At 44.1% G+C, this 143,268-nt stretch overlaps 2 protein-coding genes, 1 long non-coding RNA gene and 3 pseudogenes across 6 annotated transcripts, besides 4 other annotated features; 3 read left to right on the top strand and 3 right to left on the bottom strand.

Moving 5' to 3' along the window:
- Positions 6,539–6,833: an enhancer, noted in NCBI's record as "tiled region #5043; HepG2 Activating non-DNase unmatched - State 23:Low, and K562 Activating DNase matched - State 8:EnhW". NCBI's record gives its function as "activates a minimal TATA promoter and a strong SV40 promoter by Sharpr-MPRA in HepG2 and K562 cells {active_cell/tissue: HepG2 | K562}" and the evidence as "EXISTENCE:reporter gene assay evidence [ECO:0000049][PMID:27701403]".
- Positions 11,206–36,029, top strand: AKAP14 (A-kinase anchoring protein 14). 3 transcript variants are annotated; one of them, NM_178813.6, is made up of 7 exons: positions 11,206–11,300; positions 11,468–11,580; positions 18,527–18,705; positions 18,808–18,899; positions 30,012–30,191; positions 35,224–35,276; positions 35,821–36,029. In NM_178813.6, the coding sequence occupies exons 3-7, from the start codon at positions 18,537–18,539 to the stop codon at positions 35,918–35,920; spliced, it is 594 nt and encodes a 197-aa protein (NP_848928.1). In that variant the 5' UTR covers positions 11,206–11,300; positions 11,468–11,580; positions 18,527–18,536; the 3' UTR covers positions 35,921–36,029. The 3 variants fall into 3 exon arrangements, with proteins under 3 accessions (NP_848928.1, NP_001008534.1, NP_001008535.1); NM_001008534.2 differs by lacking the exon at positions 30,012–30,191; NM_001008535.2 differs by lacking the exons at positions 30,012–30,191; positions 35,224–35,276; positions 35,821–36,029 and having other exon boundaries at positions 18,808–18,972.
- NKAP (NFKB activating protein) lies at positions 35,985–59,064 on the bottom strand. Its single transcript, NM_024528.4, has 9 exons — positions 58,533–59,064; positions 54,043–54,123; positions 51,925–51,995; positions 51,610–51,744; positions 49,807–49,870; positions 47,420–47,529; positions 47,249–47,324; positions 45,329–45,478; positions 35,985–40,707 (listed from the first exon to the last, which is right to left on the bottom strand). Exons 1-9 carry the CDS (start codon positions 58,916–58,918, stop codon positions 40,533–40,535), a joined length of 1,248 nt encoding a protein of 415 aa, NP_078804.2. The 5' UTR covers positions 58,919–59,064; the 3' UTR covers positions 35,985–40,532.
- Positions 58,801–59,301: an enhancer, noted in NCBI's record as "H3K27ac hESC enhancer chrX:119077451-119077951 (GRCh37/hg19 assembly coordinates)". NCBI's record gives its function as "activates a minimal SCP1, AML or CMV promoter by ChIP-STARR-seq in primed H9 embryonic stem cells {active_cell/tissue: H9 hESC(primed)}" and the evidence as "EXISTENCE:reporter gene assay evidence [ECO:0000049][PMID:30033119]".
- LOC124905209 (uncharacterized) lies at positions 83,641–87,444 on the top strand. Its single transcript, XR_007068312.1, has 2 exons — positions 83,641–84,603; positions 85,768–87,444. It is a non-coding gene; the product is annotated as an uncharacterized LOC124905209 (long non-coding RNA).
- RHOXF1P3 (Rhox homeobox family member 1 pseudogene 3) lies at positions 106,706–107,856 on the top strand (annotated as a pseudogene).
- RHOXF1P2 (Rhox homeobox family member 1 pseudogene 2) lies at positions 113,436–115,036 on the bottom strand (annotated as a pseudogene).
- Positions 115,743–116,261: an enhancer, noted in NCBI's record as "H3K27ac-H3K4me1 hESC enhancer chrX:119134387-119134905 (GRCh37/hg19 assembly coordinates)". NCBI's record gives its function as "activates a minimal SCP1, AML or CMV promoter by ChIP-STARR-seq in primed H9 embryonic stem cells {active_cell/tissue: H9 hESC(primed)}" and the evidence as "EXISTENCE:reporter gene assay evidence [ECO:0000049][PMID:30033119]".
- Positions 126,030–130,864, bottom strand: RHOXF1P1 (Rhox homeobox family member 1 pseudogene 1; annotated as a pseudogene). The gene is made up of 4 exons (NR_131250.1): positions 130,636–130,864; positions 130,094–130,427; positions 128,626–128,767; positions 126,030–126,104 (listed from the first exon to the last, which is right to left on the bottom strand). The product of NR_131250.1 is annotated as a Rhox homeobox family member 1 pseudogene 1 (transcript).
- Positions 130,138–130,309: a silencer, noted in NCBI's record as "fragment chrX:119148782-119148953 (GRCh37/hg19 assembly coordinates)". NCBI's record gives its function as "represses an EF-1alpha promoter that drives an FKBP-Casp9 reporter gene in an ReSE screen in phorbol 12-myristate 13-acetate-treated (for megakaryocytic differentiation) K562 erythroleukemia cells {active_cell/tissue: K562(+PMA)}" and the evidence as "EXISTENCE:reporter gene assay evidence [ECO:0000049][PMID:32094911]".
- Positions 130,865–143,268: the final 12,404 nt, after the last annotated feature.

Here is a 143,268-nt window from a genome sequence, read left to right on the forward strand (position 1 = left end):
GCCTATCTGCTCTGTACCACCTGCCATGTTGCTGGGGAGTGTTTCATTCAGCAGACAGATTTTCCCTCTAAGCCTAATACGCTTCATTTCTAGAGGCCAGAAGTCACCCCGGCTACCAGAAGCTTGTTCTTCTCTCTTACCTCTAAGAACTTAGTATTTGGGGTGGGGTTGGTCTGGTCTCTAGGGAAACTCTGGAGTTTTCATACAGTGCCTACAAGAGCAGCCCACTCTAGTTATGACCGTGGATCTGAACATCAAGACATCACTATCAAAAATCCAGCCATTGGATTATAAATCATGCTGCTATAAAGACACATGCACACGTATGTTTATTGCGGCACTATTCACAATAGCAAAGACTTGGAACCAACCCAAATGTCCATCAATGATAGACTGGATTAAGAAAATGTGGCACATATACACCATGGAATACTGTGCAGCCATAAAAAAGGATGAGTTCATGTCCTTTGTAGGGACATGGATGAAGCTGGAAACCATCATTCTCAGCAAACTATTGCAAGGACAGAAAACCAAACATCGCATGTTCTCACTCATAGGTGGGAATTGGACAATGAGATCACTTGGACACAGGGTAGGGAACATCACACACTGGGGCCTCTCGTGGGGTGGGGGGAGGGGGGAGGGATAGCATTAGGAGATATACCTAATGTAAATGACAAGTTAATGGGTGCAGCACACCAACATGGCACATGTACATATACGTAACAAACCTGCACGTTGTGCACATGTACCCTAGAACTTAAAGTATATATATATATATATTTAAAAATCCAGCCATCAGGAACAGCTTTGCCATAGTACTTTTGTTCTGAGGAAGGCACTATTCAATGAGGCACTCATGCTCAAGGATGGCCAGGATATTCTGAGAGGTTTTCGTGACATCATGACTCTCAAGGACCTACCCACCTGGGCCTGACTACCACAGTACTCAGGTCTGTGGCCTTTACTGTTAGAGGATGGGCTTCTGCTTGGGAAAGGCCCTGGGTTCCTACCACCTCCTCCCTCTTTCTTCCTAGGGCAGTCTGGTGGCCTTTGAGACATGAAGCAAAGTCACTTGCTTAGAACTGAGGCAGGAGAATAGAGTCTGGAAGCAGGGAACCTAAGGCCATTTCATGCTGACTTCCTAGAACTAAATTGAAAGGAAAGCCCTACCTTTCCACGCCTACGTAACAAAAGAACCAGAGGTTGCTCCCCTTGCAAATCCCCACCTTTCTGTGTGGCAGATGGGAAATTGAAAGTACCTCTGATTGGTTGGAAAAAAAGCAGATGGCAAATTGAAAGTACCTCTGATTGGTCGCTTTTTGCAACCAATCAGACGTTTGCATAGGAGTGTAACTTTGTAACTTCACTTCAACCTCTGATTGGTTGCTATCCTAACCAATCATACGGATTGGGGGCCAAGTCTTCGTTTGTATAGAAGGGCAACTTTCACTCTAGCCTCTGATTGGCTGCTTTCCACAACCAATAAGATGTTTGCATAGGAGTGTGACCTTTGTAACTTCATTTCAGCCTCTGATTGTGGGCTGCAACTTCATGAACATGGGGTGAACACCAAGTGGCCAATGGTAAACCTCTAGCGGGTATTTGGACCCCAGAAGATTGTGTATCAGGGCCCTTGAGCCACTGCTCCGCCCGTTCTCACACTGTGGAGTATACTTTCACTTTCAATAAATCTGTGCATGCTTGCTTCTTTCTTTCCTGTCTTTGCTGTGCGTTTTGTCCAATTCTTTGTTCAAAACGCCAAGAACCTGGACAACTTGCAGTAAAGACCCTCTACTGGTAACAGAACCTGCCCAAATCCAACATGCCTCATGTTTTGGGTAAGAAAGCATTTCATTGTCCCCTGCTTTGACTTACTTGCTAGTTATTTTTTCATGTGAACACACTTTGTCTTCCCAACTATATTGTAAGTGCATCGAGGGTGGGAACCTTGTCTTAAGCCAGTTTTACTTCTCACAATTCCTGCCACCTGCGCACTTTACAGTCACTTAAAAGATACGTGGTGGCCGACTGGGTTCATTCGACAAGCAGAGAATGTCAGCTTTAAGCCTAGGCTTGTGGCTAAGAGGCATCAGCCTTGCTAGGGATTGGTAGGATAAGAGAAAGAAGGGGAAAAAATAAGTAAGGGTAGGGTTGAAAGGGTGAGCATGAGAGTATAAGGGGAGGAGAGGGAAGAAACTGAGAGGGAATGAAAATGAGGCATAGGTGGAAAAGAGTATAATTCAAGGCCCAGGGTGTGGAGTCCCAAGAGAGAGCTCTGTCCTCTCTTCCTTGTGCTGTGATGTAGACTACCCCTATCTAGGGCATCTCCCTGGATTTTCTTCAGTTCAGGAAGAACCTAGGCCAGGCGCGGTGGCTCACGCCTGTAATCCCAGCACTTTGGGAAGCTAAGGTGGGCAGAACACTTGAGGACAGGAGTTCGAGACCAGCCTGACCAACATGGTGAAACCCTGTGTCTACTAAAAATACAAAAATTAGCAGGGTGTGGTGGTGCATGCCTGTAATCCCAGCTACTCAGGAGGCTGAAGCAGGAGAATCGCTTGAATCCGGGAGGGGGAGGTTGCAGTGAGCCAGGATCGTGCCATTGCACTCCAGCCTAGGCGACAAGAGCAAGACTCTGTCTCAAAAGAAAAAAAAAAAAAAAAAAGCAGCAGCAGCAGCTAAGAGAGTGTAGGCCAGGCGCGATGGCTCATGCCTGTAATCCCAGCAGTTTGGGAGGCTGGGGCGGGCGGATCACTTGTGGTCAGGAGTTCGAGACCAATCTGGCCAACATGGTGAAATCCCGTCTCTACTGAAAATACAAAAATTAGCTGGGTGCGGTTGCACACACCTGTAATCCCAGCTACTTGGGAGGCTGAGACAAGAGAATCGCTTGAACCCGGGAGGCAGAGGTTGCAGTGAGCCGAGATCGCACCACTGCACTCCAGCCTGGGCGACACAGTGAGACTCCGACTAAAAAAAAAAAAAAAGTGTGTGGATCTGCAAGACTCTCCAAAGCAGTTCTCTCTAGTGAGCACAACATCCTTGATACAAATTTCCCCCTCCCCTCCACTCCCCACATTCAGGACAAGGGAGGCGCTGGCCCTCTCGCCCCCTGGCGGTCTGTCTAGCTCCCGGCAGCCTCGGAAAGCCCAGGACAGTAGGGCAGTGTACTTGCGACCGACCCCGCCCATCGGCTCCTGGGGAGCTGACAGGACGCACTCCACTTGGCCAGGCCTGTATCAGGCTCTGGCTCTGTCGCCCAGGCTGTAATGCAGTGGTGCGATCATGGCTACTGCAGCCTCGACCTCCCGGGCTCAAGTGATCTTCCATCTCAGCCTCCCAAGTAGCTGAGACCACAGGAGCGCGCCGCCACGCCCGGCTAATTTTTGTTACTGGGGCGGCGCGTATTGGTGCAGTCTCCACGTTCTTTCAGAAGAACGCGGGCGCATCGCTGGACCACGCGCCAGTGGGCAGCCGGCGCAGCCTCCCTGCCCCCCATAGTCCCGATGCTTCCAGAGGCCCATGGCGGGGGTGCGGCGCGGGGGTGGGGAGTCGGGTGGGAGTTATGGCTTCCCAAGCAGCCAAGTCTATTTTCTTCCCGAAGAGGGAGGGGCTGAGCTTGGCAAGGCTCTAGCCAGCTCCTCCCGCTCTGCCCCACCTGCTCCTCCCAGCTCTCCCCTCCATCTCTGCTTCCAAGCCATTTTTCTCCACTCATACCTGCACTAGCATCCGAGCAGGGAGTAGTTTGGAAGAACTTGTCCTCGGCGCTGCATGAGGATTCAAAAGGCCTCTCAACCTAGAGAGCCCTGGAAGCCAAAATTTGTGCGTTTCAGTAAGGGGCTTGGCTGGGGGTAAGAAGTAAAGTTCTGGCCACAGAATTTAAGCTTCTGCTTCAAAGAAGGAGCCTTTCTAATCTGCTGGGAAATCTCTCCAGGTTCCCTCCACGAAAGTATTTTGCCTGCATTTGTCTCCTCTGGGCAGGCAATAAGGAATCCTACTCCCAGCCCGTTGGGGTGGCTTACGCCTGTAATCCTAGCACTTTGGGAGGCTGAGGCAGGAGGATCGCTTGAGGTCAGGAGTTTGAGACCAGCCTGGGTAACATAGTGAGACCTAGTCTCTACAAAAAATTAGCTGACCTTAGTGGTGTGTGCTTGTGGTCTCTGCTACTTGGGAGGCTGAGGCGGGAGGATCAGTTGAGTCCAGGAGGTGGAAGCTGCAGTGAACCGTAATCGCACCACTGCACTCCAGCCTGGGTGACAGAGTGAGACCCTATCTCTCCCCTCCCCCCACCAAAAGAAAAATGTAAACAAAACAAAGGGGAAAAAAACAAATCCTGGCCCTGCGTGGTAGCTCGCACCTGTAATCCCGGCACTTTGGAAGGCTGAGGCTGGCGGATCCCTTGAACTCAGGAGTTCAAGACCAGCCTGGGAAACATAGCAAAAACCCGTCCCCACAAAAAAATACAATAATTAGCTGGGCATGGTGGCGGGCGCCTATAATCCCAGCCACTCAAGAGGCTGAGGCAATAAGATTGAAATTCCATCTCAAAATAAAATTAAAATAAGGCCGGGCGTGGTGGCTCACACCTGTAATCCCAGCACTTTGGAAGGCCGAGGCGGGAGGATCACCTGAGGTCACGAGTTCGAGACCAGCCTGGCCAACATGGTGAAACCCCGTCTCTACTAAAAATACAAAAAATTAGCTGAGCTTGGTGGCGTGTACCTGTGATCTTAGCTATTAGGGAGGCTGAGGCAGGAGAATTGCTTGAACCCGGGAGGAGGAGGTTGCAGTGAGCCGAGATGGCGCCGCTGCACTCCAGCCTGGGTGACAGAGTGAAACTCCATCTCAAACAAAACAAAACAAAACAAAAAAACGAAAAAAGAAAAAAGAAAGAATCCCACTCCCCTTCCCACATCAGGTCCTCACCACCATGTTCTTCTCACCAGTGGCCTCTGGGGTGCCTAGGAGAGGTCTTGCTGTCCTTGCCCACCTAAGCTCGACACGAAGGAAACGGGAGCTCTGCTTTACACAATGCAGCTACTGTGGGGCCTGTTTCTAACCCCCATCCCAGAAGCAGCACAACTCCCCCACCCTGAACCCAGGAGGAGGGCAGGGCTGTGGTTCCTGGCCTGTTGTGGCACCAGAGGGTTAAAGACAGTTGGTGTGATGGGCTTTCTGGGAATCAGACCGGTGAGCAGAACCGAGGGCAGTCACCATCGTCAATCACAGCTCCGGAGCTTATGTGCTCAACAACAACAACATCCACACAAATCCTCTTATTTATTTATTGAGATGGAGTTTTGCTCTTGCCGCCAAGGCTGGAGTGCAATGGCGCGATCCGGCTCACTGCAACCTTTGCCTCCTGGGTTAAAGCGATTCTCCTGTCTCCGCCTCCTGAGTAGCTGGGATTACAGGTGCCCGCCACCATGCCCGGCTAATTTTTGTATTTTCAGTAGAGACGGGGTTTCGCCAAGTTGGCCAGGCTGGTCTGGAACTCCTGACCTCAGGTAATCCGCCCGCCTCGGCCTCCCAAAGTGCTGGGATTAGAGGCATTAGCGACCATGCACGGCCCATACAAATCCTCTTTCAGGCTTGGCTTCCGGGCACTGACCCTACCACATGAGAGCTCAGGACACACTGGTCCCTGGAGTACTGGGCTAATTCTCCCAGCTCAGCAGAGTGGTGGGCTCTTCCCGGTTCCTCTGCTTTTGGAGTCTGTGCTGGTCATTGAGAGGTGACAGCGTGCTGGCAGTCCTCACAGCCCTCGCTCGCTCTCCGCGCCTCCTCTGCCTGGGCTCCCACTTCGGCGGCACTTGAGGAGGCCTTCAGCCCACCACTGCACTGTGGGAGCCCCTTTCTGGGCTGGCCAAGGCAGGAGCCGGCTCCAGGGAGGTGTGGAGGGAGAGGCGCCAGCGGGAACCGGGGCTGCGCGCAGCGCTTGCGGGCCAGCTGGAGTTCCGGGTGGGCGTGGGCTTGGCGGGCCCCGCACTCGGAGCAGCCGGCCGGCCCTGCCGGCCCCGGGCAATGAGGGGTTTAGCACCCGGGCCAGCGGCTGCGGAGAGTGTACTGGGTCCCCCAGCAATGCCGGCCCACCGGCGCTGCGCTGGATTTCTCACTTGGCCTTAGCTGCCTTCCCGCGGGGCAGGGCTCACGACCTGCAACTCGCCATGCCTGAGCCTCCCACCCTCTCCGTGGGCTCCTGTGCGGCCCGAGCCTCTCCGACGAGCGCCGCCCCCTGCTCCACGGCGCTCAGTCCGATCAACCACCCAAGGGCTGAGGAGTGCGGGCGCACGCGCAGGACTGGCAGGCAGCTCCACCTGCAGCCCTGGTGTGGGATCCACTGGGTGAAGCCAGCTGGGCTCCTGTGTCTGGTGGGGAGGTGGAGAACCTTTATGTCTAGCTCAGGGATTGTAAATACACCAATCGGCGCTCTGTATCTAGCTCAAGGTTTGTAAACACACCAATCAGCACCCTGTGTCTAGCTCAGGGTTTGTGAATGCACCAATCGACACTCTGTATCTAGCTACTCTGGTGGGGACTTGGAGAACCTTTGTGTGGACACTCTGTATCTAGCTAATCTGGTGGGGACTTGGAGAACCTTTATGTCTAGCTCAGGGATTGTAAACGCACCAATCAGCGCCCTATCAAAACAGACCACTCGGCCCTACCAATTAGCAGGATGTGGGTGGGGCCAGATAAGAGAATAAAAGCAGGCTGCGGGAGCTAGCAGCAGCAGCAACCTGCTGAGGTTCTCTTCCACAATGTGGAGGTGTTGTTCTTTTGGTCTTTGCAATAAATCCTGCTACCGGCCACTCTTTGGATCCACACTGCCTTTATGAGCTGTAACACTCACTGTGAAGGTCTGTAGCTTCACTCTTGAAGCTTAGCAGGACCACGAGTCCACCGGGAGGAATGAACAACTCCAGACTAGCCGCCTTAAAAGCTGTAACGCTAACTGCGAAGGTCTGCAGCTTCACTCCTGAGCCAGCGAGACCACGAACCCACCAGATGGAAGAAACTCCGAACACATCCGAACATCGGAAGGAACAAACTCCAGACGTGCCACCTTAAAAGCTGTAACACTCACCAAGAGGGTCCGCGGCTTCATTCTTGAAGTCAGACCAAGAACCCACTAATTCCAGGCCCAGTCAGTCTTACCATCATCATGATACGTTAACTAATGTTTATTGAGCATGTACAATGTATCTGTCCTTGTTTTGAGGTCTCTGTTTGAATCACCTAAATTCATCTTTTTACCAACCCTATAAAAAGCCTATTAAGATCCCCATTGTGCACATGAGACTCAGAGAGGTAAAACTATGGAATGAGACCACTGCTTCTCCTGTTGTCCTTCTTAGCTTCTCCCCCACCTCCCCTTTGCCCTAGTTTATGAGACAGGAGAAAAGGGAGAAAGCAAAAAGTTGGAAAGAAACAGAAGTAAGATAAATAGCTAGACGATCCTGGCGCCAGCACCTGGGTGGTGGTTAAAATAATAACACCAGTAGTTTTGGTCAGGGGTTATCTGTGAATTCCAGACATTGTATGAGAAAGCACTGTAAAACCTTTTGTTCTGTTACCTGATGTATGTAGCCCCCAGTCACGTTCCTCACGCTTACTTGATCTATTATGACTCTTTCACGTAGACTCCTTAGAGTTGTAAGGCCTTAAAAGGGCTAGGAATTTCTTTTTCGGGGAGCTCGGCTCTTAAGACGTGAGTCTGCCGACGCTCCCAGACAAATAAAAAACCTCTTCCTTCTTTAATCCGGTGTCTGAGGAGTTTTGTCTGCGACTCATCCTACTACAAAACAACCTGCCTGAAGTCACAGTTACAACGCCAGTATGTGGCAGAGCTCGGATTTGAAACCCTGTACTGTATCTGCATTCAGAGTCTGTGTTGTTTCTTTTTTTTCCTTTGTGACAGAGTTTCGCTCTTGTTGCCTGGGCTGGAGTACAATAGCACAATCTTGGCTCACTGCAACCTCTGCTTCCCAGGTTCAAGCGATTCTCCTGCCTCAGCCTCCCAAGTAGCTGCGATTACAGGCCAGCACCACCATGCCTGGCTAATTTTTGTATTTTTAGAAGAAATGGGTTTTCACCACGTTGGCCAGGTTGGCCTCGAACTCCTGACCTCAGGTGATCCACCCGCCTCAGCCTCCCAAAGTGCTGGGATTACAGGCGTGAGCCACTGTGCCCGGCCCAGAGTCTGTGTTTCTTCTACTAAACCACACTGTCTCCAAAACTCCTCCCTTCCCACCCTCCATTCCCCTGCCTCACCACTCCACCTCCACAGCATGATCTCTGGGTGTGGGACCTCAAAACATGTGATGTCTTCCAGGCAGTGAGCTCAGCATTTCTTCCTGGATAAAGACACTTAACATTGCAGTTTTCTTCCTTTGTTGGGTTTGAAATCCACTGTCTTTTTTTTTTCTTTGAGCCGGAGTTTCGCTCTTTTCGCCCAGGCTGGAGTGCAGTGGCGAGATCTCGGTTCACTGCAACCTCCACATCTCCGGTTCAGGTGATTCTCCTGCCTCTGCCTCCCAAGTAGCTGGGATTACAGGCGCCTGCCACCATGCCCAGCTACTTTTTAGTAGAGACGGGGTTTCACTGTGTTGGCCAGGCTGGACCTGAACCCCTGACCTCAGGTGATCCACCCACCTCAGCCTCCCAAAGTGCTGGGATTACAGGCGTGAGCTACCATGCCTGGCCAATACCACTACTATAAATAATACTATTAATAGAAATGATATCTACGCTGGGCATGGTGGGTCATGCCTGTAATCCCAGCACTTTGAGAGGTGGAGGTGGGAGCCTAGGAGTTCAAGACCAGCCCAGGCAACAAATAGAGACCTTGTCTCAACAAAACAAACAAACAAACAACAAACTGGGTGTAGTGGCACATGCCCGTGGGCCCAGCTACCCAGGAGGTTGAGTTGGGAGGATCACTTGAGCCTGGGAGGTTGAGGCTGCAGTGAGCCTTGATCACACCATTGCACTCCAGGCTGGGAAACATTTTGAGATCCTGTCTCAAAAAAAAAAAAAAAGAAAGAAAGAAAAAGAAAGGCTGGGCACAGTGGCTCACACCTGTAATCCCAGCAGTTTGGGAGGCCAAGGTGGGCGGATCACCTGAGGTCAGGAGTTTGAGACCAAAAATTATTTGGGCGTGGTGGCAGGTGCCTGTAATCCCAGCTACTCAGGAGGCTGAGGCAGGAGAATCGCTTGAACCTGGGAGGCGGAGGTTGCGGTGAGCCGAGATAGTGCCACTGCACTCCAGCCTGGGCAACAAGAGCAAAACTCTGTCTCAAAAAAAAAAAAAAAAAAAAAAAAAAAAAAAAAAAAGAGAGAGAGAGAGAGAGAGAAAGAAAGGCTATCTAATCATTATAGAGAGAGATTATGATGTACCAGGCATTGTTCTTGGTCTTCACATGAATTGCCTGGTTTGATCCCCATAAAATCCCTATTCTGTAGGCATTGTTATTAACCCCATTTTATAGACAAGGGAACTGAGAAAGAAAAATGTTAAATTGTTCCTGAGTGTAAGCTGATAAGCACTATATCTCTTTCATCTTTGATTCATAAAAGACATCTTTGAAAGCTGTAAAAGGAAAATAAAAACTTGGGACCCCAATTCACTCTGCCAAAAGGAAAAAAAATTAAACTGAAAGCTGAGTCATGCAAGAAGCTGCCTTTCCTTTTGTTCCTAAGCAGACAGCTACAAATAACAGGTTAAATATCTCCACCTGTAGCTACTCTATGTTTACCTTATCTTATGTAAAGTGCTGATTTACTGAGCAGGAGACGGATACATAATTGATTCTTCCTCTACCTGCTCTTTTTCTCTTGCAACATGTGGATTCAATCATGTGACCATACCTTCCCTCTCTTCCCTCAAGCTCGCATTTCCCCTTTATTATTATTATTTATTATTATTATTATTGTTATTATTTGAGACGGAGTCTAGCTCTTGTTGCCCAGGTTGGAGTGCAGTGGTGCAATCTTGGCTCACTGCAACCTCTACTTCCCGGGTTCAAGCGATTCTCCTGCCTCAGCCTCCCAAGTAGCTGGGATTACAGGTGCCCCCCACCATGCCCAGCTAATTTTTGTATTTTTGGTAGAGACAGGGTTTCACCATATTGGCCAGGCTGGTCTCCAACTCCTGATCTCAGGTGATCTGCCTGCCTTGGTCTCCCAAAGTGCTGGGATTACAAGCGTGAGCCACTGCACCTGCCCTTGCATTTCTCCTTTAAATACTGAAGCCTAGGCCGGGCGTGATGGCTCAGGCCTGTAATCCCAGCACCATCAGAGGCCGAGGTGCATGGATCGCCTAAGGTCAAGAGTTCGAGACCAGCCTGACCAACATGGTGAAATCCCGTCTCTATTAAAAATACAAACACTAGCTGGGTGTGGTGGCAGGAGCCTGTAATCCCAGCTACTTGGGAGGCTGAGGCAGCAGAATCGCTTGAACCCGGGAGGCAGAGGTGGCAGTGAGCCAAGATCGTGCCATTGCACTCCAGCCTGGGCAACAAGAGTGAAACTCCATCTCAAACAAACAAACTAAAACCTGAAGCCTGGCCAGGTGGGGTGGCTCATGGCTGTAATCCCAGCACTTTGGGAGGCTGGGGCAGGAGGATAGCTTGAGCTCAGGAGTTCGAGACCAGCCTGGGCAACAGAGCGAGACCTTGTCTCTACAAATAATTTAAAAATTGGCCAGGTGTGGTGGTGGCACACCTATAGTCCCAGCTACCTGGGAGGCTGAGGTGGGAGAATCACTTGAGCCCAGGCAGTGGAGGCTGGGGTGAGCCATGACTGTGCCACTGCATTTCAGCCTGGGTGACAGTGAGACCCTGTCTTTAAATAAATAAATAAATACTGAAGCCCTCAAAGTCATCTTTGGAGAAAGGCACAGACCTGTCTCCCAGACACATCCTTAACCTTGGCAAAATAAACTGGTAAATTGAGACCTGTTTCAGATACTTTTTGGTTTGCAAAGCAATGAAGTACACATGGGAAGTCCTAACCTCAGAATTTGGAAATGAAAAAGTAAAAGCTCAGCCAAAGAAGTCAGCTTTGGGTGTGAGTTTGGGACAGTACTTTCTGTACCTCAGTCTGTTCAACTGCAATATGCAAATACTAATACCTCATAATGCTATTGTGAGGAGTAAATGACTTCAGACACTGAAGGCTTAACACAGTGACTGGCATATCATAGGGATGCCCAATACATACCAGCTGTGAGGCTTATCACCACTGTTCTTCCTGGCATGGCCCTGTAAGCTCATCTTCGGCTGAAGAGAAGCTAGGTATAGCTACTACAGTTTGGTCCTATTATTGCGGTCAGACAGTTGCTGTGATTGGCTCTCCCCTCCTTCCCTCACCCCCTCCCATCTTACCCTCTGTTATTAACATAAGCAGTCAGAAACATGTAGGCTATGCTTCCCATTGGTTGAAATTGTTGTTTCCTTGGCAGCACTTGCAAACATTCCATCTGGCAATCTGAGAGAAGCTACTGAGAGAATCCTGAGACATCCCCAGCCACCTACCACTGCTCCTGTTCCAAGCAAAGAAGATCTGCTCACTCCGGTACTGGGGATTCTCCGGGGTGGGGGAGTCCACAGAAAGGACTTGCAGTGGTTCTCCCTATTCATCACCCAGACCCCAAACGTTACCATTCCCCCCATCTCTTCCTACCCACCCTGCCTATCTGGCCTCTGAGAAGGGGAGGGGAGGAGAGGGGAGGGGAGGGGAGGGGAGGACAAGGGAGAGGGAGGGGGAGGGGAGGGGAGCGGAGGGGAGGGGAGAGGAGGGGAGGGAAGGGAAGAAAAATAACTAGGAGATGCCAGTGGGAGGGAGGCTTAAGAATGGTGTGGGCCCACAGACGTGTGAGGGTAAAAATTGAGCTTCTTCCTGGGCACTGCTCCCCATCTTCCCTCTCCTGTTGGAGCACAGGCTCCCCAGGGAAAGTCTTAAGGAGGTCCTTCCATGCATAAAGCACACACCCCATGTGCTTCGTGTTGGAGGTCACAGATTTGACTTCTCATCGATTTATCAATAGGAAATTTGCTGAAAGCAAAGTTACTGAATGTCCAAGTTACCAAATGGGCAATTTTCTTTTCTTTTCTTTTTTTCTTTTTTTTTTTTTTTGAGACAGAGTCTCGCTCTGTCGCCTAGGCTGGAGTGCAGCAGCGCGATCAAGGCTCACTGCAACCTCCGCCTCTGGTTTCAAGTGATTCTCCTGCCTCAGCCTCCCGAGTAGCTGGGACGACAGGCATGCACCACCATGCCTGGCTAATTTTTGTATTTTTAGTAGAGACGGGATTTTGCCATGTTGGCCAGGCTGGTTTCGAACTCCTGACCTCAGGTAATCCTCCCACATTGGCCTTCCAAAGTGCTGGGATTACAGGTGTGAGCCACCGCGCCCGGCCCCAAATGGACAATTTTCTTTCTTTCTTTTCTTCTTTCCTTCTTTCTCTCTTTCTTTCTTTTCTTTTTTGAGGTGGAGTTGCACTCTGTTGCCCAGGCTGGAGTGAAGTGGTGAGATCTTGGCTCACTGCAAACTCTGCCTCCCGGATTCATGCCATTCTCCTGCCTCAGACCCCCAAGTAGCTGGGACTACAGGCACCCGCCACCACGGCTGGCTAATTTTTTGTATTTTTAGTAGAGACGGGGTTTCACTGTGTTAGCCAGGATGGTCTCGATCTCCTGACCTCGTGATCCGCCCGCCTTGGCCTCCCAAAGTGCTGGGATTATAGGTGTGAGCCACTGCGCCCGGCCCAAATGGACAATTTTCTAAAGGATCAAGTTGATATATGGCTACCTCACCAAAGTCTACTGAAATTACCAATTTACCCAAAAACCTTTGTACAGTTGTCTTTAACTACAGAGTTTATAGCAGGTTGCTCTGGCCAAATTGGCATGGCCTAAGTAAGGGCTAGGGAGAGCCAGTTCTCTAGTGTTAAGGACCTTTAGGCTCCTCACTGACCACCCTTTAGCCTCTGGCTGCTCTGGAGTGGGCAACCTGGAAATGCTCTGTGTGCTCTGGCAGATGATCCTGTCTACCTCCAGCTGCAGCAACAAGGAACTGGGGCAGAGGCAAACTGAGCTTAAAAATGCCAACATCAGTCTGGGCAACATACTGAGACCTATAAAATAAATAGCCTGGTGTAGGCAGGACACGGTGGCTCATGCCTGTAATCCCAGCATTTTGGGAGGCCGAGGTGGGCAGATCACCCGAGGTCAGGGGTTGAAGACCAGCCTGGCCAACATGGTAAAACCCTGTCTCTATTAAAAATACAAAAATTAGCTGGGCATATTTTTGTATTTACAATACTTTTGTATTTTGTATTTACACACCTGTAATCCCAGCTACTCAGGAGGCTGAGGCAGGAGAATTGCTTGAACCCAGGAGGCGGACGTTGCAGTGAGCCGAGATTGCGCCACCGCACTCCAGCCTGGGTGACAGAGTGAGACTCTGTATCAAAAGAAAAAAATAATAGCCAGCTGTGGTGGTATAGGCCTTTAGGCCCAACTACTCAGGAGGCTGAGGTGGGAGGATCACTTGAGCCCAGGAAGTTGAGGCTGCAGCTAGCTGTGATTGCGCCACTGTACTCCAGCCCAGGTAACAGAGCAAGACTCTATCTCAAGAGGAAAAAAAGGAAAACAAAAAGCTAAAATGAACAATAGCCAACATTATTTCAGGGATGTTCAAAGGCTGTCCCAGTGGTTCTTGAACTGATGGCCGTTGGAGCCAGGTTGCCTTTTGCAGTATCTACTACCCCCTGGGATCAATGATGATGTCAAGAAAGGAAACAGAGAGTTGCCCTTTGTCCGGGCGTGGTGGCTCACACCTGTAATCCCAGCACTTTGGAGATTACACCAAGGCAGGTGTATCACCTGAGGTCAGGAGTTCAAGACCAGCCTGGCCAACATGGTGAAACCCCATCTCTACTAAAAATAACAAAAACTAGCCGGGCATGGTGGCGGACACCTGTAATCCCAGCTACTTGGGAGGCTGAGGCAGGAGAATCACTTGAACCCAGGAGGCAGAGGTTGCAGTGAGCCGAGATTTCGCCATTGCACTCCGGCCTGGGCAATAAGAGTGAAAACTCCGTCTTGAAAAAAAAAAAAAAGAGTTGCCTTTTGTGAAAGAGGCTCCCAGAGAGAGAGTGGGTCACTGGACTCTAGATGAAAATGTGAGAATAAGGCCAGGCGCGATGGCTCACACCTGTAATCCCAGCACTTTGGGAGACTGAGGTGGGTGGATCAGGAGGTCAGGAGTTCAAGACCAGCCTGGCCAAGATGGTGAAACCCCGTCTCTACTAAAAATACAAAAATTAGCTGGGCGTGGTGGCAGGTGCCTGTAATCCCAGCTACTCGGGAGGCTGAGGCAGCAGAATTGCTTGAACCCAGGAGGCGGAGGTTGCAGTGAGCGGAGATCGTGCCACTGCCCTCCAGCCTGGGTGACAGAACAAGACTCTGTCTCAAAAAAAAAAAAAAAAAAAGGAAGAAAGAAAATGTGAGAATAGGGCCCTACTGCTCTTTCTCAATCTTGGAGGGAGAAGAGCAGCACAGTTGAGAGCATGGGCTGTGAAGCCAGACACTGTGGGTGTACAGCTCAGTTTCCTCATTTTCACATGGCAGCAACAGGCCCTCTGTCTGTGACTCAGGGCTCCTGTAGGAAACTGTTGGCATATTAAAATGAGGATAGCTGTAGAAGGGTTAAGTAAGGGAATATTTACAAAGGTGTGGCCAGATTGCAGGGCAACAGAGGAAGGTGCAGCTCCCCGGGGCTAGTAACAGTGGGCCTAAAACGTTGAGGGGAGAGAATGCTTACCCTTACCACACTGGGAAGCTGGGAGAGCGCCACCCTGAAAGACGCTGGGGACTTCATGCAGCCAGCCATCAGCCAACTCGCAGGGAGAAAACCACCAGGGACATACATTTTGACTTCCTGATCTCCTTATTGTGTGGAACCCCCTAGAAGCCAGAGGGCACCATTTATGGGTGCAGTCAGGTTAGTTTTCCAGGGCAGGAAGCAGGAGGAGATGCAAGGACAGTGGATTTGGAAAGGCAAATGGAAGGTGCCCAGCGCACTCTTTCATAGGGCTGTGATGACAGTTAAATGAAACATAGCACATTAAACACCCCCAAATTGGGAGCTGTTATTTATAGAAAAATAGCTCCATTTGGAGAGAGATACCCACTTTCATGTAGCCCTTCCACTCAATGGAAGGATTGCTTGCAACATACTTATTTTTTATTTTTTGAGACAGCCTTGCTCTGTCACCAGGCTGGAGTGCAGCGACACAATCTCGGCTCACTGCAACCTCTGCCTCCCGGGTTCAAGCAATTCTCCTGCCTCAGCCTCACGAGTAGCTGGGATTACAGGTGCTGGCCACCATGCCAGTCCAACTTTTTTTTTTTTTGAGATGGAGTCTCACTCTCATTGCCCAGGCTGGAGTGCAATGGCGTGATCTGGGCTCACCACAACCTCCGCCTCCCAGATTCAAGCGATTCTCCTGCCTCAGCCTCCCGAGTAGCTGGGATTACAGGCACGTGCCACCACACCTGGCTAATTTTTGTATTTTTAGTAGAGACGGGGTTTTGCCTTGTTGGCCAGGCTGGTCTTGAACTCCTGACCTCAGGTGATCCACCCGCCTCGGCCTCCCAAAGAGCTGGGATTACAGGCATGAGCCACCAAACCTGGCCCAGGCCAATTTTTGTATTTTTAGTAGAGATGGGGTTTCTCCATGTTGGCCAGGCTAGTCTCAAACTCCTCACCTCAGGTGATCTAACCCCTTGGCCTCCCAAATTGCTGGGATTACAGGCGTGTGCCACCGTGCCTGGCCATGTTTTTTATTTTCTCTGAGACAGGGTCTCGCTCTGTCACCCAGACTGGAGTACAGTGGTGAGATCACGGCTCCCTGCAGCCTCGACCTCCCAGGCTCAAGTGATCCTCCTACATCAGCCTTGTGAGTAGAAAGCTGGGATTACAGGCACACATCACCATACCTGGCTAATTTTTTAAACTTTTGTAGAGATGGGGCCTTGCTATGTTGTCCAGGCTGATCTCAATCCCCTGCACTTAAGCGATCCTCCCACTTTGGCCTCCCGAAGTGCTGGGATTACAGGCCTGAGCCACTGCACCCGGCTGCCTGTAAGGAATTTAAAGCTGTGCTGGAAGTAAGCAATTTTTCATAAGCAAAGAGACTTAAACAGTAGCAAGAAAAGAAAGGATTTAAGACTCAAGGGAAAAGATGTAAAAAACATTGAAAATGAGGAAAGACTTCTAGCTCTGTGATGGAGCCATCTTTACAGCCCTAGTAACACAAATTTTCACATTGTCAATACATGTTAAAGGCATCTGGAAGATTATAGCTATCATTTATGATAAAAATCTTACTAGAACAGGAACAGACGAATGTTTTCTTGATGTGATACATCTCAAACCACAAACCAGCATCATACTAATGGTGTAACACCAGAAAGCAAGGCCATTAAAGTCAGACACAATAGGAGGATGCTCATTATTTCCACTTTCATTTTACATTTTTCTGGAAGTATTAACCAAAGCTAATACTCATAAGAGATATATACTCCTGGAAAAAAGATGATAAAAGTGACAGTTTATTGGAGATGATATAATTGTATACTGTACTGGAAAAACCCAAGAGAGAGAATTATGAAACCAATATTCCTCTGCTGTAATGCCTCTACTCATTTTAACACTATCTTTATAGGCCAGGTGTGGTGGCTCACACCTGTAATCCCAGCACTTTGGGAGTCCAAAGTGGGTGGATCACTTGAGGTCAGGAGTTCAAGACCAGCCTGGCCAACATGGTGAACCCCCGTCTCTACTAAAACTACAAAAAATTAGCCAGGCATGGTGGCACACGCCTGTAGTCCCAGCTACTCGGGAGGCTGAGACAGGAGAATCACTTGAATCCGGGAGGCGGAGGTTGCAGTGAGCCAAGATTGTGCCATTGCACTCCAGCCTGGGCGACAGAACGAAACTTTGTCTCAAAAAAAAAAAAAACACTATCTTAGCCGGCGCGCTGGCTCACGCCTGTAATCCCAGCACTTTGGGAGGCCGAGGCGGGTGGATCACCTGAGGTCAAGAGTTCGAGACCAGCCTGGCCAACTTGGAGAAACCCCATCTCTACTGAAAATACAAAATTAGCCGGGCGTGGTGGCGCATGCCTCCAATCCCAGCTACTCGGGAGGCTGAAGCAGGAGAATCACTTGAACCTGGATTCTCCCGGGAGGCGGAGGTTGCGGTGAGCCGAGATAGCGCCATTGCTCTCCAGCCTGGGCAACAAGAACAAAACTCTGACTCAAACAAACAAACAAACAAACAAAAAACAAAACACTGTCTTTATACTTTTTTTTTTTTTTTGAGATGTAGTCTCCCTCTGTAGCCCAGGCTGGAAGGCTGGAGTGCAGTGGTGCGATCTCGGCTCACAGCAACCTCTGCCTCCTGGGTCCCGGTTCAAGCAATTCTCCTGCCTCAGCCTCCTGTGTAGCTGGGATTACAGGCATGAGCCACCATGCCCAGCTAATTTTTGTATTTTTAGTAGAGACGAGGTTTCACCATGTTGGCCAGAGTGGTCTTCAACTCCTGACCTCGTGATATGCCTGCCTCAGGCTCCCAAAGTGCTGGGATTACAGGCGTGAGCCACCGCGCCGGGCCTTTATATTTCTTTTTAAAAGTTAAGACAGGTTGGGGAGTGGGGAGATCTCACTATGTTGCCCAGGCTGGTTTCAAACTCATAGCCTCAAACTGTCCCCCTGCTTCAGCCTCCTGAATAGCTGAGATTACAGGCACATGCCACCACACCCACTTCATTTTAACATCATTTTAAAAGAGCCAGGTGCCCTCAGTTGCTCCTAGCAGGGATTGGGTTTCTTATCAAAGATTCAACTTGGAATCAATATTGCTAGGCACTCCAAAGAAGTGCTACTTTTTTTCTACTACATTTTGATTTAAGTCATTATGGTGTTTTTTTTGTTTTTTGTTTTGTTTTTGAGATGGAGTTTTGCTCTTGTTGCCCAGGCTGGAGTGCAATGGCGCGATCTTGGCTCACTGCAACCTCCACCTCCCAGGTTCAAGCAATTGTCCTGCCTCAGCCTCCCAAGTAGCTGGGATTACAGGCGCCCGCCACCACACCCGGCAAATTTTGCATTTTTAGTAGAGACGGGGTTTCACCATGTTGGTCAGGCTGGTCTTGAACTCCTGACCTCAGGTGATCCGCCCGCCTCGGGCTCTCAAAGGGCTGGGATTACAGGCGTGAGCCACCGCGCCGGGCCTCATTATGATTTTGAGAATGTGAGAATCCTTGGTTTTCAGGAAAAGTAGATAGCAGCAGCCAGGCACAGGTCTGACTCCTACCCTTAAACCCCTAATCCCCTCCCTAGAGGCAATAACTGCTTCCTGTCTCTTGTGATTCTTCAAGAGATGATCTGTACTTATATGAGTGCGTTCACATGTGTGTACACACACAGGCACACAGTAACTTCTTTTTTTCCCCAGGAAAAAGAAAATGAGTGAGACTCAAAATTCAACAAGCCAGAAAGCAATGGATGAGGATAACAAAGCCGCAAGCCAAACAATGCCGAATACACAAGACAAGAACTACGAGGATGAATTGACTCAAGTAGCTCTAGCTCTGGTTGAGGATGTCATCAATTATGCTGTTAAGATTGTGGAAGGTAGTGATCCTGTTTGTTTGGATGCCTAAATAATTGTCTATATAGTCTAAATATAGCACCACACTACCTGGCAACTAACGAACTCACACCTTTTTTTTGCAGAGGAGCGAAACCCTTTGAAAAACATCAAGTGGATGACTCACGGTGAATTCACTGTGGAAAAGGGTCTTAAACAAATTGACGAATATTTTTCGGTAAGTTAGGCCGACCACTCCAGCATGGTACACCGGTGTGAAGAACAATAAAGAGACTCTCAGCAGATCAAAAGTTTGAAGTCTGGAAAATCTAGGAGATGGTATCAAAGGGGGCTGACTAGAATAAGTAAACATCATCTCCATCTCAGTTCCAAAATCAAGGTGGGATAGTCTTTGAAGGTGAAATGCACAATCACAATCATTTTCCCTGTGTCTGTATCATTCTAACCTTACATTTCCCTGGGAAAATCTGCTCTTCCTACTTAAGCAATTTGTCCATGCTGGTGCATTAAATGGGGGCCTAGTGGCCTAAGGAGGGAGATGCTCCTCCAAAATAGGAGTTCTCCACCACCATTATTTTGTTTATTTTTTTTAGAGACAGGGTCCCACTCTGTCACCGAGGCTGCAGTGCAGGGGCTCGATCCTAGCTCCCTGCAGCTTTGAACTCCTGGGCTCAAGCGATCTTCCCACCTCAGCCTTCCAAGTAGACAGGCACGTGTCACCACACCTGGCTAATTTTTAATTTTTTTTTGTAGAGACAGGGTCGTGCTATGTTGCTCAGGTTGGCCTCGAACTCCTGGCCTCAAGGGATCCTCCTGCCTTGGCCTCCCAAAGTGCTGGGATTACAGGTGTGAGCCATTGCACCCAGCCTCCACCACCAACTTTAGAATGCTCCTGTTAACAGAGGGGATGCAGATGGATCAAAAGACTTTTTGATTTGGCTTTGGAATATATTGCCTGCATAGTAAGATGTACAATCCCATGAATTCCTTTGTTCTTCTGCCTGTGTCTGACTCTGACTTCTTCGTGTGGCAGCTTTGCTGAGAAGGCCCTGGATTACTTTGCATAACTGGTGAGTGAATAAAGGAGAATGGCTTGGGCCAGGCGCAGTGGTTCACATCTGTAATCCCAGCACTTTGAAATACCAAGACGGGAGAATCAATCATTTGAGCCTAAGAGTTTGAGACAGCCTGGGCAACATAGTGGGACCCCATCTCTATAAAACTAAAAAATTAGGCCAGGCATAGTGGCTCACGCCTGTAAGCCCAGCACTTTGGGAGGCCGAAGTGGGCAGATCACAAGGTCAGGAGTTCAAGTCCAGCCTGGCCAATATGGTGAAACCCCGTCTCTATTAAAAATACAAAAATTAGCCAGGCGTGGTGCTGGGCGCCTGTAATCCCAGCTACTCGGGAGGCTGAGGCAGAAGAATCGCTTGAACCCAGGAGGCAGAGGTTGCAGTGAGCTGAGATTACACCACTGCATTCTCAATCCTGGGCGACAGAGCAAGACTCCGTCTCAAAAAATAATAATAATAATTAGCCGGGCGTGGTGGTATGCACGTATAGTTCCAGCTACTCAGGAGGCTGAGGTGGGAGGATCACTTGAGCCCAGGAGGTCGAGGCTGCAGTAAGCTGTGATTGTGCCACTGCACTCAGCCTGGGTGACAGAGTGAGACCCTGTCTCAAAAAAAAAAAAGGCTTGAAATCCTTCTCATTGTGCTTCTGTGGAACAGAGACCAGTTGAAATTGGTGGAGGCGAACTCCCCTACCCCTGGGAAAAGTTCCAGCTCTCTCTGTTCCCCAGGCCAGCACCTCAAAGCCTACAGCCCTCAGGGCAGTTTCCCAGGCCTTAGGAAGGCCTGGTCAGGTGTGAAGGAGGAAAAGTCAGGGATTTCTGGCTCCACGCCTTCTATGCTCCAGCGGACGCCACTCACCGTTCTCATTAGGAGGGGTATCTTGAGCATAGTGAAGATGAATGGTGCAAGTTATTCTTGAGCCTTCCTGCTGTGGAGCACTTCTCCATTTGGGGTTGGGCAAAGGCCCCTGCCTACTGCACTCAGGGTTCCTGAATCAAACTAGAATGGAACACATAGCAAGTAGGAAAAATTTCCCTTGCAAATCCCACTGGTCATTCTGAGTAAAAGGCAAAAGTAAGTCCTGACAATGGTCTACAAGGCCCAATATGATCTGAGTTCCCTTTCCCCTCCTGATTTATGGTTCAGCTCCCATCACTCCTTCCCCCCTCTCACCTTCTTCCCTCGGCCACACTTGCCTCCTTGCCGTTCCTCGACTGCCAGGCATGTTCCCCTGTCAGGACCCTTGCTCTTGCTGTTCCCTCTGCCTGGAACCCTCTCCCCTAAGATGTATACCCATGGCTCACTGCTTTACCTCCCTTCAGATCTTTGTTGAAAACTATCACCTGCTCATTGAGGCTTTTCTTGGCCACTTCATCTAAAATCACAACCCTCTCCACTTCTCTGATTCATTTTTCCCTTCGCACTTCTTTCTGCCTACTAGAGTCTATTTACTTGTCCTACTGCCTGTCTTCCACCCCCAGACCATATGGTCCATGAGGGCAGATTTCTCTTGACTGCTCTCTTCCCAGCCCCTAGCAATGTCAGGTACACAGATGCTCAATAACTCTATGTTGAATACATGAGCAGATTTATTATTGCATTACCGTATTTCTTCACAGATGAAGAGCCAGGTCAAAGGATTTGTCTTACCTATTTCGTAGGGCTGTTGTGAGGACAGAGACAATTAAAAAGTAAATGACTGAAAAGCTAAACATGTTATATTAACTCATGATGTAAAATCGCCCTGTTCCCAGCCCCACTAATGCAGCATGCCTGGCATTTCTTTTTTTTTTTTTTTTTTTTTTTTTTTGAGACGGAGTCTCACTCTGTCGCCCAGGCTGGAGTGCAGTGGCGTGATCTTGGCTCACTGCACCCTCCGCCTCCTAGGTTCAAGTGATTCTCCTATCTCAGCCTCCCGAGTAGCTGGGACTACAGGCGTGTGCCACCGTGCTGGCTAATATTTTGTATTTTTAGTAGAGACAGGGTTTCACCATGTTAGCCAGGATGGTCTCGATCTTCTGACCTTGTGATCCGCCTGCCTCGGCCTCCCAAAGTGCTGGGATTACAGGCGTGAGCCATCGCGCCCGGCCCTTCTTTTTTTTTTTTTTGAGACAGAGTTTCACTCTTGTCACCCAGGCTGGAGTGCAATGGTGCGATCTCGGCCTACTACAACCTCCACCTCCTGGGTTCAAGTGATTCTCTTGCCTCAGCCTCCCGAGTAGCTGGAATTATAGGCACCTGCCACCATGCCAGGCCAATTTATTTTTTATTTTTAATTTTTAGTAGAGATGGGGTTTCACCATTTTGGCCAGGCTGGTCTCGAACTCCTGACCTCAGGTGATCCACCCACATTGGACTCCCAAAGTGTTGGGATTACAGGTGTGAGCCACTGCACCCGGCCAAAGTGTGAGGCATTTCTGATGGAGAGCTTTTTCAAGCTTATTGCCAGTTTCCCAGGGTCCACTACACATCAGGGGATGGTAAATTAGGAGTTGCCATTTACTGAGTACTGCTATGTGTTAAGCACTGCAGTGCACATCATCATGCATTATCTCGTTTAATCCTCACAACAAAACTGTGTGTGGGTATATCAGTGTACCCATTTAAAAGATGAGAACTTTGCACAAATTGCCCAACCTCTCTCTGATTGAGCAGCAAAACAAAGTTATGATCATATGTCTGTCTGATTTTTTTTTTTTTTTTGTGGGACAGGGCATTGCTCTGTCACCCAGGGCTGCAGTGCAGTGGCACCATCTTGGCTCACTGCAACCTCTGCCTCCTGGGTTCAAGGGATTCTCCTGCCTCAGGCTCCCGAGTAGATGGGACTACAGGTGCATGCTACCATGCCTGGCTAATTTTTGCATTTTTAGTAGAGATGGGGTTTCACCATGTTGGCCAGTCTGGTCTCAAACTCCTGACCTCAAGTGATCTGCCCACCTCAGCCTCCCAAAGTGCTGGGATTACAAGCGTGAGCCACTGTGCCTGGCCTGATACATTCTTTTTAAAAAATATTTATTTATTTATTTATTTATTGAGACAGAGTCTTGCTCTGTCGCCCAAGCTGGAGTGCAGTGGCGCAATCTCGGCTCACTGCAGCCTCAAACTCCTGGGCTCAAGTGATCCTCCTGCCTCAGCCTCCTGAGTAGCTAGGACTATGGGTACACAGCACCATGGCCGAGTAAATTTTTTATTTTTTTGTAGAGATGAGGTCTCACTTTGTTGCTCAGGCTGGTCTTGAACTCCTGGCCTCAAGTGGTCCTCCTGCCTCGGCCTCCTAAAGTGCTGGGATTACTGCCAGCCACTGGCAGTGGCCACTGCACCCGGTGTGAGCCACTGCACCCAGTCAGTTCTATCTGATATATTCTTTCCACCACAGTAGGAAAAGTATTTTTTTTTCTTATTTGTTTTTTCTCATCAGCTTCTACTGACCCAGGAAAAGTACTTTTGGATGACAAAAATAATGCAGACTTTTATTATCATTTAAAAATACAAATTCAAATGATTTTAAGGTACTACAATGTGAATACGAATAATTAAACCTGGTATCAGAAGGCTGGTACAGGCTGGGCGCGGTGGCTCACGCCTGTAATCCCAGCACTTTGGGAGGGCGAGGCGGGCGGATCACTTGAGGTCTGGAGTTTGAGAACAGCCTGGTCAACATGGTGAAACCCTGTCTCTACAAAAATACAAAAAAATTAACTGGGTGTGGTAGTGTGTGCCTGTAATCCCAGCTGCTTGGGAGGCTGAGGCAGGAGAATCACTTGAACCTGGGAGGCGGAGGTTGCAGTGAGCTGAGATCGCACCACTGCACTCCAGCCTGGGCAACAGAGTGAGACTCTGTCAAAAAAAAAAAAAAAAAAGAAGGATGGTATAGGATGGTATAGTTGTGGGGAGGGAACACTTACACATTGCCAATGGCAAAGTTGGTTCATTCTCTTCAGGAACACAGTCTGGCAACAGGAATATACAAATGGGTTCCTTATAAAAGAAAAATCAGAGAATGCCCATCACCTCAGACAGTTAAAATTACTTTTATAATAAAAAAAAGACATCACTATAAAAAATGCCCAGTGAGCAAAAAGATACAAATTAGAAAATGAAATTACCCAAAATACCCGTTTCTATTACCCCAAAGGTCACTTAACCATGGATAACAGTTTTGTGCATATACTTTTTCATTGTTTTTTGCCTTGTGCATATACTTCTATGTGTCTGTTGATTGTGAGTGTCCAGTAGTATGTAGTTGGCTAAGCCATCCATGATCAAGTAGTACAGTGAGATACTGTTTCCTGGAAGTGAGTATATGAAGCAGTATCATGTAAAAATCACAAAACACACTCACTGCTGATACATAAAAGTCTGCTGCCTGCACACGGATAAAAATGGGAGGAGATTCGCCTGATGAAAATAGTTAAATTTAATGTCATGTGTAAGGCTGCCTTCATTCACAAAAGGGAGGAAAAATCCACTAAGAGCCAAGCTGAGAAGAAGAAACTCTTAGAACTGAGGCTTCTAGTGGGGTGGAGAAAGCACTGAGCGGGCTGCTCAGGAGTCCTGGGTACCAGTCCCAGTTTATTGTGTTAGACTGTCCCTACCTACTTCTAGGCCCTGGTATCCTCATCTGCAAAGTGAAGGGCTGCATTAGATTATCTCTAGTGACCTATTCAATGTTATAAAGTCTGTGATTGTGTGACAGATTAAACATTAGGGCTAGAAAAGTATATTGAGTAATATAGAACAGTTGAAAAAAAAGGCATGCTCTGGCTGGGTGCGGTGGCTCATGCCTGTAATCCCAACACTTTGGAAGGCCGAGGCAGGTGGATCACCTGTGGCCAGGAGTTTGAGACCAGCCTGGCCAACATGGTGAAACTCCGTCTCTACTATATGTGCTGCCGAAGCGAGCACAGAAACTCCATCTCTACTAAAAATACAAAAATTAGCCAAATGTGGTGGTGCACACCTGTAATGCCAGCTACTCGGGAGGCTGAGGCAGAAGAATCACTTGAACTCGGGAGGCGGAGGTTGCAGTGAGCCGAGAAAACGCCACTGTACTCAAGCCTGGGTGACGGAGCAAGACTTCATCTCAAAAACATAAAAAAAAAAAAAAAGAGGCATGCTCCAATGAGCCATAAGGGGTTGACTGTTGGGCCCCTTCATTAAAAGGAGTAATGATTTTGGGGCCAGGCGTGGTGGCTCGTGCCTATAATCCCAGCACTTTGGGAGGCCGAGGCATGTGGATTACCTGAGGTCAGGAGTTCAAGACCAGCCTGGATCTCTACTAAAAATACAAAAATTAGCTGGGCGTGGTGGTGAGCACCTGTAATCCCAGCTACTCAGGAGGCTGAGGAAGGAGAATCGCTTGAACCCAGGAGGCGGAGGTTGCAGTGTGCCGAGATCACGTCACTGCACTCCAGCCTGGAAGACAGAGAGGGACTCCGTCTCAAAAAAAAAAAAAGGAAGGAATAATGACTTTGGGAGGCCGAGGCCAGTGGATCACTTGAGCCTAGGAGTTTGAGACCAGCCTGGGCAATATAGGGAGACTGTCATCTCTACAAAAAATATAAAAATTAGCCAGGTGTGGTGGTGCATGCCTGTATGTAGTCTCAGCTACTTGGGAGGCTGAGGCGGGAGGGTCACTTAAGCCCGGGAAGGTTGAGGCTACAATGAGCCATGATCGTGCCACTGCACTCCAGCCTAGGTGACAGAGTAAGACCCTGTCTCAGAAAAAAGGAATAATGATACATGAAAGAATACACAGCTCCTGATCTCAAGGAATCTCGAGTCCAGTGCTCTTCTCTGGACTGAAACAGCCAATTGGGTACAAGTTTGAAATAAGCTGAGGCAAAAGGCCAGCCTACATTTTTTTTAAAGGAGGGCCTGAAATCTTTTTGATGTCTCCTGTACTCCCTCTCCACATTACTGGGACTTGTTAGACTCTCCCAATTCCTTCCTTCTGTGAACCTTCATCTTAATTCAGGCTCTTCTTTGATTCAGAAGCTTCTGGTGCCCTGAGAGCCAGCCCAAGGAAGTTCAGTTGAATTGAATTTGTTGAATACCTGTGAAATCTAAGGCCCTGTGCCAGGAATCAGGGATGCATTTTGACTTCTGTGGGCCCTAGGCACTCTTCCCTTTGTATCCCCCTTTCTCCTTCAAAAGATGAAAAAATTCAAGACAGCACTGGTATAAAGATGAATATAATCATGACCCTAAAATTCATATATTCTTCTTCTTTTTTTTGAGGCAGAGTTTTGCTTTTGTTGCCCAGGCTGGTGTGCAATGGCGCAATCTCGTCTCACCACAATCTCCGCCTCCCGGGTTCAAACGATTCTCCTGCCTCAGCCTCCCAAGTAGCTGGGATTACAGGCATGCACCACCACGCTGGGCTAATTTTGTATTTTTAGTAGAGACTGGATTACTCCACGTTGGTCAGGCTGGTCTCGAACTCCCGACCTCAGGTGATCCGCCCTCCTCGGCCTCCCAAAGTGCTGGGATTACAGGCGTGAGCCACTGTGCCCGGCCTTTTTCTTCTAATTTTAAAAGAAATGAACACATTTTTTTTGTGGGCCCTAGGTATTGAGCTTACTATGCCTTACAGATAAGTCAGCCCTGTTAGAAATGTTTTAATATTGGCCGGGCATGGTGGCTCACGCCTGTAATCCCAACAGTTTGGGAGGCCAAGGTGGGCAGATCACGTGAGGTCAGGAGTTCAAGATCAGCCTGACCAACATGGTGAAACCCTGTCTCTACTAAAAATACAAAAATTAGCTGGGTGTGGTGGTGGGCGCCTGTAATCCCAGCTACTCAGGGAAGCTGAGGCGGGAGAATTGTTTGAACTTGGAAGGCGAAGGTTGCAGCGAGCCGAGATGGTGCCATTGCAGTCCAGCCTGGGTGACAGAGCGAGACTCTGTTTCAAAAAAAAAAAAAAGAAAAGAAATTTTTTAATATGGAGACTACAACGCAGACAGTTCCTTATGGCTGTACTATGCGGGGATGTCTCAAGTGCCATAAGACAGGCAGAAAACAAGTTCCACCAGTGTTCAAAGGGAAAGGGTGTGAAGTCACATCTGGTTGGAAGAGGGATCAGAAAGACTTCTTGGAGGTGGTAGTTTTAAGGAAAACAGAATTTATCAAGTAGGTGATAGAGAGAAGCTTCTCAAGAAATGACAACAGCTGGATCAAAAGCATGGTGTAAACATGGGGAATAGTGCTAGCTATAGCTTGATGGGAATATGAGCATTTTGTTGAGAAAAGTGTGACATGAAACTTGTTTTTTTTTTTTTCTGAGACAAGGAGTTGCCCAGCCTGGAGTGCAGTGGCACGATCATAGCTCACTGCAGTCTTAAATTCCTGTGCTCAAACGATCCTCCTGCCTCAGCCTCCCAAAGTGCTGGGATTACACCACGCCTGGCCATTGTGGGAAGTCTTAAATGACACAGTGAAACATTTTCATTTTGTTTGGCAGGCAATGGGGGAGCTGCTGGAGGTTGCTTTTTTTTTTTTTTTCTGAGATGGAGTTTCGCTCTTGTCGCCCAGGCTGAAGTGCAATGGCGCGATCTCAGCTCACTGCAACCTCCGCCTCCTGGGTTCGAAGGATTCTCATGCCTCAGCCTCTCAAGTAGCTGGGATTACAGGCGCCCACCACCACGCCCGGCTCATTTTTGCATTTTTAGTAGAGACGGGGTTTCACCATGTTGGCCGAGCTGGTCTCGAACTCCTGACCTTAAGTGATCTGCCCGCCTCAGCCTCCCAAAGTGCTGGGATTACAGGCGTGAGCCACTAAGCTTGCGCCCGGCCCACGGGAGGTTTTTGAGCTGATCAGCTATGACTGAAGCTGTGCTTAAGGAAAATAACTCTGGCTTCATTGTGGGTGGGGGATTGGAGAAGTGAGGTTGAGGACAATGGAGTCTAGATGGGTTATTGCCTAAGTCCAGGTGAGAAACACTAAGAGCTGAAGTAGAGCAGTGGCAGTGGGACTGGAGAAGAATGGATAGATTTGAGACACATTTCAGGTAGAATAGATATGATCGAAGGTTAATAAAAAATGGATTAAGGAAGGAAGGAAAGAAGGAAAGAAGAACTGAATGAATGCTACTTTTTTTTTTTTTTGAGATGGAATTTCACTCTTGTAGCCCAGGCTGGAGTGCAATGGCATGATCTTGGCTCACTGCAACCTCCTGACTTCAAGTGATCCGCTCACCTCGGCCTCCCAAAGTGCTGGCATTACAGGCGTGAGCCACTGTGCCCAGCCTAAATGCTACTTTCAATAATGTAGTTAACCTTAGTTGTGTACAGTTGGCTCTCCATATCTGCAGGGGAATACGTTTTCAGACCCTCCATGCATATCAAAATCCACGTGCGCTCAAGTCCCTTAGTCGTCCCCCCATCCATGGATGTAACCAACTGTGGATTGAAAAGGTTGGCCCTATGTATTAGAATCCGCAGTGGTGGGACTGTATTCCCATCTCAACTCCAAGAATAGGCCCAGACAAAGGAGACATTCCAAGGAAGATTTTGTTTCTCAACTCTCATCACTACGAAGATTTGTGCCTTGAAAGGGGAAAGCGCCTGGGAGTGGTGGCTCATGCCTGTAATCCCAGCACTTTGGTAGGCTGAGGCAGGCGGATTGCTCGAGCCCAGGAGTTCAAGGCCAGCCTGGACAACATAGCAAGACCTGGTCTCTAAAATAAATAAATAAATAAATAAATAAATAAAATAAAATAAAATAAAATAAAATTTTAAAAAGAAAGGGGGAAGCTTCTCCAAGGGTGCAAACAAGGAATCCCTCCTTTCTGTAGGATGTGGATTATTCTATTGCCTCCCTGAACTTATTTTATATACCACCTATGGCTACAATTAAGTGAGTTGGATTTTCACAAATGGCTAAAGCCAGCCTCATTACTTTCCAGTCACACATTTAGGTCTCCTGGGATGAGCAGAACAAGTGTTCTAATCACTTTCTAATTATTTTCCAATTAATTGAACCTGCCTCCTGTGAGGGGGTCTGAAGCAACATCTGTGTGTATGTACATGTAGACATTGAAGGGTGTGCCTTGCTGGGCATGGTGGCTCACACCTATAATCCCAGCACTTTGGGAGGCCAAGGCAGGTGGAACACTTGAGCTCAGGAGTTTGAGATCAGCCTGGGCAACATGGTGAAACCCCATCTCTACCAAAAATACAAAAATTAGCTGGGCGTGGTGGCGCATGCCTGTAATCCCAGCTACTCGGGAGGCTGAGGCAGGAGAATCGCTTGAACCCAGGAGGCAGAGGTTGCAATGAGCCAAGATCACGCCACTGCACTCCAGCCTGGGTGAAGAAGTGAGGCTCTGTCTCAATCAATCAATCAATCAATCAATCAATCAATGTGTGTCCCTACAGTCCAAGGCTCAATCTCAACTGATGTTTGCATTCTTCACTTGTTTCATTTCAGCTTAACCTTTTCTCTCCTCCACCCATGGTGATAATTGGGAGCTGACCCTAGTTTGACCCCAATAAAAAAATATTAGGAGTGGCCAGGTGCGGTGGCTCACACCTGTATTCCCAGCACTTTGGGAGGCCAAGGTGGGTAAATCGCTTGAGGTCAGGAATTTGAAACCAGCCTGACCAACATGGTGAAACGCCGTCTCTACTAAAAATACAAAAAGAATTAGCCGGGCTTGGTGGCATACGCCTGTAATCCCAGCTACTTGGGAGGCTGAGGCAGGAGAATCGCTTGAATCTGGGAGGCACAGGTTGCAATGAGCCGAGATCATGCCACTGCACTCCAGCCTGGGCAACAGAGAGAGACTCCATCTCAAAAAAAAAAAAAAAAATTAGGAGCGGACTCCAGAACAGAGCTCTAACCCTGACTGTTACATGCCACACTTATCCTTTATTTTTATTTATTCGTTTTTTTAGGGATAGGGTCTTGCTCTGTCACCCAGGCTGGAGTGTAGTGGTGCGATCACAGCTCACTGCAGCCTCAAACTCCTGGACTCGGGCAATCCTATTGCCTCAGCCTCCCCAGTAGCTGGGATTACAGGTGCGTGCCACCATGCCTGGCTAATTTTTAAATTTGTTTTGTAGAGATAGGGTCTTGCTACATTGCCCAGGCTGGTCTGGAACTCCTGGGCTCAAGCAATCCTCCTGCCTCGGCCTCCCAAAGTGCTGGGATTACAGGCATGAGCCACTGCACCCAGCCATGCTGCATTTATCTACAGGACTTGAACAGAAGGCTTTTCTTTTTCTGTGTGCTTTTTCTTTTTTCTATGAAACAGAAGTGTGTTTCTAAAAAATGCTGGGCACATGGCGTAGAGTTTGTAGAGAGGAAAGACTTAATTCACAGCTTCCTCTACATCTACTATGTACACTGGAGTATCTCAACTGCTGACCTACCCGTAGCACGAATCTCTGCTGGTACCTACTTCACCATGAAGGTCTCCAAAACCAAACCACCGGTAAGTTCTTCTTTTTCTCCCTTCAGTGAGGCTTCAGTGAGAATGGAGACTTCTCTTGTCAAGGTCATCAATAACCCCATTTTTACAAAATTTAATAGTCATACTTCTGTCCTCATCTTACTGGCCTATGCACGGCACTTGCCAAAACTGATCACTCCCCGCTCCATGAAACTTTCCATTTGGCTTCTAGAACAACATACTTTCCTGATTTTCCTCCTGCCTCACTGACCATTCCTTCACAGTCCGTCTCTACTGGTAGTTTCCCTGCCTCATACCAACCTCTTCATGTTGGAATGTCCTGAAACTCAGGCCTTGGACCTCTTCTCTAATACTCAGTTCTGTGGTTATCTCTTCCAGTCTCATAGCTTTAAATGCCACCTAGAGCTTATGTTCCCCAAATTTGTATCTCTAGCACAGACCCGTCCCACGTGGATGTTTAATAAACATCTAATTTATTGTATGTAAAACTGAACTTCTGATTTTCCCTTCCAAGCCTATCTACTTGCAGTCTTCATCTTAGTTAATAGCCAAAATCCTTGGTGTCATCCTTGACTCTTCTCTCATATCCCTCATCTAATCCATTAGGAAATCCTATTGGCTCTACTTTCAAAAATATATCCAGAATCCAACAAATTTTTTTTTTTGAGACAGAGTTTCACTCTTATTGCCCAGGCTGGAGTGCAGTGGCACGATCTTGGCTCACTGCAACCTCCACCTCCTGGGTTTAAGTGATTCTCCTGTCTCAACCTCCCAAGTAGCTGGGATTACAGTCGTGCGCCACCATGCCTGGCTGGTTTTTGTATTTTTAGTAGAGATGGGGTTTCACCATGTTGGCCAGGCTGCTCTCGAACTCCTGATCTCAAGTGATCCACCCACCTTGGCCTCCCAAAGTGCTGGGATTACAGGCTTGAGCCACCGTGCCCGGCCCCCCCAAACAATTTCTTACTACTCCACTTCTATCATCCTGGTCCAAGACACCATCTTCTCTCACCAAGATTATGTCAGTAGCCTCCTAATCAGTCTCTCTGCTTCCACCCTTGCCCTCATCATGTCTGTTTTCAATGTTGCAGGCAGCCTGAATGAGTCTTGTAAAACAAATTTTTCTTTTTCTTTTTTTTTTTAAGAGATGGTGTCTTGCTTTGTTACCCAGGCTGGTCTTGAACTCCTGGCCTCAGGCTATCCTCCTGCCTCAGCCTCTCAAAGTGCTGGACTTACAGGTGTGAACCACCACGCCCAGCTGTAAAACAAATTTGTCACTTTTGTGTTTAAAATTTTCCAAAAGTGCTTCTCAAACTTCTCTCTCTTTTTTTTTTAAGACAGAGTCGCTCTGTCATCCAGGTTGGGGCAGAGTGGTACAATCAGAGCTCACTGAGGCCTTGACATCCCAGGCTCAAGTGATCCTCCCACATCAGCCTTCCTTGTAGCTGGGACTACAGGTGCACACCACCATGCCCAGCAAACTTTGTGCTGGGATTACAGGCGTGAGCCACCACACCCAGCTGTAAAACAAATTTCCGTCACTCCTCTGTTTTATCTATATCTGTCTGCCTATCTAATCTATCTATCTATCTATCTATCTATCTATCTATCTATCTATCTATCTATCATCTATCTATATCTATCTACTTATTGAGACAGGGTCTCACTTTGTCACCCTGGCTGGCGGGCAGTGGCATGATCAGGGCTCACTGCAGCCTCTACTTCTTGGGCTCAAGCCATCCTCCTGCCTCAGCCCCCCAAGTATGGGACTACAGGCATGCACCACCACGCCTGGCTTTTTTTTTTTTTTTTTTTTGAGTTTTCGTAGAGACAAGGTCTTGCTATGTTGCACAGGCTGGTCTTGAACTCCTGAGCTCAAGTGATCCACCCGGCTTAGCCTCCCAAAGTGCTGGGATTACAAGCGTGAGCCACCGCGCCTGGCCCATTCTTCTGTTTAAAACTTTCCAAGGGCAGGCGCGGTGGCTCATGCTTGTAATCCCAGCACTTTGGGAGGCTTACGCGGGCAGATCATGAGGTCAGGAGTTCGAGACCAGCCCGACCAACATGGTGAAACCCCATCTCTACTAAAAATACAAAAATTAGCTGGGCATGGTGGCGCATGCCTGTAATCCCAGCTACTCAGGAGGCTGAGGCAGCAGAATTGCTTGAACCCAAAAGGCGGAGGTCACAGTGAGCCGAGATTGCGCCACTGCACTCTAGCCTGGGTGACAGAGCGAGACTCCGTCTCCAAAAAAAAAAAATTAAAAAAATAATAAAAATAAAAATTAAAAAAAAATAGATAAACTTTCCAAAAGTGCTTCTCAAAATTTAAAGTGCTGGCAGGGCATGGTAGCTCATGCCTGTAATCCCAGCACTTTGGGAGGCCGAGGTGGACAGATCACCTGAGGTCAGGAGTTCAAGACCAGCCTGGCTAACATGGTGAAACCCCGTTTCTACTAAAAATACAAAAATTAGGCCGGGCACGGTGGCTCATGCCTGTAATCCCAGCACTTTGGGAGGCCAAGGCAGGCGGATCACCTGAGGTTGGGAGTTCCAGACCAGCCTGACCAACACCCTGTCACTACTAAAAGTACAAAATTAGCCAGGCGTGGTGGCTCATGCCTATAATCCCAGTAACTCGGGAGGCTGAGGCAGGAGAATTGCTTGAACCCAGGAGGTGGAGGTTGCGGTGAGCTGAGATCATGCCATTGCACTCCAGCCTGGGTACCAAGAGCGAAACACCATTTCAAAAAAAAAAGAAAAACACAAAAATATAGCCGGGTCTGGTGGCTCATGCCTGTAGTCCCAGCTACTTGGGAGGTTGAGGCAGGAGAATGGCTTGAACCCAGGAGGTGGAGGTTGCAGTGACCAAGATGATGCCATTGTACTCCAGCCTGGGTGACAGAGTGAGATTCCATCTCAAAAAAGAAAGAAAGAAAGAAAGAAATTTAAAGTTTGTACAAATTACTTAGGGATCTTGTTAAAATGAAGAATCTGATTCAGCAGGTGTGGGGTAGGGATTCAGATTCTGCAAGACTAACAAGCTCGCAGACCATGCTGAGGCTGCAGGCCTAGAGACCAGCTTTCAGTAGTAAGGGCCTACAAGGCCCTGTGTGATCTGGTCCCTTGTTACTTGTGCTTTCCCACTACTCCTTCCCTCTCACTGTGCTCTGGCCATTCTGATCTTGCTTCTCCTCAAATAAGTCAGGTATAGTCCTGCCTCAGGGCCTTTGCACTTGCTTTTTCTTTTGACTAGAACACTCTCCCCTAGGCATGTGAATTGCCTGCTCCCTCACCTCCTCTTTCACTCACTTTCCTATGCTTTTTCTCCATAGCACTCACCACCTTTTCATATTCTATATAATTGTTTTTGTTTTGTTTTGTTTTTTTTTTAGATGGAGTCTCGTTCTGTCTTCTAGGCTGGAGTACAGTGGCCCAATCTCGGCTCACTGCAACCTCTGCTTCCTGGGTTTGAGTGATTCTCCTGCCTCAGCCTCCTGGGTAGCTGGGATTACAGGCACATGCCACCACACCCAGCTAATTTGTGTATTTTTAGTAGAGATGGGTTATCACCATGTCGGCCAGGCTGGTCTGGAACTCCTGACCTGAGGTGGTCCATCTGCCTCGGCCTCCCAAAGTGCTGGGATTACAGGCATGAGCCACCACACCCAGCCCTGTAATTGTTTTATTATTGTCTATTCCCTCCATCAGAATGTAAGCTCCATAAAGGCTGGGATTTTTGTCTTCCTGTAAAACAAGGCCTGGCAAATAGTAGGCACTCAATAAATACTTGAAAGAATGATTGCTGGTATCCACGAGGTAGACCATGAATAAGAAATATGTTAACTTGATAGCTGGTGTGAAAAGAGCCAAAATAACATCCATGAATCTAGGGGAAGGGTCGTCAGAGGAGCAGGGCTGGTACCAAGCATAGTGCCTGAAACATAACAGACATAAACATTTTATTTCCTCTTTGCCTTCCCATCCTTTCCCAAAAGTTATTTGCACCTTGGCCTGATGTTAAGATTTTGTATATGACCACACAGTCAGTGAGCCATCTATGTCCTATATTCATCCTATCCTAGTACAAATGTGCCTATTCAGAGCGTTTGGAACCTGCAGTAATCTAAAGAGGTGCAATATGCGGAGATCTTACTTCTGGTCATATATCCCTCTACCAGCTGTCTTGCTAATTGGCCAGGTCAGAGGTCAGGAAATGAGACTGGTGGAGGGGAACAAGACTACACCAGAGACCACACAGAGAGAGGTCTTGGGAGAATGGCTCTTGCTCAAAATTCCAAGTATAATTTTGGAGGCGAGGATGGGAGGGACTACTGAGACAATATTACAACCTACATGTTTATGCTGCTTTAAAAATGTTTCTCACCTTTTCATCTATATTAATTCATTTTCATGCCATTCCTATGAGGTAGAGATTGTCAGTTGAGTAAAGTGGAGCATGTAAAGAAGGTTAATGACTTACACTCCTATTAATGAGGAGCACAAGCCTGTCCCAAGTTATTTCCAATATTGTAAAGATTCTTAAGGTATTTGTTGTCAAAAAGATATTTTGGGGAACGGAGGTTTAAAGTGACAAAAAACTATCACCTATAGATTCCCAATTCATAAGCAAGATGAATTCTAGAAATTCAAAAGTATGCATATGGGCAAGTGTAGGGAAGTAAGGAATTAAGTTTGTACGATTGGGCTGGGCGTGGTGGCTCACGCCTGTAATCCCAGCACTTTGGGAGGCCGAGGTGGGCGGATCACCTGAGGTCAGGAATTCGAGACCAGCCTGGGCAACAAGGTAAAACTCCGTCTCTACTAAAAATAAAAAAAATAGCTGGGTGTGGTGGCGGGCATCTATGATCCCAGCTACTCAGGAGGCTGAGGCAGGAGAATCACTTGAACCCAGGGGGTGGAGGTTGCAGTGAGCTGAGATTGCACCACTGCACTTACACCTGGGAGACAGAGCAAGAAGACTCCATCTTGAAAAAAACAAAAAGAGTTGGTATGACTGGTCTGGGCTAACAGTTGTCCTTCTCTTTTTTAGGATGCACCCATTGTTGTTTCTTATGTAGGTGACCACCAAGCATTAGTTCACAGGTAATGAACATTTGGAGGTTTGTTTTAAAAGGGTGGGAGAAAGGTCATCACACTCCAGGAATCCAGCAGTTGCGCAACAACAGATAGTTCATGTAATGGTCACTTTTCTTCTTTGGACCACCAAGCCCATTAGAATGGGCTGAAACTGTTCTAGAAAATTATTTTTCTTAGTGTCTGGTTTTTCATTCATTATAAGCTTGAGGATTAGTTGCTGGAGTGGGGTGGAGGCAAAGTGGGTCATGTCTATCGTTTCTAAGGAAAACTTCAATATCACATAAAATTAACTCATGTATAATAATCCCTTTTATAGCAGCTCTCTTAAAGTATCTTTACATATAAGCTCATAAATCCTTTCATTGACTGGGCTTAAGAAACAGTAAAGGATAGACATAGAGAACCTTAGCTACCTCCCCTCCCCCGCCAATAAAAGAGGCTTCTTGCTTACTAGGAATATAAAAGAGTAAATAGGGAATCCCCTTTGTTTGATTTTAAAAGCTTTTGATTTAAAAATACTTTAAAAGTGTTTGTTTTTCTTCCTTTGTAGACCAGGAATGGTTCGCTTTCGAGAAAACTGGCAGAAGAATCTTACTGATGCCAAATATAGTTTCATGGAGTCATTCCCCTTCTTATTCAATCGTGTCTGATACTTACAGGATGTCTTAGGATTGTTTTTCTCATCAGGATACATTAAAAATACAATACAGCACGTCAAACCACAGAATATTTATTGAGTAATAAACTTGTGGCACACAATCCAGCTGTATTTTTTTGCATTCATTCATTTTCCATTCTGCAACCTCCATCACATTAGCAGAGTAACCAGTAAGTTGTTTTCTATTTTCTAAAGTATTTTTTTCTATCACTATATGTATCACTTCTGAGTCTTACAGGTATAGAGCTGAGTTTAGAGAGTTGCTAAAATTCACCTATTGGACCAAACTAAGGTTGGTACTTGGCTGTTTGTTCCCCATCTGAGCCTAAGTCTCCAGCTCAGACACATCTCTTTATGGGCACAACTGGGAACAACAAAATGGCAACAGTTCTACAGCTCATAATATAACCAGTCTGAAGGGTTCCCCTACTCACAGACCCCTTCATTTACTGGGAGTTAAGCCTCACTGCTAAATAATATATTTTGAAACTGGAAAACTGGGCATGCTGCCTTCCACAATACACCACTATACTCATGATTGCAGGAGGGTGGCTTGGGGACTAGGGGCAATGACACGGGAAGGATACAATCATTGCCCTTACTTATCTTTGATCTTCTTCCCATCCTCACACTGAATAATCACTTGTTCCTACCTTCCCTGTGAACCTCTCTTGCCTGGCTGCAAAATTTTAAGACACCAAAGACAAAATTACATTATGCTCTGAGTGATTACTTACAAGTACATCAGAATATTTACTTACATAGAAAAGCACTGGAAAGGAGGAACACAAAATATGAAAGACAATTGATATGGTACTGAAATTTTTCTTTTTTAACTGTTAGATATTTGTGCAATAAATAAAAAAGGAGGGAAAACCACATCAGAGCAATAGGCAAGGAGGTGGCAAACTAGATAAGTCTCCTTGGAGAACAAAAAATATATTTAAAATACAATAGCCCTACTACAACTGATTTATGGCTCAGGTGACTAAACACAATTTGAAGCAGTAACAACACTCATAAGCTGAAAATAAAATACTTTTAGCCCTTTTATTCTTCTTGCCTCTTTCCCAAAGAATATGCCAATGAAGCTGTTCTTGATGTCACAATATTCATATATCGCAGAATTTCTGCATTTAAACTACCTTGCCTACTGAAAATAAGATAATCATTTCATCTCTAGGAACCAGTAACCAAAAAAAAAATGTCCTTAGAGAATACATTTTTATTTGTTTGTTTATTTAGAGACGGAGTCTCATTCTGTCTCCCAGGCCGGAGTGCAGTGGCTTGATCTCGGCTCACTGCAACCTCCACCTCCCAGGTTCAAGCAATTCTCCTGCCTCAGCCTCCCGAGTAGCTGGGACTACAGGCACGTGCCACCATGCCCGGCTACATTTTTTGTATTTTTAGTAGAGATGGGGTTTCACCATGTTAGCCAGGATGGTCTTGATCTCCTGACCTCATGGTCCGCCCACCTCGGCCTCCCAAAGTGCTGGGATTATAGGTGTGAGCCACCACGCCCAGCTGAGAATAAAATTTTTAAGTGGGTATTACAAAATTCAGGTTTTATTATTCAGGGAAGTAGATGGATTGAGACTCAAAACTTTGGGAACTAGTTTCTTTTAACTTTTGAAAACTACAGATTTATTAGGCTAGGCAGCAACTACAATTAGGTATAAATAAACAGAAATCATTTCAAATTCAGGGGTCATTAATGCTGCTACATGCTGACTCTTATTTTCAGTAGTTGCGGGTTAAAAGTAGACATTTCCTGGAACATATATTTAATAGTATTTAAGACTGTTAATACTGTTTAATTATAAAACTTTGGGCCGGGTGTGGTGGCTCACGCCTATAATCCTAGCACTTTGGGAGGCCGAGGCGGGCGGATTGTTTGAGGTCTGGAGTTTGAGACCAGCCTGGGCAATAAGGTGAAACCTTGTCTCTACTAACTATACAAAAATTAGCTGGGCATGGTGGTGCACACTGGTAGTCCCAGCTGCTCGGGAGGCTGAGGTGGAGGATTGCTTGAGCCCAGGAGGTGGAGGTTGCAGTGAGCCGAGATTGCACCACTGAACTCTAGCCTGGGTGACAGAGGGAGACCCTGTCTCAAAAATAATAATAAAAAAACTTTTGCTCTATACTTTGAAATATGACTGCCTTATTTAAACACTTTTGAAAAACAACCACTTAAAAATATAAGGCAAGCGGGCATTTTACAATAGTATAATCAGAATGTCCTTATCACTCAGGTAATTTAAATTTATCATAGGCATGTAATAATAATGCAGATCAAATAACCTTAACAAAAACGGCCAGGCACGGTTGCTCACACCTGTAATCCCAGCATTTCAGGAGGCTGAGGCGGGCAGATCACTTGAGGTCAGGAGTTCGAGACCAGCCTGGCCAAGATGGCGAAACCCCATCTCTATTGAAAATACAAAAATTAGCCAGTTGTGGTGGTGAGTGCCTGTAATCCCAGCTACTTGGGAGGCTGAGGTGGGAGGATCACTTGAACCCAGGAGGCAGAGGTTACAGTGAGCCGAGATCACACCACTGGGCTCCAGCCTGAGTGACAGAGTGAGACTCTATCTCAAAAAACAAAAAACAGAAAACCAACCTTAATGAAAACAGCCAAAACTTCCTGGGTTCCCTCCCCCATTCACTCTTCTGACCTAATTAAAATTGAACGAAATAAACAAAGGAACAAGACCACGATATCATAGTCCCACAATTTTCCATTTCTCCCCAACTTAAAAACAAACAGAAAGGTTTAAGTGTTTAAAATGAAATCTACTTAGTATATGAAAGACAGTTAAAAATATTTAATATCATTTTAGTTTCTCTTATGAAACAATTAAGCTAAAATACTGACTCATTATATTTTTCCTTATCAAAACTCTTGACCATAGTTGACTCCTATTCTTTTGGATGTTATCCTATCCTCAAGCTCATATCAGCTCAGATTGAAATAAAGTATTTACATGGGGATAAGAGTAGACTTCTTAAGACTTTATATTTCAAATAACTATTTTTAAGTAACTTATTAAGAATTTAGGCTGGACGCAGTGGCTCATGCCTGTAATCCCAGCACTTTGGGAGGCCAAGGCGGGCGGATCACCTGGGGTTGGGAGTTCGAGACCAGCCTGACCAACATGGAGAAACCCCATCTCTACTAAAAATACAAAATTAGCCAGGCATGGTGGCACATGCCTGTAATCCCAGCTACTCAGGAGGCTGAGGCAGGAGAACTGCTTGAACTTAGGAGGTGGAGGTTGTGGTGAGCCGAGATCACCCCATTGTACTCCAGCCTGGGCAACAAGAGCGAGATTCCATCTCAAAAAAAACAATTTAAAATATCTAATGTTCACATTTTCAATTCAACAAATCTGTGGGTTAGTTTGCTTTTTGGTTTGTTTGTTGGTTTTAGAGTGGAGGTAGGGACTTAAATCAAAACCCATTATTTCCAGGGTAGATCATATATTATAGTACACAAGTCAGTTTTCAAATTCCAGATTTGCTTTTCGCAGCAATGCCTTCATTTTGTTAACAAAAGTGGCCTCCTATATGTTCCTATCAAGTCCATTTATAACACATTCAACACAGAGGAGTGATAATTTCCCAAAAGTTCAGCTGGGGTAGAGGTCGGGGTGGGGCAGGCATCACATAGAGCTAATAGTAGCACTGTCTCATGGTGTGAGATTGAAGTTTCTCATCTCACTAACACTTTTTGTTCAAGCCACCTCCTCCAATACAGTAGCATTTTATTCATAATTTGGATTTTTTTTTTTTGAGACAGAGTTTCACTCTTCTTGCCCAGGCTGGAGTGCAATGTCACAATCTCGGCTCACTGCAACCTCCGCCTCCTGGATTCAAGCAATTCTCCTGCCTCAGCCTCCCGAGTAGTTGGGATTACAGGCGCCCACCACCACGCCCGGCTAATTTTTGTATTTTTTGGTAGAGACAGGGTTTCACCATGTTGGCCAGGCTGGTCTCGACTCCTGACCTCAGGTGATCCACCCGCCTTGGCCTCCCAAAGTGCTGGGATTACAGGCGTGAGCCACCGTGCCTGGCCTTTTATTTTTTTCTGAGACACAGTCTTGCTTTGTCGCCCAGGCTGGAGTGCAGTGGCACAATCTCGGCTCACTGCAACCTCCACCTCCTAGGTTCAAGCAATTCTCCTGCCTCTTCCTCTCGAGTAGCTGGGACTACAGGTGTGCGCCACCACTCCTGGCTGATTTTGTATTTTCAGTAGGGACAGGGTTTCACCATGTTGGCCAGGCTGGTCTCGAACTCCTGGCCTCAAGTGATCCACCCGCCTCAGCCTCCCAAAGTGCTGGGATTACAGGCGTGAGCAACCGTGCCCAGCCCATAATTTGGATTTTTAAACCAGAAAGTTACTATGGTCAATCCAAAATAACCCAAAGAACTTGCTAAAGTTATATCAATAAGCAGCTTTTTATTGAAGGACTGAAAGAATTAAATAGAAGGCACAGTAGCACTGTAAAGCTTTCTCAGAACATAATAATCTTTTTCTATGTATGTGTGGAACCCAGACTTTCTTTTTTGTTGTTAAAAATGTCTTCTGGACAATCAGAAAATCTTTATTTGTCATCCTTCCCTTTGGTCTTTCTGTAAACCATTTCTCGAAAACTGGCCAGAATCTTGTTCTCTCTCTTTCGTCTCTCTTCTTGGTTAAAGGATGCAAGGGCTCTCTTCTCATCAGCACTGTAGATCTGGTTCTCTTTTCGCAGTCGCACAGCCTCCATTCGGCGATGCCTGGAGAGAATTTTATTTTTGGCTTAATTTCTCAGTAATTATTTTCATAGTACATCATCATTAATCCTTTCTTACCCAGAGTGGTCTATTTAACAGCTGACAAAAATTGAAATGGGTTAAATTTCCAAAAGATCATTTATTAATATTTTAGCTGCCTGACACGTCCTTTTTTTTTGTTTTGTTTTGAGATGGAGTCTTGCTCTGTTGCCTAGGTTGGAATGCAGTGGCACGATCTCGGCTCACTGCAACTTCCACCTCCCTGGCTCAAGCAATTCCCCCATCTCAGCCTCCTGAGTAGCTGAGATAACAGGTCTGGCTAATTTTTGCATTTTTAGTAGAGATGGGGTTTCACCATGTTGGCTAGGCTGATCTCGAACTCCTGACCTCAAGTAATCCGCCTGTCTCAGCCTCCCAAAGTGCTGAGATTACAGGCGTGAGCCACCGTGCCCGGCCCTGATATGTCTTTGATTCATTTCCACTATTCAAATAATGATCTCTGATTTCCTGTCAACATAGTAAATGTTATCCTTTTTTCTTTTTTTTTTTTTTTTAATTTTTTTTTTTTTTTTTTTTGAGACGGAGTCTCGCTCTGTCGCCCAGGCCGGACTGCGGACTGCAGTGGCGCAATCTCGGCTCACTGCAAGCTCCGCTTCCCGGGTTCACGCCATTCTCCTGCCTCAGCCTCCCCAGTAGCTGGGACTACAGGCGCCCGCCACCGCGCCCGGCTAATTTTTTGTATTTTTAGTAGAGACGGGGTTTCACCTTGTTAGCCAGGATGGTCTCGATCTCCTGACCTCATGATCCACCCACCTCGGCCTCCCAAAGTGCTGGGATTACAGGCGTGAGCCACCGCGCCTGGCCTATCCTTTTTTCTTTTCTCCTTTTTGTGAGTCTTAAAGTCTGGCTCTGTCACCAAGGCTGGAGTGCAGTGGCACAATCTTGGCTCACTGCGACCTCTGCCTCCTGGGCTCAAGTGATTCCCCTGCCTCAGCCTCCCGAGTAGCCGGGAGTACAGGTGTGTGCCACCACGCCCGACTAATTTTTGTATTTTTAGTAGAGATGGGGTTTCGCCATGTTGGCCATGCTGGTTTCGAACTCCTGACCTCAGGTGATCCACCTGCCTTGGCCTCCCAAAGTGCTGGGATTACAGGTGTGAGCCACCATGCCTGGCCGCTATCATTAATTTCAAATACTAAGGGTATACGTCTAATTTGTTTCCAGTAAAACAATCAGAAATGGGCAAATTATTAAACTTCCTAGGTGACATATCCATTTGCCTTTGTGGAATTGGAAGTAGGATAGATAAAACATTTAACTAGTCATTAATCAGATGGAACTTCCTTCAAGGTTCTACTTTACCATAAAACCAAAAGAACCAAGTCTAGGCTGGGCATGGTGGCTCACGCCTGTAATCTCAGCACTTTTGGAGGCTGAGGCAGGCAGGTCACCTGAGGTCAGGAGTTTAAGACCAGCCTGGCCAACGTGGTGAAACCTCGTCTCTGCTAAAAATACAAAAATTAGCTGGGTGTGGTGGTGGGCACCCGTAATCCCAGCTACTTGGGAGGCTGAGGCAGGAGAATCATTTGAACCCAGGAGGTGGAGGTTGCAGTGAGCTGAGATTGCGCCACTGTACTCCAGCCTGGGAGACAAGAGTGAAACTAGGTCTCAAAAAAAAAAAAAAAAAAAAAAGAACCAAGTCTAAATCTGTAATTGAACAGCAGTTTTTATCAGTGGATTTAACTTCCAAGTCTCCCTCTGTCACCCAGGCTGGAGTGCAGTGGCATAATCTCGGCTTATTGCAACCTCCGCCTCCCAGGTTCAACCGATTCTCCTGCCTCAGCCTCCTATTTCATGTACTGAATAGTTCTTTCTTTCCCCATTGATCTGACATGCTATCTCTTTCATACACTGAAGTTCCATACGTGTATGGTTATCTTTGGGCTCTGAATTTTATTTTATTTTTTTTTGAGATAGTGTTTTGCTCTTGTTGCCCAGACTAGAGTACAATGGCGAGGTCTCAGCTCACTACAACCTCCACCTCATGGGTTCAAGCGATTCTCCTGCCTCAGCCTCCCAAGTAGCTGGGACTACAGGCACTAGCCACCACGCCCAGCTAATTTTTGTATTTTTGGTAGAGATGGGGTTTCACCATGTTGGCCAGGCTGGTCTTGAACTCCTGACCTCAGGTGATCCACCCGCCTCAGCCTCCCAAAGTGCTGGGATTACAGGCATGAGCCACCACGCCCGGCCTGAATTTTATTCCACTGAACAATTCAGTTGTTCTCCTATGCTTTCTAAAGTGCTGTAAGCTTCATAATAAGTCCTCCTATTTGTAGGGGAAATCTTACCTTCCTGCTCTTCTTTTTCAGGAGTGACTTGGCTATTCTTGTCCTTTTAGTCTAGTATATAAATTTTAGAACTGGCTTATTAAGTTTCATGAAAAACTGTGTTCTGATTTTGATTGGGACTGTATTGAATATAAAGATCAATTTGGGAAGAAATGACAACTTTACAATATTGCCTTCCTATCCGTGAACCTGGTATCTCTCCAGCTATTTAAGTTTTCTTTAATCTTACCTTCTTGCTCTTCTTCTTCAGAAGTGACCTGGCTATTCTTGTCCTTTTAGTGTAATATATAAATTTTAGAACCAGCTTAATAAGTCTCATAAACAACTGTGTTGTGATTTTGATTGGAACTATATTGAAGATATGGACTCTTAATGTCTTACATTTTTCCCCATAGAACCTTGGGCATCTTTTGTTAAGATTTATTCTTAAGTCTCTCATATTCTGACACTGTTATAAACGTTCAAGGTTCTAGGTTTCTGTTGTTAGTAAATAGAAATGCAGTTCATTTTTATTGGAACTGTATTGAATACACAATCTCTTAATAATGTTTTATAGTTTTCCTCACAGAGCCCTGGGCATCTTTTGTTAAGATTTATTCTGAAGTCCTTCATATTCTCTGATACTATTACAAATGTTTTCTTCTTATTTAGTTACATTTTCTAGTTGTCTGTTGCTGGTAAATAGAAATGCAATGGATTTTTGTGTACTAACCTTATATCCAACCAGTTGTTAAACCCTCCTCTCATTTATAATTTATCTGGAGATTCTTTGGGATTTTCTATGTAAACAATCAAATCATTCACCATGTCATTCACAAAAAAATGACATTTTTTTTTTAAGACGGAGTTTCACTCTTGTCACCCAGGCTGGAGTGCAATGGCACGATCTTGGCTCACTGTAACCTCCTCCTGGATTCAGGTGATTCTCCTGCCTCAGCCTCCTGAGGAGCTGGGACTACAGGTGTCCGCCACCATGCCCAGCTAATTTTTGTATTTTTGGTAAAGACAGGGTTTCACCATGTTGGCCAGGCTGGTCTTGAACTCCTGACCTCAGGTGATCCACCCAACTATGCCTCCCAAAGTGCTGGGATTACAGGCGTGAGCCACCACGCCTGGCTAAAAAATGACATTGTTATATCGCCCTTTCCAATCCTTATTATTATTATTACTGTTTTTTCAGGCTGAGTTTTGCTCTCCAGGCTGGCATGCAGTGGTGTGATCTTGGCTCATTGCAACCTCCGCCTCCTGGGTTCATGCGATTCTCCTGCTTCAGCCTCCTGAGTAGCTGGGATTACAGGTGTGTACCACCACGTCTGGCTAATTTTTGTGTTTTTAGTAGAGAAGGGTTTCGCCATGTTGCCCAGGCTAGTCTTGAACTCCTGGACTCAAGTGATCTGCCTGCCTTGGCCTCCCAAAGTGCTGGGATTACAGGCATGAGCCACCGTGCCCAGCCTTCCTTTCCAATCCTTGTGTCTCTAATTTCTTTTTCTTGCCTTACTGTGTGGGTCCTCCAATGCAATGCTTCAAATATTGGTCCTCAGTATTACAAGATTCTGGAGGTGCTTCAGGGTTTCTGCAAATATTTGCCTTCAGTGTCATTTAAAAATAGTTATCTACTTAAAAAAAAAGTTTATCAAGTTTTAAAGAATCCAAAATTCAATTTGATCTAAGTACTGCTGCCCTATTTGCTCATTCTCCTGGTTCTTCCTGGAACTTTTCTCTTTCCTAATTTTATATTCATTTCCCATGCTGAATCCAGTGTCTTTTTAAAATTTATTTATTTATTCATTTATTTATTAGCCAGGATATATTCTCAGCTGACCAATGTCTTTTATCATCTTTTTCTGTTATTCAGTCTCAGAAATCTGGGTCCATAAAAAACTGAAGACAAACTTGTAACCAGGAAACACTGTCTTGTGAAAATATTTTCCTAACTGCCACATTCCTCATGGGGCAGTGATAAATAGCTGAATTTAACTATATCCTCCAGTGGATAAAATATCTGTAAGCAAATACCAACTAGGAAAGGACATTAGGAAGATTGATTCTTTGAAGTCAGAGATATAGCTGAGTTTGAGGCTGAGTTGCATATATACTTGGAATTGCAGAAAACCATGTTATACTAACAACACTAATATCAAACCAATATTTATACTCTACTTTTCATAAGAAACAGTCACTTAATGAAAATCAATTACCAAAATATAATTCTGGTAGTAAAAAAGAAGAAAAAGATCTAATCATGGAAACTGAGCTTAATGCCAACAACATACCTGCTACCACTCATTACATAACCTGAGCATTCAAATGATGCAATTTCTTCACTTGTCAAGCCAATTTCACCTCTTCGTGGGATACGTTTTCCAGCTTTTACATATTCAGCCATAGCTGCACCTTCACCAGGTAACAGAGCATGGCCATAGCTACAAAGTAATTCAGAATTCAGAAAAGGTCCATTAAATCATCTTAATATTAAAAGCTTATAATCTAAAGAGAGCACCAAAAATCCCCACATTTTCTCTCAAACAAGAGTAGGAATAACAGTGCTCAGCAGTAGTGTGCTAGGAAGCTCAATGTGAATTGCTTTATCCTAATTAGTGTATTAAACATTGCATTGCACTATGACCTATACAACTAACCCAGAAATGCAGAAATATTTTGAAAGAAAAGAACTGCTGTGAGTATAGATTCACAGTTTACAATTATGGATTAATTTATCCCTACAGGTATTGTCATTACTGGTTCTGGCTCCAGCTGATTCCCTTTCCCTTTTTCCCTTAAAAAATCCAAAGTATGCCAGGCACAGTGGCTCACGCCTACAATCTGAACACTTTGGGAGGCTGAGGCGGGAGGATCACCTGAGATCAGGAGCTTGAGAGCAGCCTGGCCAACATAGCGAAACCCCGTCTCTACTAAAAATACAAAATTAGCCGGGCATGGTGGTGCATGCTTGTAGTCCCAGCTACTCAGGAGGCTGAGGCAGGAGAATCACTTGAACCTGGGAGGCAGAGGTTGCAGTGAGCCGAGATCGTGTCACTGCACTCCAGCCTGGGCGACAGAGTAAGGCTTTGTCTCAAAAAACAAAACAAAACAAAACAAAAAAAAAAAACAAAGTAGGCTGGGTGCAGTGGCTGACGCCTGTAATCTCAGCATTTTTGGAGGTTGAGGCGGGCAGATCACTTGAGATCAGGAGTTCGAGACCATACTGGCCAACATGGCGAAACCCCAGCTCTACTAAAAATACAAAAATTAGTCCGGGCGTGGCGGCAGGCGCCTGTAATCCTGGCTACTTGGGAGGCTGAGGCAGGAGAATCACTTGAATCTGGGAGGTGGAGGTTGCAGTGAGCCAAGATCATGCCACTGCACTCCAGCCTGGGCAACAGAGTGAAACTCAATCACACCACTGTGCTTCAGCCTGGGAGACAGAGTGAGACTCCATCTCAAAAAAACAAAACAAAACAAACAAAAAAAAAATTCTAGACCAGGTGCGGTGGCTCACGCCTGTAATCCCAGCACTTTGGGAGGCTGAGGCAGGTGGATCATGAGGTCAGGAATTTGAGACCAGCCTGACCAACATGGTAAAACCGTATCTCTACTGAAAATACAAAAAAAAATTAGCTGAGTGTGGTGGCGCGTGCCTGTAATCCCAGTTACTCAGGAGGCTGAGGCAGGAGAATCGCTTGAACCTGGGAGGCAGAGGTTGCAGTGAGCCAAGATCACGCCACTAAACTCCAGCCTGGGCAACAGAGCGAGACTCCGTCTCACAAAAAGAAAAAAAAATTCTGCTGGTAAAAAAAGAAAAAAGAGAAAAAAAGGAATAAAAAATTCTGTGAGGATCAAAGAGAAACAGAAATCACACCTACTTGTGGAGGGGAAGTATTGGGAATCAGCATATGCATCTCCTTTTGAAAAGGGCTTCGAAGGATAGTAAGGATTTTAACAGGAAGAAACTGGCGATAGGGAAGAAAACAGAGGGCAGGGAAAAGAAGGGAAGGCATACTGGATGAAGAAATAAGCTGAACATGGCATAAAAGTTGCAAAGTGCACATTAAGCCCAGGGAATATTTAGTAGTCCAGCTCAGCTGGAACCTGGAGTAGAAATAAGGGAATAGAGTCAGATAAGCTTGGCAAGGTAAGTTAGAACCAGACTTTTTGGTAGGTACTTTAGATATTATAAACACACTGCTGCTTACTTCAAAGGTTTATCATCTTGAGAGGTAAGTGTTTTTGGAGCCTCTGGGCCAATTAAATCTGATGGTTCTTCAGCCTCTGCATGAAAGATATTAAGAAACACATTCACATTCTGACTAATTGGTTACTTTAATGTTTCATCTGTTCTGAGTTAGTCTATCAGAAGAACCTACTTGTTCGATCCTTCCAGGGATTTTCCAGAAACTCTTCTTGGGATTCTTTAGAGCTTGAATCACTGGACTCTTTTCTGCTCTTCTTAGACCTCTTTTTCTTATATTTCTTCCTATAGGGATTTTAATTTGATACAAATTCACTTAATCTTCCTATGTTAGAGGGCATCTTAATTTTTCTTTTCTTTTTAAATTTTGAACTGGTGACTATACATCTTAATTTTTCAAGGCAAAGAAAGGTGACAATAAAATGATCTGAATTCCCAGCTTATTCAAACTTACAAGATAATTTTACTTAAAAAAATCTGCTTCTAACTGAACCTGGGAAACAGAGCAAGACCCCGTCTCTATTAAAAAAAAAAAAAAGTAGCTGGGTGTGATGGCACACATCTGTAGTCTAAGCTATTCAGGAGGCTGAGGCGGGAGGATCACTTGAGCCCAGGAGTTCGAGGCTGCAATGAGCTATGATTAGCCCACTGCACTCCAGTCTGGGCAACAGAGCGAGACACTGCCTCTTAAGAATTTTTTTAAAAAGTATTCTAACTTATTTAACCAAATCATCTTTTGCTATAAAAATTATCACTAAAGGAGGCTGGGTGTAGTGTTTCACCCCTGTAATCCCAGCACATTGGAAGACTGAGGCGGGTGGGTCACTTGAGCCCAGGGGTTAGAAACTAGCCCTGGGCAACATGACGAAACCGTGTCTCTACAAAAAATACAAAAATTAGCCAGGTGTGGTGGCACACGCCTGTAGTCCCAGGTATGGGGAAAGTGGGGGCAGAGGTGGGAGGATGGCTTGATCCTGGAAGGTTGAGGTTGTAGTGAGCTGTGATCGTGCCACTGCATTCCAGCCTGGGTGACAGGGTGAGACACGGTCTCAAAAAAAAAAAAATTCACTAAAGGGAACAATGAAATACAGTTCTGATGTTGTAGAAAGACAACAGAAATAAAACAGCCTAAAAAGTCCCAACAATTTGAACATTATGAATAATTTTATGTGTAATGGATTAAAATATGTCAAATATGTTTAAATCCTTGGGTTAATAATACTTTTTAAAAATCCAATTCATTATTTGAAAAGTCATTAAAACAAAAAAAATCAAGCAATTATCCTGCTCTTACAATATAAACTATATTTCAGGGTATCTAAATAGTTGATGAGGGTAAGTTTCTCTTATAGAATCATTCTGCCTAATAAATGAAGGATAAAGCCAGGATTAGACTATCACCATTTTACAACCCCTAATGAAATAATGGATCGAGATAATGACCATCAATGGCTGTTAATATGACAAAAAGTGACAACCAGACATTATTTGCCTCCTGACAGTAAACAGCACCACTTATGAAGTATTCTTGCCCCAACTCAAATCTGAGCCTTCTCAGGCCTCTAGACCTATTAATCTATTGGAAATACAGAGGACAGAACATGCCAAAGAATACCATAAGAATACGGTCACTGCAATTTAGGGACATTATTTGGATCCTGATTGGAATAAACTACAGAAAAAACTGCTGAGAATAGAGGAATTATTATTAAATGTTTTAGGCACAATAATAGCATTCTGGTTATGGGTTTTTGTTTTTTTTTTAAATATAGAGACAGGATCTCGCTATGTTGCCCAGGCTGGTATTGAACTCCTGGGCTCAAGCGATCCTCCTGCCTGGCCTCCCAAAGTGCTGAGATTACAGATATGTGCCACTGTGCCTGGCCAGTTTTTTGTTTTGTTTTGTTTTAAAGAATGCCTATCTTTGTGAACCCGGGAGGCGGAGCTTGCAGTGAGCCGAGATCGCGCCACTGCACTCCAGCCTGGGCGACAGAGCGAGACTTCATCTCAAAAAAAACAAAACAAAACAAAAAGAATGCCTATCTTTTAGAGAAAGGTACTGAATTGCTTATGGATGGAATGATATCTGAGATTGGGTCCAAAATAAATGATGGATGGCAGATACTGCCCATGAGTTGATAATTATTTAGACTGCATGACAGGTGCAGGAAGGATCATTATACTATTTTATGTAATTTTATATGCATTTGAAATTTTCTGGCCGGGTGCAGTGGCTCACTCCTGTAATCCCAGCACTTTGGGAGGCCAAGGTGGGAGGATCACTTGAGGTCAGGAGTTCGAAACCAGCCTGGCCAACATGGTGAAGCCCCATCTCTACTAAAAACACAAAAATTAGCCAGGCATGGTGGTGGGTGCCTATAATCCCAGCTACTCGGGAGGTTGGGACATGAGAATCGCTTGAACCTGGGAGGCGGAGGTTGTAGTTAGCTGACATCGAACCACTGCACTCTGTTGCCTGACAGAGTGAGACTCTGTCTCAAAAAAAAAAAAAAAAAAAAAAAAAGAAAAGAAATTTTCCATAATAAAACTTAAAAAACTGACGATCTGTGTTTCTTCTTCTTTTCCTTTTTCTTGGCTTTCTTTGCTCTCCTTTTGTTATCTTCATCTGCAAATTAAAGCACATTACAATTAAGAAAAAAATTTTTTAACTCTAAAACCGTAGTACTTTTGAGTAGGTAACTATCCTATTGCTGTCCCATTTATTGTTACAAAGAAATTACCTCATTGAAACATTTATTGCTATTTGTCACGAACTGTAGGGAGGTACTATGAACATAGAAATTAAAGTCACTAGGTTTTGATGATATAGGGTATTATTATTAATTTTATTGTGTGAGATAGTGTGGTGGCTAATTAGGAAAATGCCTCTTTTTACGGGATGCATACAGAAATATTTAGGGTGGAAGTGTGATGATATTTGTAATTAACTTTGACTATCTCAGTGAAAAACCCATATTTGAAGCAAATATGTAAAAATACCAACAACTGCCAAATCTAGGTGATTAAGTATATGGTATTAATTATACTATTCTCTTCGCTTTTCTGAATATTTAAATATTTTTGTGATAAAAAGGGAAAGAAAACTATGTGTGTGTTGGAGAGGGGAGAGAGAATCCTTTCCTGGAGCTCAGTCTAATGGAGGAGACAGATAGGTAAAGAGATCAATACAATCTGGAATGATAGAGGGAAGCTTGGGGAACCTGGACACACAGAGGAGTCTCAAAATCAGACTGATTTGAGGAGGGTGGCTGAGGAATGGTTGATCAGGAAAGGTGACTCTTAAAGTAGTTCTTTGATTACAAAAGTAATGCATGCCCATTGGTGCAATGAGTAAACCAAGCTGGATGGAGGGAGAGACTGGCATTGTAGGCAGAGGGCCTCTCTACCAAGTAACAAGAGAAAGAACATGGAATACTGAGGAGACAGAAAGTAGTTTTCAGATTACAGAGGATGTTGCAAGAGAGTGTAACAGGGTATATGTGATTAGAGAGAAATGAGTCAGGGTCTGAACTTTACCCTGAAGGCTATGGAGTGCTATTGAAGGATTTTAAGTAGGTATTTGGTGTATAGGGTATTATTACTAATTTTATTGTATGAGATAGTGTTGTAGTTAAGTATAAAAATGCCTCTTTTTAAGTGTTGCATACAGAAATATTTGAAAGTTCTGTCTTCGAGCACTGAGGAAGAGAAGTGACAGGGAGGGCCAGGAAACTTCGGCGATATCAGAGGAAGGTGAATCTTTGTGTAATGTGTTAACCTCAGAGGAGGCACCTTCTGGTCAATCATCAGCCAGGAGAGAGTACAAAAAGGAGACTCTTTGTGATGCACTACCCCAGATAGGGTGCCTTCCACAAATAGGCAGCCAGCATGAAGTAGGCACTTTATGGCATACCTTTTTGAAAACTGTAGAGGTGCTCATTGGGCATGAGAATTAAACAAAAGAGCCCTTCCACTGGGCCGATGCAGCCCTGTAAGGCTTACTTTGGTACAGCCCAACCCCCTGACTTGGTCTGGTGCCATGTGCCTTGTACACTTTGCACAACCAATCCCAATCCGGAGTCAGATTGCTTAGGTTTGAATCCAAACTGTGTGACCTTAGGGATAGTACTTATAACCTGCTCTGTCTCCATTTCCTCATCTATAAGATGTACCCTACAGTTATTGTATGGATTAAATGGCAATAATAAATATAAAGCACTTATTGGGGTACCTGGCACAAGGTTAGCAAGTGTTCAAAAACTCTTCAGTATTATTATTGTTTTCAGGAACCTTCTTCTAAAATAAGTTTTAAGAAGTAAAACTAGTTTTGAAGCAAGGCTTGCAGAATGCTGTTGGCGTTCTTACCACTGGAGTCTGTTTCAGAATCAGAGTCACTGTCGCTATCTTCAGAATACTTCTTATGTTTTCTTTTCGATGATTTTTTCTTTCTCCTTTTCTTGGACCTTTCTTTTGAACGGCTAGACTTCTTCTTTTTTTCTTCTAAGAAAGTACAAATTAAAAAATTATATTCTAAAAAACTATTTCTGAACATCAAAAGAAACAGACGATGGGCAATTTGAGTAAAAGCAAAGTCTAATGTTCAACTATTTACAAACTGATTTTTTTAAATCTCTCAATAAAATAGCTTGTATTTTAAAAATACCCTTTTTTTAAAAATACCTTCTGAAGTAGAAGCTGAAGTAGTGCTTTTCTTTGGCTCTTCATCCTCCACTGGTGTATGTTCATCAGAACTGAATTTAAATAAAATGGTTATAAGAATTAGGAAAGTGATGAGATATGGACCATGGAGTGTAAAGATATGAACTCCAAATTTTTCAGTAACAGCATCGATTGTCCAAGAACCATTAAAAGCAAGCATTGGAGATCCTAAGGCAGAACTTGGGAATCAAAAAAACCAAAACAACAACAAAGCAAGCACTGAACTACTTTCATAAACGTGCAGTTCAAGGGTCTACCATCTTTGTAATAATAAAATAACTTATCATTTGCATAACACTTTAGAGTTTACATAGTACTATTTAAACAAAGCAGCATGGAGGATTTATATTTTCACAAGAAACCACAGGGAAAAAGTAGAGAAACAGGAACCATAGGAAAGATTAAAGAAACTGGGTATAAGAAGGCTGAAGAAAGACTTTATAATTTTATTTTAAGCACGTAAAAGACAAATGGTAAAGCAGCAACTGTTCTGTCTCCTCAGAGCAAAAACCTAACAAACTACAGTCTAAAGAGATGTTGTTCTGTTGCAGAGAATTCTGAAAATGAGTATTATTCAAATTCTACAATAGTTTAGAAAAGGAGTTTCCACATCATATAATCTTTTCCTCTGAAGATCATACTTGGAGTAATTTAAATATTATCTAGAAAATTATTTTGGCTGGGTGCAGTGGCTCACGCCTGTAATCCCAGCACTTTGGGAGGCCGAGGTGGGCGGATCATGAGGTCAGGAGTTCAAGACCAGCCTGACCAACATGGTGAAACCCCATCTCTACTAAAAATACAAAAATTAGCCAGGCATGGTGGCATGCACCTGTAATCCCAGCTACTCGGGAGGCTGAGGCAGGAGAATCACTTGAACCTGGGAGGCGGAGGTTATGGTGAGCCAAGATCGCACCACTGCACTCCAGCTTGAGTGACAGAGTAAGACTCTGTCTCAAAAAAAAAAAAAAAAAAAAGAAGAAAGAAAACTATTTTTAGGGTTCCTTCCAACTCTAATTCAATACATTCAGGTTCTTCAAGTGTTTTCTTTTTTTTTTCTTTTAAATAGTCTTGTTATTTGCCCAGGCTGGTCTTGAACTCCCGGGCTCAAGGAATCCACCTGCCTTGGCCTCCCAAAGTGCTGTGATTACAGGCGTGAGCCACCGCACCTGGCCTCTTCAAGCATTTTCTAAAGGTATCTGTAAGAACAAGTTTCAGATAATAATGCTTTATTATCCAATCACAAATTACAGGTTTACCTGTCAAGCACATTGTCTCAACTCAACCTAAAGTTGGCACAGAAACAGAGAGGGAAGAAGAAACTTATGAGTAGCATCAAAGAGAAAAGAAATAAGCAAAAAGAAAAAGCATTAAGTCTGCAGATAGTATTGGATATAGGAATATTAACAAAACCATACTGGTATATTCGTTTTAAAAAATCTCTTTGTAGGCTGGGCGCAGTGGCTCACGCCTGTAATCCCAGCACTTTGGGAGGCTGAGGCAAGCGGATCACGAGGTCAGGAGCTCGAGACCAGCCTGGCCAACATGGTGAAACCGCCGTCTCTACTAAAAATACAAAAATTAGCCGGGCATGGTGGCAGGCACCTGTAATCCCAGCTACTCGGGAGGCTGAGGCAGGAGAATCGCTTGAACCCAGGAGGCGGAGGTTGCAGTGAGCTGAGACCGCACCATTGCACTCCAGCCTGGGCGACAGAGCAAGACTCCATCTCAAAAAAAAAAATCTCTTTGTAATGTTAATATCTGGCATGCAATCTGCCACTGAGTTTAGTTGAGAAAAAATAATTCAAAATAATGTGTATTATTTAACAATGAACCCTTCTATTAATAGGAAAATTATATTCCAGGAATTATTTTAGATTATGCTAAAACCTACTAGCAACATGTTTTAATCTTTAGATATGTTCTATGTTTTTAAAACTTAAGGGGTAGAAGAACATAAATCACAAGAAAGAAAAATGTGAGATATATTTAAAGTTCTTCACTTAAACATTTTCACAATAGATTCAGGATTTAAACACATATTATAACATTTTAAAAATATATTTTTTAACCACTTACTCTGGTTCAGGATTCTTTGGAGAAAGTCCCCATACTTCAGGAGCTCCCAATTCTCCAATTCTCTCTCTCTCACTTAATCTCCTAGCAGATAAAGACATGTAAATTATAACTCAATGGCTGAGTTGTTTCCTAAATATATAATCAAATTCAATAGGAGTCTAGTTAAGCCTTTTTTCCCTTTATATTTTAAACATGGATAAAAACTTGGTTTAAATGTAAACTCATCACTTAAGGTCTGATGTTCTGATGATACTATCAAATGGTACAGACTATAGAAATGATGGCCTGGGAGACTGTCAAGTGCATCCATTCTGCTGAATGCATGACACAGCTCTTAACTGCTCATTTCATCATCTGTAATATGTGACAGAAACAGCTTCACATTTGTAAGTAACTTCATTTGTTTACAGATTTATGAAAGGTGAAGAGAAGTCTCTTTTGATATGGTCAAACCTTCAGTTTTCAGAAATCGAGGAATTAATGAAGAAAATAAAAATGATGCATTAGACGTAGAAAACAACTGAAGTTCTGAAAATGAAAGAAAAGTTTTTATTTTATTTTATTATTTATTTTTTTAGATGGAGTCTCGCTCTGTCGCCCAGGCTGGAGTGCAGTAGCACGATCTTGGCTCACTGCAACCTCCGCCTCCTGGGTTCAAGTAATTCTCCTGCCTCAGCCTCCTTAGTAGCCGGGATTACAGGCATGCGCCATCACGCCTGGCTAATTTTTGTATTCTTAGTAGAGATGGGGTTTCATCGTGTTGGCCAGGCTGGTCTCAAACTCCTGACCTCAGGAGATCCACCTCAGTTGCTGGGATTACAGGCGTGAGCCACTGCACCGGGCCCGAAATAAAAGTTTTTTATTTTTTTGTAGAGATGAGGTCTTGCCGCCAGGTGCGGTGGCACATGCCTGTAATCCCAGCACTTTGGGAGGCTGAGGCGGGCGGATTGCTTGAGATCAGGAGGTCAAGACCAGCCTGGCCAACATGGTGAAACCCCGTCTCTAGTAAAAATACAAAAATTAGCCAGGCGTGGTGGCGCATGCCTGTAATCCTGGCTACTAGGGAGGCTGAGGCAGGAGAATCGCTTAAACCCAGGAGGTGGAAGTTTCAGTGAGCCAAGATCGCACCACTGCACTCTAACCTGGGAGACAGAGCGAGACTCCGTCTCAAAAAAAAAAAAGAGGTCTTGCTTTGTTGTCCAGGCTGATCTTGAACTCCTGGCCTCGAGCAATCCTCTTGCCTCAGCCTCCCAAAGCGTTGGGATCACAGGCATGAGCCACTGCACCTAGTCAAAAAGTTTCATTTAACAAAAAATATACTTGGGGCTGGGCGTGGTGGCTCACGCCTGTAATCCCAACACTTTGGGAGGCCGAGGCAGGTGGATCACCTGAGGTCAGGAGTTCAAGATCAGCCTGGCCAACATGGTAAAACCCTGTCTCTACTAAAAAAAATACAAAAATTAGCTGGACACGGTGGCATGTGCCTGTAGTCCCAGCTATTCAGAAGGCTGAGGCTGGAGAATCTCTTGAACCCTGGAGGTGGAGGTTGCAGTGAGCCAAGGTCACGCCACTGCACATGACAGCCTGGGTGATAGAGTGAGACTCTTATCTCAAAATAAAAAACCAAAAAAAAAAAAAAAAAAACTATACTCAATGAGATACAAGGTTTGTTCCCTCTCTGTTTTCCTTTTAGTTCCTTTTTGGAAAAGGAGTGCATTTTGTATCTATTCTTTGAAGGACACTAAAATTTGTTTCTTCTTTTGTTTTATGCCTATGGTTTCTTCTGTTTTAATTTTTGTTATTCCTCATAAACTAAAAAACAAAACAAAACAAAGACTAAGGCTCATTCTCTCAAATTTTAGCTGCTTGTGACTCCATTTGTTTTTAAAAATCCTTCCAAAATAAATATAATTGCAATGAGTTTTTGTATAAATCGTTTTTGCCTCCTTAATCAGGGGAAAAGGTATTATAACTATGCAGAGTCAGACTGAGAGGGTTTCCCACCTGAAGTAACAGACAATTTAAAAGGTAACATATTTATAGCTGTACTTGGAATGTATGGATATCGGGGGAAGAACGCCTACCAGGCTGTAAATAGCAGGAAGTCCTGTTGTCACCTGGTTTCATCTGTAATGTTAAGATAAATTATTGGCCGGGCCCAGCACTTTGGGAGGCTGAGGCTGGTGGATCACCTGAGGTCAGGAGTTCGAGACCAGCCTGGCCAACATGGCGAAACCCCGTCTCTACTAAAAACACAAAAATTAGCTGGGTGTGGTGGTGCATACCTGTAATCCCAGCTATTCAGGAGATTGAGGCAGAAGAACCACTTGAACCCAGGAGGTGGAGGCTGCAGTGAGCCGAGACTGCACCACTGCATTCCAGCCTGGGAGACAGAGTGAGACTCCATCTCAAAAAAAAAAAAAAAGATAAATTATTTATTTTCTAAATGTACATATGCAAGTTTCATCCAAGCACTTCTGACATCTTTTGGTGAGGATTCTCCAAGAAGAAACTATTTACTTTTTGACTGACATAGCCTGTGGGTATGTTTCTGAAAAATGTAACTTGGAGAGATGGGTCTCCAACCTAACTCAGGACTGTTTTTACTGTTTTTGCTCCCATGCATGAAACATTAATAGCTAACACTTATGGAATAGTTATGTTCCAGCCACTTAATTATTACAATCCCCAAATCCCTAGTACTTATTTTATCCCCTTTTTAATCCATAGTACTTATTTTATCCCCCTTTTAATGATGAAGAAATGGAGCCCAGAGAGGTTAAGTAACTTGACCAAGGTCACACAGCTATTAAGTGGCAAATAAAGGCTTCATACTCAGTCTGATTCTGGAGTTTGTCCTTTTCCTTTCTTTCTTCCTGTTCTTCTCTTTGTTTTTTTTTGTTTGTTTGTTTTTGAGACAGCATCTCCCTCTGTCACCCAAGCTGGAGTGCAGTGGTGAGATCATGGCTCATGGCAGCCTTGACCTCTCCAGCTCAAGTGATCCTCCCACTTCAGCATCCCCAGTACCTGAAATTACAAGCACATGCCACCACGCCCAGCTGATTTTTAAAACACTTTTTGTAGAGACAGGGTATCCCTATATTGCCTAGGCTGGTCTTGAACTCCTGGATTCAAGTGATCCTCCTGCCTTGGCCTCCTAAAGTGTTGGGATTACAGGCATGAGCCTCTGTGCCCAGCCAAAAAATGCATAGTTTTAAGGAGAAAGGAAAAGGCTCATAATTATTGCTGTGTAAGTCTTAATATCTTGTTTATTGTTAAATTATGTGTCAGGCACTGTACTAAGTTATTTACGTGCACTTATATGTTTAAAAAAATGAGAAACTTAGAAATATTACAGGCATTGAGAGGTAGGTTAAAGTTCCAACAGTTGGGAGATGTCTTGAGTCTTTTTCTTCCGGCAGTGGGAGGTAATAAAGTATAGTGATGAAAAGGACAGGCTCGGCAGGGCATGTGGGGTCATACCTGTAATCTCAGCACTTCCGGAGGCCAACGTGGGAGGATCACTTGAGCCCAGAAATTCGATACCAGCCTGGGCAACATGGTGAAACCCTGTCTCTACCAAAAAATACGAAAATAAGCCGGGTGTGGTGGTGCGCACCTATAGTCCCAGCTATGAGGGAGGCTGAGGTGGGAGGATCACTTGAGCCCAAGAAGGTGGAGGCTGCAGTGAGCCAAGATTGCACCACTGCACTCCAACCTGGGCGACAGAGCTAGACCCTGTCTCAAAAACAAAACAAAACAATCCCCAAGCTATGCATTTTTCCACTCCAATACTCACTTTGATTAGAGATCTAGTCTCATCCTGGCGTCATTTTTCGAGGTCAAGACTGAGACCACTTAACAAGACCTTCCTCAAAGTGGGGTCATCTATAGCTTATCAGATCACTTTTCCTACATGCATCTAATCGTCTTGTCTGAGGGGAAGGTTTATTTCCTCTCCAACTTAAACCCTTGATTTCATTCCTTCCTAATTCCCCACAAAACGTTTCTACATAAATATCCTGTTATCTCAGACCTGTAAGTTCCTTCATTCAACAAGCAATGGTTGAGCGCCTATAAAGTACCAGGCACTTAGAATTCTGTGATCAGAATTCTCCTCCGTTCACTGGCTCCTCCTTTCCATGAGCTCAGTCTAGTGGGGAATACAAATATATTCACGAATGATAATGACACAACCAGGTAAATGCTACAGTTCTGGTAGGTCTGAACTCTCGGCAATATTCGCTAACAAGACAGGAGGCGGAAGGGGGTAGCGGGAGACCAGGGCACTATATGAAGGGGCCTGAGGGTAAGGGAAAATGAAAAGGACGAATAAAGGGTTGTCGTGGGTGGATTAAAGAAAGGGATGAAAATGGGCGCAAGGCAAGCAGAGTGAGCGAAATGCGAATAGTCAGAAGCGGAATGAATGATAGATCGGACTCCAAAGGCACGTAGGCTCGTACAAGAGAAAGTGCGGCCGTCTCACTCACTTCTGCCGCAGGCTCTCCTCCCTCTCCTTGTCGAGGAGGCTAGGCCAAGGCTTGTCGCTCCCGTAGGGGCGCGAGTAGCTGCCGTAATAGACTGACGAGGAGGCAGAAGCGAAGGGGATGCCCCGGGGCGCAGAGGGCCGCTCTCTAGAACGCGACCGCGAGCGTGAGCGGTAGGACTGGTTTCGGGAGCCTTGGCTGAGGCCACCCAGCTGATGGGTGAGTCCATTCCGGTCCCCGGACCGAGAGCAAGAGTGCGAGCGAGAGCGGCGGCCCCGCGGGGAGCGGGCAGATTTGCTGGGCTTCGGACTCTTCGACGAACTGCGACGTCTTCCCCCCGAGCCCGAGGCCTCCCTATCCGGGCTGCGTGAGCCGGACACCGGAGCCATGGCTACTGGGGGGCCCCAGCAGCCGTGGGACAAGGGGGCGCTCTCGCGAGCCTAGGAAGATGTCTGTTGCCTTGGTTCCCGGGACCTGCCGCTGCGGAACAGCCCAAATCTGAGGAAACCTTGGACACAGTTCTGGGTACTTCTGCAAAACCCTTCCCCGGATCTAGGCGGTCGTCACCGACAGGAAGCGATGTGTGCATCAATATAAATAAGCCGGTGGGGCAACTAGATTGCGTGCATCCTTCCAGTTCCGAGTGAGGCTCCTCAAGTCTAAGCAAGAGACCAAGTTCTTTCTCAGCCTTGAACTTGAAACACTTGAAGGGAAGTATATATTTCAAACACAATATACAGTATACATTTCACTGAGTGGCCGTATGAACAAGACAGTTAATTCTGCTTGTGTTTCCTGTGCTTTCTGTGTGTATTTATATATAAATGTGTGTGTGTGTGTGTATGTCATGTATGAAAGTATGAATGTGTATTTTCTTTTTCTTTCCAATCCCAAGCAAATCGGGAGGGTTTTTCGCGACTGGGGATTAGCTATGGTGTCTAAGCCCCATATTGCCGTGTTAGCTTAGAGGGCGCAAATTTTGTTAATGACTCGCGCCTGATAAACTTCAATTAAGTTTCCCGCCTAGAGAAAAACTGCATACTTATCCCCTAGCCACCGTCTCCACCAATATGCCCCAGCAAAAGGAGGTTTTTTTTTTTTGAGACTGGAACTCACTCTGCTCACTCTGTCGCCCAGGATGGAGTACAGTGGCAAGATCTCAGCTCCCTGCAAACCTCCGCCTCCCCGGGCTCAAGCTATCCTCCCACCTCAGCCTCCTGAATAGCTGGGATTACAGGCGCATGCGACACCAAGCCTGGGTAGTTTTTTTTTTGAGGGGGGTCGGGGGAAACAGGGTTTCACCTTGTTGCCCAGGTGGTCTTGAACTCCTGGGCTCAAGCGATCCGCCAGCCTCGGCCTCCCAAAGTGCTAGGATTATAGGTGTGAGCCACTGCGTCTGGCTTGTATTTTTTTCCCCAAAAAGTGTCATTTTATTTTTTATTTTTTTATTTTTGAGACAAGGGCTCCCTCTGTCATCCAGGCTGGAGTGCAGTGGCTATCCTGGCTCACTGCAACCTCCGCCTCCCAGGTTCAAGTGATTCTCCTGCCTCAGCCTCCTGAGTAGCTGGGATTACAGACATGTGCCATCATGCACAGCTAATTTTTTATTATTTTTTAAATTTGTACAAATCTATGGGATACATGTGAAATTTTGTTACATGTATATAATGTGTAGTGATGACGTCAGGGTATTTAAGGTGTCCATTATCTGAGCACAATACATTTTTGTTAAGTGTACTCTCGGCCTGGTATGGTGGCTCACGTCTGTAATCCCAGCACTTTGGGAGGCAGAGGCGGGTGGATCACTTGAGGTCAGGAGTTTGAGACCAGCCTGGCCAACATGGCGAAACCCTGTCTCCACTAAAAATACAAAAATTAGCTGGGCCTGGTGGCACGTGCCTGTAATCTCAGCTACTAGGGTGGCTGAGGCACGAGAATCGCTTGAACCCGGGAGGCTGAGGTTGCAGTGAGCCGAGAGTGAGATTGCACCACTGCACTCCAGCCTGGGCAACAGAGTGAGACTGTGTTTCCAAAAAAAAATAGTGTACTCTCACTCTACCATGCTGTCAATATCAAACATTGAATTTGGGGCTGGGCATGGTGACTTACACCTGTAACTCCAGAAATTTGGGAGGCCGAGGCGGGCCAATCACTTGAGCCCAGGAGTTGGAGACCAGCCTGGGAAACATAGGGAGACCCTGTCTCTACAAAAAATTTAAAAATTTGGCGAGTGTGGTGGTGCATGCCAGCTACTCAGGAGACTGAGGTGGGAGGAACACTTACTTGAGCCCGGAAATCGAAGTTGCAGTGAGCCGTGATTGATCCACTGCACTCCATGGGCGACAGAGTGAGACACTGTCTTAAAACAACAACAAAAACCATTGAATTTATTTCTTCTATCTTACTGTATGTTTGTACCCTTTAACCTATTTCTCTTCATCCTTCTGCTTCCTCCCACATACCCTACCCAGCCTCTATTATCTATCCAGCAAAAGGAATTTGTAATCCCCTCTTTGTCCAGCTCCTTAAACTAGTCTCATTGTATGCCAGCCCAGCAATATAGAGTTAAGGATCAGTATTCCTATTCTTTTTTTTTTTTTTTTTTTTTTTTTACATGGAGTCTCGCTCTGTAAGCAGGCTGGAGTGCAGTGGCGTGATCTTGGCTCACTGCAATCTCTGCCTCTAGGGTTCAAGCTATTTTCCTGCCTCAGCCTCCTGAGTAGCTGGGATTACAGGGGCGTGCCACCATGCCCAGCTAATTTTTGTAGTTTTAGTAGAGACAGAGTTTCACCATGTTGGCCAGGATGGTCTTGATCTCTTGACCTTGTGATCCGCCCGCCTCAGCCTCTCAAAGTGCTGGGATTACAGGCGTGAGCCACCACGCCCAGCATTTCTATTCATTTTATACTGTTTTTCTTTTCTTTTTTCTTTTGTGAAACAGTGTCTGGCTCCCTCACCCAGACTGGAGTGCAGTGGTGTGATCTTGGCTCACTGCAACCTCCACCTCCTGAGTTCAAGGGATCCTCCCACCTCAGCCTCCTGAGTAGCTGGCATGTGCCATGGTTCGCTAATTTTTAAATTTTTTGTAGACATGGGGTTTTGCCATGTTGCCCAAGCTGGTCTTGAACTCATGGACTCAAGTGATCCTCACACCTCGGCATCTCAATGTGCTGTCATTACAGGCTTGAACCACTGCACCTAGGCCTCTACTGTTTTTAAATCAAAGGGCATTCCAACATTAATTCTACTGATTTCGACTTTTTTTTTTGAGACAGAGTCTTGCTCTGTTGCCCAGGCTGGAGTGCAGTGGCAGGATCTTGGCTCACTGCAACCTCTGCCTCCTGGGTTCAAGCAGTCCTCATGCCTCAGCCTCCCAAGTAGCTGGGATTACAGGTGCCCACCACCATGCCCAGGTAATTTTTGTATTTTTGGTAGAGACTGGGTTTTACCCTGTAAGCCAGGCTGGTCTCAAACTCCTGACCTCCAATGATCTGCCGGCCTCCGCTTCCTAAAGTACTGGGATCACAGGCGTGAGCCTCCATGCACAGCCCTCAATTTGGATTTTTGAAGGTACATAGGTTTGCTGAAGAAATTCCAAGTCCAGCCTGCCAGTAGCATGATGGCCTCTGGGATTTTCCTAAGAAGTAATTTATCAGATCATGAAAATTAATGCCAATTGATTATCAGAAATCTCCTTTTTTTGGAATTTAAGGGAAAGACGTATGAAATAATGTTAAATGGAAAGAGTGGACCACACTATTGGATATCTTCTATGTATAACTAATTTGTCATGGGGCCAGGTCCAAAAACTTAATCGAGTAAGAGAAATTCTGTGATTTGGGATGGAGATTGGGGAGAATTTCTAATAAGAAAGTTTTCAATGGAAAACCTACTGCCTAACTTTTGCGACAACAGGCAGTACACCTTCACATCAGTTGCCTATAAAACCAACTCTGCAACAGTGATTGGTCTACCTGCCCCATGGCTGGTGGACATGTACTTTAGTTGGAAAGAGAAAACCCCTACTCCTGCACATCTGAATGGCATGGTGCTCTTCTTGCCAGGTATCCTGGGAGCAGCCTGTGTTTCATGAGTTGGCAGTGAGGGGGAGCTAGAGCACACAGGGAGGTGCAGACAGCCAGTGGGATCAGGCTTGCAGAGTTTGGGTCCTGCCACTGCACTCCAGCCTGGGCAACCTCTGCCTCCCAGGTTCAAGTGATTCTCCTGCCTCAGCCTCCCAAGTAGCTGGGACTTCAGGCATGCGCCACCATGCCCAGCTAATTTTTGTATTTTTAGTAGAGACAGGATTTCACTGTGTTGGCCAGGCTGGTCTTGAACTCCTGACCTCATGATCCGCCTGCCTCACCCTCCCAAAGTGCTGGGATTACAGGCATGAGCCACCGCGCCTGGCCTATTCTTCTTTAAATTTTTTTTTTTTGAGATGGGGGTCTCACTCTGTCACCCAGGCTAAAGTGCAGTGGCACTATCTTGGCTCACTGCAACCTCCGCCTCCTGGGTTCAAGCGATCTTCCCACCTCAGCCTCCCGAGTAGCGGGGACAACAGGCGCATACCACCATGCCTGGCTAAGTTTTGACATTTTTGGTAGAGACAAGGTTTCGCCATGTTGCCCAGGTGGGTCTGGAACCCCTGAGCTCAAGTGATCCGCCCACCTCGGCCTCCCAAAGTGCTGGGATCACAGGCGTGAGCCACCTCACCTGACCTGATCCATTCTCTACAGGAATTAAACCATTTGTGTGTTATGGGATATGGAGGTATTCAGCTTCCATTCACTACTCCTCTTCAAAGTCTGAGACTCTGCAGCTGTCTGGGCAGGTGCATGGCTAACACCCAGCGGACTGAGGCAGGGATCTGGGTTGTGGAAATGGAATTTAAGGAGTGGGTGTTAGGGGGACTCTTGTAGTTTGTGTCCATTTGAATTTGAGGATGCTTTCCAATTATGCCAACAATTGTTTTAGAGACTGCGAGATTAAAACAATGTTTTTAATCACTAACCTCTTTTGAAAGAATTTGCAGGATCAAAACCCGAACTACATAATTTCTAAAAAGAATTTTCTTTTAGAATACTTCTTAGTCAATACAGACCTGTGATCCCTGATAACTTAACTGGCGTGCTGGCTTTGTCAGTTCCTCTAACACCTCACTTATCTGCATTTCTTCTCTGATAATGAATTGCTACTACTTCTACAGGAAGAAATTGGATGATATTAGGCCCCTAAATATGGAAAATTTCGCACTCTTGGGTTAGCCTATTTGAATCTCACATTGGAAAGACTGTCATAAATGGAGAACTGTTTCTAATTTGACTCCACTAGGAGGAGCTGTATCTACCAACAGGTAGAAATATGGCTGGAACTTGCAGGTGTGTTCTGAGGACCAAAAGCACAGGATAAAATAAGTGATGTGACCATTCTAGGATATATTCGAGCTAAAGATCGTGTGTGCTCATGCGCACCCAAAAGATAGAGAGAGGAACATTGAATGAAGCAGAGCTCAGTGCTAGACATGGATGGAGAATTTGAGTGCTCTGCTGCCCACCGGGTCCCTAGGGGACTAGGATGTTAGCCAGGGGGCGAGGCCGCCCCAAAACTTGGCCAAACAACTGATATCCTAAAGCACAGCCAATAATCACAATAGACACAATAGTTGTGTCACAGATTCCAAATACAATTGAACAGCTTCCAGTTTGCGTCTATGTGAGAAGGGGCAAAAAAGGGAAAGAGGGTTGATCACAGAGAGAAGTAAGATATAACCCTCTGTTCCTGTGTTGCTTAACTCCAATTAACTGACATTCCTTATTTGCAGTATCTAGAGTACAAAACTTTGGTGCTGATAGTGAGAAATCAACGTGCCGCACATTTGCTATTCCTGTAAGGGCAAATGTTAAATATGGGACTGTGGCATTTGATTCCCTCATGCTCCCCCCTTCTTTTCCTCCTCCTTCCCTTCTGTCCCTTCCCCCTCTCTTCCTGTAGCTTTAAAAATGAAAGAACAGGACTTCCTCAGAATGCAGTTTTGCAAAATTTAACTAAACACTACATGAAGTACTCGTATCTATTATCGGATAAGCCATGCTAATAAACTGAAAACCCAAAATAGGCACACCCTGAAAACATTGGACTCAGTGAGCAGAGATGCTAGCTGTAGTCATGCTTTGATCTTGCCTTGTTTTTTTTTTTAATTAATAGACTTTATTTTTAAGAGCAGTTTTAGGTTTACAGAAAAATGGAGCAGAAAGTACAGAGCTCCCATATACTCCCCCTGCCCTGCCCCACTCCACCTCCACAGTTTCCTCTATTATGAACATTTTGTTTTGGTATGGCACATTTGTTTTTTTGTTTATTTGTTTGTTTTTTAGGCGGAGTTTTGCTCTTGTCGCCCAGGCTGGAGTGCAATGGCGCGATCTTGGCTCACTGCAACCTCTGCCTCCTGGGTTCAAGTGATTCTCCTGCCTCAGCCTCCCAAGTAGCTGAGACCACAGGCATGTGGCACCATATCCAGCTACTTTTTGTATTATTAATAGAGACGGGGTTTTACCATGTTGGCCAGGCTGGTCTCGAACTCCTGACCTCAGGCCTCCCAAAGTGCTGGGATTACACCTGCCTTGGCCTCCCAAAGTGCTGGGATTACAGGCGTGAGCCACTGCACCTGGTGGTGTGGCACATTTGTTAATTGATGAACGAATTTCGATATATGATAATTAACTAAAGTCTGTAGTTTACATTAGGGTTCATTCTTTGTGTTCTACTTTCTATGGATTTTGCCAAATGCATAATGTCATGTACCTACCATTACATCATCATACAGAGCAGTTTCACTACCTTTAAAATCTCTCTGTGCTCTACCTATTCATCCTTCCTTCCTTACCCTCTCCCTTCTTCCCTGCCAAACTTCTGGAAACTGCTGATCTTTTTACTGTCTCTACAGTTGTACTTTTTCTAGAATGCCATAGTATTAGTCAGGGTTCTCTAGAGGGACAGAACTAATTATATATATACATATATATGTGTGTGTATATATGTATACATATATTGTGTATATACACACATATACAATATATGTGTATGTATACTATATGTATATATAGTATATATGTATATATGCTGTATATGTATATATATACTATATATGTATATACATATATATTAGCAGTAGAACTAATAGTACTATATATATGCTATTAGTAGAACTAATAGCATATATATATATATATATATATATATATATATATATATATATGGAGTTTATTAAGGAGTATTGACTCACATGATCACAAGGTGAGGTCCCACAGTAGGCTGTCTATAAGCTGACGAGCAAGGAGCCTACTCCAAGTCCCAAAGCTGAAGAACTTGGAGTCTGATGTTCAAGGGTAGGAAGCATCCAGCACAGGAGAAAGATGTAAGCCAGAAGATTAAACCAGTCTAGTCTGTTCTTCTGCCTGCTTTTATTCTGGCCCCCTGGCAGCTGATTAGATGGAGCCCACCCTGACTGAGGGTGGGTCTGCTTCTCCCAGTCCACTGACTCAAATGTTAATCTCCTTTGGCAACACCCTCATGGACACACCTAGGAACAATACTTTGGAACATTCTTCAGTGCGATCAATTTGACACTCAGTATTAACCATCACAGCCATATATTTGCAATCAGACTGGCTTCTTCCACTTGGCAATGTGCATTTCACATTCCTCCATGTCTTCTTGTGACTTGACAGTTCATTTCTTTTTAGTGCTGAATAATATTCTATTGTATGGATACACCACAATTTGTATATCTATTCACCTATTGCAGGACATCGTGATTGTTTCCAAGTTTTGGCAATTATGTATAAATCTGCTATAAACATTTATGTGTAGGTTTTTGTGCAGATATATGTTTTAACCTTACTTGGGTACATACCTAGAGGTGTGATTACTGGATCATATGGTAAGACGATGTTTAGCCTTGTAAGAAACTACCAAACTGTCTTTGAATGTGGCTGAACCATTTGGCATTCCCACCAGCAATGAATGAAAATTCTTGTTGGTCTACATTCTTGTCAGCATTTGGTGCTGTCAGTATTGTGGATTTTGGCCATTCTAATAGCTGTGTAGTGGTATCTCATTTTAATTTTCAATTTGCAAACTACATATGATGTTGAACATCTTTTCATGTGCTTGTTTGCCATGTGTATGTCTTCTTTTGGTTCACATCTTTTTAATTGGGTTATTTTCTTATTGTTGAGTTGAAGAGTTCCTTGTGTATTGTGGATACAAGCCTTTTATATGTATTTTGAAAATACTTCCTTTCAGTCAGTGGCTTGTATTTTCATTCTCTCTCTCTCTCTCTTTTCTTTTTTGAGACAGAGTCTTGCTTTGTCTCCCAGGCTGGTGTGCAGTGGCACAATCTTGGCTCACTGCAACCTCTGCCTCCTGGGTTCAAGCGATTCTCCTGCCTCAGCCTCCTGAGTAGCTGGGACTTCAGGTGCCCGCCACCAGGCCCGGGCTAATTTTTGTATTTTTAGTAGAGACAGGGTTTCACCATATTGGCCAGGCTGGTCTTGAACTCCTGACCTTGTGATCTACCTGCCCTGGCCTCCCGAAGTGCTGGGATTACAGTCATGAGCCACTGCGCTCAGCCCCATTCTCTTAATGATGTTTTTTGTAGGACAGATGTTTTTAATCCTAATGAAGTCCAAGTTATCAATTTTTTTTTCATGGAATATTCTGTTTGCTTTTTACCTAAAAACTTATTGACAAACCCCAAGTCACCCAGATTTTTTCATATGTTATCTTCTTGAAGTTTTATAGCTTTACATTAATTTTTTTTTTTTTTTGAGACGAAGTCTCGCTGTGTTGCCAAGGCTGGAGTGCAGTGGCGAGATCAGGGCTCACTGCAATCTCCACCTCCTGGGCTCAAGCAATCCTCCACCTCCGCCTTCTGAGTAGCTGGGACTACAGGCAGGCGCCACCATGCCTGGCTAATTTTTTTTTTCTTTTGGTAGAGACAGGGTTTTGCCATGTTACCTAGGCTGGTCTCAAACTCCTGAACTCACGAGATCCAGCCGCCTCAGCCTCTGAAATTGCTGGGATTTCAGGTGTGAGACACTGCACCTGGCCTAGTTTTACATTTTATATTTAAATCTGTGATCCATTTTGAGTTACTCTTTGTGAAAGGTGTAAGATTCATTTTTTTGCATGTAGCTGTCCAGTTTTTCCAGCACCATTTGTTGAGAAGACTATCCTTTCTCCATTGGATTGCCTTTGTTCCTTTATCAAAGATCAGTTAACTATATTTGTGTGGGCCTATTTCTGAGCTGTCTGTTATGTCTCATCAATCTATTCTTTCACCAATACCCCACTGTCTAGATTACTGTAGCTTTATAATAGTAATATCTTGTTGTTGGGAAATGTCAGTCCTCTCACTTTATTCTTATTCTTGAGAATTAATTTGGCAATTTCTGGGTCATTTGATTTTTTATATAAACTTTAAAATCAGTTAGTTGACTTCCACAAAATGATTTGCAGGGATTTTGATGGGAATTGCATTCAATCTACAGGTCAAGTTGGGAAGAAGTGACATCTAAACAATATTGAGTCTTCCTATTCGTGAACATAGAATCTCTCTTCATGTATTTATTTATTTTTATTAAATTTTTTACCTTGCAGCTCAAAGGATCTCCATTTAGATCTTTGATTTATTTCATCAGAGTTTTGTAGTTCTCTGCATATAGATATTGAGATATAACACATATTTTGTTATGTTATACCTAAGTATTTAATTTTTTGGTGCTAATATAAATGGTATTGTGTTTTTAATTTCAAATTCCAGTTGCTCATTGCTGACATATAGGAAGATGATTGACTTTTGTATATTAACCTTGTGTCCTACAATCTTGCTATAATTGCTCATTAGTTTCAGGAGTGTTATTTTTTATTGTTGTTAATTCCTTGGGATTTTCTACACATATAATCATGTCATCTGTGAATAAGGACAATTTTATTTTTTTCCTCTCAGTTCATATACTGTTTATTTTATTTTATTTTATTATTGCATTAGGCAGGACTTCCAGGACAATTGTGAATTGGAGTGGTGAGAGGTGATGCCTTTGCCTTGTTCCTGATCTTAAGGGGAAAACATCTAGTTTCTCACCATTAAGTGTAATGTAGGCATTTTTAGATGTCCTTATCATGGTGAGGAACTTACTCTCTCTTCCTGGGTTTCTGAGAGTTCTTAACATGAATGGGTGTTGGATTTTGTCAAATGCTTTTTTCTGCATCTGTTGATATGATCATGTTATTTTTCTTCTTTAGCTTGTTAATGTGATGGGTTACATTAATTGGTTTTCAAATGTTGAACCACCTTTGCATGCGTGAAATAAATTCCACTTAGTTGTGGTGTATAATTTTTTTGTATACATTGCTGAATTTGATCTAACATTTTGTTGAAGATTTTACATCTATGTTCATGGGAGATGTTCATTTGTGGTTTTCCTTGCTTGTAATGCATTTGTCTGATTTTGATATTTGGGTAATGCTAACCTCAGAGGATGAGTTAGGACGTATTTCCTATGCTTCTATTTTTTAGAACAGATTGTAGAGAATTAGTATAATTTCTTCCTTAAATGTTTGGTAGAATTCCCCAGTGAAACTATCTTGGCCAGGTGCTTTCTGTTCTGGAAGATTATTGATTCAATTAAAAATACATATAGATGTTGAGATTGTCTGTTTCTCCTTGTGTGAGTTTTAGTAGATTGTATCTGTTGGGAGAAAAGCTGAGTGTAGGGAGAAAAGCTGAGTGTAGGGAGAGAAGCTGAGGCAGGGCTTGCATGTCTGCTAGACTTGCTGGCTCCTTACTTCTAGCACTCCCATTATCCCAAGTAGCCATATGTTTTTCATTCACTTGATACACTGTTTCCTTTCAACCCCCACATCCTCACCACCTGTTTCTTTGAGCACTAATAAATAGCGTGGGCTCCCAGAGCTCAGGGCCTTTGCAGCCTCCACACTTGTGATGGCCCCCGGTCCCACTTTCTCTCAAACTGTCTTTTTCTCAATCCTTTGACTCCACTGGACTTCATCGTCCCCACAACCTGGTGTTGGGTCTGATCATCCCAACAGTATCTTTCAAGGAATTGGTCCATTGCATCTAAGTTATTAAATTTGTGGCCATAAAGTTTTGCAAAATATTCCTTTCTCATCATTTTAATGTCCATGAGATCGGTAGTAATGACCTCTCTTTCATTTCTGATATTAGAAATTTGTTTCTGGGCATGGTGTCTCATGTCTGTAATCCCAGCACTTTGGGAGGCTGAGGCAGAAGATCCCTTGAGCACAAGAGTACAAGTTTACAGTCAGCCTATGATTGCATCACTGCACTCTAGCCTGGGTGACAGAGCAAGACTTTTGTCTTCCGCCAAAAGAGGAAAAAAAATTATGTTTTGTCTCTTTTTTCCCTTGGTTACCCTGACTTGATATTTACCGATTTTGTGATCTTTTCAAAGAGCCAACTTTTGGTTTTGTTGCTTTTCTTGTTTTCTGTTTTAAATTTCCTTGATTTTTGCTCTGAGTTTTTATTCCATTTTTTCTTCTGCTTTCTTTTCATTCAATTTACTCTTCTTTCTCTAGTTTCTTAAGGTTGAAGTTTAGATTATGAATTTTAGTTCCTATTTTTTTTTTTTTTTTGGCAGAGTTTCGCTCTGTTTCCCAGGATGGAGTGCAGTGGCACAATCTCGGCTCACTGCAACCTCTGCCTCCTGGGTTCAAGCAATTCTCCAGCCTCAGCCTCCCGAGTAGCTGGGACTACAGGCACGTGCCACTATGCCCGGCTAATTTTTTGTATTTTTAGTGGAGATGGGGTTTCACCATGTTAGCCAGGATGGTCTCGATCTCCTGACCTCATGATCCACCTGCCTCAGCCTCCTAAAGTGCTGGGATTACAGGCGTGTGCCCGGCCCTGTTTTTCTAATGCATGCACTAAGTGCTAATGAATTTTCCTCTATGCATTGCTTTCATTGATTACCACACATTTTGAAAAGTTGTATTTTCATTTTCACGTAGTTCAAAATATTTTTCAAATTCCCCTGAAATGTCTTCTTTGATCCATGTGTTCTTTAGAAGTGTGTCTTATGGCAAAGAAGTGGTCTACCTTGCTGAATGTCCCATGCGAGTTTGAGAAGAATGTGTATTCTATTGTAGGATAAAATGCTCTATAAATGTCAACTAGATCCAGTTTATTGATGGTTCAACCATATCCTTACTGATTTTCTGCCTGCTGGATTTGTCAATTACTGATGTTGACGTGTTGATGTCTCCAAGTATAATAGCGGGTTTAGCTCATTCTCCTTGCAGTTATGTCAGTTTTCGCCGCACATATTTGGATACTCTCTCATTAGACACATACACATTAAGGATTGTTCTGTTTTCTGGAGAATTGACTCCTTTATCCTTATGAAGGGCCCCTCTTTATCCCTAATAATTTTCCTTACTCTAAGGTTTGCTTTGTCTGAAATTAATATAGCTACTCCGGCTTTCTTTTTCTTTTTCTTTTTTGTTTTTTGAGACAAGAGTCTTACTCTGTCACCCAGATTGGAGTGCAGTGGCATGACCTTGGCTCACTGCAATCTCCGCATTCCAGGTTTAAGCGATTCTCGTGCCTCAGCCTCCCAAGTATCTGGGACTACAGGTGCATGCAACTGTGCCCGGCTAATTTTTGTATTTTTAGTAGAGATGGGAGGTTTCACTATGTTGGTTTTCACTATGTTGGCCAGGCTGGTCTCAAACTCCTGGCCTCAAGTGATCTAGCCGCCTCAGCCTCCCAAAGTGCTGGTGTGTCTGGAATTTGTTCCTTCCAGTGGGTTCTTGGTCTCGCTGACTTCAAGAATGAAGCCGCAGACCCTCGTGGTGAGTGTTACAGTTCTTAAAGATGGTGTGTCTGGAGTTTGTTCCTTCAGATGTTCAGATGTGTCCAGAGTGTCTTCCTTCTGGTGGGTTCGTGGTCTCACTGACTTCAGGAGTGAAGCCGCAGACCTTCGCAATGAGTGTTACAGCTCTTAAAGGTGGCACGTCCGGAGTTGTTTGCTCCTCCTGGTGGGTTTGTGGTCTTGCTGACTTCAGGAACAAAGCCACAGACCCCGGCAGTGAGTGTTATAGCTCTTAAAGGTGGCGCACGTCCAGAGTTGTTTGTTCCTCCCAGTGGGTTTGTGGTCTCGCTGACTTCAGGAGTGAAGCCGCAGACCCTCGCGGTGAGTGTTACAGCTCATAAAGGTAGTGCATACCCAAAGAGTGAGCAGCAGCAAGATTTATTGTGAAGAGCAAAAGAACAAAGCTTCCACAGCGTGGAAGGGGACCTGAGTGGGTTGCCGCTGCTGGCTCGGGTGGCCAGCTTTTATTCCCTTATTTGGCCCCACTCACATCCTGCTGATTGATCCATTCTACAGAGTGCTGATTGGTCCGTTTTATAGAGTGCTGATTGGTCCATTTTACAGAGTGCTGATTGGTGTGTTTTCAATCTTTTAGCTAGACACAGAGTGCTGATTGGTGCGTTTTTACAGAGTGCTAATTGGTGCATTTACAATCCTTTAGCTAGACACAGAGTGCTGATTGGTGCATTTTTACAGAGTGCTGATTGGTGCATTTACAATCCTTTAGCAAGACAGAAAAATTCTCCAAGTCCCCACCTGACCCAGAAGTCCAGCTGGCTTCACCTCTCACTGGGATTACAAGTGTGAGCCACCGAACCTGGCACAGCTTTCTTTTGATTAGTGCTACTATAGCATAATCTTTCTCCATCCTTTTTCAGAAAAAACTCCTGTCTCCAAATCAAAACCATTCTTTTACTTTTGATCCATGTCTTTATATTTTATTTATTTATTTATTTATGAGACAAGGTCTCACTCTGTTGCCCAGGCAGGAGTGCAGTGGCGTGATTATGGCTCATTACAACCTCAGCCTCCCTGGGCTCAGGTGATCCTCCCACCTCAGCCTTCTGAGTAGCTGGGACTACAGGCACAGGCCATCCTGCTTGGCTAATTTTTATATTAGCAGGGGTTTTGCCATGTTGCTCAGGCTGGTCTTGAAATCTTGAGCTCAGGTAATCTGCCTGCCTCAGCCTACCAAAGTGCTGAAATTACAGGTGTTAACTACCACACCTGGCCTGTTTTTGTATTTAAAGTGAGTTTTTTGTAGCCAGTATAGAGTTGGGTCTTGTATTTTTATCCACTCTGAGTGTTTCTGTCTTTTTTTTCCTCTTCATGCTCATATCATGAAGTTTCTGTCTGTCTTTTAATTTGTGTATTTAGATCATTCACATTTAAAGTGATTATTGATGTATTTGGATTAGTGTCTACCATATTTGTAACTATTTTCAATTTGTTGCCTTTGTTCTTGGTTTCTATTTTGTCTTTTACTCTTTTTCTGCCTTCTTTGGTTGTAATTGAGCTTCTAATTATGATTCCATTTTCTCTCCTCTCTTAGTATATCAGTTATACTTCTTTTTTAAAATTTTATTTAATGGTTTGTGTGTGTGTTTTCTTTTTCTTTTCTTTTTTTTTTAGGGTAAGGTCTCACTCTGTCACTCAGGCTGGAGTGCAGTGGCACGATCATAGCTCACTGCAGCCTTGACCTGCTGAGCTTAAGCAGTCATCCTGTCTCTGCCTCCTGAGTAGCTGGCAGTACAGGTACACGCCACCACACATGGCTAATTATACTTCTTAAAAATATTTTTAGTGTTGCCCTAGTGTTTGCAATATGCATTTACTACTAATCTAAGTTCACTTTCAAATAACACTATATCATTGTATGGGTAGTACAACTATTTTATAACACAGTATTCCCAATTCCTCCCTTATAACATTGCTGTCCTTTATAACATTGCTGTCATTCATTTCACTTATCTCTAAACTATAATCACTGAACCCATTGTTTCTATAATTAATTTGAACACTGTTATCAGTTAGATCAAATAAGAAAAATGAGATATTTATTTTATTTTACCTTTATCGATGATTTCTCTAATGTTTTTCCTTTCTTTATGTAAATTGGAGTTTTTGGTTTTTTTTTTTTTTTGAGTCTCGCTCTTGTCTCCCAGGCTGGAGTGCAATGGCGTGATCTTGGCTCACTGCAACTTCCTGGCTTCAAGTGATTCGCCTGCCTCAGCCTCCCAAGTAGCTGGCACTACAGGCACCTGCTACGACGCCCAGCTAATTTTTGTATTTTTAGGAGAGATGGGGTTTCACCATGTTGGCCAGGCTGGTCTCAAACTCCTGACCCCAGGTGATCTGCCTGCCTCGGCCTCCCAAAGTGCTGGAATTACAGGCCTGGGCCACTGTGCCCAGCCGATCATTTTTCTATTCTTTGAAAAACTTTTGGCCGGGCGCAGTGGCTCACGCCTGTAATCTCAGCACTTTGGGAGGCAAGGTGGGCGGATCATGAGGTCAGGAGTTCGAGACCAGCCTGGCCAACATGGTGAAACCCCGTCTCTACTAAAAATACAAAAATTAGCTGGGTGTGGTGGGGGGGGGGTGCCTGTAATACCAACTACTCAGGAGACTGAGGTAGGAGAATCACTTGAACCCGGGAGTTGGAGGTTGCAGTGAGCCGAGATCGTGTCACTGCACTCCAGCCTGAGTGACAGAGCAATACTCTGTCTAAAAAAAAAAAGAAAAAAAAAAACTTTTAACATCCATTGCAAAGCGGTTATACTGGTGACAATTTCTCCCAGTTTTGTTTGTCTGAGAAAGTCTTTATCCTCTTGAAGGGTAATATCACTGGGTGCAGAATTCTAGGTTGTTGGTGCTTTTCTTTGAATACCTCTTCTTGCTCCTCTATAGGTAAGGTATTGTTTTCATCCATCTTCTTTTAAGAGTTTCTCTTTGTCTTTGATTTTCTATAGTTTGAATATGATATGCTTAAATATAGATTATTTTGGTATTTATTCTACTAGATGTTCCTTGACTATATTGGATCTCTGGTTTGCTCTCTGTATTAACTTTGAAAAATTTTCTGCCATTATTATGTTAATTATTTCTTCCATTCCTTTCTCTCTTCTCTCATTATGCATATGTTACACCTTTGTAATTGTCCAGAGTTCTTTGATATTCTGTTTGTTTTTTGTTTCATTATTTTTTCTCTTTGCTTTTCAGTTTGGGAAATTCCTATTGTCATATTAAGAGCTTTTCTTTTCTTTTCTTATTTTACTTTATTTTTGAGACAGCGTCTCAGTCTGTCATCCAGGCTGGAGCACAGTGGATTGATCATAGCTCACTGCAGCCCCCAACACCAGGGCTCATGCAATCCTACCGTCTCAGCCACCACACCTGGATAATTTTGTTTAAGAGATGGGGTCTTGCTATGTTGCCCCCGCTGGTCTCAAACTTGCCTGCAGCAATCCTCCCACTTTAGCCCCATGAAGTGCTGGGCTTACAGGTGTGAGCCACCGTGTCCAACCCACATATGGAAGTCTATTGTCATATCTTCTAGTGTACTGTTTCTTTCCTGCCTTCTCTAGTCTAACCATAAGCCCATCAGAGCATTCTTCAATTCTGTTACTATGTTTGTGATTTGTAGCATTTCTTTTTTAATTTTTTTCTTAGAGTTTTTATCACTCTATACATTACTCATCTTTCTTGCATGTTATCTGCTCTTTCCAATAGAGCACTTAGCATAATAATCATAGTTATTTTAAATTCCCAACCTAATCATTCTAAAATCTGTGCTGTATTTTAGTTGGGTTCTGATGCTTGCTTCGTCTCTTCAGAACATGATTTTTTTGAGACAAGGTCTCACTCTGTTGCCCAGGGTGAACTGCAGTGGCATGATCATGGCTCATTGCAACCTCCTGGGCTCAAGCGATCTTCCCACCTCAGTTTCCCGAGTAGCTAGGGTCTACAGGCATGTGCCACCATGCCTGGCTAATTTTTCTTATTTTTTGTAGAGACAAGGTCTCACTATGTTGTCCAGGCTGGTCTAGAACTTCTGGGCTCAAGTGTTTCACTTGCTTTGACCTCCTGAAGTGCTGATATTAAAGGTGTAGGCCACTGCACCTGGTTCTAGAATATGTTTTTTGAGTTTTAGCAGTCTTATACATTTTTGTTGAAAACCATACATGATGTACTGGGTAGAAAGAACTGAGGTAGGCTGGGCATGGTGGCTGTGCCTCTCTATTCCCAGCACTTCGTGAGGCCAAGTCAGGAGGCCCACTTGAGGCCAGGAATTCGAGACCAGCCTGGGCAATAATATAGTGAGACCCTGTCACTACAAAAAAAGGAAAAATAAAAAAGCACTGAGGTAGGTAGTTCTTTTGTGTGAGGTTTTATGGTTCTCTGGCTAAGAATTATGCTGTTTACTGTTGGCCGTAGCTTTAAGTGTCAGAAGCTAAAATTTCTTGTAGGGCCCTTGTCTTTGTCTTCTTTGTTGTCTTTGAGTTTTTCCAGAGGCTCCTTAAATAGGATCTGAGGCTTGCAGTCTTTTCAGCTGTAATTCACTTATAATCTGTGGTTATTATGCAGGATTCTTACTGATGTGGTGGTAAGGTTGGGAGGAGCACAAGCATTCTATCATCCCATGATTAGATCTCAGTCTTTCACTGAGCCTGTGTCCCTGGGCTGTGACCTTTACAAGTCCTTCTCAGTGTCCCCACCCATCCCTTTAGCCTAGATGGAAGGCTAGACAGGGCTGGAGTTTAGTACTTCCTTTCCCTGTGTTTGGTCAGGCTTTGGGGAAACAGAACTTGGTTAGGCTCTGGTAAAATAGTTTCCTCTCAGGGTAGTCCTTGGCTAGGGAAAACAGAGATCTCTGGGCATATTTCAAAATGATTGCTTTTCTTGTCTACCTGCTGGAAGCAGAGAGGGATTCCCACCCCCTCCCTTCACAGTGACGACTTGGTGGGGCTTCTGGAGATAAAACTCATGAAAGTGTGGAGTCCCCTTAAAGCTGCCCCCACCCTTGAAGTTTTAACTCTCTAGATAGGCCATACTGAGCTTCTAGAAGTTCATCAGAACAGTTGTTCCTACAGAGTGTTCCTACTCGTACTGGCTCCAACTGTGGGTTTCTGCTGATGGCCTTCTACTCTTGGTAAATGGTAATTCTCTGTATCTGCCTGTCTGTCTCTAGTTTTCATGCCTTCCACTGTAATTCTCTGATATATCTAGGAAGAGTTATTTTTAGTTTGTTCAGCTTTTTTCTTGTGAGGACAGGAATGATGACTTCCAAGCTCTTTACGTGTTGGACTGCAAACGCGCAAGTCCTTGTCTTGCTGTTTAAAGTGTGAGAATTTGAGGTTTCCAAGATGGCCGAATAGGAACAGTTCCAGTCTACAGCTCCCAGTGTGAGTGACGCAGAAGATGGGTGATTTCTGCATTTCCAACTAAGGTACCGGATTCATCTCAATGGGGCTTGTCAGACAGTGGGTGCAGCCCACGGAGTGTGAGCCGAAGCAGGGCAGGGCATCGCCTCACTTGGGAAGTGCAAGGGGTTGGGAAATTCCCTTTCCTAGCCAAGGGAAGCTGTGATAGACGGTACCTGGAAAATCAGGACACTCCCACCCTAATACTGCACTTTTCCAATGGTCTTAGCAAACAGCACACCAGGAGATTTTATACTGCGCCTGGCTCGGAGGGTCCCACGCCCACGGAGCCTTGCTCACTGCTAGCACAGCAGTCTGAGATCAAATTGCAAGGTGGCAGTGAGGCTGGGGGAGGGGCGCCTGCCATTGCTGAGGCTTGAGTAGGTAAACAAGGCGGCCGGGAAGCTCGAACTGGGTTGAGCCCACCACAGCTCAAGGAGGCCTGCCTCCCTCTGTAGACTCCACCTCTTGGGGCAAGGCATAGCTGAACAAAAGGCAGCAGAAACTTCTGCAGACTTAAACGTCCCTGTCTGACAGCTTTGAAGAGAGTAGTGGTTCTCCCAGCATGCAGTTTGAGATCTGAGAATGGACAGACTGCCTCCTCAAGAGGGTCCCTGACCCCCGAGTAGCCTAACTGGGAGGCATCTCCCAGTAGGGGCTGACTGACACCTCATACAGCTGGGTGCCCCTCTGAGACGAAGCTTCCAGAGGAAGGATCAGGCAGCAACATTTGCCATCCTGCAGTATTTGCTATTCTGCAGCCTGTGCTGGTGATACCCAGGCAAACAGGGTCTGGAGTGGACCTCCAGCAAACTCCAACAGATCTGCAGCTGAGGGTCCTGACTGTTAGAAGGAAAACTAACAAACAGAAAGGATACCCACACCAAAACCCCATCTGTACGTCACCATCATCAAAGACCAAAGGTAGATAAAACCACAAAGATGGGGAGAAACCAGAGCAGAAAAGCTGAAAATTCTAAAAATCAGAGTGCCTCTTCTCCTCTAAAGGAACACAGCTCCTCACCAGCAATGGAACAAAGCTAGATGGAGAATGACTTTGACGAGTTGAGAGAAGAAGGCTTCAGACGATCATTAATAACAAACTTCTCCGAGCTAAAGGAGGATGTTTGAACCCATCACAAAGAAGCTAAAAACCTTGAAAAAAGATTGGAGGAATGGCTAACTAGAATAAACAGCATAGAGAAGACCTTAAATGAATTGATGGAGCTGAAAACCATGGCACGAGAACTACGTGACGAATGCACAAGCTTCAGTAGCCAATTCGATCAAGTGGAAGAAAGGGTATCAGCGATTGAAGATCAAATGAATGAAATAAAATGAGAAGAGAAGTTTATAGAAAAAAGAGTAAAAAGAAACAAACAAAGCCTGCAAGAAATATGGGACTATGTGAAAAGACCAAATCTATGTCTGATTGGGGTACCTGAAAGTGATGGGGAGAATGGAACCAAGTTGGAAAACACTCTGCAGGATATTATCCAGGAGAACTTCCCCAACCTAGCAAGGCAGGCCAACATTAAAATTCAGGAAATAGAGAATGCCACAAAGATACTCCTTGAGAAGAGCAACTCCAAGACACATAATTGTCAGATTCACCAAAGTTGAAATGAAGGAAAAAATGTTAAGGGCAGCCAGAGAGAAAGGTTAGGTTACCCACAAAGGGAAGCCCATCAGACTAACAGCTGATCTCTCAGCAGAAATTCTACAAGCCAGAAGAGAGTGGGGGCCAATATTCAACATTCTTAAAGAAAAGAATTTTCAACCCAGAATTTCATATCCAGCCAAACTAAGCTTCATAAGTGAAGGAGAAATAAAATCCTTTACAGACAAGCAAATGCTGAGAGATTTTGTCACCACCAGGCCTGCCCTAAAAGAGCTCCTGAAGGAAGCACTAAACATGGAAAGGAACAACCGGTACCAGTCACTGCAAAAACATGCCAAATTGTGATGACCATCGATGCTAGGAAGAAACTGCATCAAATAACAAGCAAAATAACCAGCTAACATCATAATGACAGGATCAAATTCACACATTACCATTTTTTTTTTTTTTTGAGACGGAGTCTCGCTCTGTCACCCAGGCTAGAGTGCAGTGGCGCGGTCTCGGCTCACTGCAAGATCCACCTCCTGGGATCATGCCATTCTCCTGCCTCAGCCTTCCGAGTAGCTGGAACTATAGGCGCCTGCCACCACGCCTGGCTAATTTTTTGTATTTTTAGTAGAGACGGGGTTTCACCGTGTTAGCCAGGATGGTCTTGATCTCCTGACCTCGTGATCCACCCACCTTGGCCTCCCAAAGTGCTGGGATTACAGGCGTGAGCCACCGCGCCCTGCCCCACACATCACAATATTAACCTTAAACGTAAATGGGCTAAATGCTCCAATTAAAAGACACAGACTGGCAAATTGGATAAAGAGTCAAGACCCATCAGTATGCTGTATTCAGGAGACCCATCTCATGTGCAGAGACACACATAGGCTCAAAATAAAGTGGTGGAGGAAAATCTACCAAGCAAATGGAAAACAAAAAAAAGCAGGGGTTGCAATCCTAGTCTCTGATAAAACAGACTTTAAACCAACAAAGATCTAAAGAGACAAAGAAGGCCATTACATAATGGTAAAGTGATCAATTCAACAAGAAGAGCTAACTATCATAAATATATATGCACTCAATACAGGAGCAGCCAGATTCATAAAGCAAGTCCTTAGAGACCTACAAAGAGACAGAGTCCCACACAATAGTAATAGGAGACTTTAACACCCCACTGTCAACATTAGACAGATCAACGAGACAGAATGTTAACAAGGATATCCAGGAATTCAACTCAGCTCTGCAGGAGCTGGTTTTTTTGAAAAGATCAACAAAATTGACAGACCACTAGCAAGACTAATAAAGAAGAAAAGAGAGAAGAATCAAATAGACACAATAAAAAATGATAAAAGGGATATCACCACTGATCCCACAGAAATACAAACTACCATCAGAGAATACTATAAACACCTCTACACAAACAAACTAGAAAAATCTAGAAGAAATGGATAAATTCCTGGACACATACACCCTCCCAAGACTAAACCAGGAAGAAGTTGAATCCCTGACTAGATCAATAACAGGCTCTGAAATAGAGACAATAATTAATAGCCTACCAACCAAAAAAAGTCCGGGACCAGACAGATTCACAGTCAAATTGTACCAGAGGTACAAAGAGGAGCTGGTACCATTCCTTCTGAAACTATTCCAATCAATAGAAAAAGAGGGAATCCTCCCTAACTCATTTTATGAGGCCAGCATCATCCTGATACCAAAGCCTGGCAGAGACATAACAAAAAAAGAGAATTTTAGACCAATATCCCTGATGAACATCGATGCAAAAATTCTCAATAAAATACTGGCAAACTGAATCCAGGAGCCCATCAAAAAGCTTATCCATGATGATCAAGTTGGCTTCATCCCTGGGATACAAGTCTGGTTCAACCTATGCAAACCAATAAATGTAATCCATCATATAAACAGAACCAAAGACAAAAACCACATGATTATCTCAATAGATGCAGAAAAGGCCTTTGACAAAATTCAACAGCCCTTCGTGCTAAAAACTCTCAATAAACTGGGTATTGATGGGACGTATCCAAAAATAATAAGAGGTATTTATGACAAACCCACGGCCAATATCAGACTGAATGGGCAAAAACTGGAAGCATTCCCTTTGAAAACTGGCACAAGACAGGGATGCCCTCTCACCACTCCTATTCAACATAGTGTTGGAAGTTCTGGCCAGGGCAATCAGGCAGGAGAAGGAAATAAAGGGTATTCAATTAGGAAAAGAGGAAGTCAAATTGTCCCTGTTTGCAGATGACATGATTGTATATTTAGAAAACCCCATCATCTCAGCCCAAAATCTCCTTAAGCTGATAAGCAACTTCAGCAGTCTCAGGATACAAAATCAGTGTGCAAAATTCACAAGCATTCCTATACACCAATAACAGACGAACAGAGAGCCAAATCATGAGTGAACTCCCATTCAGAATTGCTTCAAAGAGAATAAAATACCTAGGAATCCAACTTACAAGGGATGTGAAGGACCTCTTCAAGCAGAACTACAAACCACTGCTCAACGAAATCAAAGAGGACACAAACAAATGGAAGAACATTCTATGCTCATGGATAGGAAGAATCAATATTGTGAAAATGGCCATACTGCCCAAGGTAATTTATAGATTCAATGTCATCCCCATCAAGCTACCAATGACTTTCTTCACAGAATTGGAAAAAACTACTTTAAAGTTCATATGGAACCAAAAAAGGGCCCACATTGCTAAGACAATCCTAAGCCAAAAGAACAAAGCTGGAGGCATCACGCTATGTGACCTCAAACTATACTACAAGGCTACAGTAACCAAAACAGCATGGTACTGGTACCAAAACAGAGATATAGACTAATGGAACAGAACAGAGCCCCCAGAAATAATACCACACATCTACAACCATCTGATCTTTGACAAACCTGACAAAAAAAGAAACAGGGAAAGGATTCCCTATTTAATAAATGGTGCTGGGAAAACTGGCTAGCCATATGTAGAAAGCTGAAACTGGATCCCTTCCTTACACCTTATAGAAAAATTCATTCAAGATGGATTAAAGACTTAAATGTTAGACCTAAAACCATAAAAACCCTAGAAGAAAACCTAGGCAATACCATTCAGGACATAGGCATGGGCAAGGACTTCATGACTAAAACACCAAAACCAATGGCAACCAAAGCAAAAATTACAAATGGGATCTAATTAAACTAAAGAGCTTCTGCACAGCAAAAGAAACTACCATCAGAGTGAACAGGCAACCTACAGAATGGGAGAAAATTTTTACAATCTACCCATCTGACAAATGGCTAATATCCAGAATCTACAAAGAACTTAAACAAATTTACAAGAAAAAAATCAAACAAACCCATCAAAAAGTGGGAGAAGGATATGAACAGACACTTCTCAAAAGAAGACATTTATGCAGCCAAAAGACACATGAAAAAATGCTCATCATCACTGGCCATCAGAGAAATGCAAATTAAAACCACAATGAGATACCATCTCATGCCAGTTAGAATGGCAATCATTAAAAAGTCAGGAAACAACAGGTGCTGGAGAGGATGTGGAGACATGGGAACACTTTTACACTGTTGGTGGGACTGTAAACTAGTTCAACCATTGGGGAAGACAGTGTGGCGATTCCTCAAGGATCTAGAACTAGAAATACCATTTGACCCAGCCATCCCATTACTGGGTATATACCCAAAGGATTATAAATCATGCTACTGTAAAGACACATGCACACGTATGTTTACTGTAGCACTATTCACAGTAGCAAAGACTTGGAACCAACCCAAATGTCCATCAATGATAGACTGGATTAAGAAAATGTGGCACATATACACCATGGAATACTATGCAGCCATAAAAAAGGATGAGTTCATGTCCTTTGTAGGGACATGGATGAAACTGGAAACCATCATTCTGAGCAAACTATTGCAAGGACAGAAAACCAAACACTGCATGTTCTCACTCATAGGTGGGAATTGGAGAATGAGAACACTTGGACACAAGATGGGGAATATCATACACTGGAGCCTGTCATGGGGTGGGGGGAGGGGGGGAGATAGCATTAGGAGATATACCTAATGTAAATGACAAGTTAATGGGGGCAGCACACCAACATGGCACATGTATACATATGTAACAAACCTGCATGTTGTGCACATGTACCCTAGAACTTAAAGTATAATAAAAAAAATAATAATAAAGTGTGAGAATTTGGCCAGGCACAGTGGCTCAGCCATGTAATCCCACCACTGTGGGAGGCTGAGGCAGATGGATAACTTGAGGTCAGGAGTTTCAGACAAGCCTGGTTAACATGGTGAAACCAAGTCTCCACTAAAAATACAGAAATTAGCAGGGCATGGTGGCACTTGCCTGTAATCCCAGCTACTTGGGAGGCTGAGGGAAGAGAATGGCTTGGGCCAGGCGCAGTGGCTCATGCTTGTAATCCCAGCACTTTGGGAGGCTGGGGCAGGTGGATCACTTGAGGCCAGGAGTTTGAGACCAGCCTGGCCAACATGGCGAAACCCCATCTCTACTAAAAATACAAAAATTAGCCGGATGTTCTGGCGGGCGCCTGTAATCTCAGCTACTTGGGTGGCTGAGGCAGGAGAATCACTTGAACCCGGGAGGCAGAGGTTGCAGTGAGTGGAGATCACACCATTGCACTCCAGCCTGTGCGACAAGAGTGAAACTCCATCTCAGAAAAAAAAAAAAAGAATCACTTGACCTTGGAGATGGAGGTTCTAGTTAGCTGAGATCATGCCACTGCACCCTAGCCTGGGTGACAGAGTGAGACTCTGTCTCAAAAAAATAAATAAAATAAAGTGTGAGGAACCAGTTAGAATGGCAATCATTAAAAAGTCAGGAAACAACAGGTGCTGGAGAGGATGTGGAGAAATAGGAACACTTTTACACTGTTGGTGGGACTATAAACTAGTTCAACCATTGTGGAAGTCAGTGTGGCGATTCCTCAGGGATCTAGAACTAGAAATACCATTTGACCCAGCCATCCCACTACTGGGTATATACCCAAAGGACTATAAATCATGCTGCTATAAAGACACATGCACACGTATGTTTACTGCGGCATTATTCACAATAACAAAGACTTGGAACCAACCCAAATGTCCAACAATGATAGACTGGATTAAGAAAATGTGGCACATATACACCATGGAATACTATGCAGCCATAAAAAATGATGAGTTCATGTCCTTTGTAGGGACATGGATGAAACTGGAAATCATCATTCTCAGTAAACTATCGCAAGAACAAAAAACCAAACACCGCATATTCTCACTCATAGGTGGGAATTGAACAATGAGATCACATGGACACAGGAAGGGGAACATCACACTCTGGGGACTGTTGTGGGGTGGGGGGAGGGGGGAGGGATAGCATTGGGAGATATACCTAATGCTAGATGACGAGTTAGTGGGTGCAGCACACCAGCATGGCACATGTATACGTATGTAACTAACCTGCACAATGTGCACATGTACCCTAAAACTTAAAGTATAATAAAGTAAAAAATAAAAAAATAAAAAAAAATTTAAAAAAAGTAAATAAAGGGTGAGGATTTTAGACTTCCATGATGTTGTACACTCATCATACACTGCTTCACACAGGGAAAAGGACGTTGTGTTTTCTTTGATAAATAGCAGCTTAATCCACTGTTAATTGTTTTAAAGAATCACTTTTCATTTTTATTTTCTTATTGTATTATATGCATCTTATGTTATATATTGCCTTAATTTTTAAGATGACAGAATAAATGGATGAATAAATGAATATCAAAAAAGGCAGTTTAAAGCAATGAAATGGAATCTATTTAATTGGTCTGGGTATAAGAACAAATGAGAAATATTTGGTCCATATCCAATGGTTTAATCTCCTTAATTTTTATCCAGAACTAACCCCGTATCTTTGGCATTTTGCAGAAATAAGGATTCACTTTAATATCACTATGCAATATTTCTGGATCATAATCCACCTCAGGGAAGGACAGATTTGGTTATGGAGACCTCGGAAGTCCAAGTCTCTATGCTAAATAGACAGCAGAAGAACCAATTTAACAGCTTTCAATATTTCTGTCTGACTCCCTGTTGGAATTGCAGTTTTGATGTGGTGAGTAGGCGCATAGAATTAATTGGACATTCTTGGAAATATTTTGTGATTCAAATGAAGAAATAGGAGAATCCTGGATGTTTCCTGGGGTGTTGGGCTTGGGGACCTGGACTGGGGCCAATCACATTGTGAGATGCCCCTCCCAGTCCTGACTTTCCCTCCTTCTTAATCAATATTTCAATCCTTTTAAGCCCCAAGATGACCAACTGAGTTAAAAGGCAGGTAGGTGAGTGAGAAAAAGAGAAAAGACAGCCCCACTGCTTGACCTTGTGATGGGCCTGTAGAATGAGATCTTAGAAATTCATTTGCATATGAACCCTAATTCTGTGTTTCCTTTCTCCTACAAAGCCCAGTTGACCACAGCCATTTTTTTGTGCCTCACTGGCTAACACTCAGAGGATGCCTTACTCTAGCTCCCCCTTACTACAAAGCTCCCTAAAAGTGAACATCACCTCTGGACTCACTCATTGCCATGGATTTCTTTCTCCCCTAGGTTTCCGCAGCCTCCTTTTCCACTTCGGATTTGAAAACATCTTTTGTTTCGTCTTTTTTTCCCCTTGTTCAAAAAAGAAATGGATAGAGATTCTTCCTTGCTTTCTACCTTGCCTCCATTTTTTTTTTTCTTAATCCAGAATTCTTGGGCCTAGCATAGGAAAAAGTAATGCTCCAAATCTGCACGTCTCATAGTGGCCCTAATTTTATCTGGGTGCTGTGCTTGGGATGAGTCTAGGCACATCAGTTATGGTGCCTATGCCTAAATGTCACCACTTCAATCTCCTGTGTCCCTTGATTGTGAAAGTAAGAGCGTGTGTACAAGGCACTTTTTGTAAGAGCCTGTGTAGGAGGCACTTTTTGTATTCCTAGAATCTAAAATACTGGCATGTAAATGTTAGGAATTCACACATTGACTTTAAGATCTACCCTTTGGTTGGATGTGGTGGCTCATGCATGTAATTCCAGCACTTTGGAAGGCTGAGGTAGGAGGACTGCTTGAGGCCAGGAGTTTGAAACCAGCCTGGGTAACAAAGCGAGACCTGGTCTCTACAAAAAAATAATTTTAAAAAGATCTACCCTTTGTATGGCCGGGGGGGGGGCGGGGGGCGGGGGGCGGTGGATCCAGCCCATTGGTGTGTAGTTGATAATTAAATTTTGTTCATACCATAGTGTTACCGGACGAGGGTGTCCAGGTTCCTGGCGTTTTGAACAAAGAATTGGACAAAACACAGAAACAAAGCAATGAAGCAATGAAGCCACAAAAGCAGAGATGTATTGAAAACGAAAAGTACACTCCACAGGGTGGGAGCAGACCCGAGCAGCCACTGAAGGGCCCAGTTACAGAATCTTCGCGGGTCCAAGTACCCCCTAGAGGTTTTCCATTGGCCACTTGGTGTTCACCTTATGTAAATGAAGTGGTGGCTTGCAATCAGTCTGATTGCAGAGAGCAACCAGTCAGAGGCTGAGTGAAGTTACAAAGTTACACTCCCATGCAAACGTCTGATTGGTTGCAAAAAGCAACCAATCAGAGATACTTTTAATTTCCCATCTGCCAATGCAGAAAAATGGGGGTTTGCAAAGGGAGTAGCCACTTGTCCTTTTGTCCTTTTGTTACTTAGGCATGGAAAGTTAGGGTTTTCCTTTCAATTTCGTTTTAGGAAGTCAGCGTGAAATGGCCTTGGGTTCCCTGCCTCCAGACCTTATTATTCTGCCTCAGTTGCACTCAGGGTCCCTGTCCCATAGTTCTGTGCTGATATCTGAGATATCAAGTGTGATATTGACTGAGGCAAACGACAAATTACCAATTCCAAAACGAATACTAATTGCATAATAACAGTTTCCAAGCTGTTAGTCTGCTTTCCTAAAAAAGCTAATTTAACACAAGCACAGAACTGGCTCTTGCCCATGGGTTATATTTTCGGTTGGCAGATTTTGCTTTGCAAAAAGATTGGGGGAAATGAGGACTGTTGTAGAAGAAGCATACTTGGCCTTTTGTGAAGAGGGTACAAATTGCATCAACCTCTCAAGGCCTGAAAGTGTGAACACAAGGACACTTAATACCTTCAAGAGAGGTCGATTACCTTTCCCAGAGGTAAAATGACCTAGTGCTTTGGCTTGAGTGGGATCCTTGAATTTTCAGCCCTTCGAAGGAGAGTTTTGTGCAGGATGGAGGTGCTTGAGTGCTGAGGAACTGAACCTGGGTTGGTACGCATTGTCCATAGGATTCAGGGCCCAGGGGAGGGCATGGTCACTAAATGGCTGATCCTCTCTGGAATGAAACTTTAGAAAGCAAAACGCAAAATTTTTTGATTACTATAGAATGCTGAAGTTACTGGACTCCTCCTGAGATTATGTTCATAACTTTTTAGCTGAAACTAACATCTACAAAGACCATCTATCTTGGATGAACCTATTTTCTGGTAACCAGTGTTAAATATTTTTTAATCAAAAATTTAAAACTTGCATTAGAATAATTTCTGATTTTCACCTTTTTAAATAGAATTTTTTAAAATATATTTTTTAAAGATGAGGTCTCACTACATTGCCCTGGCTGGTCTGGAACTTGTGCACTCAAGCAGTCCTCCCACCTCAGCCTCCCAAAGTGCTGGGATTACATGTGTGAGCCACAGTGCCCAGTTTGATTTTTGCCTCTGAAATATTTGAAGTATATTTTAAAATACATGCTTTTTGTGGGATTACATTTAGAAGACTTCTCTTTTTTGAAACTTAGAAAGAGTGGAAATTATTATCCGCAGCAGTGTTTTTGAATATTACCTTTGCCTCATGCCTTAATTCTTGTGGAACCTGGAAGAAGTAGAGATGCATTAAAAATAGTATATGTATCAACCAGGCGCCGTGGCTCATTCCTGTAATCCCAGCAGTTTGGGACGCCGAAGTGGGTGGATCGCTTGAGCCCAGGAAGTCGAGACCAGCTTGGGCAACATGGTGAAACCCCATCTCCACTGAAAATACAAAAATCAGCCAGGCATGGTAACGCATGCCTGTGATCCCAGCTACTTGGGAGGCTGAGGTGGGAGGATCCCTTGAACCTGGGAGGTGCAGGTTGCAGTGAGCTGAGATCACGCCACTGCACTCCAGCCAGGGTGACTGAGTGAGAACAGGTCTCAAAAAAAAAAAAAAAAAAAGTATATATATGTGTCTCTTGAAGACCCCGTCAGTTATGGGAAAGGGTATTCACTATTCTTTCCCAGACAGCCTGAGCATGAAAAAAAAAAGTTCTGTTAGTGTGTGTCAAATTGAATGTTGGTGTTAATTGCAGGATTTGTGGGGAGTAGTTGTCCAGCTTTCAATCTCAATATGGCAAAGCCATGTGCTCAACTGTGAACACAGGTTAGAAGAGGTCAGAACTCAGTCTGATGGTGTCCTGTGGCTTTTATCTTTATAGATCCTGTAGTTCTGTTTTGAGGGTACTTATAACATTGAGGAAGCTGATGTTTAAAAAGAACAGGTGCCAACATTGGGAAATAAGAAATGTTGGTTTCAAAATTTTCTGGTGAGGATGGCAGTGGGCATGCGCAGGTGCATTCCTAGATGTTCCCCACTCCCGCCAGGCGCTGGGGGCTCTGGGTAGCAATAACCTCCTCTCTGTGCAGAAGTCCCACATTACATGCAACTGCTTTGTTGACATTTCGTATCCACAACTGTGAAGGTCGCAGAGTGAGATAGTGGGCAACACAGCAAAAAAAATGCATGCTTTCCTAAGAAAACAGAGCCTCACTTTACACTGGGAACACACAGGTGCTGTGAAACTGGACTTTGATTTTTCCCGTGAGAGGAAATTCTGATGGAACTATGGCACTTATCTTAGCAATCACTTCATAGTGCAACCTTGGTGCTCACAATTAACCACTTTTTTTTTTTTTTTGAGACAGAGTCTCGCTCCATTGCCCAGGCTGGAGTGCAGTGACACGATCTCGGCTCACTGCAAGCTCCACCTCCTGGGTTCACGCCATTCTCCTGCCTCAGCCTCCTGAGTAACTGGGACTACAGGTGCCCGCCAACACGCCTGGCTAATTTTTTTGTATTTTTTTTAGTAGAGACGGGGTTTCATCATGTTAGCCAGGATGGTCTCGATCTCCTGACCTCGTGATCCACCCGCCTCGGCCTCCCAAAGTGCTGGGATTATAGGCGTGAGCCACCCCGCCCGGCCCACAATTAAGCATTTTTAATAGCAAATGAAAAGCCTTGCATTTCTAGAGATTGCTCAAAAGCAAAGGCTGTATTGAGAAGAACTTAATGCTTTTTAAAAAGTGGGCCTGGCCTCCTTCAGCTCTCCCATTTTTCTTTTTCTTGTTTTCTATTCTGGCAGTTGCACGGGAAGAAGACAGCATGAACAATTTACTGCCTGTTCCAGTGAATGATGAGTCTGGATCACTGTTCAGGGGACTGTCTCTTTGCTTTGAGTCCCAATAACCCCAAATATTCCCTTTCTATTTTTAATTAGCAGGAATTCAAGATCTCTTAAGGATGAAGAGAGCAACAAAATACATTGGAAGTTGTGATTGTCAGTTTTGAGTTGGGGAAGGTGTAATAATATGCCTTCTGGGCTGGGGATGGGGGAGAAAAGGGAGAACAGCCTCATTCTGGCTTTGGTGGAGTTTCCTCTCATGATTCTTCTGAAGCAGCAGGACCTTTGGGCCGGAATGGCTCCTATTCTCCTGTGTCCCCCACAAAAAGGGAGGGCAGTGGACAGAATTTGGAGCATGTCGAATCAATGCTTAGCTGTTGCCTTCGCATAAATACTGAGTAGCCACTTAGGAAGCTTCCCCTAGAGTCCGGAGTTGGGCATGAATGTTCCTATTAGCACGGATGGGGCTCTACTCTGTCTGAAAACACAGTTCTCTCACTAGGAACTCACCCACCCCATCATGCATATGTATGTGGTCCCAAAGGGTAAGAATGAGGATGGGGTGATGGAGAGCAGAGGAGAAAAAGTATGGGTCAGTAAACACACAACGGGTACCTGGAGAACTTCTGTGAAGTGCAGGGCCTATTCATGCTGACGCAGAAAGGTCACCTCATGAAAAGAGGACTCCTCACCATTCTGTTTCAATGTCATTCCCTTATAAATACCAATCCATACATTATTAACCCCATTTGATACACACACAGACACACACAAATGGGGCACTGACTTTGTTTATTTGGCATTTGGTGAACTGCTCTTGATGTTGTGCTCCGCACAATTAAAATCTGCCAGAAAAACACTTTGGAAACTGTCATGAAGATAGTACCTTAGAGAAGGGGGACTACAAAATGACGGCTGATGACGGGGGCTCATTCCAGGCCAACTGGGGCCAGGCCAAAGGAAGGCAAGGGCAGACGAGGCATAGGTGGCATCGGCAGCCTGAGCAGTGGTGGCTCCAGAAGAGCCCATCTCCAACAGGGCTCTGGAACACGGATGACATGATAGGGCCCATCCAAGATTATGCCTACCCAGTGGCTCAGGGCGACAGGGCCACTGTCATGTTATTTCTGAACATTAATTAATGTCTCCTGATATCTCCTCTACTTGACTCACCTATTTTTATTTTTGTTTTATTTTATTTTTTTGATATATTTAATTTTGTTAACTAAATCTTAAGTTTAAATATTGACAATGTCACACTTGAATTATTGAATATATTTAACTTTATGAAATATGTTGCTCTAAATATGCATATTTAGTTTAATGTGTATTGTTTTATGTAGATAACTTAGAGATAATTTTGTATTTGTCAGTAATCCTAACCACAGAATGTTACAGTTTTCAGTGGCACTAACACTTTCTTCTCTAAGAACATTAAAATAAATGAGCCAACTGGAATAATGCCAACACTTCTAATTATTGGGCCTTAGGAGTAAATAGATCAATTGAGAACTATGTCTTCTAAAATAGCAAGCTTAGAGATGTGCTCGGATGTGACAGGTGCTTGTTCCTGATGACAAGGGTGAATGGCCTTGTAGGACTCTTTAAGGAGATTGCACGTTAGCCTAGGTTTTGTAATAGCCAGTCTCCAAGATGGTCCTCAGTGATCCTTGCCTGTTGGTATTCATGCCCTTGTGTAGTTTCCTCCCATATTGAATTAGGGTTGGCCCTCTGTGACCAATAGAATACAGCAGAAGTGATGGTGGGCCTTCCAACGCTGTCATGAAATCCACTGATGCTTCTGCTTTGGTGTCTTGGATCACTCACTCTGGGAAAAGCCAGCTACAATCCTATGAGGATCCTGAATAACCACTGTAGGAAGGCCCATATGGAGAAGAAGGAAGGTGTGCAAGCAACAGCCAGCACCACTTTGCCAGTCACGTGAATTAGTCAGCTTGGAAGTGAATCCTTCAGCCCCACTCAAGCCTTGAGATGACTGCAGCCCTGGCCAAAATCTGATTGCATCCTTCTCAGAGCAAGAACTTCCAGGCCAAATTCTTCCAAATTTCCTGACCCATAGAAACCATGAGAAATAATAAATGATTATTGTTTTTCTAACCCACTAAGTTTTAGAATAACATGTTACTGATACAGAAGGTATGGAAGTGATGTGACTCATTCAAGGAATTTTTGTTTTGTTTTGTTTTCGGGTTTTTTATTTTTTATTTTATTCATTTATTTATTTTTTTTGACAGGGTCTCACTCCTGTCATCCAGGCTGTAGTGCAGTGGTGCAACTATGGCTCACTGCAACCTTGACTCCCTGGGCCCAGGTAATTCTGCTACTTCTGCCTCTCAGGTAGCTGGGACCACAGGTGCACACAACCACCATTGGCTAATTTTAAAATTTTTTGTAGAGATGGAGTCTTGCTATGTTGCCAGGGCTGGTCTTGACCTCCTGGGCTCCAGTGAGCCTCCTGCCATGGCCTCCCAAAGTGCTGGGATTACAGACATGAGACACTGCAGCCAGCCATAGGCCTGGATTTAGAAACAACTCTGCCTGAGGCCAGGCATGATGTCTCACGCCTGTAATCCCAGCACTTTGGGAGGATGAGGCAAGAGGATCACTTGAGGTCAGGAGTTCAAGACTAGCCTGGCCAGCATGGTAAAACGCTGTTTCTACTGAAAACACAAAAATTAGCTAGGCGTGGTGGTTTGTACCTATAGTCTCAGCTACTCAGGAGGCCAAGGCAGGAGAATCGCTTGAACCCAGGAGGCAGAGGTTGCAGTGAGCCAAGATCGAACCACTGCACTCCAGCCTGAGCGACAGAGCAAGACTCCCGTCTCAAAAAAAAAGTATATATATATATATACACTTATATATATATACTTTTATATATATACACATATATATATACTTTTATATATATACACTTATATATATACTTTTATATATATACTTATATATATACTTTTATATATACTTATATATACTTTTATATGTATATACTTATACTTTTATATGTATATTTATACTTTTATATATATTTATATATACTTTTATATATACTTATATATGTATTGTATACTTTTATATATATATTTTTAAAGACATCAGCAACATTGTCTGATTTTACTTATTTATTTGTTATTATATATTTTTTCATACAGAGACAGGATCTTGCTGTGTTGCCCAGGCTGATCTTGATCCTGGCCTAAAGTTATCCTCCTGCCTTGGCCTCCCAAAGTGCTAGGGCCTCCCAAAGTGCTAGGGCCTCCTGCTAGGCCTCCCAAAGTGCTAGTGGCAGTGTGAGCCACTTCCCAGCTCATAATCTGATTCTAAAGAGACAAATGATTTACTAAACCGAAATTTATTTTTTAATTTAATTTATTTTATTTTTTAATTATACTTTAAGTTCTAGGGTACATGTGCACAATGTGCAGGTTTGTTACATATGTGTACATGTGCCATGTTGGTGTGCTGCACCCATTAACTCGTCATTTACCTTAGGTATATCTCCTAATGCTATCCCTCTCCCCTCCCCCAACCCCACGACAGGTCCCGGTGTGTGATGTTCCCCACCCTGTGTCCAAGTGTTCTCATTGTTCAATTCCCACCTATGAGTGAGAACATGTGGTGTTTGGTTTTCTGTCCTTGTGATAGTTTGCTCAGAATAATGGTTTCTAGCTTCATCCATGTCCCTACAAAGGACATGAACTCATCCTTTTTTATGGCTGCATAGTATTCCATGGTGTATATGTGCCACATTTTCTAAATCCAGTCTATCATTGATGGACATTTGGGTTGGTTCCAAGTCTTTGCTATTGTGAATAGTGACGCAATAAACATACGTGTGCATGTGTCTTTATAGCAGCATGATTTATAACCCTTTGGGTATATACCCAGTAATGGGATGGCTGGGTCAAATGGTATTTCTAGTTCTAGATCCCTGAGGAATCGCCATACTGACTTCCACAATGGTTGAACTAGTTTACAGTCCCACCAACAGTGTAAAAGTGTTCCTATTTCTCCACATCCTCTCCAGCATCTGCTGTTTCCTGACTTTTTAATGATCACCATTCTAACTGGTGTGAGATGGTATCTCATTGTGGTTTTGATTTGCATTTCTCTGATGGCCAGTGATGATGAGCATTTTTTCATGTGTCTGTTGAGTGCATAAATGTCTTCTTTTGAGAAGTGTCTGTTCATATCCTTCTCCCACTTTTTGATGGGGTTGTTTGATTTTTTCTTGTAAATTTGTTTAAGTTCTTTGTAGATTCTGGATATCAGCCCTTTGTCAGATGGGTAGATTGTAAAAATTTTCTCCCATTCTGTAGGTTGCCTGTTCACTCTGATGGTAGTTTCTTTTGCTGTGCAGAAGCTCTTTAGTTTAATTAGATCTTATTTGTCAATTTTGGCTTTGGTTGCCATTGCTTTTGGTGTTTTAGTCATGAAGTCCTTGCCCATGCCTATGTCCTGAATGGTATTGCCTAGGTTTTCTTCTAGGGTTTTTATGGTTTTAGGTCTAACATTTAAGTCTTTAATCCATCTTGAATGAATTTTTCTATAAGGTGTAAGGAAGGGATCCAGTTTCAGCTTTCTACATATGGCTAGCCAGTTTTCCCAGCACCATTTATTAAATAGGGAATCCTTTCCCCGTTTCTTTTTTTGTCAGGTTTGTCAAAGATCAGATGGTTGTAGATGTGTGGTATTATTTCTGATGGCTCTGTTCTGTTCCATTGGTCTATATCTCTGTTTTGGTACCAGTACCATGCTGTTTTGGTTACTGTAGCCTTGTGGTATAGCTTGAAGTCAGGTAACGTGATGCCTCCAGCTTTGTTCTTTTGGCTTAGGATTGTCTTGGCAATGCGGGCTCTTTTTTGGTTCCATATGAACTTTAAAGTAGTTTTTTCCAATTCTGTGAAGAAAGTCATTGGTAGCTTGATGGGGATGGCATTGAATCTATAAATTACCTTGGGCAGTATGGCCATTTTCACAATATTGATTCTTCCTATCCATGAGCATGGAATGTTCTTCCATTTGTTTGTGTCCTCTTTTATTTTGTTGAGCAGTGGTTTACAGTTCTCCTTGAAGAGTTGACCCACCTATTTTTAAAGCAAACCTTCAGTCAGAGGTTTTATAAGGTATTGGTTTAGTATATCGAACAATTAATATCATAAGAAAAAAAACCCCACAACATGTAACTCTATGCCATTGACATTTTAAACTACACTGGGAGAAGCTATTTCCTTATTGGAAAAATATTTTAGGAAAGTTAATGCTGTATCCCTTTCCCTTCAGTTCTGTTTTGGACTATGCTTATTGCTTTGTCTTTCTCCTCCCATTGTTAATATTCTTTAAGGGTTTTTACCCAGCTCCTGGATGTAAGTCTAGTGGACACATTGCAATCAGTACCTGCTGTTAACGCTATGCTTGGTAACAAGATGAAGAAATTTCAGTATCCTGACAGTGGACCATTGGGGTGTCCTTGAGCAGCTGCCTCTGGTGCCTCACTTCATAGTGTCACCCTGGTTGTGGGGATAGTTGAGCGAGGTATAAGGTGGGCCCCATTTGCAGTTATATGGAGGGGAATGGTCCCTCCATTTGGGAAGCTAATTTTCTCACATTGTTCTCACAATAACTTCTTATTGCTTATTGGAAAAATGAGTTAATACTAGAGATACCTACTGATAACTTGGTAACTACTTAAATGCAGGCATAAAGCAATCATGGCTTGAAGCCAGATACTGCAAAACCAATCTTTTCTCACATCTGAATTCCTGTATATTAATTAATGAGTTTGCCCAATAGGTAATTAGTCACACCTTGTTAACTAGATATAACTAGATATACTGATTTAATTTAGAATTTTAATTAACCCACCCTTCTCACATTTAAATATTTATATCTTTTGTAATATGGAAGTAGTGCTATAAACAGAGTTATCTATGTAAGATGTATGTAAAGATAACTAGATATTACTAGAACTAGACTGAGTATGTGAAGTCAGGATGCTGTCAAACAAGTTTTCCTCAAATTTAACTTCATAATTCTTATTTTAGAAAACTTGCTATAATATAGATAATATGTGGTTCCTAGTTAAGTACTTACTTAGAGATATTGGAAATAACTAGAAAAATACCTGAATCTAGGATGTTGAAAAACACATTCTTTTTACATCCGAATTTAATTTCTTTTAACATAAGGTATTGGAAATATAGATAACTAGTGGTAGCTATGTAATTTTAAATTAGAGATACCTAGAATTAGCTAGAAAGCTACTTAAAGCCATAAAGCTGAAAAATACATGCTTTTCATCTCTAAAATATTCCTTTTTTAATATTTCTTTTTGGAATGTGCATTTAGTACTCAAAATACCTAGCATACTAAGGTAAGCTTTATTTTCATTTTTTTGAGACAGGTTCTCACTCTGTTACCCAGGCTGGAGTGAAATGGCACCATCATGATTCACTGTAACATCAAACTCCCTGGCTCAAGTGATCCTTCTGCTTCAGGCTCCCAAGGAGCTAGGACTACAGGCATATGCCACCATGCCTGGCTAATTTATTTTTTATTTTTTATTTTTTATTTTTTTAGGTAGAGATGAGGTCTCACTACGTTTCTCAGGCTGATCTGGAACTCCTGGTCTCAAGCCATCCTCCCACCTTGGCCTCCCAAAGCACTTGGGTTGACAGGTATGAGCCACTGCACCCAGCCTCTAAGGTAAGCTTTATATAAAGATAACTAGATATAACCTAGCCTGGGCAACATAGGGAGAAGCTATTTCTACCAAAGATTTAAAAATTAGCCACGTGTGGTGGTGTGAGCCTGTAGTCCCAGCTACTCAGGAGGCTGAGGCGGGACGGTCAATAGAGCCTGGGAATTAGAGGCTGCAGTGAGCTTGATGGGCTCAGTGTACTCCAGCCTGGGCGACCAAGTGAGGCCATCTCAAAGGTAAATAAATAATAAAAAATAGATACAACCTGAATGACTAGTTGAAGGCAGAAAGCTAAATAACACATTTTTTTTAATCTAACTTCTCATCATTGAAGGAATATGTTAGTAATATAGATGACTAATGTTACTTATATAACTACTTATAGAGAAATAACTGGAAATAACTAGAAAATTAATTGAAGCCAGGATGTTGGAAAACATTTTTCTCAAGTGCAACTTATTATTTCTTCTTGAAGTAAAGTACTGGAAAGGTAGATAACTAGTGATACACAGATATATCGAAATAACTGGAAAACTACTAGCTGTCCAAAAAAGAACAACAACAACAAAAAACTATACTTATCTGTTCTATATTTTTTGAATGCTATTACTATAAATAAGTAGTAATCAAGAGGCATTTGGTTTACTCTGGATAACTAAACATGAGTGGAATAAGTAGTTAAAGCTGGAGAGCTAAAAAACACAACACAAAATTGTCAATTGTAAATTCTCCTTATCATTGGAATAATTAGTTAATACTGTAAATGTTCAGTTGGTACCTTTGTAATTATTTACCTAGAAATAACCAGAAATAGCCAGAATAGCTAGTTGAAGGCAGGAAGTTGCCAGTCACGTTCTTTTCAACACTAAATTCTCTGCTGAAGAAAAGTTGATCAATCCAGGAAGTTGAAACAATATTCTTCTCAACACTATAGTCGTATCTATTGTGGATATAATGAGTTAGTGCTGTAGATAACTATTTGTACCCAGGACACTAACTACTTGGATATAACTATTAATATGGAAATGAAGATGAGGTAGGAGGCCAGAGAAGTTATTTTCCAGTCACAGGGTCACGACCCCACTGATGGAAACAGGATCAGGTCAAAACAGGATGCAGCCGTCCCAGCCTGTTGGCTCGAGCCTGTAATTCCTGCACTTTGGGAGGCCGAGGTGGGCGGATCACTTGAGGCCAGGAGTTAGAGACCAGCCTGGCCAACATGGTGAAAACCCATCTATACTGAAAATATAAAAATTAGCTGGGCGTGGTGACGGGTGCCTGTAATCCCAGCTACTTGGGAGGCTGAGGCAGAAGAATAGCTTGAACCCGGGAGGTGGAGGTTGCAGTGAGCCGAGATCGCGCCATTGCACTCCAGCCTGGGGACACAGTGAGACTCCCTTAAAAAAAAAAAAGAAAAAGAAAAACAACAACAAAAACCCAAAAAACCAGGATGCAGGGAAGAAGCCAGCGAAATCCAGCAGATGGCGACAAAAGCTACCTCTAGTTGGCTTCACTGCCCATTAGCATCAAGACACTCCCAGTGTAAAGATAACTTACAACTGCCATAGCCAGGGGCCATGGCAATAGCCAGGAAGTTACCTTGAATTTTCTGGATACTCCTCACTCGTTTTCTTGAAAGTTCTCAATAACCTGCCTGTTGATTAGCACATAATTAAAAGTGGTATAAATACAGCTGCCAACAGCCCATCAGCTGCTGGCTCTGGGTGCACTGCCTATGGGTTAGTGCTGTTCTGCAAGAAGCAATACCAGTTCAATAAAAGTTGCTCTATCTCACTACCTGCTCATCCTCCATCCGGGCAAAATCCCAATTTGGCAGCTTGCCTGTCCTACGTCAAAGATAAGGAGGTGAGAAAATATTCTCATAAATACCTTCTTTCTTTTCTTTCTTTTTCTTCTTTTTTCCTTCCTTCTTTCTCTTCTTTTTATTTTCCTTCCTTTTTCTTTCCTTCTTCCTTCTTTTCTGTCCTTTCTTTCTTTCTTTCCTTTCTTCCCTTTCTTCCTTCCTTTCCTTCTTTTTCTTTCTTTTTTTGAGACAGCACCTCGCTGTGTTGCCTACACTGGAGTGCAGTGATGTTTGAAAGCACAGTCTTCACAGACTCAAATTCTTATTTTTTTGTGAAATAATGAGTTTATACTACAGATATCTGGTGGTACCTATGTCAGTAGTGAAATAGATTTAACTAGAAATAACCAGAAAAAAAATACGAAGTCATGAAGTTGAAAAAATCATGATTTACCACTGCAACTTCTTATTTCTTATTATTATAATGAGTTAGTATTATAGATATCTGGTGATGTCTACTTCATTACTTACCTCAAAATAACTGGAGATAATTAAAATAAGTATTGTAATCCTGGAAGGTGATAAAGAAAGTCATGCAGTACTATGTTCTCGTTCCTTGTTGGAATTTTGCCTTAGAACTATAGCTAAGTATTGGTACCTGAGAAACTAGATATGTGGAGACATCTGCAGATAACTAAAGTATCTAGTGTAAGAAGAAAAATATTCTTCTTGATTCTAAAATGTTATTTCATGTTGGCATGATGTGTTAGTACTGCAAATAACTGGTGGTACCTAGGGAATGAGTAAACTGGAGATCACTTGTGATATGTAGAATAATTAGTGGAATCCAGAGAATTACCTCATTTCTTGTTGGAATGATGGGTTAGTATTAGAAATAACTAGGTATCCCTTGTGAAATATACAATTAGAAATAAGTAGAGAGAAGCAGAAAAACTTGTAGAAACCCAGACCCTGGAAACACATTTTTTCAAATCTAAATTCTTTTTACTTGTGGAATAATGAGTGAATGGTATGGTTATGCAGTGGTACCTAGGTAATTGGACACAACCAGAGTAAACGTTTGACAGCAGGAATGTAACAAAGAATTAAAAAAGATTATTTATGAAAATTAATATTATTAACATAAAAATAAATTAATAATGAGCAATACCATAAAACAAGAAGTAAGTATCACAAACAAGAATACAAACATTATTTGGAAATCTGACTTTTATTTTTTTGTAATAGAGTGTTAGTATTATTGATAAGTAGTGGTATCTATTTATTTAGAGGTAACGACTTAACTCAGTCAAGTAGACACATAAAATTAACCACCACAGTATGTAACTAGTTTAGTAGGGATAGTTAGAGATAATCCGGAAATCTATTTGAATTCAGAAGTTGAAAAACCATTCGTCACACCCCTAATTCTTATCTCATATAGGAATACATATTTAGTACTATGGTTAACTACTGGTCACAAGATTACTAGTTAACTACAGAGAACTGGTTGGAGCTAGAAGGTGGAAACCACAATCCTCACAACTGGGAATTCTTGATTAGAGTTCCCTCTAATTAACTATACTACTGATACATTATTTCAACCAGAATTAAGAATTTCATGCTGAGTAGATTATGGTTCCACTTTTTAGCTTCAGCCAGTTATCTGTAGTTAACTAGCTAAGCTGTTACTACTAATTATCCATAGTAACAAATCCTTATTCAAACAGGAGATTAAGATTTAGGGTGGTAATCCCAGCACTTATGGAGGCCAAGGCAGGTGAATTGCTTGAGCCCAGGAGTTCGAGACCAGCATTGGGCAAACAGTGAGACCTCGTCTCTATAAAAAAATTTTTTTTAATTCGCCGGGCATAGTGGCTCCTGCCTGTCATCCCAGCTCCTCAAGAGACTGAGGTAGGAGGATGGCTTGAGCATGGGGAGTGGAGGTGGCAGTGAGCCGAGATGTTGCCAGTACACTCCAGCCTGGGCAACGGAGTGAGACTCTGTTTCAAAACCAACAAGCAAACCAAGATTTAGGGTGGTATGAAACAGTTTTTCAACTTCCAGATTCAAGCAGATTTTCTGGTTATTTCTGGCTATCCCTAGTAAAGTAGTTACCTCGCTACCAGTATTTGTCTATAGCACTAATACATGTTGCAAATATTAAATTTAGTGTTGAGAAAAAATGTTTTTTCATTTTCCTGCCTTCAAATTATCGTTCTAGGTATATCTAATTATCTCTAATTAAATAAATAAATAGATATTATTCCCAGAATCGAGCCGGGTTTGGCTGCGTTTTCTTGTGGCCCAATAAGGACAAACAGACAAATTAGGAAAGAAGGGAATTTATTGCTGTAACCGGATACAGGGAGAAGGTCAGAGATATTCCACCAGACCAACTCAAAGCGTTAAAATTTTCTTAGTGCTTACATAGGTTGGGGTTATGTGCCTATGTGCAGTATAGCATTTGCCTAAGTCTGTAGGTAACTAATTTTGTTTCAACTAGGTCAGAGGCAAAAAAATGCTTGCTAAGTCCGAGTATGCTGTGAGGGGCCCAGTGCCTTCAAGGCATGTCTATTGTGGTACTGGAGTGATTATTTCTGTCTTATCTCCTTTATAACTTGGCCCGGAGTACTGTCTTAGACTCTCCAATAAATCTGTTTGAACAGCTGCCTCTGTTACCTTGACTCGTCTCAGATTTCATCGACCCAAGACAGATCCTGGCACTAGGAATTTAAGGCTGTCTGCATTATTTTGACTTGCTCCAGGTTAGGGACAAGCTTATGCAAGGCTCCTACTGACCATGTGTTTCATTTCTAGCTTTGATGTCTGGACACCGATTTCCCTAGATTTAACTATTTGCTCAATGTTAAGGCAGCTCTGTGGAAATTTATGTAACTGAAGTGTTATGCAGGCCTGTGTGTGATTGTCAGGGAGAATTGGCCTGCCACAATAGCACTATGTATCAATAATATTACCTCATTGTTATTTTAAAATAAATGAAAGAATTAAAAACAAGTCTTTACTAACTTCCTGGTGTCGTATATTCATTCTGGTTATTTCTCTTCACCTTTATTTAACTGATTACCTATGTAACACTAGATACCTGCACTACTCACTCATTATTCCACTATAGTAAGAAATTAGCTTTGACAAAAATGTGTTTTTTCAATTTTGGGCTACTATGTACTTCTCTATTTAACTGTACTTATGTCTAGGTACTCCCAGATATCTGTAGTATTAACTCCTTATTCCAACAAGAAATTAGAAAGTAGACTTGAGAAAATGTTTCTCATCTTCCTGCATTCAAATAATTATTCCACTTTTCACAAGCTATCAGTTTGCTTTTTCCCTAGCTACCATGACTTACATGTAGTATTAACACATTATGCCAACAAGAAACGTGATGTCAGAATTGGGAAGAATGCTTTTTAGCTTCCTGGCTCATACTAGTCATTCTAGTTACCTCCAGTTATCCCTAGATACCTACTTTTTTAGGTATCACTACTTTTCTATAATTCTAAAGCAACAGTCCACCAAAGAATAAGGATCTAGTATATAAGACTGTGCGTTTCAGGCAAACTAAAATACACAAATGGGACTTCATTAAACTAAAAAGCTTCTGCACAGCAAAAGAAATAATCAACGGACTGAAGAGACAACCTGTTGAATGAGAGAAAATATGTGCAAACTGTTCATCTGACAGGGGACTAATATGCAGAATATACAGGGAACTCAAACAACTCAAGTGGAAAAACCCACAAATAATCTCATTTAAAGGTGGGCCAAAAACATGAATAGACATTTCTCAAAAGAAGACATACAAAAGGTATACGAAAAACTGCTCGAATTCGTTAATCATCAGAGAAATGCAAATGAAAACCACAATGAGATATTATCTTATGCCACTCAGAATAGCTATTATTAAAATGACAATAAATAACAGATGTTACTGAGTATGCAGAAAAAAGGTAAGTCTTATACAGTGTTGGTGGGCATGTAAACTAGTATAGCCACTATGAATGACAGTGTAGTGATTTCTCAAAAAACTAAAAATAGAATTACCATTCGATCCAGCAATCCCAACACTGGGTCTACCCAAAGGGAAAGAAATCAATATATCAAAGGGATACCTTCATTCGCATGTTTATTGCAGCACTATTCACAATAGCAAAGATACGGAAGCAACTTGTGCTCATCAACAGCTGAATGGATAAAGAAAATGTGGTACATATATTCCACAGTGGAATAGTATTCAACCACAAAAAAGAATGAAATCATGCCATTTGCAGCAACATGGATGGAACTGCAGGTCATTACCTTAAGGGAAATAAACCAGGCACAAAAACACAAGTATCACATGATCTCACTTATATGTGGGAGCTAAAAAATGTGGACACATGGAGGTAGAGAGTGGAAAAATAGATAACATAGAATGGAAAGAGTGGAGGGAGGGGGGATGATGAAGAGAAGTCGGTGGAAGGGTGCAAACATACGGTAAGATACAAGGAATAAATTCAATGTCTGATAGCAGAGTAGGGTGAATATACTTAACAAAAATATACTTGGGTGAGGGATACCCTAATACCCTGACTTGACACTATGCATTAAATACATGCAACCAAATTTATTCTGTATCCCCTAAACTGGTACAAGTACACATGTCTCACGCCTGTAATCCAAGGTACTCAGGAGGCTGAGGCAGGAGGATTGGTTGGGTCCAGGAGTTCAAGACCAACTTGGGCAACACTGTCTCTAGAAAAGAAAAAAAAAAAACTGTGCATTTCAATTTTGACCACAAACGCATGTTCCAACTATCTTTAGTTACCTCTAGTAACCTCGTTGAATAAGTATCACCAGCTATCCATAGTATTAGCTGATTATGATAACAAGAAACCAGAGGTTAGAGTGGTAAATCATGATTTTTCAGATTTGTGCCTTCAAATATTTTTTCTTTTTTTTTTTTTTTGAGACGGAGTCTCGCTGTGTGGCCCAGGCTGGAGTGCAGTGGCACGATCTGGGCTCACTGCAAGCTCAGCCTCGCGGGTTCACGCCATTCTCCTGCCTCAGCCTACCGAGTAGCTGGGACTACAGGTGCCCGCCACCACGCCCGGCTAATTTTTTGTATTTTTTTTTAGTAGAGACGGGGTTTCACCATGTTAGCCAGGATGGTCTCAATCTCCTGACCTCGTGATCTGCCCGCCTCGGCCTCCCAAAGTGCTGGGATTATAGGTGTGAGCCACCGCGCCCGGTCGCCTTCAAATATTTTTTCTAATTACTTCTACTTAATTCAAATTTACTAGCGACCTACATACCACCAGATATCTGTAGTACAAACTCATTTTATCAAGGAAAGATAAGAATTTCGTCTTGTCGAGGATTGCTTTCCAGGTTCCAGGCTTCTCTGAGGTTTTCTAGTTATTTCTAGTTATCTCCAGTTCAGTAGTTACCATGTACTCCTGCTTATATAGAACTAACTCATTATGCTAACAAGAAATAAGAAGTTGGTTATAGGAAGACGTTGTTCTCCACTCTCTGGCTTTATCTGTTATTGACATTTTACAGGTGTGACATTATTGAGTCACAGAGACGTTAAGTAACCTGGTCAAAGTCACCCACTTGGGAAATGTCCAGCGCTGGGATTTGAACCTATCTTGAGTACTATCCGTGATACAGAGGATGTTTGTTATCATGCTATATGCTATAATTTTCTTTTGTAATTAGTAGCTGTAATTATCGCTATTTAACTAGTTTCCTGTGTTCAAGCAGTTATCTCTAGGACTAACTGATTCCAACAACAGACAAAAATGTAGTGTTGAGGAGAATGGTTAACTTCCTGAATTCAACCACTTTTCTTCAGCATCCTGGTTTAAACTTCTTATTCTAGATAATCTCATTTATCCCTCGGTTACTAATGAGGGAGGTACCACTAGATATCTATGGCACTAATTCGATATTCAAACAAGTGAAGGAAATTTTGAGCTGAATGATACTTTATTTCTGTTTATCTCTAGTTAACTAATTACAAAAGAATAATAATTATAGCATAATAGCAAACGTTATTGAGCACATCCTCTGTGTCAGGGATGGTACTGAGGATGGGTTCAAATCTCAGCTTTGGACATTTTCCAAGTGAGTGACTTTAAGCGGGGTACTTAACATCCAGGTGACTCAATAACACTACCTATAAAATGACAATAATAGCACATCAATATGTACCAGTTTGTTAAGAGGATTACATGTGTTCATATAAACAAATCACTTAGATCATTGCCTAGAACACAGTAAGAACCAGGTAAGTGTGAGCTACCATTAGTATCATCTCAATTAATCTCCACAACAGCTCCATGAGGTAGGTATTATTATAACAGGTTTTACAGATGAGAAAAATGAAGCACAGGGAGAAAAAACCACTCCCCAGGTTAGCTAGGTAGCAAATGTCAAGCAAAGCCATGATGCAGATGCCAGCAGTCTAACTCCAGGGTCCCTGCCCTCATAAATCTAGGACATCAAACTCATCATTTGGGCCTATTTTTGCTTGGATGATGCTCAATTACGTACAAAACATTTGCAAGAAGTGACTCAATTTAACTAAAAATTTTAAGTGAATACTAATTGATTGGTGGCCCGGTAGGTAACACTCACCGAAGGGGCACAGAAATGACTACTGAAGCTTAGAAAGCACTGAAGCAAGTCATGGAAATCTCTCAGACACCACACAACTCCAATTCTGACAGATGTCCTAGCTGGGCTAAGGCACACCATGATTAAAATCATTGTAGGTCTCTCACATAGTAACTGATCCCAGGCCAAATTTCATCTCAGAGTGTCTGGCCACGAGAAGGGTGAGGTCTACAGAACCCTGCAAGCGGCAGCCTGAGGAGGAGACGTCTTGGTTAATGTCAGGGAGAGTCTGTGGGGGTGAAATTCCTTGACAGCATTTTCAGAGTGAATTGTTCAACCAACCATCTTGTAGCTGGTTTCCTCTCTATCCTCCTGGAACAGGAGAAAGGAGAGACTTACCTGTCTAGCACAGTGGGCGAAGTGAGTGGGTGTACCTTTATGGGCCTATGAAAATGGTTTATTTTATTAAATGGGTCTGATGGCAATGGTGTTTATCATGGCAAAAAAAAAAAAAAGGATAAATAATCCCAATATTCAGGAAACCAACTCATTCCAAGGAACAATTCTTATTTTTAATTAATTAATTAATTAATTAATTTTTATTTATTTATTTTTTTAGAGCCAGGGTTTCATTGAGTCACCCACGCTGGAGTGCAGTGGTGTGATCATAGCTCACTGCAGCCTCCAATGCCTGGGGTTAAGCGATCCCCCCACCTCAGCCTCCTGAATAGCTTGCACGACAGCGCATGACACCATGCCCAACTATTTTGTTTTTTATTTTTTTAGAGATGGGTTTTTTTCTATTTTGCTCAGGTTGGTCTCAAACTCCTGGTCTCAAGCGATTCTCCCGCCGAAGCCACAGGAGGAGCTAGTATTTACAGGCGCGCACAACCGAGCCCAGAATCGTACGGGGGCACGATTTTTAAATTTTTTTGTTTTGAAATACAGGGTCTCGCTCTGTCGCCCAGGCTGGAGTGCAGTGGCTGGAGTGCAGTGGCGTTATCATAGTTCACTATAACCCACATCCTGCATCGTCCTGAGGCACACTTCTTAAGGGAAAAACATAGAGGTCCCAATCGGCCCTGGCTCTTTTTTATTTGACATTTATCAGTAGGGAGCAAAAGGTCAGAATGATAGTTCTAGACAAAGAGTAGGAAATGAGAAGCAGGAGGAGGAGGATGGGTAACAGAAGTGGGTGAGGATGGAGGGAAGACGGGAGCTAACCCAAGTCCCCAGCGCCTGCCCAGCACAGTGAACACTGGCACTTCTGCAGAGGGCTTGCAACCTAAGGCGCCAGAGCCCAGCATAGCTTAGCAGACATTGCATGCTCCACAGTCGCGTCTAGCGCCAAAGGAAGGGCCACTTGCAGTGTAAGCCTTCTGGGATGCACTAAACACCAGGCAGGGTTCTATGTGTACTCTGACGTGGAGTACCTGGAGCTTTTGCAAGGGGCGTGTTAGGTTTCTTGCAACTTGCACCTGAGCATCCAGAGTGCTCTGCAAATCCCAGCCCCAAACTTCTGCTTCCACAGATCTCCTGGAGAGCGTGGCGCACTCAACTTTCTGGACATTGCTGCAAAAACCTAGCATGCAGCCTCTGACTTCATCATTTCATCTTAATTACGGTCCGATTCGCGGACTTTGGGTGGGAACAGACCAGAGCTAGAGAGACTCATCCATTAGTTACTAACTACCCAGAGGGGAGAGCAGTGCTGGCAGTCCAAATTGCAAGGTGCGCTGCCTTCAGCGTGCGGCGTCTTCGCCCTGGAGAAGCATTACGCTGGCCCGCCTGCCTCCAGGGCCACACGGAAACGTGTTCTGCAAACTTTCTCCAAGGGCTCGGGGGCTAGATTGTGTCTCGCTCCGCTGCCTCTCCCCCTGCCTCAATTTCGACTCCTGCCAGACAGCTCAGCCCCTCCCTCTGGCAGTCACCCCGCCCGGAGTGGGAGTGGTCAACGAAGCTGCAAAATGGATCGCAAGTCCCCACACACGTCCGACCCCTCCCCGCGCCCTGACCACGAACGCATCCCTGACTTAACCGCCACACTCGGGCCGTGAGCGCCTGCCAGCAGGGCCTTCCGCCACACACACACACACACACACCGCAAGCAGCGGCGACCAGGGCAGGAGCCCACTCCCCGCCACCTGCAGGCGTCGGACCCGAAGTCCACGAGCCGGAACTCAGAGCAGGAGCCGAAGGACCCCAGCGCAGAATCCGTGGAGGCGCACGGCTTCATCCACCGCGCTCCCAGATGGGGTCCCAGCCCAGATCCGGCCACGAAGACACAGGCAACCCCGGCCTGGGTTTCCTGTTCCATGAGCTCCAGGAAGGCGACAGTCAGTGCTTGTCTGGGGACCCGGACCGGTGCTTTGGGGAACTCCCCCGGAGGGAGAGAGTTTGGGGAACTCTCCCGAGAAGGGAACTTTCCCGGAGAGGGGGGCGTGGACCGGACGCTGCTGCGCCTCCTCTCTCAGGCCGCGGTTCTATGCTGCCCTGTGCCCGCGCCAAACGCCCTGATCTCTCTCTGTCTCCTCTCTCAATCTCTCTTTGCCTTTCCTCCTTTCCAGATGCGAAGGCTGTAGGGACTTTGGTGACTGAAGCTGGAGGAGACGAGGAGAAGAAAATACGGTCCAAACCCGAGCAGGGAGCTGGAGCAGAAGAAGAAAGTCACTTCTGTGCGGGAGCTGCCGACCCCACGATCAAGGATAACCAGAAGCGCGGCGGTGGCGACCAGGAGCCCTCGCAGCAGCAGCCTGAGGCTTCCAGCCCAGGACTCCTCCGCGGAGGAGCCACAACCCCAATATTAGCGGCGTCTCTTCAGCCCCAGTGCGTTCAGCAGGTTGCACCTGAAGGAGCTAGACAGCATTTTCCCACGCTCTGAATATCTCGACGTGTTCGCTCGGTAAGCGGCTTGCTCTGGAGCTTCCCAGTTCCCAGGACTCTGGGGCTCTTCCCTGGACGCCTTTGGCTCTACCCATGTCTCTTTACCAGGCTCCAGTGCCAAGAGCTATTTAGGGGGCTCAAGGCCACTGGCTCAGGGCCGCTCTTGAGCTGTGGGATGCGGGCGATAGCAACTGGGCATCAAGGTATTTTTCAAGCAGTATAGATACGAATCAAGTTAAATATTTGCATTAAAATTATTAATCTTCGGGCTGGTGCTGTGGCTCATGCCTGTAATCCGAGCGCTCTGGGAGGGCAAGTCAGGAGGATCACTTGAGTCCAGGCGTTCAGGGCCAGGCTGACCAATATACTGAGACTTCATCTCTACAAAAAATTTTGTAAAATTAGCTGGGCATATTAGCAGCACGCACCCGTAATCCAAGGTGCTCTGGAGGATCGCTTGAGCCCAGAGTTCAAGGCTTCAGTGAACTGTGATCCGGCCACTGCCTTCCAGCCTGTGCTACAGAGCTAGACCCTGTCTCTAAAATTAGATACATAGATAAATTACATGAATAGATGACAGATAGATAGAGATAGAAAAATCTTGAATCCTAAGTGTTTTAGCCCTCTCTGAAATTCTGCACACAAAGGAAAACAATCCCCTACCTAATGCAAGCCTGGGGCTATTTTTAGGTATCACAGAAAAATGTGCAGGAGCAGTTGGGAGGCTAGACATTTTCAAACTGGTATGAAATGTTCATAGGTGTATTTCGTTTCATCCACAATTCCAAATACTGAATTTTTGTAGTTTTCTTTCCCAGAAAGCAGCTTGCAATCTGCATGGATGTGAGTGAAGCCGAAGTGGAAGCCAGTAAGCCTGATGAAAGCAATTGGTCAGAGTAGCCACTCTCTGAAACCTGCCTCAGTCCTTGAATACCTTTGTCCTACACATTCTCCAATTGGCCTGTTTTTGTTGCCTTTTCTATGTTTGCCAAGTGAGTTTTGAACTTTAGCGGGGGAATAATGGGATACATAAACCTTAGCCTATGGAAATTTCCCATTACCAGAGGGAATATGCTTTCTAATGCGAAACAGAACTAAACTGTTACTTCTATTTCCTGTACAAGGTTAAGTGTAAATAAAGTTCCATTCCTTCTAACAATGGTATCCTTTAGAGAACACTTCTGTGTGGAGTTATGTTGGGACTGAGTCTGACTTGAGGAGTTTGCAAATTAATGCACCAAGGACCCATATTGTGAGAAGGTTCAACTGTATTTAAAATATTTAAACCAGGCTATGTTCTTAGCTAAATGACCAAATTTATAAATATTCAGGCATTGGGATAAGGGAATAAGTTACATACAGAAAGAACACATTATATGAGTAATTAATGTATGTTTAGTTTCACTGAGACTTATGGGGAGGACATAGCTTAAAAGTCCAAGTGCCTGGTAGTCCTGCTGTTGTTTTTAAGGGTCTGATGAAGCCATGTAGAAAGTGGCAGCCCGCAATTTTGATTTTCTCCAATACTTTTATTTGTAAGCCGGAATACACTGCTAATATACTTGCATTACACTGGGGGTGTGGGGGGGCAGGTTTGCAAACAGGAAATTTGTTTAAAAATTGGAATAAAAAAGAACAATTTTGAAAAAGTTTTCACTTAACTAAGAAGGGTGAAAAGGTTAAAGAAAAATTGCATACACTCAAATATATACCTTGAAGGTATGGCACAAATGGAGCTCTATGAGGGAATATTCTCTTTAGGAATTTCTGACAACTAAGAAGTTTTTTTTATGTTACTGTTTTAAACTGGTGGGTTTTATGTAATTTGTTTGGTGGTGGGGTGGGGCACGCTCAATTTAGACCAGGTTCTTACCTGTGCTAATTTGAAATGGTTTTTCATTTTCCCAGGCAGTGGTGATTAATTTGTAAGTCATGAGATCAAGAAATTACTAAGATTCCTTCAGTATTATTGACTGAGTATATTTTCAAAACAAAGAGAAAATCCAGGATTAGGTTATGAGCAGTGCTGTGCAGTTCATGTGAGTGCAGTGATGGGCCCCCCATGACTAAGCCTTTTTTTTCAGACCATCTTTTTCACTCTCAAGAGTTTTCAGAGGATGAAGTCTGGCCCAGTGGCTCACGCCTGTAATCCCAGCAATTTGGGAGGCCAAGGCAGGCAGATCACGCGAGGTCAGGAGTTCGAGACCAGCCTGGCCAACATGGTGAAACCCCATGGTGAAAATACAAAAATTACCTGGACTTGGTAGCGCACCACTGTAGTCCCACCTACTAGGTGTAGCATGAGGCAGGTGGATCGCTTGAACCTGACAGGCAGAGGTTGCAGTGAGCCAAGATCGTGCCACTGCACTCTAAATCTGGGTGACAGAGCAAGACCCTGTCTCAAAAAAAAAAAAAAAAAAAAAAAAATTTCAGAGGATGAATGGCCCCTTAGGCATCCTTTACGAAACCTGATTAAAGATCCAGCCTGCTCCTATTGATGTAGTTACTTCAGACTGAAGATGGGCTTTTCAAACGGGGTTGCAGTGTGTAAAGATCCGGCCATTGCACTCCAGCCTGGGTGACAGAGTGAGACTCCGTCTCAAAAACCACAACAAAAAAGAAACTTTAGAAAGCAAAACCCCCAATTTTTTTGATTACTATAGAATGCAGAAGCTCCTGGACTCTTCCCGAGATTGTGTTCATAACTTTTCAGCTGAAACTAACATCTGTGAAGACCATCTATCTTGGGTGAACCTATTTTCTGGTAACCAGTGTTAAATATTTTTTAATAAATAAAAATTTTAAACTTGTATTAGAACAGTTAATTTCTCGTCTTTGCCTTTTTTCCTTTTTTAATATGTTTTTAAAATCCCTTTTGAGAGATGAGATCTGAATATGTTGCCCAGACTGGTTTTGAACTCCTGAGCTCAAACAATCCTCTCACCTCGGTTTCCAGAAGTGCCGGGATTACAGGCCTGGGCGATCACACCTGGCCTGGTTGTTGCCTTTGCAATATTTGAAGTACATTTTAAAATACATGCGTTTTGTGGGATTACTTTTAAAAGAACTCTCTGTTTTGAAATTTAGATTGAGTGGAAACTATTATCTAAAGCATTATTTTTTACTATTTCCTCTGCCCCACGCCTTAGTTCTTCTGGAACTTTGAAGAACTAGAGAGACATTAAAAATAGTACATATGTCGGTGAGTTGCCGTGGCTCCGTTCAAGCGATGCCGGGGGGTGGATTGCATGAGCCCAGGAGTTTGAGACAAGCCTGGGCAACATGGTGAAACCACAGCTCCACTAAAAGTACAAAAATCAGCTGGGCATGGTGGTGCATGCCTGTAGTCCCAGCTACAGGGGAGGCTGAGGTGGGAGGATCCCTTGAGCCTAGGAAGTGGAAGTTGCAGTGAGGTGAGACCGGGCCACTGCACTCCAGCCTGGACGACGGAGTGAGACCCTGAGTCAAAAACAAAAACAAAACAGACAAACAAGTAAATACATGTCTCTTGAAGACTCCATCACTTATGGGAAATGGTATTCACTATTCTTTTCCTGAGCATGAAAAAAATGTTCTGTTAGTGTGTGTCAAATTGAATGTTAGTGTTTACTGCATGATTTGTGTGGAGTATTTCTTTGGCTTCCAATTGCAATATGGCAAAACCATGTGCTCAACTGGGACAAAGGCTAGAAGAGGTCAGAACTCGGTCTGATGGTGTCCTGTGGCTTTTATTTCTATAGATTCTGTAGTTCTGTTTAGAGGGTACCTACAGCATTGAGGAAGCTGATGTTTAAAAAGAACAGGTGCCACCTTGGGAAATAAGAAATGTTGGTTTCTGGCCAGGTGTGGTGGCTCACGCCTGTAATCCCAGCACTTTGGGAGGCTGAGGCAGGCGGATCATGAGGTCAGGAGATCGAGACCATCCTGGCTAACAAGGTGAAATCCCGTCTCTACTAAAAATACAAAAAAAATAGCCGGGCTTGGTGGCGGGCGCCTGTAGTCCCAGTTACACGGGAGGCTGAGGCAGGAGAATGGTGTGAACCCGGGAGGCGGAGCCTGCAGTGAGCCCAGATCGCACCACTGCACTCCCGCCTGGGTGACAGAGTGAGACTCCGACTCAAAAAAAAAAAAAAAGGAAATGTTGGTTTCAAAATTATCTGGTGAGGATGGCAGTGGGCATACACAGGCGCATTCCTAGATGTTCCCCAATTCAGCCAGGCGCTGGGGGCTCTGGGTATCAATAATCTCCTCTCTGTGCAGAAGTCCCACATTACATGCAACTGCTTTGCTGACATTTCATATCCACAACTGTGAAGTTCGCAGAGTGAGATAGTGGACAACATAGCAAAAAATGCATGCTTTCCTAAGAAAACAGAGCCTCGCTTTACACTGGGAACACATACGTGCTGTGAAACTGGACTTTGATTTAACCCCTGCGAGAGGAAATTCTGATGGAACTGTGGCACTTATCTTAGTAATCACTTCATAGTGCAGCCTTGGTGCTCACAATTAACCACTTTTAATAGCCAACGAGAAGTCTTGCATTGCTAGAGATTGCTCATAAGCAAAGGCTGTATTGAGAAGAACTTAATGTTTCTTTAAAAATGGGCCTGGCTTCCTTCACCCTCCCATTTTTGTTTTTGTTGTTTTCTACTCTGGTAGTTGCACAGGAAGAAGACACCATGATCAAATGACTGCCTATTCCAGTGAATGATGAGTCTAGATTACTGCTCAGGGGACCATCTCCTTGATTCCAGTGCCAATAACCCCAAAGATGCCCTTTCTATTTTTAATTAGCAGGAATTCGAGATCTCTTAAGGATGAAGAGAGCAACAAAATACATTGGACAGTGTGATTGTCCGTTTTGAATTGGGGAAGGTGCAATAATATGCCTTCTGGGCTGGGGATGGGGGAGAAAAGGGAGAACAGCTTCATTCTGGCTTTGGTGGAGTCTCATCTCATGATTCTTCTGAAGCAGCAGGACCTTTGGGCCAGAATGACTCCTATTCCCCTGTGTCCCCCACAAAAAGGGAGGGCGGTGGACAGAATTTGGAGCATGTCGAATCAATGCTTAGCTGTTGCCTTCCCATAAATACTGAGTAGCCGCTTAGGAAGCTTCCCCTAGAGTCCGGAGTTGGGCATGGATGTCCCTATTAACATTGATGGGTCCCTATTCTGTCTGAAAAAAAGGGCCAAACTAGTTCTAAATTCACTAAAAGTCACCCGCACCAGCTCTGCAGCTCCTTTCCATCACTGCCCTCACACAAACTGCAGAGCGAGGCTCATAACCTCATCCTGGATTTTGTTTTCGTTTTGGAAAATTCTCTCTTAATAAAACTTAAGTAATCTTAGAAATCTTTTGATCCCATGACCTACAAATTAATCATCACTGCCTGGGAAAATGAAAACGTATTTCAAATAAGCACAGGTAAGAATCTGGTTTAAATTGAGCGTGCTCCCCATCACCAAACAAATTTCATAAAACCCACCTCTTTAGACAGTCCCATCAAAATAATTCCTTAGTTGTTAGAAATTCCTCAAGAGAATATTCACTCATAAAGTTCAATTTGTGCCATTTCTTCAAGGTATATATGTAAGTGTATGCCATTCTTCTTTAACCTTTTCACCCTTCTTAGGTGACTGGAACCTTATTCAAAATTGTTCTTGTTTGTTCCAATTTTTAGGCAAATTTCCAGTTTGCAAACCTGTCTCCCCCCGCCCCCCACTGTAATGTGCGTATATTAGCAGTGTTTTCAGGCTGACACATCGAAGTATTCCAGAAAATTACAATTTCAGGTAGCCACTTTCTACATGTCTTCATCAGACACTTCGAAAAAATAGCAGGACCACCAGGCACTTGGACTTTTAAGCTATCTCCTCCCCATCAGTCTCAGTGAAACTAAACGTACTTAATTACTCATATAGTGTGTTGTCTGTGTGTGTGACTTAGTCCCTTAACCCAATGCCCGAATATTTATAAACTCACTCACTGAGCTAAGAACCTAACTTGGTTTAAATATTTTAAATACAGTTGAAGCTTCTCACATCGTAGCTCTTTGGTGCATTAATTTGCATACTTCTAAGTCAGACTCAGTCCCAAGATACCTCCACACAGAAGTAGTCTCTAAAGGATACTATTGTTAGAAGGAACCGAACTTTGTTTATTCTTAATTTTGTACAGGAAATAGAAGTAGCAGTTTGGTATGTATAGTTTTATTTTTCCATTAGAAAGCATATTCCCTCTGGTAATGTGTAATTTCCATAAGCTGGGGTTTCCTTATCCCATTTTTCACCCTCTAAAGTTCAGAACTCACTTTGCAAACATAGAAAAGGCAACAAAAATAGGCCAACTTGAGAATGTGTAGGACAAAGGTATCAAAGGACTGAAGCAGGTTTCAGAGTGGCTACTCTGACCAGTTGCTTTCATCAGGCTTACTGGCTTCCACTTCGACTTCACTTACATCCATGCATATTGTAAGCTCCTTTCTGGGGCAGAAAACCACAAACGTTCAGTATTTAAACTTTTTCAGAATTGTGGATGAAATGAAATACACTGATGAACGTTTCATACCGGTTTGAAAATGTCTATCCTCTCAACCGCTCCAGCATATTTTTCTGTGATACCTAGCCCCAGGCTTGCATTAGGGATGGCTGTCCTTGGTGTGCAGAATTTAAAAGAGCACTAAAACACTCAGGATTCAAGATATCTCTTTCTATTTAACTGTCCATCTATCTATTTAATTTTAGAGATAGGGTCTAGCTCTGTTGACCAGGCTGGAGGAGGGGTGACACAATCATGGTTCACTGAACCCACGAACACCTGGGCTCAAGCGATCCTACGGAGTAGCTGAGACTACAGGTGTGTGCCACCATGCCGGTCTAATTTTTTAAATTTTTAATTAATTAATTAATTAATTTTTTGAGACGGAGTCTTGCTCTGTCGCCCAGGCTGGAGTGCAGTGGCGCTATCTCAGCTCACTGTAAGCTCCGCCTCCCAGGTTCACGCCATTCTCCTGCCTCAGCCTCCCGAGCGGCTGGGACTACAGGCGCCCGCCACCACGCCCGGCTAATTTTTTAAAATATTTTTAGTAGAGACGGGGTTTCACCGTGTTAGCCAGGATGGTCTCGATCTCCTGACCTTGTGATCCGCCCGCCTCGGCCTCCCAAAGTGCTGGGATTACAGGCTTGAGCCACCGCGCCCGCCCTAATTTTTTAAATTTTTACGTAGCGACAGAGTATCATTATATTGCTCAGGCTGGTCTTGAACGCCTGGACTCAAATGATCCTCCCGCCTTGGCCTCCCAGAGTGCTAGGATTACAGGCATGAGCCACCGAACCAGCCCGAAGATTAACAAATGTTAAGGCATTATTTTAAAAATCAAGACCAATGAAAAAAATCCACAGTAACCAAATTGTTAAAATGTTCAATAAAGGCAAGATCCAACCGTGTAGGACTCACTCTCCTCACCCTGATGTCCATCGCAATTCCAACAAAACATTTCCAAAACAGGAGTCTGGCCAAAGTTTCCTGGCTTGATTCGTTTCTATAATGCGTGAAAAAATACCTTAATGCCCAGTAGGCATCGCCCCCACCCCACAGCTCAAGAGTGACCTACTCCAGTGGCCTTGAGCCCCATATGTAGCTTTTGACTCTGGAGGGGAGGGAGCGAGACTGGGGCAGGGCCAAAGGCGTCCCGGGAAGAGCCCTAGCGTCCTGGATAATTGCGCACCTCTAGAGCAAGCCGCTTACCTAGCAAACACGTCGGGATACTGAGAGCATCGGAAAATGCTGTCTAGCTCCTTCAGGTGCAACCCACTGAATGCACTGGGGGAGAAGAGATGCTGCTGATCTTCTGGCTGCAGCTCCGAGGAAGAAGAGTCCTGGGCGGACTCCTCAGGCTGCTGCTGCCAGGGCTCCTGGTATCCACCGCCGCCCTTCTGGTTCTCGTCGAACATGGGGTCCGCAGCTCCCGCGCAGACGTGACTTTCTTCTGCTTCTGCTCCCTGCTCGGGTTCGGACTCTTCTTCTTATCCTCTCCTCCCACTTCAATCACCGAAGGCCCTATAGCCCTATAGCCTTCGCATCTGGAAAGGAGGAGAGGGAAAGGAAGGGAGGGAGGGAGGGAGGGAGGGAGAGAGAGAGAGAGAGAGAGAGAGAGAGAGAGAGAGAGAGAGAGAGAGAGAGAGGCGCACAGGGCAGCCTAGACTCGCGGCCTGAGAAAGGTGGCACAGCAGCTTCCCGCCCACGCGCCTCTCTCCGGGAAAGTTCCTTTCCTAGAGTTGAACAAATCACCGGTCCGGGTCCCCAGCCAGGCACTGACCGTCGCCTTCCTGGAGCTCATGGAACACGAAGCCCAGGCAGAGGTAGCCGGTGTCTTCGTGGCTAGATCTGGGCTGGGACGCGATCTGAGAGCGCGGTGGATGAAGCCCTGCGCCTCCGCGGATTCTGCGCTGGGGTCCTCTAGCTCCTGGTTCGAGTTCCAGCGCGTGGACTTCGGGTCCAACGCCTGCACGTGGCGGGGAGCCGGCTGCTGCCCTGGTCGCCTCCGCTGGCGGGGTATGTGTGTGTGTGTGTGTGTGTGTGTGTGTGTGTGTGTGTGTGTGTGGCGGACGGAAGGTCCTGCTGGCACGCGCTCACGGCAGGAAGGTGGCGGTAAAGTCAGGGGCGAGCTCCTGGTCAGGGCGCGGGGAGGGGGTCGGGCGTGCAGGGAACCCGCGCTCCAGTTTGCGGCTTGGTTGACCACTCCCAACCCGGGTGGGGTGACTGCCAGGAGGAAGGGGCCAAGCTGCCTGGCGCCAACAGATTGGGGCAGGGGAAGGGGCGGAGGAGCTAGACCCAATAGAGAAAGTTAACAGAACATGTCTCTGTCCAGCCCTCCAGGCACGCGGGCTTGCAGAATGCTTCTCCAGGGCGAAGGCGCTGCAAGCTGAAGGCAGTGCACCTTGCGGCGTGGGTTCCTGGCACCACGCTGCCCTCTGACTAGTTGGTGACTAATGCATGAGACTCTCTGGTTGTGTTCCGTTCGCACTCAAAGTCCTCGAATCGGACCGTAATTAAGATGAAATGATGAGGTCGGAGGCTGCATGCTAGGTTTTTGCAGCAACGTCCAGAAAATTGAGCACGCAACGCTCTCCAAGGGGGTCTGGGGAACCCTGAGTTTGGGCCTGGGTTTGGCAGACCGCTCCGGATGCTCAAATGCAAGCTGCAAGAAACCTAACACGCCCCTTGCTAACTAATTACTCCACCTCAGAGTACAAGCGTAGAACCCTGTTCGGTGTTTAGTGCATCTAAGAAGGGTTACACTGCAAGTGAATCTTCCTTTGGCTCTAGACGCGACTGCGGAGCATGAAATGTCTGCTAAGCTATATTCTGCTCCAGAGCCTCAGGTTGCAGGCCCTCTGCAGAAGCGGGAGTGTTTCGTGTGCTGGGCGGGCGCTGTGGACTTGGCTTAGTTCCCGCCTTCCCTTGCTCGTCATCACCTTCTCTTACCCACCCTCCTCGTCCTCCTCCTGCTTTCCCTTTCCTACTCTTTGTCTAGAATTATCTTTCAGACCTCTTGCTCCCTACTGATAAATGTCAAATAAAAAAGAGGCAGGGTAGATTGGGAGCTCTATGTTTCTCCCTTCAAGAAGTGTGCCTCAGAACGATGAAGGCTGTGGGTTACAGTGATCTATGGTCGCCCCACTGCAATCCTGCCACTGCACTCCAGCCTGGGAGAAAAAGAGAGACCCTGTACCTTAAAAAAGAAAATGGTTCCTCGGGATGATGCTGGGCCCGGTGGTGCGTGCCTGTAATCCTAGCTACTCCAGGAGGCTGAGGCGGGAGGATCGCTTTAGCCCAGGAGTTTGAGACCAGCCTGAGTAACACAGCAAGACCCCCATCTCTCAAAAAATAAAAAACAAAAATAGCGGGACGTGGTGGCACGCACCTGAAGTCTAAGCTACTCACCTAGCTGAAGCGGGAAAATCGCTTGAACCTAAGCGTTGGAGACTGTAGTGAGCTATTTTTACCAGCGGAGGCTGTTCAGTTTGTTGGCGTTTTGAACAAAGAATTGGACAAAACTCGCAAGGAAACAATGAAGCAACAAAAGCAGAGATTTATGGAAAACGAAAGTTCACTCCACAGGGTGGGAGCAGGCCTGAGCAGCCACTCAAGGGCCCCGATACAGAATCTTCTCGGGTCCAAATACCCCCTAGAAGTTTCCCATTGGCTACTAGGTGTTCACCTTAGGTAAATGAAGTGATGACTGGCAATCAGTCTAAATGGTTGTGGAAAGCAACCAATCAGAGGCTGAAGTGAAGTCACAAAGTTCCATTCCTCTGCAAAGGTCTGATTGGTTCCAAAAAGCAACCAATCAGAGGTACTTTTAATTTCCCGTCTGCCCAGCAGATAAGGTGGGGGTTTGCAAAGGGAGTAGCCACAGGTGCTTTTGTTACTTAGGCGTGGGAAGTTAGGGCTTTCCTTTCAATTTAGTTCTAGGATGTCAGCCTGAAACGGCATTAGGTTCACTGCTTCCAGACCCTATTCTCCTGCCTCACTATGATCACACCACTGCACTCCATCCTGAACTACAGACTGAGACCCTAGCTGTAAAACATAAAACAAAATAAAAAATAAGAATCAGGCCTTGGAATGAGTTGGTTTCCTGAATATTGGGATTATTTAGCCAATTTTGGCCTTCAGAACCACCACTGTCATCAGGCCTATTTAATAAATTAAACAATTTTCATAGGCCCCTAAAAAGAACTGGGACCCCCACTCACTTTGCCCACTCTGCCTGACAGATAAATCTCTCCTCTCTCCCATTCCTGGATGGTAGATAGGAAGCCAGCTACAGAATGGTTGGTTGACCAATTCACTCTGAAAAAGCTGTCAAGGAATTTCACCCACAGACTGTCCCTGACATTAACCAAGACGTCTCCTCCTCAGGCTGGATCTTGCAGGGTCCGGCAGACCTCACCCTTCTCATGGCCAGACACACTTTGATGAATTTTCGCCTGGGATCAGTTACTATGTGAGAGACCTACAATGGTTTTAATCATGGTGTGTATTAGCCCAACTCGGATATCTGTCAGAATTGGAGTTGTGTGGTGTCTCACAGCTGAGATTTCCATGACTTGCTTCAGTGCTTTCTAAATTTCAGTAGTCATTTCTGTGTCCCTTTGGTGAGTGTTACCTACCAGAGCACCAATCAAAGTAGTATTTACTTTAAAATTTTTAGTTAAATTGATTCACTTCTTGTAAATGCTACGTACTGAATTGAGCCTCATCCCAATAAGCATAGGCACAAATGATGGGTTTGATGTCCTAGATTTATGAGGGCAGGGACCCTGGAGCCAGACTGCTGGCATCTGCATGATGGCATTGCTTGACATTTGCTAGCTAGCTCACCTGATGAGTTGCCTTTTCTCTCTGTGCTTCAATTTTCTCATCTGTAAAATGAGGTGATAATAATATCTACCTCATGGAGCAGTTGTGGAGATTAATTGAGATGATACCAATGGTAGCTCACACTTACCTGGTTCTTACTGTGTTCTAGGCAATGATCTAAATGATTTGTTTATATGAACACATGTAATCCTCTTAACAAACCTATATACACATTGATGTGCTATTATACGTCATTTTACAGGTGGTGTTATTGAGTCACCAAGGTGTTAAGTATCCTGCTCAAATTCACTCACTTGGGAAATGTCCAAAGCTGAGATTTGAACCCATCCTCTGAGTATTATTCCTAACAGAGAGGATGTGCCCAATGACATTTGCAATTATGGTATAATTATTATTCTTTTGTAATTAGTTAACTAGAAATAAGCAGAAATAAAAGTATCATTCATCTCAAAATTTCTTTCACTTGTTTGAATATCGAATTAGTGCCATAGATATCTACTGGTACCTCCCTCATTAGTAACCGAGGGATAAGTGAGGATATCTAGAATAACAAGTTTAAACCAGGATGCTGAAGAAAAGTGGCTGAACTCAGAAAGTTAACCATTCTCCTCAACACTGCATTTTTGTTTATCGTTGGAATCAGTTAGTCCTGTAGATAAGTGGTTGCACACATGAAAATAGTTAAACAAATCCCAGCTCTGGACATTTCCCCAGTGGGTGACTTTGAGCAGGTTACATAACATCTGTGTGACTCAATAACATCACACCTGTAACATGTCAATAACAGATAAAGCCAGAGAGTGAAGAACATCTTCTTCCTATAACCAACTTCTTATTTCTTGTTAGCATAATGAGTTAGTTCTATATAACAAGGGGCACATAGGTAACTACTGAACTGGAGATAATGAGAGATAACTGGAAAACAGAGAAGCCTGGAACCTAGAAAGCAATTTTCAACAAGACAAAATTCTTATGTTTCATTGATAAAATCAATTTGTACTATAGACATCAAGTGGTAGGTAGGTCAATAGCAAATTTAAGTAAAGTAGAAATAATTAGAAAATAACTTGAAGGTATGAATCTGAAAAATCAGGATTTACCACTCTAACTTCTGATTTCTTGTTATAATAATGAGCTAATACTATAGATAACTGGTGATACGTATTGATGTGGTTTGGCTCTGTGTCCCCACCCAAATCTCATCTTGAATTGTACTCCCATAATACCCACATGTTGTGGGAGGTACCCGGTGGGAGATAATTTGAATCATGGGGGCGGTTTCCCCCATACTGTTCTCGTGGTAGTGAATAAGTCTCATGAGATCTGGTGGTTTTATCAGGGGATTCTGCTTTTGCATCTTCCTCATTTTCTCTTGCGGCTGCCATGTAAGAAGTGCCTTTTGCCTCCCACCATGATTCTGAGGCCTCCCCAAACACGTGGAACTGTAAGTCCAATTAAATCTCTTTTTCTTCCCAGTCTCAGGTATGTCTTCACCTGCAGCATGAAAATGGACTAATACACCTCTTTAATGAGGTTACAAGAGGTAACTAAAGATAATTAGGACATGCATTTGACGTCGAAATTGAAATGCACAGTCTTAAAAAATTGTTTTTCTGGCTGGGCATGGCAACTTATGCCTGTAATCCCAGCACTTTAGGAGGCCGAGGTGGGCGGGTCACCTGAGGTTAGGAGTTTGAGACTAGCCTGGCCAACATGGTGAAACCCTGTCTCTACTAAAAATATAAAAATTAGTTGGGCATGGTATTGGGTGCCTGTAATCCCAGTTACTCGGGAGGCTGAGACAGGAGAATTGCTCGAACCTGGGAGGTGGAGGTTGCAGTGAGCCATGATTGTGCCATTGCCCTCCAGCCTGGGCAATGGAGCGAGACTCTGTCTCAAAAACAAACAAAAAAATTGTGTTTCTTTTCTAGAGACAGGGTTTCACTATGTTACCCAAGCTGGTCTTGAATTCCTGGGCCCAAGCAATCCTCCTGCCTCAGCCTCCTGAGTAACTTGGATTACAGATGTGAGACATTTGTATTTGTACAAACTTATGGGATACATGAGGAATTTAGTTGCATGAATTTAATGCATAGTGTCAAGTCAGGGTATTAGGGTATCCATCATCCAAGTACATTTTTGTTAAGTATACTCATCCTACTCTGCTATCAAACATTGAATTTATTCCTTCTATCTTACTGTATGTTTGCACCCTTCCACCCACTTCTCTTCATCATCCCCCCTCCCTCTGCTCTTTCTATTCTATGTTATCTATTTTTGCCCTCTCTGCTTCCATGTGTCCACATTTTTAAGCTCCCACATATAAGTGAGAACATGTGATACTTCTCTTTTTGTGCCTGGTTTACTTCCCTTAAGGTAATGACCTGCAGTTCCATCCATGTTGCTGCAAATGGCATTATTTCATTCTTTTTTATGGCTGAATATTATCTCTTCCTGAGAGGCCTTAGACTGAGCCAATATTTAACGCTGGCTACAAGAAAATAGGTTCACCCAAGATAGATGGTCTTTGTAGATGTTAGTTTCAGCTGCAAAATTATGAACCAGTCTCGGGAGGAGTCCAGTAGCTTCAGCATTCAAGGCCCCAGATACAGAATCTTCTCAGGTCCAAGTACCCCCTAGAGGTTTCCCACTGGCCACTTGGTGTCCACCTCATGTAAATGAAGTGGTAGCCTGCAATCATTCTGATTGGTTGCTTGTCACAACCAATCAGAGGCTGAAATAAAGTTACAAGGTTCACAGCCAATCAGAGGTGAATGTGAAGTTACAAAGTTGCACTTCTATGCAAAGTAAGACTTGGCCCACAATCAGTTTGATTGGTTGCAGACAGCAATCAATCAGAGGCTGAGGTGAAGTTACAAAGTTACACTCCTACGCAAAGGTCCAAATGGTTGCAAAAAGTACCAGTCACAGGTACTTTCAACTTCCCATTGGCCCTGCAGAAAAAGTGGGTTTTGCAAAGGGTGTAGCCTCTGGTCCTTTTGTTATTTAGGCATGGAAAGTTAGGGTTTTTGTTTCAATTTAGTTCTAGGAAGTAAGCGTGGAACGGCCTTAGGTTTTCTGCCTCCAGACCTTATTTTCCTGCTTCAGAAGGGCTGAAAACTCAAGGATCCCACCCAAGCAGAAGCACTGGGTCATTTTACCTTTAGGAAAATTAATCAACCTCCCTTGAAGGTATTCGGTATCCTTGTGTCCACGCTTTCTGGCCTTGAGAGGTTGATGCACTTTGTACCCTCTTCACAAATGGCCAAGTATGCTTCCTCTGCAACAGCCCTCATTTCCCCCAATATTTTTGCAAAGCCAAGTCAGCCAACCAACAGTACAACCCGTGAGCAAAAGCCAGTTCTGTGCTTGTGTTAAATTAACGTTTTTAGGAAAGCAGGCTAACAGCTTGGAAACTGTCATGATGCAATGCAATTGGTATTTGTTTTGAAATATGTAACTTATGGTTTGCCTCAATAAATATCACACTTGCTCCTTCTCAGATATCAGCACAGAACTATGGGACAGGGACCCTCACTTCAGTGGTATAAACAAAATTTAATTTTCAACTACACACCAATGGGCTGGATCCCCCCATACAAAGGGTAGATCTTTTTTTTTTTTTTTTTTGAGACGGAGTCTCGCTCTGTGGCCCAGGCTGGAGTGCAGTGGCATGATCTCGGCTCACTGCAAGCTCCACCTCCCGGGTTCACGCCATTCTCCTGCCTCAGCCTCTCTAGTAGCTGGGACTACAGGCGCCCGCCACCTCGCCCAGCTAATTTTTTGTATTTTCAGTGAGACCGAGGTTTCACCGTGTTAGCCAGGATGGTCTCGATCTCCTGACCTCGTGATCTGCCCACCTCGGCCTCCCAAAGTGCTGGGATTACAGGCATGAGCCACCGCACCCGGCTGGTAGATCTTTTTAAAATTTTTTTTTTTGTAGAGCATGGGTTTCGCTTTGTTACCCAGGCTGGTCTCTAACTCCTGGCCTCGAACAATACTCCTACCTCAGCCTCCCAAAGTGCTGGAATTACAGGCATGAGCCACCACGTCCAGATGAAGGGTAGATCTTAAGGTGAATGTGTGAATTCCTAACATTTACATGCCAGTGTTTTAGATTCTGGGAATACAAAAGATACCTCGTACACACATTCTTGATTTTACAATCAAGGGACACGAGAGATTGAAGTGGTGACATTCAGGCATAGACACCATAACTGATTTACCTAGACTCATCCCAAGCACAGCATCCAGACTAAATTAGAGCCACTATGAGAAGTGCAGGTTTGGAGCGTGACTTTTTCCTCTGATAGGCCCAAGAATTTTGGTTTAAGAAAAAAAAAAAAAATAGAGGCAGGGCAGAAGGCAAGGAAGAATCTCTGTCCATTTCATTTTTGAACGAGGGGCAAAAAGATGAAACAAAAGATGTTTTAAAATCAGAAGTGGAGAAGAAGGCTGTGGAAACCTAGTGGAGAGAGGAATCCATGGGAATGACAGAGCCCAGAGCTGTTGTTCACTTTTAGGGAGCTGTGTGGTAACGGGGAGCTGGGAGTAGGGCATCCACTCAGTGTTAGCCAGTGGGGCACAAAAAGATGGTTGTGGTCAACTGGGTTTTATAGGAGAAAGGAAAACAGAACTCAGGTTCATATACAAATGGATTTCTAATGTCTCCTTCCACAGCCCCCATTACAAGGTCAAGCAGTAGGGCCTGTCTTTTCTCTTTTTCTCTCTCACCTACCTGCCTTTTAACTCAGTTGGTCTTCTTAAGGGGCTTACCAGGATTGAAACATTGATTAAGAAGGAGTGAAAGTCAGGACTGGGAGGGGCATCTCACAATGTGACTGGCCCTGGCGCAGGTCCCTAAGCCTAACACCCCAGGAAACATCCAGGATTGTCCTATTTCTTCATTTGATCAGAAGATATTTCCAAGAATGTCCAATTAATTCTATGCGCCTACTCACCACATCAAAACTGCAATTCCAACAGGGAGTCAGAAAAATTTTGAAAGGTGTTAACTTGGTTCTTCCGCTGTTTGTTTAGCATAGAGACTTGGACTTCTGAGGTATCCATAACCAAATCTGTCCTTCCCCGAGATGGATTATGATCCAGAGATATTGCATAGTGATATATTAAGCTGAATCTTTAATTCAGCAAACCAAGATAGGGGGTTAGTTCTGGATAAAAATTAAGCAGATTAAACCATTGGGTATGGACCAAATATTTCTCGTTTGTTCTTTTACCTGGACCAATTAGATGGATTCCTTTTTCATTGCTACAAACTGTCATTTTTGCTATTCATTTATTCATCCATTTATTCCCTGTTGTCTTAGAATAGATAGGCAGATACAGAGAATTACAGTTTACCAGGAGTAGAAGCCCACCAGCAGAAACCCACAGTTGGAGCCAATATGAGTAGGAAAACTTTCAACTGTCATTGTTGAATTTCTAGAAGCTCAGCATGGACTATCTGGAGAGTTAAAACTCCAAGGGTGGTGGCAGCCTTAAGGGGACTGCACATTTTCATGAGTTTTATCTCCAGAAGCCCCACCAAGTTGTCACTGGGAAGGGAGGGCATGGGAATCCCTTCCTGCTTCCAGCAGGTGGACAAGAAAAGCAATCATTTTGAAATATGCCCAGAGCTCTTTGTTTTCCTTAACCAAGGACTACTCTGGGAAGAAACTATTTTATCAGAGCCTAACCAACTTGGGTTTCCCCAGACTGACCAACCACGGCGAAAGGAAGTACTCAACTCCAGCCCCGTCTAGTCTGCCATCTAACCCAAAAGGATGGGTGGGGACGCTGAGAAGCACTTGTAAAGGTCACAGCCCAGGGACACAGGCTCAGTGAACAACTGAGATCTAATCATGGCATGATAGAATGCTTGCCCTCCTCCCAACCTTATCACCACATCAGTAAGAATCCTGTATAATAACTGCAGATTATAGGTGAATTACAGCTGAAAAGACTGCAAGCCTCACATTATATGTAAGAAGGAGCCTCTAGAAAAACTCAAAGACAACAAAGGACCCTACCAAGACAAGGACCCTTCAACAAACTTTAACTTCTGACACCTAAAGTTACAGCCAACAGTAAACAGCCTAATCTTCCTAGCCAGAGAACCATAAAACCTCACACAAAAGTACTATCTACCTGAGTTTTTTTTTTTTCCTTTTTCCTTTTTTTGTAGTGACAGGGTCTCACTGTATTATTGCCCAGGCTGGTCTCGAATTCCTGGCCTCAAGTGATCCTCTGACTCAGCCTTCCAAAGTGCTGGGATTACAGGCATGAGCCACCACACCCAGCCTACCTCAGTTCTTTCTACCCAGTACATCAGGTATGATTTTCAACAAAAACGTATAAGACTGCTAAAAGTCAAAAAACACATTCTGGGACCAAGTGCAGTGGCCCATACCTGTAATCCCAGCACTTCAGAGGCCAAGGTGAGGGGATCACTTGAGCCCAGAAGTTCTAGATCAGCCTGGGCAACATAGAGAGACCCCATCTCTACAAAAAATAAGAAAAAGTAGCCAGCATGGTGGCGTGTGCCTGTAGTCCTACTTACTAGGGGACTGGGGTGGGAGGATTGCTTGAGTACTGAAGGTTGAGGCTGCAGTGAGCCATGATTGTGCCGCTGCACTCCAGCTTGGGCAACAGAGTGAGACCCTATCTGAAAAAAAATCACATTATGAAGAGACAAAGCAAGCATCAGAACCCAATTAAAATACAGCAGAGATTTTAGAATGATTAGATTGGGAATTTACAATAACTATGATAATTATGCTAAGGGCTCTATTGGAAAAAGTAGACAACATGCAAAAACAGATGAGTAATGTATAGAAAGATAAAAACTCTAAGAAAAAAATAAAAAAACAAATGCTAGGTATCACAAACATAGTAATAGAAATGAAGAATGTCTTGAAGGGCTCATCAACAGACTAGAGAAGACAGCAAAGAATCAGTAAACTAGAAGATATGACAATGGAAACTTCCCAATATGGGCTGGACATGGTGGCTCACACCTGTAAGTCCAGCACTTTAGGGGGCCAAAATGGGAGAATTGCTTGAGGCAAGTGTGAGACCAGCCTGGGCAACATAGCAAGACCTCATCTCTGAAAAAAAATTATCCAGACGTGGTGCCTGAGGCAGGAGGATTGCATGAGCCCCAGGGTTGGAGGCTTCAGTGAGCTATGATCATGCCACTGCACTCCAGCCTGGGTGACAGACTGAGACCCTGTCTCAAAAAAATAAATAAATAAATAAACGAAAGAAAGAAAAGAGGAGAGATGAGAAGAGATGAAAATAAAACTTCCCAATAGGACAATAAAAATTTTCTAAACTGAAAAGCAAAGAGAAAAAAATAATGAAACAAAAACCAAACAGAATATCAAGGAACTGTGGACAATTACAAAGGTGTAACCTATGCATAATGGGAGAAGAGAGAAAAAATTGAAGGAATAATTGATGGAATAATGGCAGAGAATTTTCCAAAGTTAATGGCAGAGACCAAACCACAGATCCCAGAAGGTCAAAGAACATCAAACGGGATAAATACCAAGAAATCTACATTTAAACTTACTATATTCAAACTATAGAAAATCAAACACAAAGAGAAACTCTTGAAAGGCGGTGAAAACAATGGCTTACCTATCGAAGAGCAAGAAGAGGTGTTCAAAGAAAAACACCAACAACCTAGATTTCTTCATCCGGTGAAGTTACCCTTCGAGAAAAGGAGAAATAAAGACTTTTTCAGAGAAACAAAATTGAGAGAAATTGTCACCAGTATAACTGCCTTGCAATAAATGTTAAATGTTTTTCAAAGAAAAGAAAAATGATAGAGGTCAGAAACTCTAATTTACATTGGAGGCCAGTTCTTATTGGTAAAATATTTTAGGAAACTTAATGCTGTACCCCCTTGCCTTCCGTTCTGTTTTGGATTATGCTTATTGCTTTGTTTCTCTCTCCTCCCATTTTTAATATTCTTTAAGGGTTTTTCCAGCTCCTGGATATGAGTCTAGTGAACAAACTGCACTAAGTATCTGCTGTTAACGCTATGCTTGGTAATAGGATGAAGAAATGTCAGTATCCTGACAGTGGACCATTGGGGTGTCTAGCTGCCTCTACTCCCTCTTCATTAGGAATAGTGTCACCCTGGTAGTGGTGATAGTTGAGCAAGGTATATGGTGGGCCCCATTTAGAGTTATAGGGTGGGAAGGCCCCCCATTTGAAAAGGCCATCTTCAGTCTGAGGTGACTACATCAATAGGAGCAGGTTGGATTTTTAATCAGGTTTCCTCAAGGATGTCTAAGGGGTCATTCATCCTCTGAAAACTTTTTTTTTTTTTGAGACAGGGTCTTGCTCTGTTACCCAGACTGGAATGCAGTGGCACAATCTCGGCTCACCTCTCGGGTCCAGGCGATCCTCCTGCCTCAGCCTTTGTAGTAGCTGGGGCTACAGTGGTATCCCAGCACGTCTGGCTAATTTTTGTATTTTTACCATGAGGTTTCACCATGTTGGCCAGGCTGGTCTCAAATTCCTGGCCTTAAGTGATCCACCGGCCTCTGCCTCCCAAAGTGTTGGAATTACAGGCATGAGCCACTGGGCCCAGACTTCATCCTCTGAAAAATCTTGAAACTGAAAAGGATGGTCTGAAAAAAAAGCTTGGTCATGGGGGGCCCAGAGAGTTTGTGGCTTGTCTAGCTGGGACAGAATAGTCCTGATGCCCTGGATATTGCCTTGATATTTTAGCCTGCAGAGTTAAGGAAAATTTGGCCAAACTAGGTCTAAATTCACTAAAAGTCACCAGCACTAGTTCTGCAGCTCCTTTCCATCACTGCACTCACACAAACTGCAGAGGGAGGCTCATAATCTCATCCTGGGTTTTCTTCTTGTTTTGAAAAAATACTCTTAATAAAACTTAAGTTATCTTAGTGACTTTTTGATCCCATGACCTACAAATTCATCATCACTGCCTGGGAAAATGAAAAACTATTTCAAATTAGCATAGGTTACATTCGGGTCTAAATTGAGCGTGCCCTACCCCACCAAAAAATTTCATAAAACCTACCAGTTTAAAACAGTAACAGGCCGGGCACGGTGGCTCACACCTGTAATCCCAGCACTTTGGGAGGACGAGGCGGGTGGATCATGATGTCAGGAGATCGAGACCATCCTGGATAACACGGTGAAAACCCATCTCTACTAAAAATACAAAAAATTCACTAGGCGTGGTGATGGGCGCCTGTAGTCCCAGCTACTCGGGAGGCTGAGGCAGGAGAATGGCAGGAACCCGGAAGGTGGAGCTTGCAGTGAGCCCAGATTGCGCCACTGCACTACAGCCTGGGCGACAGAGCGAGACTCCATCTCAAAAACAAAAACAAAAACAAAACAAAGCAAAAAAACCAGTAATACCAAAAACTCCTTAGTTGTTAGAAATTCCTCAAGAGAATATTCCCTCACAAAGCTCAATTTGTGCCGTATCTTCCAGGTATATATTTGAGTGTATGCAATTCTTTTTTAACCTTTTCAGCTTTCTAAGGTGAGTGGAACCTTATTCAAAATTTTTCTTGTTTATTCCAATTTTTAGGCAAATTTCTAGTTTGAAAACCTGCCCCCCCACACCCCCACTGTACTGCAAGTATATTAGCAGAGCATTCACGCTTACAAATCAAAGTATTCCAGAAAATTTAAATTAAGTGCTGCCACGTTCTGCATGGCCTCATCAGACACTTAAAAACAACAGCAGGACCACCAGCCAAGAGTACTTTTAAGTTATGTCCTCCCCATCAGTCTCAGTGAAACTAAACATACATTAATTACTCATTTAGTGTCTTCTCTCTCTGTGTAACTTACTCCCTTTCCCCAATGCCTGAATATTTATAAATTCAGTCATTTAGCTAAGAAGGTAGCCTGGTTTAAATATTTTAAATACAATTGAAACTTCTCACATCCTGGCTCCTTGGTGCATTAATTTGCGTAGTTCTTAAGTCACACTCAGTCACAACATAACTCCATACAGAAGTGTTCTCCAAAGGTTACCATTGTTAGAAGGAATTGAACTTTATCTTAATTTTGTATAGGAAATAGCAGTAGCAGTTCAGTTCTGTTTAATTTTATTTTTCCATTAGAAAGCATATTCCCTCTGTTAATGGGAAATTTCCACAAGCTAATGTTTACATATCCTACTTTTCACCCCCTAAAATTCAAAACTCACTTCGCAAACATAAAAAGGCAACACATACAGGCCAATTGGAGAATGTGTAGGACAAAGTATCCAAGGTCTGAGGCAGGTTTCAGAGTGGCTACTCTGACCAATTGCTTTCATCAGGCTTACTGGCTTCCACTTCAGCTTCACTCACATCCATGCATATTGCCAGTTGCTTTCTGGGAAAAAAAAACCACAAAAGTTCATTATTTGGAATTGTGGATGAAATGAAATACACCTATGAACATTTCATACCGGTTTGAAATTATCTATCCTCGCAACCGCTCCAGCACATTTTTCTGTGATACCTAGCCCCAGGATTGCATTAGGTAGGAATGGTTGTCCTTTGTGTGCAGACTTTTTTTTTTTTTTTTTTTTTTGGACAGAGTCTGGCACTGTCACCCTGGCTGGAGTGCAGTGGCACAATCTCGGCTCACTGCAACTTCCGCCTCCCGGGTTAAAGTGATTCTCCTGCCACAGCCTCCTGAGTAGCTGGGATTATAGGCACCCGCCACCACGCCCAGCTAATTTTTTTGTATTTTTAGTAGAGATGGGGTTTCACTATATTGGCCAGGCTGGTCTTGAACTCCTGACCTCATGATCCGCCTGCCTCGGCCTCCCTAAGTGTCGGGATTACAGGCATGAGCCATCATGCCCCACCTGTGTGCAGAATTTAAGAGAGCACTAAAACACTCACGATTCAAGATATCTCTGTCTATGTATCTATCTATGTGTCTATCATCTATCTAATCTATCTATGTATCTAATTTTAGAGATAGGGTCTAGCTCCGTGGCACATAGTGGAGGGCAGTGGCATGATCACAGTTCACTGAAACCTCGAACTCCTGGGCTGAAGCGATGCCTCAGAGTAGCTTGGACTACAGGTGCCTGCTAATACGCACCACTAATTTTACAAAATATTTTGTGGAGATGGAGTCTCACTATATTGCTCAGGCTGGTTTTGAACGCCTGGACTCAAGTGATCCTCCTGACTTGGAGTCCCAGAGCACTGAGATTACAGGCGTGAGCCACCCACCAGCCCGAAGATTAATAATTTTTAATGCAAATATTTTAAAAATCACGACCGATGAAAAAAAATCCACAATAACCAAATTGTCAAAATTTTCAATAAAGGCAAGATCCAATCCTGTAGGACTCACTTTCCTCACGCTGATGTCAATCGCGATTCCAATAAAACATTTACAAAAACAGGAGTCTAGCCAAAGTTTCCCAGTTTGATTCGTTGATACACTGTGTGAAAAATACCTTAATGCCCAGTAGGCATCGCCCCCGCCCCACAGCTCAAGAGCGGCCTTGAGCCCCATACTTAGCCTTGTGGCCTTGGGCCTTGTGGCCTTGGGACCCCTACATAGCCAGGGGCCTTGAGCCCCCTACATAACTTTTGACTTTGGAGGAGAGGGAAGGCGACTGGGGCAGAGCCAAAGGCGGCCCTAGAAGAGCCCTAGCGTCCTGGGAACTGGGCACCTCCAGAGCAAGCTGCTTACCAAGCGAACATGTCCGGATATTGAGAAGGTCAGAAAATGCTGTCTAGCTCCTTCAGGTGCAACCCGCCGAACGTGCTGGGGCTGAATAGACGCTCCTGATCTTGGGGTTGCGGATCCTCAGCGGAGGAGTCCTGGGCCAACTCCTCAGGCTGCTGCTGCCAGGGCTCCTGGTGGCCACCACCGCCCTTCTGGTTCTCGTGGATCATGGGGTCCGCAGCTCCCGCGTACACGTGACTTTCTTTTCCTGCTCCTGCTCCCTGCTCGGGTTTGGTCCGTATTTTCTTCTCATCGTCTCCTCCAGCTTCAGTCACTGAAGTCTCTATATCCTTCGCATCTGGAAAGGAGGAAAGGGAAAGAGAGGTCGGAGGAGAGAGCTGGAGAGAGAGAGAGAGATCAGGGCGTTTGGCCCAGACACAGGGCAGCCTAGACCCGTGGCTGAGAGAGACAGCGCAGTAGCCTCGGGTTCACGCTCCTCTCTCCGGGAAAGTTGCTTTCCAAGAGTTCACCAAATCACCGGTTCGGGTCCCCAGACAGGCACTGACCGTCTTCTTTCTGGAGCTCATCGAACAGGAAACCCAGGCCGAGGTCGCCGGTGTCTTCGTGGCCGGATCTGGGCTGGAACGCCACCTGGGAGCGTGGTCGACGAAGCCGTGCGTCTCCGCGGATTCTGCGCTGGGGTCCTCTGGCTCCTGGTCCGAGTTCCGGCGCGTGGACTTCGGGTCGGACGCCTGCAGGGGACAGGGAGTGGGCTGCTGCTCAGGACGCCTCCGGTGGCTGTGTGTGTGTGTGTGTGTGACAGAGAGAGAGAGAGAGAGAGAGAGGAGAGGGAGAGAGAGAGAGAGAGAGGAGAGGGGAAGAGAGAGAGAGAGAGAGAGAGAGAGAGCGAGCCTTGCTGGCACGCGCTCTCGGCCGGGCGTGGCCGTAAAGTCAGGGGCGCGCTCCTGGTCAGGCGCGGGGAGGTGGCGGGCAGGTGTGGGGAACCGCGCTATATTTTGCGGTTTCCTTGACCACTCCCACCCTGGGCGGGGTGAGTGCCAGCAGGAAAAGGCTGAGCGGTCTGGTGGGAACCTATTTGGGGCAGGGGGAGGGGCGGAGGAGCGAGACCCAATCTAGCTCCGGAGCCCTTGGAGAAAGTTTGCGCAACACGTCTCTGTCCAGCCATCCAGGCAGGCAGGCAGGCCAGAATAATGCTTCCCCAGGAGAGAGCCGAGGCAAGCTGAAGTCAGTGCACCTAGCGGTGTGGGCTCCCGGCACCACTCTCCCCACTGGGTAGCTGGTGACTAATGGATGAGCCTCTCCAGTTCTGTTCTGTTCCCACCCAAAGTCCGCTAATAGGACCGTAATTAAGATGAAATGAAGAGGTCGAAGACTGCATGCTAGGTTTCTGCAGCAACATCCAGAAAGTTGAGGGCGCCACACTCTCCAAGGGGTCTGCGGAAGCGGGAGTTTGGGGCTGCGATTTTCAGGGCACTATGGATGCTCAGATGCAAGCTGCAAGAAACCTAACACGCCCCTTGCAAAAGCTGCAGGTACTCCACGTCAGTGTACAGGTATAGAACCCTGCCTGGTGTTTAGTGCATCTAAGAAGGCTTACACTGCAAGTGTCCCTTCCATAGGCTCTAGATGAGACTGCGGAGCGTGCAATGTCTGCTAACTATGCACCGCTCCCACGCCTTAGGTTTCAGGCTCGCTGCAGAAGCGCGAGTGCTCCATGTGCTGGGTGGGCACTGTGGACTTGGGTTAGTTCCCACCTTCCCTTGCTCCTCATCCCCTTCTGTTACCCACCCTCCTCGTCCTCCTCATGCTTCTCCTTTCCTACTCTTTGCCTAGAACGATCATTCTGACCTTTTGCTCCTTAATGATAAAATGTCAAATAAAAAAGAGCCAGGGCAGATTGGGAGCTCCACGTTTCTCCCTTCAAGAAATGTGCCTCAAAACGATGAATCTGTGTTCAGTGAGCTATGATAGCGCCACTTCACTCAAGCCACTGCACTCCAGCCTGGGCGACAGAGTGAGAACCTGTACCTCAAAAAAAAAAAAAAAATTGTGCCCCCAGACGATTCTGGGCCCGGTGGTGCGGACCTGTAATCCTAGTTACTCCTGACGCTTTTGCAGGAGATCCTTTGAGCCCAGGAGTTCGAGAGCAACCTGAGCAACATAGAAAGACCCCCATCTCTAAAAATATAAAAAATAAAAATAGCTGAATGTGGTGGCATGCGTCTGTCATCCAAGCTACTCAGGATGCTGAGGCTGGGGGATCGCTTGATGCCAGGCATTGGAGGCTACAGTGAGCTATGATCACACCACTGCACTCCAGCCTGGGCGACTCAGTGAAACCCTGCTTAAAAAAAAAAAGGAAAAGAAAAGAAATAAAAGTAAATTTAAAAAAATTAAATTGTTCCTTGAAATGAGTTGGTTTCCTGAATATTGGGATAATTTATCCAATTTTTGCATAACCACCATTGTCATCAGACCCATTTAATAAAATAAATCAAACCATTTTCATAGGCCCTTGAAAGTATGCCCACTCACTTTGCCCGCTGTGCCAGAAAGATAATTCTCTCCTTTCTCCTGTTCCTGAGAGGGCAGATAGGAAACCAGCTACAGGATGATGGGTTGACCAATTGACTCTGAAAAAACTGTCAAGGAATTTCACCCCCACAGACTCTCCCTGACATTAACCAAGATGTCTCCTCCTCAAGCTGCCTCTTGCAGGGTTCTGCAGACCTCACCCTTCTCGTGGCCAGACACCCTGTGATGAATTTTGGCCTGGGATCCGTTATTATGTGAGAGACTTACAATGATTTTAATCATGGTATGTATTAGCCCAGCTATGACATCTGTTAGAATTGGAGTCCTGTGGTGTCTCACATCTGAGATTTCCATGACTTGCTTCAGCGCTTTCTCAGCTTCAGTAGTCATTTCTGTGCTCCTTTGGTGAGTGTTACCTACCGGAGCACCAACCAAGGTAGTATTTACTTTAAAATTTTAGTTACATTGATTCACTTCTTGCAAATGTTATGTTCCTTATTGAGCGTCAGCCAGGTAAAAATAGGCACAAATGATGGGTTTGATGTCCTAAATTTATGAAGGCAGGGACCCTGGAGCCAGACTGCTGGCATCTGCATTACGGCATTGCTTGTCATTTGCTAGCTAGCTAACCTGGTGAGTTTGTTCTCTTGTGCTTCAATTTTCTCATCTGTAAAATGGAGTAATAATAATACCTACCTCATGGAGCTGTTGTGGAGATTAACTGAGATGATACTAATGGTAGCTCACACTTACCTGGTTCTTACTGTGTTCTAGGCAACGATCTAAGTGATTTGTTTATGTTAACATATTTAATCCTCTTAACAACCCTATACACACGTTGATGTGCTATTACTGTCATTTTACAGGTGGTGTTATTAAGTCACGGAGATGTTAAATACCCTGCTCAAAGTCACTCACTTGGGAAATGTCCAGAGCTGGGATTTGAACCCATCCTCTGAGTACTGTCCCTGACACAGACGACGTGCTCAATAACCTTTGCTATTATGCTATAATTAGTGTTCTTTTGTAATTAGTAAACTAGAGATAAACAGAAATATATGTATCATTTAGCTCAAAATTTCCTTCACTTGTTTGAATATCGAATTAGTGCCATACATATCTAGTGGTACCTCTACTCTGTTAATTACTTCTTTTACTGTGCAGAAGCTTTTTAGTTTAATAAATGCCATTTGCATATTTTTTTGCCTGAAATGCACAGTCTTATTTACTATATCCTTATTCTTTGTTGGAATGTTGCCTTAGAACTATAGAAAAGTAGTGATACATTAAAAAAAAAACATAACTAAGTGTCTAGGGATAAGTGGAGATAACTGGAATGACTAGCATAAGCCAGAAAGCCAAAAAGCATTCTTTCCAACTCTGACATCATATTTCTTGTTGGCCTAATGTGTTAATGCTATACATAAGTCATGATACCTAGGGAAAAAGTAAACTACAGACAGCTTGCGATAAGTGGTATAATTAGTTGAATCCAATAAGATGAAAAACATATTCTCAAGTCTACCTTCTAATTTCTTCTGGAAATAAGGAGTTAATAATACAGATATCTGGGAGTACCTAAAGAACTAGTTAAGTAGACACAAGTAAAGTTAAATAGAGAACTACATAGTAGCTCATTATATAAAACCCATTTTCCCCAAATCTAAACCCTAACCACTCCTAACCCCTTAGTATTTGCAGAGTATATTAAAAAACACAGATATATTGAAAAACACAGCAGGCAAGGGTCTCTGCCTTTGCTTCAGGCTCTCAGAGAGATGAGAGTTATTATTCCTGGCAGATTGTAGCAACAACCATCCAGGTGTATGTAAAGAACATTCTTGCAAATGTGTGTAATCTCCTCTGATCTAACATCCTATGGGTAGGTGGAGATGAGGCAAGAGGAAAAGACTACAGTAGCAAATCATTTCATTTGGATACTTAATAAATTAAGTAAACTACTAAATTATTTGACCAGCTTGCATTTGTAATTATATGCCAAAAAGTATGCTTTTTTATTTTATATTGAAATCATATTTTTTTCTTTGGAGAAGAATGGAATTGGTGGTGAAGTGTCACAAAGTCTGAAATTTACCTGTGAACGTTTCAGCAAAAAGCAAAGAAGCAAAAGCACATGCACACATAGCTATAGAAAGAAAATATAGCAAAATGTTAACAAAGTTTGAACCTACTTGGTGAGTATACCAGTGTTACTGTTCATTCTTTAAAGTTTTCTGTATGTTTGAAAATTTTCATTAACAATTTTTAAAAAATAAATGGAAGGTTTCAACAAAGTACATAAACCCAAAAGCCTTACACTTAACATCTAAGGCTCAAATAGCAACGAAGTTTGACTTCTACAATAAACAATAAAGACCCTTGGCTTTTATTTCACTAAAGTATTGCCACATTATAAGCATTGCCTTAAAACGTCTGCTCTCAAAAAGACATTTGGGGTTATATGGCAAAAGTGTCAAAGCAAGGCACTGAAAGACCAAAGAACTCCATGTAAAGATTATCCTAAACCGAATTGCCTTGGGATTTCTAAAAGTACTGCAAACACTACCCAAGGCTGATTTTGTCCACGTCTAGCGATTTCCCCACCTCCGTCCTTGGATGCCGGCATTCCAAGTGGCTCACAATATCTCCCAGCCAAACACACTGAAATTCTTAGACTTAAGACAAGTATGCCACAGAGCAGCCTTCTGACACTGCAACTGGGGACAATCAGTGCACCCTCACTTCTCTCTCCACCACTCCTCAACATCTTCCCCAAGATCCTTTATTTTAATTTTTTTAGAGACAAGATCTCACTCTGTTGTCCAGGCTGCAGTGCAGTGGCCTGATCATGGCTCACTGCAACCTCCACCTCCTGGGCTCAAGCTATCCTCCCGTCTCAGCCTCCAGAGTAGCTGGGATTACAGGCATGCACCACCGCGCCTGGCGATTGAAATTTTATTTTATTTATTTTCTTCAAGACAGAGTTTTGCTGTGTTGCTCAGGCTGGTCTCCAGCTCCTGGGCTCAAGAGAGCCTCCCGCTTCAGCTTCCCCAATAGCTGGGACTGCAGGTGAACACCATCATGCCTGGCATCCCCCAGGATCCTTGAGCCTTAAGTATTGCACGCACCTCTCAGGCAGCCACACCCACCATCAGAGTGTGGTCAAGCCCATGAAACCTCAGGCAGCCCCACTGAGCTTGCTGACGATTTCACTTTGCACAGGCTAGGGTGGAGTATGGCAGCCCCACTGAGCTTGCTGACGATTTCACTTTGCACAGGGCTAGGGTGGAGTATGGCACCCCCTTCTCCATTCCCTGCAGATCTTCCTTAAAAAAAAAAAAAGTTTTCCTTTTATTTTTTCATTTTAGTTCTCCATGTATGTATGTATGTATGTATGTATGTATGTATGTATGTATGTATTTATCTTGTTGCCCAGGCTGGAGTGCAGTGGCGTGATCCAGGCTCACTGCAACCTCCGCCTCCCAGGTCAAGTGATTCTCCTGCCTCAGCCTCCTGAGTAGCAGGGATTACAGGCACGTGCCACCCATGCCTGGCTAATTTTTGTATATTCAGTAGAGACGGGGTTTCACCATGTTAGCTAGGCTTGTCTTGAACTCTTGACCTCAGGTGATCCGCCTGCCTCAGCCTCCCAAAGTGCTGGGATTACAGGCATGAGCTACTGCGCCCGGCCTTATTTATTTATTTTGAGAGGGTACATGTGCAGGTTTGTTACATGGATATATTATGTGATGCAGAGGTTTGGGCTTCTATTGAACCCATCATCCAAATAGTGAACATAGTACCCAATGGATAGTTTTTCTTTTTAAAATTTTTATTTATTTATATATTTTTTAAATGCAACGTAGTTGTTATTGTAAGTGCTCATCCATTTAAAAATAAATCTAGACTGGGCATGCAATAGCTCATATTTGTAATCCCAGCTACTCGGGAGGCCAAAGCTGGAGGATCACTTGGCCCAGGAGTTCAAGGTTACAGCGAGCTATGATCATGCCATTGCACTACAGTCTGGGTGGCAGCGTGAGACCCTGTCTCTAAAAACAAAACAAAACAAAACAAAATAAAATAAAATAAATCTATACTGCCTTACATTTTTGGATTTTGTTTTCCATTGACAAAAACATTAGAATCGATTTTTCCAAAGCACTTTCTTTTCTCCTATAAACTTTAAAGTAGGTTTAAGATGTGCATACTCAAAAATCATATGCTTATGATTCTTTAAATTCTTTAAAAAACAAAATTCTGAAATAATTTTTACACCTTACAGTTCAGCTTAAAAGTACATCTGTTGCAGTAACAAAGCATTCAACCAGCACTTTCCTGACAAGTGTTACCATAAGCTACATAGGCTACAACTGTGTTTAAGCACTTTTATTATTTCACAGGAGTTATTATGAGCTGCCAGTTCTCCTATTTGCACAGTTCATTCACACTTTTTAAAGTAGTTTCATATTCACCATTTTATTTGCCCCTCTCAATTGCCCCCTAAAGGTGAGGCACCCAGGAGACTTCTCATTCCTATTTTAAAGTTGTGGAAACCAAAGTAGGACGTAAGCTAGTTACCACACTGGGCCCACAATTCAAGTCTCATGAGCCTGCAATTCATGCCCACCAACTGCCGCTTCATCCCCTTAAGCTATCTTTCAGGGCAAAGAGAACTCTAACTAAAAGGATACAATAGCTTGATTGCCAAACCTGCAGCGACGACTTCTGTCAAAATATTTACCCCTTGTGGCCCTTGGAAGATAATGTGCTAAGTGAACTGTAGAGTTAAGATAGCAAGGTGTGGGGCAATACTGACACCCACTTGCAGATAGGTCAGAAAATTTCTGTTGTGCAACATTCACTCCAACACATAGTTCACTTGAGCATTATCATGATCCAGTTATCTGGCTTGTTTGTGCACCCTGGTTGATGCAAAGGAGAACTCCCACATAGTTCTCTAAGTATAATTATAGCAAATGTACAACATTTGATTAACATGGCAATTGATTCTATTCATGACCCTCAGTCACTGCTGGCTGCTGGGAAAAGACTGAGATACAGAATGATTTTAAAGATCAATAAAATTCTTCTCCTTAAAAAAAACTCATTAAAAAAGTAAACAAAATCTTCCATTTCCTAAATTAGAGGCAAAAAGACTTAACTATGGTTCACCTTGTTCTCTCAAGCTTTTACTATTAAGCTCAGTTTAACTTCCTTCAAACAGCAATCACTTGTGTCATACCCCGCAGTTAATTCACAATGTCCAGTTTCTTCCATCATCATAACTGGGACTTCATGTCCTGGGAGACAGGACTTAACCAGTTTAAAGACTTTGATGTCAGTGTAGTGGTCCAAAGGCATTCAGATTATAATAATGTATTGCAATAATTATCGAGCAGTTACTAAATATCAGACTTCCCTGTATTATTTTATATATATCCTAAATTAATCCTCAAAAATCCATCAGGCAGGCACTGTTATATCCACTACTTGACAAGAACTGAGGCACAAAGGGTAAGAAAACTGCTTAAGTTCACATAGCAACAAATGGCCAATGAAGGACTTGAGCCAGGGCCTTAACGTCAGCCACTACACCAAAACTGCCTAGTCCTCAACTATAATCCCAGATCAATCATTAAACGAATCACATGACCTTGGGCCAGTCATTTCATACCTCTAGGCCTCCACTGTAAAAAGAGACGCACTAGGTGAGCTTTCACGTGCTTTCCTGCTTTTAACGTTCTGCCAATCTCTGCCTGGATTGCTCCCCTCCAGAATAAGTGCTGTAACTGCTAAGACTAAAATTTCTCAGTCACTGTGAGTTCCTGTTCTAGTACATTCCTCTCACTCTTCAGGGTGCTAGGGTCCAGTCTTCACTTTGGGTTTTATTTTCAAATACTCAACTGCAATGCTAATCCTAAATATTCTCTCTCGGTCTAAGATCACCTTTCTCTACTACTAGGGGTAAGCAGGACCGACCCCACTCCACACTTTTACCCCATTACTCCAGCCCACATGGCAGCTGCCCAGGCAGCCCAGAAGGAGGCCTAAGAAAGCCCTAGAAGCAAAGCCATAAGAATAAGTCAGTTTTCCTAGAGGTCAAACAAGGCTGTAGGGCACCTGCCAAGCCTCCCGATCTCGTTGGCAGTATTCCATAGTGTATATGTACCACATTTTCTTTGTCCAATCCACCGTTGCCAGGCACCTAGGTTGATTCCATGACTTAACTATTGTGAATAGTGCTGTGATAAACAAATAAGTGCAGGTGTCTTTTTGGTAGAATGGTTTCTTTCGGATATATGCCCAGTAATGGGGCTGCTGGGTCAAATGGCAGTTCTTTTATTCATTATTTTATTGTAAACTTGTCTTTCTCTGTTCTATGTTGTCAGTTTTTGCTTCATGTATTTATGGCTCTGTTTTTAGATGAATATGTTTATAATTGTTATATATCCTTTACTCAATTTTTTGTTTTTGAGACAGAATCCCACTCTGTCACCCACGCTGGAGTGCAGTGGTGTGATCACAGCTCACTGCAGGCCTGAACTCCTGGGCTCAAGTGATCCTCCTGCCTCAGCCTCCCCAGTAGCTGGGACTACAGGCATGTGCCACCAAGCCAGGCTAATTTTTTTTTTTTTGGAGAGACAGGGTTTTGCTATGTTGTCCAGGCTGTGGTAGTTCTATTTTTAGCTCTTTGAGGACTCTCCAAACTGCTTTCCACAGGGGATGATCAAATTTACTTTCCTACCAACAGCATATAATCATTCCCTTTTCTCTGCATCTTTGCCAACATGTGTGATCTTTTGCCTTTTTTATAATAGCCATTATGACTAGTGTGAGAATGGCGCTCTGAAAACTGGCTAGCCATATGCAGAAAAATGAAACTGGACTCCTACTCTTCACCACATAAAAAATTAACTCAAGATGAATTTAAGACTTAAATGTATTTTCTTTATATATTTTTTTAGAGATGAGGTCTCTGTCACCTAGGCTGGAGTGCAGTGGCATGATTCTGGCTCACTGCAGCCTCAACCTCCCAGGCTCAAGTGATCTTCCCACCTCAGCCTCTCAAGTAGCTGGGACTACAAGCATGTGCCCCCTCACCCAGCTAATATTTTAACTTTCTGTAGAGACGGGGTTTCACCATCTTGCCCAAGCTGGTCAGACTCCTGGGCTCAAGTGATCCTTTGGCCTTGGCATCCCAATGTACTAGATTACAGGCATGAGCCACTGCACCAGATTATTAAAGAGTTAACTGCAAGATGTCAAACTATAAAAATCCTGTAAGAAAATCTAGGGAAAACTCTTCTGGACATTGTCCTAGGCAAACAATTTAAGACCTCAAAAGCAAGTGCAACAAAATAAAAAATTGACAACTGGGGCCTGATTAAGTGAAAAAGCTTCTGTACAGCAAAACCAACGATAAACAGAGTAAACAGTCCACAGAATGTGAGAAATATTTGCAAACTATGCATTCAACAAAAAACTAACACCCAGACTCTAACAAGAACTTACAAATCAATAAAAAAAAACCCATCAAAAATTGGGCAAAGGACACAGACACTTCCCTAAAGACATACAAGTGGGAAACAAATGTGAAAAAAGTATTCAACCTCCCTGTCACCCTTTTGACAGCCCTTACTTCCTACTATGTTCGCAATTGGTGGGTTCTTGGTCTCACTGACTTCCAGAATGAAGCCGCAGACCCTTGCGGTGAGTGTTACAGTTCTTAAAGGTGATGTGTCTGGAGTTTGCTCCTTCTGATGTTCAGACATCTTCGGAGCTTCTTCTGGTGGGTTCAGGGTCTCACTGGCTTCAGGACTGAAACCGGAGACTTTCAAAGTTGAGTGTTACAACTCCTAAGCCAGCGCATCTGAAGTTGTTCCTTCCTCCCAGCAGGTTCGTGGTCTCGCTGGCCTCAAGAGCGAAGCTGCAGACCTTCGCGGTAAGTACCACAGCTCATAGAGGTGGTGCAGATCCAAACAATAAGCAGCAATAAAGTTTATTGCAAAGAGGAAAAGCGCAACACTTCCACACTATGAAACATTACCAGACCAGATTACCACTGCAGGCTCAGGCAGCCTGCTTTTATTCCCTTATCTGGCCCCACCCACATCCTGCTGATTGGTTCATTTTACGGAGAGCTGATTGGTCTGTTTTACAGAGAGCTGATTGGTCCGTTTTGACAGGGTGCTGATTGGTGCGTTTACAATCCCTGAGCTAGACGCAAAAGTTCTCCAAGTCCCCACTAGATTAGCTACACACAGAGCACTGATTGGTGCATTCACAAACCTTGAGCCAGACACAGGGTGCTGATTGGTGTATTTACAATCCCTTAGCTAGACATAAAGGTTCTCCAAGTCCCCACTAGACTCAGGGCCCAGCTGGCTTCACCCAGTGGATCCCGCACCTGGGCGGCAGGTGGAGCTGCCCACCAGTCCCGCGCCGTGTGCCTGCACTCCTCATCCCTTGGGCGGTGGATGGGACTGGGTGCTGTGGAGCAGGAGGCGGCGCTCGTCGGGGAGGCTCGGGCCGCACAGGAGCCCACGGTGGAGGGGGGCTCAGGCATGGCAGGCTGCAGGTCCTGAGCCCTGCCCCGCGGGGAGGCAGCTGAGGTCCTGCGAAAATTCGAGAGGTCCTGCGAAAATTCGAGTGCAGCGCCGGCGGGCCGGCGCTGCTAGGGGACCCGGCGCACCCTCCACAGCTGCTGGCCCGGGTGCTAAGCCCGTCACTGCCCGGGGCCAGTGGCGCTGGCCGGCCGCTCTGAGTGCGGGGCAGGTTGAGCCCACGCCCACCCGGAACTCGCGCTGGCCCGCAAGCGCCTTACGCAGCCCCGGTTCCTGCCCGCGCATCTCCCTCCACACCTCCAGGCAAGCTGAGGGAGCCGGCTCCAGCCTCGGCCAGCCCAGAAAGGGGCTCCCACAGTGCAGTGGCAGGCTGAAGGGCTCCTCAAGCGTGGCCAGAGTGGGCGCCGAGGCCGAGGAGGCGCCGAGAGGGAGCGAAGGCTGCAGGGGCTGCCAGTACGCTGTCACCTCTCACTACCTTGCATGGATGGTGGAGCCATAGTGATTGGGTGACCATCCTGGCCTCACTGCCTGCTGTGTGACCTTGGCTTTTCTAATAATGTTCTTTGAGTATTTCAGATTTATCTCTGAGGTGAAATGTGCTTAATGAGGCCCCTGGAATCATTCTAAGACCCTTGTCCTTAGAAAGAAGCTAATGATCCTCTCAGTGTGTGGCTCGGAGGAAGTGACAAAATCATGACTTCCTGACATGATAAATGGTCCGCTGTTCTGTGGTCCAGCTTTCCTTTCAATGCTCAGTTGCTGGGCTGAAAAGACAACCATATTGACTCTAGAATGTCAGTTACAATGTCTGTCCTCACAAGGGAAGTCATGATCAAACTGAAACAAGCAAGGTGTTCCCATGCTAGATGCCAGAGACAGGTTTACCCGTGGGTGAATGATGCAGTTCTTGTCCATGGTATAGGATGGGATGGTGTGGTGTCAGGGGAGGGGGCAAGAGGGGCACTGGAAGTAAGAGAGTGGGAGAAGAGGAGGGGTCCCTGTCAAATTCCCCTCAATCCTGAGAGAGACACTTAGGAACAGAGTGTCTCTGCTCCCTCTGGATATTCCCGTGTATATTTTGAAGCCTGGGAGGCAGGATGGAGGACATCCTGCTGATGCCTGAAGGATGGCAAAGCAGAATAGAAGGATGCTCCCTTAACCCCATGACCGAGCCTCTGAATTAACCAGCTCCAGTGTTTAACCTATCTCTGGACTTATTTATTTTTTTATTTTAATTTCAACTTTATTAAAATACAGTGTCCCTTTTGATTTCATTTTTTTTTTTCAGAAGGAATTTCACTCTTGTTGCCCAGGCTGGAGTGCAATGGTGCGATTTTGGCTCACCGCAACCTCTGCCTCCCAGGTTCAAGCGATTCTCCTGCCTCAGTCTCCCAAGTAGCTGGGATTACAGGCATGCACCACCACGCCCAGCTAATTTTGTATTTTTAGTAGAGAGGGGGTTTCTCCATGTTGGTCAGGCTGGTCTCAAACTCTCGACCTCAGGTGATCCGCCTTTCTCAGCCTCCCAAAGTGCTGGGATTACAGGTGTGAGCCACTGCGCCCAGCCTACAGTGTCCCTTTTCTTGTGACAGTCTTTATCTAAAACACTGCAGCTGATCGCACACAAGAAAGCCCACCTGGGGAAAGTATTGGCCTCCCTGATTGGTGAACCATTTTTGCCAACAGCAGCAGGACAGAAAACATGAGAGTTGTCACAGAGACACAAATATGCTGAAATAAATAAAAAGATATCCCATGTTCATGTATTAAAAGACCTGATAGTGTTAAGATGGCAATACTGTTTAATTTGATCTACTCCCCAGATTGATTCAGTGAAATCTCTCAAAATCCCAGCTAACGTCATTTGGAAATTGACAAGCTGATCCTAAAATGTACTTGAACACTGAAGTGACCAAGAATTGCCAAAATAATCTTGAAAAAGTTAAACATTTAGAAGACTCACACTTCCTGATCTTAAAACACACTACAGAGCTACAGTAATCAAAACAATGGGATACTACCATAAGGATAAGCATATAGACCAATGGAATAGAATTTAGAGTCCAGGAATACACT

Source organism: Homo sapiens, chromosome X (genome assembly GCF_000001405.40).
Source record: "Homo sapiens chromosome X, GRCh38.p14 Primary Assembly".
Lineage (NCBI taxonomy): Eukaryota > Metazoa > Chordata > Mammalia > Primates > Hominidae > Homo > Homo sapiens.

Bases quoted from the DNA above. Each gene is read 5' to 3' on its own strand.
- AKAP14 (NM_178813.6), top strand. From the start codon at position 18,537: ATGAGTGAGACTCAAAATTCAACAAGCCAGAAAGCAATGGATGAGGAT. The intron at 18,900-30,011 runs GTAAGTTAGGCC...TCTATGAAACAG, and splicing joins AAATTGACGAATATTTTTCG to AAGTGTGTTTCTAAAAAATG. The intron at 35,277-35,820 runs GTAATGAACATT...CTTCCTTTGTAG, and splicing joins CACCAAGCATTAGTTCACAG to ACCAGGAATGGTTCGCTTTC.
- NKAP (NM_024528.4), bottom strand. From the start codon at position 58,918: ATGGCTCCGGTGTCCGGCTCACGCAGCCCGGATAGGGAGGCCTCGGGC. The intron at 49,871-51,609 runs GTAAGAACGCCA...TTTAATTTGCAG, and splicing joins TTCTGAAACAGACTCCAGTG to ATGAAGATAACAAAAGGAGA. The intron at 45,479-47,248 runs GTAAGCAGCAGT...ATTACTTTGTAG, and splicing joins CAAGATGATAAACCTTTGAA to CTATGGCCATGCTCTGTTAC.